This window comes from Schistocerca gregaria, chromosome 8 (assembly GCF_023897955.1).
Source record: "Schistocerca gregaria isolate iqSchGreg1 chromosome 8, iqSchGreg1.2, whole genome shotgun sequence".
Classification (NCBI taxonomy): Eukaryota; Metazoa; Arthropoda; class Insecta; order Orthoptera; family Acrididae; genus Schistocerca; species Schistocerca gregaria.
This window is the reverse complement of record NC_064927.1, coordinates 244694797-244838975: the sequence shown is the minus strand read 5'-3', so window position 1 is coordinate 244838975 and position 144179 is coordinate 244694797. Positions and strand designations below refer to the sequence as shown.

Genomic DNA, 144179 nt, shown 5'->3' with positions numbered 1-144179 from the left:
TTGCTTATATCAACCCTATCATCTAACATTATTTTGTACCACCTCTCTACATCCACTACGTATTCGCTTTGGGTCAAGTTCTGTCTTTGACCGAATTTACCCCACAATGAGTTTAAGCAAATCTTTGAAACGGCACGCTTACCAGGATTCGGAACCACTTCTTCGGGATTCAGATCGGTATCAAGATGTTCCTTAACCGCTGTGGTGTACTCTTCAATAGTTTTAAAGTCATCTTTCCACCCACTCGTTTCTAGCTTAATTTTCATGAAGTCCTTAACGTATCCTTTAAATAGATCATTACTTCTTTCTTCAAAATGCCAAACCTCGTATACTTGTACCACTTTATACCCCTTCTCTATAGCTTTCTTCACTTCATCTGTAGTCCACGTTCCTATTATCACCCTTTCATCGTCTGTGTGCTGACAAGCACCACATTTTTCCTCAATACACTTTCCACACAACCCAAATATCAACTTATCCTTTTTAATAGGCAAAACAGGATGATACAGCTTGCGCGGTGGTAATACTTTGCACTTAATCAAACCGTACCAATTTTTGTTGTACCTCTTAGGTTTGTATAATTTTATAGGGTGACCGACAGGATAGTAATCAAAATACTGAACTGTAGGGTAGAGGCTGCATACATCTATGTATCTCAGCTTTTTACCACACACTTTAAGCTTGCTTGCATTTGTTCTTCCTCCATAGAAAGCATCTCTAGGGTTCAAGGGTTCAACGATTGGAGTAGTATAGTTGTATCCTTTACTCTTAGCCCACTTGCATTCCCACATTTCGACAAGGTTGTATCCTGCTTCCCTAATTTGGTAACTTCTTTGCTTTGTTTTCTCGTACAAGTCGCCCATAGTCTCATGGTTAACATTGTTAATAGTCTCTTCTTGATAACAATCAGGACATCCATGCCAAAAGCAACCGTGGAACTGGTATACTGTATTAGTGTCCTTATTGAATCCATCTACTTTTGCCCCACGAATCGTTACTTCTCCACCATTCAAAGCGTGTTGTACACCCCCGAAGGTGTTGAGCCAGGTTATCGACTCTTTACTATACATTTCTTTCTTGTCACTTTTTATCACAGCCATAGTATTTTCCTGGAGGTACTTGGACCTATAAATACCCATACAAACACTTGCAATAGTTATGTACTGAAATGGATCTATGTTAGCAATTTCCAAAAATTGTTTCCTTAACTCCAAACAACCCCTACGCAGAATATCTACATCAGAGTTACAGTAGTCCATAAATTCCTTTTGAAAGTCAAATATATAATTTTCTTTAACCTTTTGATGATACCACTCAAGAAACTCTTTTCTAGCTTTTGTCTTCATCGTGTCTACGCCATAGTATTTGGTCTCAGGAATAGGTCCTACATAAGTCTGATTGTCTCTTGTGTTGAAGAAATGTGGGAAGTAACCCTTCTTAAGTTCTTTCAGCCCGAATGTTTTAGGAAACTCGCTCAGAGGTGAAGCTACAAAATTGTGGCTATCGATAACCTTAATCAAATTGTTTACCTCAAGCATCATTAACTTGGTTCCGTTGTATATAGTATATGGTTTCAAAGTGTTCTCTATACAGTATTTCAAGATAAATTGTGAGTCATACCCTTTTGCGTTGTGTGCGATGGCGGTGTAACCTTGATGGTTCTTAGAAATCAACCACTTACAGAACTCTTCATTCGTATTAAAGCTTAATTTGGTTCCGTCGATGTAATGTGCAACTACGAGGTTAGGGGTGTGCACTCCAGTATCTTGCATAGCTTCATAATCGAACCAAATATACTTCTCTGTATACCTACAACCATTGAATAGCGTTACAATTTCCGTCAGTGTGTTAGTGTAGAGTACTTTATACTCTTGTTCTGAAATGTCTCCGTTCGCCAGTTTCTTCTGAAGCCTAATGAGCTTTGCATTTTTGACAAGTTTATCCTTGTTTTTAGCTACAAAGTGTTCCAAAAAACTCTCCTTATCGGTAGCCTTACAAATACACCGACTTTCACACCTTCCACCTTTCTGTTGCTTCTTCTGTATGTAGCATTGATGTTCGCCTGTTTTGCAAGGTTCCATGCAGTTAAAGCAGAAGGAGTATCCACATTTGTGTTCCTTAGATCTCTGAAGAATCATGTTACACCCTCTGCACTTGTAAACAGCCTTACAAACCTCAGAGTGATGATTCAAGCATTCCTGAGAGTAACAATACCTATTACATTTATTACAGTAAACTTTATCGTTACCTTCGGGGGAGTGCGCCCTTTTCTTACACAAAACACACACCTTTACATTCTTCTTACACTTATGCTTATCCTTGTTGTTGTAAAGTGAGTCGCAAACCTGGCAGTAATATACACTACCCAAGAAAGCTTTCATACTGTTTACAACATCAAAATGGTTCCCGTTTTTGTATAAATAAAGTTTAGTATCCTTCTCCTGGCCCGAGTATATAACCGAATTAAAATTTTCAGCACACACAACCTTTATCTGAATACCCAACAATTCTTCTACGTTCTTTATGTCCTCTAGTGTGAAGCCTTCTTCGTTGTAGTTACCTAGTCTCTTGCACAGCTCTAGGGTTAGCTCAGTTTGAATAGGTCTACCTTGCCTAACTAATTTAATTTCCATTTCACTAAGCGGTCTATCGAGAACTTCATTCGTGTGGTAGGTCAGGGCTGTTACGATGGCTCGCGGGCAGCACAAGTTATCTTTGTTCTTTATTTGGGTGATGCATCTTTTGGTTCTCACATCTTCAGATAGATTTATAATTTTCTGTGCTTTCCCCTGACCTCTAGGTACATTCAGAATCTTAATATTGAACCTGGTTTGTGTGATATTTAAGTTCTCGTTAGAAGATAGAATTCTGCCAATATGACTCATGAAAGATCTGGCGTTAACATTGGATTGAACCACAGTCGAAATGTCGTGGGGAAAATTTGGGTTGCTTGCTACTACTGTTAATTTGTCTCCTTTTTTGTAGTTTCCTTTCTCTTTGGCCAGTTTAATCATTGCATTGATGGCGTTCTCTACTTCCATTATCTTACTTACCTTTATGGTGTAGTCTACTTCAGTCGCGTTAAATTTCTTAATGAATCGTGAGTTTGTTTCAGTGATCTTGTAGGGTGGTTTTCTTTCTTCCTTGGGTGGTTCTATCAAGTCTTCGTGAAAGCTTAACTCTTGAGCTACTTTGTTTCGAAAGACAATGTCTTGCGTCTTCAAAATGGATTCAATTATTTCAGCCTTCCTCATCCTAACAGTCGCCTTAATGTTATTATTTCTTCCAATCTCTCGCAGCTGTGGTACCCTTAGCTTTTCCAAATCCTGCTTCTTATACAACATGTCCTTAGTCTTTTCCAAAGCTTCTTTAAGTTGCGATTTCTTCATTTTCGAAACACCACTAAGATTATAATCCTTAGCCAAGATCTTAAGATCTTCGCGGTATATTTTATTCTTCTTCTTCTCCTCCTTCTCTTCATTGTTTGAGTCATTCTTAAGATGAATCTTTGACTTCAAGTGCCTGGACCAATTCTTATAAGTGATGTCCACTCCACACTTGTTGCAGTGTTTACCTGCATAGTTATATTTCTTTCCTTCCGTCATATTCATTTATTTACTGATTTATTTTATTAAAAAAATTAAATAAAAATTCATTTTTTTAATTTCGAAAAAATCTTCTTACTACTTGCTACCAATAGTTTTAAGGTTTCGTAGACCTTAAAAATAATATTTGAATTTAGCCTGAGTCAGATTGTTCAGCCTCAGAGTCAGATTGTTCAGCCTCAGGATATTGCAGATGTTGTTTCATAATTTCTAATTTTAATTGCAATATTTCGATTTCTTTATCTTTTATTTTATTCTTAATTTTAAATTTTTCAATTTCTTGTTCAAGCTTAGCATTTAAATCAGTTAAACAAATTAATTTTTCAATTTCTTGTTCAAGCTTAGCATTTAAATCAGTTAAACATCCAGATAGTTCAGCCTCAGAGTCAGATAGTTCAGCCTCAGAGTCAGATTGTTCAGTGTCAGAGTCAGATAGTTCAGCCTCAGAGTCAGATTGTTCAGCCTCAGAGTCAGATTGTTCAGCCTCAGGGTCAGATTGTGGTATTATTTCAACCATCAACTTCTCAAATTGTTTTTCTAGCTGTGACATACCTTCACCTATTTTAAAGAGTTCACTCTCGTCTTGTACCAATTCCATTATAGTCAGTTGTAAATACTGAAGGCTGCGCAGATAATTAAAAACAGGAAACAACAGATTTTCTGGCACCTTATTTATATCAAAACAAAGTGCTGCGGGGTTGTCATTGCCTTTCATTATAGCCGTCATGCTACAAGGAGGTATTAGTTTATTGCTCACAGACATTTATTATATGTATTATCTAATTAAAAAAATTAATTTTTGTCGAAAACAGCAAAACCTCGGTGCCGAGGAACCCTGTGGGGTCTTTTGTCTGTAACATTTCTTCGTCGTTGTCGTTGTTCTTCTGCCCCACAGGGTTTTTTTCCTCTTTGTTACCACGTCTCGTCCCATACTTCTTAGCAGATGAGGGAGAGCGGATCAGTGCGGACGTCTCATGACGTCACTCAAAATTCCACGATGAAAACTTTACTCAGTTTTTTCTTCAGAAAGGTGGCCAGTCTTCCTGACCGAACGCGCTGAGCTACCGCGCCGGCGAAACAAATGCATTCGAGTAAGCTATTAATCTTACTCTCTTTCTCAGCATTACGCTTCATCTGACTTACTGTATATTTTTACTTACATTACGTAGTGTAACATACACAACAACACCCAAAAACAACAGCGCTGCTCTAGCGGAAAATTTACGTTTAAGTGAATAATATACATTTAAGTTAAAATATTACGCTAGAGCAGCGCTGTTGTGACTAATGCAGGCACTCATGACATCGGCGGACCGACCTTCACCGTTGGCCTCCCAGCTGGCTATCGCAGTTGGAGCAGCCTTGGCCGTGAAGATGTCGCAAGAGGCGAGACACGTCACTTCATTCTAGCGTAAATGAAAAGAGCATTCTTCATATATAAATATTTTTACTAACTATTAACCGCCATTTTAGCGGTGATGGGTCAGAAGAACAAAAACGAGTCAAACGAACATTTTTTTACTTATAATGGTCTTTTAAAGGTTATTTTTAAATCCAATTCAGGTACAGGATATCGATTTCGTGATTGGGCTACTAAAGTAGTATATACAGCTCATCTCGGTACTGATGAACAAAGATTTGAGCAAGCTTTAGATATTGCTGGAGTAAACGCAACTCTCGTAAAACAAGTCTTTGATACCTGTGTTACACAAGTACCATGCGTTTATCTCTTTTGTATAGGTAGAGTGTCAAAAATACTTAAATACTACCCCTGATTTCATTTATTTACTTATTTATTTTCTTTTTAAAATTATTTTTATTATTTCTATTCAAATAAATGAACAGAATAATTCTACTTTCAATATTATCATTTGTATCTGCTCACGATGAAGCAGCAGTAAAATATTTGCACAACTTTGGGTACTTAGACTACCAAGAAGATCAACTTTCTCAACTGAGTGAAGAAGCGTACAAAGATGCACTTACGTTATTCCAACAGAAATATCATCTCGTGGCTAATGGTGAGCTGACTGATGAAACTTTACAATTAATGAAGAACCCGAGGTGTGGCGTGGAAGATAACGTTTTAAGCTTTACTACACACATCTACAAGTGGAATAAGAAGAATATTAAGTGGCATTACTACCTAGCAACTAGAAAAATGTTACAGGTGGCACAATCTGCATTTAAAATGTGGCAAGAACGCACAGATCTTACTTTTGAGAACAGCAACCAAAGTCCTGATATTATCATTTCGACTAAGAGGGGAGCACACCGACGTCAAAACTCAGCCCTACAGTTCTGTCAACGAAGTTTTGATGGCAGAGGAAACGTATTAGCGCATGCAGATTATCCTAATTTGTACAACGACCCCATTGAAATTCACGTTGATCAGGATGAATATTGGTACGTGGAAATGGACAATAACACACCATCTTCACAAACAAACCTATTTACAGTGTTAGTTCACGAGATTGGTCACACACTGGGTATGGCACATTCAGATTTCTCTGAATCGGTGATGTACGCATTTTACAATAACACTATCACCACCCTATCTGAAGACGATATACGCGGTATTCAAAGTTTATATGGGAAACGTGCTTCTAGTAACCCTCCTACTCCAGCTTCTCCCTCAACCGAAGCCGTGCCTGAAAAGGAACCTGAACTGTGCAGACTGAAGCAGTTTGGAAGTTCTGTGATTGTGAATGAGTTTCTATACATTTTTTATGGAACGTGGGTTTGGATGACTGCTCTTAATAGTAATGACGAGCTTTCAAAACCGCAACTAATCACAGACTGGTTAACGTTTCTACCTCAACAATTCGAAAATGTATCTGCTGTTTATCAGAGACCATCAGGTGAAGTCGTTCTTATAATTAATAACATGATATACATGGTTCAGATACCGAGTTTAACGTTACAACCTGGTTACCCAAAAAGAGTATCTGATATAGGGTTGCGACAAAATTCTGTTGTACATGGAGCTGTGAACACTTACTCTGGTAGAACCTTCATTTTTTATGACCATATATATTTTGCAGAAATCGATGAATGTAGCTTGAAAGCAAAAGCTTATGGTGTGATTAGTAAAAGCTTCCCAGGAGTACCTTCAGCATTTGATTCTGTTTTTAGATACATAAACGGTTTGCTGTACTTCTTCAAGGATGGTATATTATATGAATACAATGAATTCTCAAACGTACTAGTAAGAGCAGGTAAATTCGATCTTTCTTTATTTGGTATAAACTGTCCCAAGAAATCATCTTCATTTACAGCACTAGTGAAGAGCTTAAAAGATACTGTGACTCAGCTAGAAACATTAAAACCCTAACGAGAAATTTTTTTTTAAATATTGCAGTAAATAAATGGAACGAAATCAACTGCTATTGAAACTTAACAGCGCCAACAAAACGTTTACGAAGCTGAATGAGTTAGAAAAGGGACACACTTATACCATTACAAATGCTGAGAATATAAGTACAAAATATGGCCAAAAGTTTTGTCTACAACTCGACAGTGAATACAAGATTATATTACCCGATAGATACACCAAATTATTAAGCTGGGATGATTGCAATACTTTGGTTGGATTAAAGATGTTATACAATGGTGTCAAAGAAACAAACAACGACAAGAAGGTACACGATATTGAGTTCTTTTAAATTGATTTTAATGGTTTTTAATCTCTTTAAAGAGATTAAAATCTATACTAACTATCTACATCGTAAAACGTCTCAACGTCCCAACGTCCCAACGTCAACGTCAACGTCCCAACGTCAACGTCCCAACGTCCCAACGTCAACGTCCCAACGTCCCAACGTAAACGTCAACGTCTCAACGTCAACGTCCCAACGTCTCAACGTCAACGTCAACGTCAACGTCTCAACGTCAACGTCCCAACGTCCCAACGTCAACGTCCCAACGTCCCAACGTCAACGTCAACGTCAACGTCTCAACGTCAACGTCCCAACGTCCCAACGTCAACGTCTCAACGTCCAACGAATAATTTTATTATTTTTCCTTAAATAAATGTTTGCAAAATATGATGAAAAGCTTGTTAAGCAAGCAAAAAAGAACAGAAAGAAATTTGAACAAATCAAAGACCAATTTAAAGAATGGAAAATTAAGCCTATAACCGAATACGAAAAATACAAAAAGGAGGACCAACCAGTAATTGACAAATTAGATGCGATAGGGAAAGAAGTGATTGACGATATAGAAAAAAATCGTGAGATTGAAAAGCAGCTACTACCTTACGATGGGGGGTTTGACGATATGTTCCCTATACCACCTACTCCTGAGGTAACATCGTTTGAGAGAAGCTTATTTGTTGATGACCCCATCACACCAAAGACACGTAAGAGGTTGGAGCCTATGTTGGAACAAATTGAAGACAAGGAACGGCAGAAGATGAAGGCTGTTTCAGACTACTCAACAACTTACCTGGGCCCAAAAGTTTCAAAATACTTAGGCGCTCTAGGTGACACAATTTTTGGTCTCCGTTTTGACAATGGAAGGCATTACATGGGTGACTCCGAAGTAACATTCAACAACGATAATATTATGGTGAAGGGTAACTCCTTTAAAGCCACCAATGGGTTTATGAAGCTCCTGACTCAGAAAACCGTAGCACCTGAAGAGTACACATCTGACGATCTTGATACCTATACAACTATGCTGAAGGTTACCAATGCGATATATCAGAACAATGATCCAAAGGGGAATAAACCCAAGTCAAGCAGTAGCGAAAAATACAACAACATCATTAAACCAATATGGCAGTCACTCAAGAAAGAACGTGGTAACTCGCCAAACACAAAGGGTGGTATGGGTTTTGTAAAGAGGTATACAGACAAACCAGTCGAGTACGTGTGGATGAATGATGTCAGAGATTTAATTGATAGGCTAATGGTTATTCATGGTGAAGAGAATGCTGGAAATAATAACTTCCACAATGAGAAGGTTGGAATAACCAAGATGCTTACGAGTAAATTTAATGACTTCATAGTAAATAATCCAAAGGGGATACCTTACCTAATTAGATTTCTAAACAATCTCCCTCATACATTCTGGAAGGCAGAAAGTTATGGAAAGGGCTTAGTGAACACGTTAATTAATAATCTCCCTGTTGAAATGCATTTACCTGGATACAATTACTGTGGTCAACTGGGCCACTGTTGTGCTTGAAAAGAGCATGGCAATACACACCTTGTTGCGGGAACGCCCTTAGAGCCTAATCTACCACCTCTATTTGGAAACTTTTAGAGGGAACCCGGGTAATGACCGGCTCCAACGGTAAAAACGATTAGGATTGGGTAATCCGCAGGCGAGTTCCTGTTCTAGCAAATATTGATATATGTTTTTGTGTTTAAATAAACGTAATGCACGGTACAATTTACAAGATAACAAACACTGTTGATAAACTGATATACATTGGTAGCACAACAGATAAGTTATGTAGAAGAATGGCAGGACACAGATCTGATGCACGAAAGAATAATGCCAAGCCTGTTTCACAACATATGAGAAACCTTGGTGTTGACAAGTTTAAAATAGAATTAGTTAGGTCTGTTATAGTGTCATCAAGAAAAGAGCTGAGAATTGTAGAGCAAGTTGAAATAGACAAATACAACCCCTCAGAGTTGCTTAATGTACTTCTAGCTTATTCTTACAATCGTGATAAGACGCGGGATCAAGAGAAAAAAAGAAAGGTTAGAAGAGACTACTATTACAAACACATGAAAGATCCGGAGTGGCACGAAAAAGAGAAACTCAGGCAAAAACTGAAAATGAGAGAAGTACGTGGGAAAGAGAAGTTCTACAGAGAAACTTTTAAAGAACTGTGCAGAATAGAAATTTAACACAGATCAGTCTAGTATGGAGCCGTCTCAGAGACTGAACGGGTGTGGTGGTGAGAAGCCTGATCAGCTTCCGTGATCCATTAAGATACAGTCCGGCCTTCGGGGAAACTTGAAGGGTGTACCGCCAGGTACCAAACTAGAAGAACGATTAGAAAGAGGAGATGCTGGAATAAATCCTCTAGATGAAGCTTGCAAAAGGCATGATATCGCATACAGGGATCATAAAGATTTGGAACAAAGACATCAAGCTGATAAAGAACTGCAGAAAGCGGCAAAGGAAAGGATTTTCAGTAAAGATGCTTCCCTAGGAGAAAGATTAGCTTCAACAGCTGTAGCTGGAATAATGTTTGGGAAAAGGAAGCTAGGTCTAGGGTTAGATGATAATGGATGGGCATTGTGAATGTGAATGAAGAGGTGTAATTTTAATGGGTCACAACCCATTAAAATTTAATATGAGTGTAGCATTAAAATATTTAATTTATTTGAGATAATAAATGAAAGGATTTAGTATTGACTACAACATTCCCTCCAGTGGGAATCCGAGAGCGAAATCTATTAAAATAAAACTGTCCAATGACGACCTGAAAAATCATGGCTTTCTAGATGCTTATCTTACAGAGACTCAAATGAAACAGAAAGCTAATAAACTTAAAAAAGGTGGTAGCTTATTGATAACATTTTCTATACCTGTTGTGAAGAAGATACTCGAGTACCTAAGCTCTAAGAGATTGAAAGAAGGTTCTGGATTGAATAAGCATGAAGGTGGATTTCTACCACTGATACTTGCAGCGTTGGGAGCAATCGGGTCTTTAGCTGGTGGTGCTGCGGCAATAACAAGTGCTGTGCACAAGAAGCAAAAGGAAGACGCAGAGTTAGCGGAGCAAAAGAGGCATAATCTTGAAATGGAAAAGAAAGCGGGATATGGTATTTTTTTAAAGAAAAAAGTCGAAAAAAAGTCGAAAAAATTGTGCAAAAGTATGATCACCCGTTGAGCAACTATGATATCGAGAGGTTAGCAAAGTCTTTAAAAATCAAAAATTTTAGAGGTGTATTCATGGCCGACGACCTACCGTTAGAACCTAAAGAAATCGAATCAGGGGTAGTTAACTTGGATACATCTGATCACATTGGTACTCACTGGATATGCTATTACAAGAAGGGTAATGAAAAATACGTTTTTGACTCATTCGGTGGCAGTATACCACAAACTTTAGTGAAATACCTGGGTCCTGACAATCTGTTTTACAACTCAGAAAGAATTCAGAATTTCGATCAGTTTATATGCGGTCATTTGTGTGTGATGGTACTGAAGCTATTTACAGATGGATGGAGTTTTATTAAAATTCTTGATACAATAAATGGATATTTTCGGAAACAAGATAAAGAAAGGTACTGAACAACTAGACGATGTCAGAGACGTCATAAACGGACTAGAATCTAGTATCAGTAAACTTAATATTAAGAAGTATTTCTCATTTTCAAAGAACTGGGTATCATTGAAAGGAAGGCGCATTGTAAACGTAGCAGATGGCGTAGGTGGATATGATGCAGTCACTAAAAGCCAGCTCGATGCTGTTAATGATGTTGCTAACGCCAAATACACAAGTATACTAACAACCCTTAATAATTATGTAAGTAAAACCAACCTCGACCATTATTACAGTAAAAAGGACCTAGAAAAAGTTTTCTCAGATTATTATACAAAAGGTGATTTATCTCAATACATCAACAAAACTGAACAAGGCCTGAACAAAATATGTGATAAACAAACAGTTGAATTCACTTTTATGACTGGATTAGAACAACAAACGTACACCTTCGAGTATGATTTTGTACTGAAAAAAGTTATTGTCATTGGAAAAGATATAAACAAAGATTTAACATTTAATGATTTTGATGTTTCAGTAAATGTACATGACAAATTACACGTAATTGAGGACAAGCATAACCCAATATTAATTCATAAAGGAAATTTCCTAACCGTAAGACTAAAAGAGTCGGCGAAGACAGTCCCTGTTGACGTAAGACTCTTACTATTTGGCGAACTAGCATCAGTTAAAGATGCTATTGACGAGGGCTTAGAATCTTGATCTTTAATTTTCAATTAAATAAATGATAGAACAGAAACATATTTGGTGCCTAAGGTGCAAGAGATTTACTGCTACACTTCAGCCTCACACTGTTGCCACGAAAAACGGTCGTCATAGGATTGAGGGCTATTGTGGGGTGTGTAATACCAAGAAAAGTAAGTTTATAAAAATAAAGTAATGTCTGCGACAAGTAAAAGTATTCGTGAAGAAATTATACATGAGCTTCACAAACCACTGAGAAAGAATTTTCCAAGAAAACCTGTTACATCCTATGGTATAGATGATTTGTGGCAAGCTGACTTGGTTGAGATGGATTCTGGTCACCTTAAAGGTATATCAAAATTCAACAACGGTATGAAGTATTTACTGACTGTAATAGACGTATTTTCAAAGTATGCTTGGGCTATTCCTGTTAAAGATAAATCAGGTGAAAGTATTACCAGCGCTTTTAAAGGTATACTACAAGAAAGGAAACCAAAACACTTACAAACAGATAATGGCAAAGAATTCTACAATAAACACTTTAAAGAGCTCATGAAGATTGAAGGTGTAAATCATTACTCTACGTTTACAGAACTTAAGGCTTCAGTAGTTGAAAGGTTCAATAGGACTTTAAAGGAAAGAATGTGGAAACAATTTGCTCTTCAGGGCAATCAAAAGTGGGTTGACTTACTACCTAAACTGGTATATGACTACAACAACAGAAAACATAGGACAATAGGGATGAAACCTATAGAGGTAGATGAAAAGAATGCAAAAAAGGTGGTGAAGGCCGCTTTTACAGCGGAACTCAAAACAGATGCACCCAAGTTCAAGATAGGTGACAAAGTTAGGATAAGTAAACTTAAAGGCTTGTTCGAGAAAGGTTATACTGCTAATTGGTCGACAGAAATATTTGAAGTGACTCAGATTAATAACACAAGTCCGACTACATACAAGTTAAAAGATACAAGTGAAGAAGAAATTAAAGGAAGTTTTTACGAACAGGAGTTACAAAAGACAAAGTATCCAGATGTGTATCTTGTAGAAAAAGTTTTAAGAAAAAAGGGTGACAAAGTATTTGTTAAATGGCTAGGTTTTGATAGCTCACACAATAGTTGGGTAAACAGAAAAAATGTGGTATTTTAATGGTTAAAAAACCATTAAAATCTGATAAAAGTTTTAATTTTATTACGGTACCTACCGTCATACAGCTTTCGAGTCATGTCAACACTTATGAATCCAAAGTCCTCGTTCCACACCTTACTGCAAAGCTCTCTAAAGTCATTCCATTTAAAGTCTCCACCTACAAATTCGTCGTAGATGTGTTTCAAATTAATGTCATCTTGTCTAAATATGTTCAAAAAGTTAAGGTTGTCTCTCACCAACTGCTTGGGTATTTTAGAATACGTTTGCGCTAAGTAGAAACAGTCAATGTTCTTATGTCTTCCTCTGGTAAAGAATTCTCTTACAATATCTTGGTTTTCTGATATAAAGTCGTCAAACACTACAACGGAGCACTCTTCACATTCGTCGAATGGTATAATGTCATCACAGTTACTAACAAATGTAGCTACCTTCTCATTGTGTTCATTTTCAATTCTTTCACATTTTTCCATAAGATGTTTGTACTTAAACTGTTCTAAGCTTTTCGAGTAGATGTACAAGTGTTTAATGGTGTTCCAGTTAAGCCATCCAGGGCACAGAAGGTAATTATCAACCATTAAAGTTGTTTTACCACATCCACTTGGTCCAACGATGGCGCAACGAATTGAACTAGGTAATAACTTCCCATGTCTGCTTTTGATTTGTTTTTCTCGAATTCTGATCTTTGGATCCCAATCAGTCATTTTACTTTTTTATTTACTACTTAATAAATGAATAGAATTTTTGAAATTAGTGGTACATCCTCAAACTTAAGAAAGAGGCTTAATGTACCAATAAGAAACATGTATACAAAGGTTGGTTTGGTCGGATTTTATTCAACATTCTTAACTCCAAATGTCACAAAGGATAATAACAGATTACACTATGAGAAAGATGGTGTGGTTAATACTTTAAATATTCCATCAGGGCAGTACAGTCTAGACAATTTAGAGAGGTGTATTCAGAGCCAGGAACCTTTCAATGCTAGTAATATAAAGATTAAGGCTAACGAAATCCTAAATAGAGTTGAGATAGAAAGCTTAGACTTTAAGCTGTATTTTAATAAGGAATGTAGTATTGGGAGGATGCTAGGTTTTAGAGACGAAATTGTGGAACCTGCAACAAAAGTTGTTGCAAATGAGCTACCGAAAATAATCCCTTTTGAAAAAATTAAAGTGCATTTTAACTTAGCTGATGGTATGTTTGTAAAGGATTCTGACCACTTTCATCGAGAGACAAATATTATTGCTTGTTTTAAACCCAAGTTGGAAATGTGTGGTCACTTACAGTTTGGCAGTCCAATTATATACGAACCGTGTTATCCATTATTTTTCCCTGTGCACGATAAAGTTCAAAACCTGGAAGTAAGTGTAACGGATGAAAATGATGCTGCGATAGATTTTGGAGGAGCGTCGGTAACAGTTCTTTTAGAAATGTTTTAATTAAAATCTTGCAGTAAATAAAATGAATAAAATAGAAAGTTATCAGTGGCAGTCTTTTCCAGTAAATGAGAAGACTAGAAATAATTTAAACCTACCGAACAAAGATGTAGAAATAGACATCAAAGTTGGTGATGGTTGGTTTGACAACAATGCTTACTTGTATATGACCTATAATGTTACTCACGCAAATGGATCAGATTACACTTCTTACGAAGGTAAATCGAATGTTAAACTCGTTGACAACTTTCCGACACAGTTATGGAGTGCAGTAATTGTTAAGAAAAGAGGTCACATAATCTACAGGTTAGAGCATCCAAGCATTTCGTCGACGGTTTTATACCACCTTACTTCTTCTCTCGACGATGACATTAGATTCGAGGGTAATTTCATTAACAATGGTAAGTTACGAAAAAAGGAAAACGAGGTACTGTATCCGTTAAAAATGTTGGGTGGATTTTTTAAAGATTACAAAGAAATCATGTGGGAAGGAGACCTAACAGTAACTTTTGTGGGAAGCGCAAACGCTGGCGATGGCTTGTTTAGATGGTTTTCAAAAAATAATAGTGGAGCAGATATTGAAGGCTCTCGACCTGAGTTGGGTAAAGTAACCATTACCAGTTTAGAGATTAGAGTACCCATTGTTAAGTATGAGCCTAATTATGAACTAGAGCTAAGAGAAAAGATGCTAAAGGACCCTAAGATTCCGATTTCATTTTTTGATCTTCAGACGCAGGAAATAGTAGGAATTAGTGGTAAGAGAAACTTTGAGCTAGACATAACGAATTACTACAATTCTATGGAGTTTGACATGCCTTATTTTGTATTTGTGGTGTTTCAGACCAACAGGAAAGGAAACCAAGATGCTGATTCATCAGTGTATGATCACGTTCATCTCCAAAACATTTATCTAAAGAATGGTAGAAATGAGATATTTCCTGAAGAACTATGGAACATTGACCCTCCGGGTACTTGTTTGAAGGCATACAATGCATTTGCAGACTTTAAGAGAATAACTGAATTGAAAGATGACCATAAAATTAGTGCATACAGTTTCATTAACTCGTACCCTATTTACGTAATCAATATGAGTAGGAGAAAGAATGTTGTCACTGCTCAAAAAACAGCGATGAAGTTGTCAGCGACTTTTAATGCGCCTATTCCTGAAAACACTTTAGCATACATAATTATGTATGGTAAAAGAAACTTGACTTACGATCTTAAGCATGGACTAATTACTGAAAACTTTTGATGGAGAAGTTTTAATTTTAATGGTTCATTAACCATTAAAATTAAGGTAGACGTAAACCATAGATAATAAGAGAAGTTAAGGCTAATAATAATGGTAGACACAAACCATTTTCCTACGGAAAATAATAATTAGACTAAGGTAGACACAAACCATTTTCCTACGTGAAAATAAGAAATTGAGAATTGTTTTTTTAAGGTTTAACAGAACCATTTTCCTACGGAAAATAAGAAATAATTTTAAGGTAGACTTCCACCACATCTCAGTAGATAATAAAAATGTTTATTCATCCTTAAAAAATCGTTGGTAACTTTTATGGATAATTTCACCACAGATTTAATGCTGTTTTCTGGTAATTTTAATTTCGGATAATGGTTGGTTTTAACCAGGAATTTGACTGTTATTTAGGGTAGTTGTGAACCTTAATTTTTCTCAGAACTTTTGAGTAGGTTTTAATGGCTACTTAGAGCCATATTTTTAATAAATGTTTGTGGCATTTCTTTAATTTTGTTTATGGTTAGTTTTAAGCATTACTTTTGATTGCGTTTTATAGTTACTTAGAACCTTAAAATATCTTTATGGCTGGGGTGTTAATTTTTTAAATTTTTATGGTTGTTTTCAACTTTAAAAGAGATTACTTTTGGAAACCTCATTGGCGAGGTTGTGGTTGGTTTGATCCATAACTTTTGATTGCGTTTTATGGTGAGATTAGATCTTAAACAGGGTCACCCTACAGATAAGCAAAATACTTTTTAAGGTAGACTTGGACCTTAAAAAAAGAAATAATTTTATGGTCAAAATGAACCTTAGAAGAGGGGGTGTTCCCTATACACCCACATACTACTTATCCACATACACAGACCGCTCCATTATCGCGAACACAAGGTAATGGAGGGTAGTGCATTGACGGAGCTGTCATTTGTTCTCAGGTGGTTCATGTGAAAAGGTTTCCGACGGGAATATGTCCTCACAACGGAAATTAACAGATTTTCAACACAGAGTGGAAGTTGGAACTAGACGCAAGAGACATTCCATTTCGTAAATCATTAGGGAGTATCCCGCTATCCACAGTGCCAAGAGTGTGCCAAGAATACCAGTTTTCAGGCATTAGGCATTTCCTCTCACCATGGACAACGCAGTGGCCGATGACCTCCACTGAAAGCAGTGGCGTTTGAGGAGGTTTGTCAGTGCCAACAGACAAGCAGTGCTGTATGAAATGACCGCAGAGATCAATGCGGGACATGCTTCGAACGTATCAATTAGAACACTGCGGCGAATTTTGACGTTAAAGCATTACGGCAGCAGACGACGGACGCGGGTGTCTTCACTAACAGCAGGACACCGCTTGCAGCCACTCTCCAGGACTCGTGACCATATTATATCGGTTAGACCCTAGGCGACTGGAATACCGTGGCCTAGTCATATGAGTCCCCGTTTCAGCTGGTGTTAGGGTTTGAGTGTGGCGCAGACCTCACAAAACCATGGATCAAAGTTGTCGACGAAGCACTGTTCAAGCTGGTGATGGCTCCATAATGATGGTAGGCTGTGTTTACATGGAATGGACTGCGTCCTCTGGATGTTAGACTACATGGAGATCATTTGCAGCCATTCATGTACGTCATGTTCCCAAGCAATAATGGAATTTTTAGATGACAGTCCGCCAGTCACCGGGGCACAACTGATCGCAACTAGTTTGAAGAATATTCTTAACAGTTCTTGCGCATGATTTAGCGACTAATGTCGCCCGACATGAATCCCATTGAACATTTATGGGACGTAATCGAGAGGTCGGTTTGCGCATAAAATCTTTCACCTGCAACACTTTCCCAATTATTGACGCCTACAGAGCCAGCATGGCTCAATATATCTGCAGGAGACTTCCAACGACTTGTTGAGTCCATGCCAGGTAGAGTTGCTGCACTGCATTAGGCAAAAAAAAAAAAAAAAAAAAAAATGTCCGACACGATATTGAGAGGTATCGCACGACTTTTGTCCCCTAAGTGTAAAGACAACACAAAAGGCAGTCCCCAAGCAGAGAAAAATCTACGACCAGGCAGGGAATCGAACCCGGGCCTTAGCAACGCACCGCGCTGACCTCACAGCTCGCAAGGGGTGCTCCAGCCGTAGTTGGAACTGTACCTGTTCTAGCACGACAGGCAAGACGTTTGACGAGAAATAGCGATACTTTGTACCAGTCAACTTGTTTGCTAGTATGCAATCACCCATTACCCTATCACCAACAATTCCTGCCCACACATCAATGAAAATCACCGCCGATGAATGCTTCTCGAACTAGGTGTTGATTTGCATCTCTCCACACATCTCGGTTACGAAATATGACAATCCCATCTCACGTGAAGCCAGTTTTGTCTCTAATCTGTATCACTGCTGTGGAAAATGGATCTTCACCACATCTTTGCATAAGTTCACAGGAGAAACACTAACAGATGTATACAGCATGTGGTATTCATGAACAATAACAGAGGAATGCATCCTCATTTCTTTACCTGTAGGTCGTTTGTACTAGCAAAGAATTTTCAGTAGACGAGATGTGTTTCACAGGAGCGGAAATGAACACGGGCTCGTAGATTTTAAGGTTTTCATTTTAAAATCTATGTTTATTGGGCTTTTGTTATGTTTCTGGAGCATTTAAAATCCGCCTTACATTCGTCCAGTAGTCACCTACAATAGAGGGCCTGTCAGTAAGGTAATGATAGGACTGCACTCATGTCAACAAATGAAATACATTCAACTAAAAATGGAACTCATTGTCTCAGTGATACATCGCAAGCAACACACACTCATATTATCTTGCACTGTGGGAGTAATCTGTACCTCATTTTCTGTGGCGTGTTAATATGATTTCATTCAGTCTCAGTGATGAAGGAGTTGTACCACGGCTCGGTGACTGACTTCACGAGCCACAGCCTCTATGTCAGGTGAAGACGAGACCCACTCGATAAAACGAACCTCTTCGGCGCCTGTGTGACATTATGCAACGAGATCTGGCACCGGTGTGCGAATGTTAACAAGCTAAATGTTCCCTTTTTTCCTGGTAATAAAACGCCGTCCTGTCAACAGTGAAACCAGTAAAAATGATGGAGTAGTTCGGTTTCGACAAAGATTGGCACAAGAAATCAGTCGTTGCGTCTCACAGAAGCCATCCTACCAGGTTACATTTTGCTGTAAATTATTTCGTTCCTCACGCAGTATGATTTCTAAGGTGAGTTTCTAAGGTGAGTATATTAATTACCAAAGGTGTTTGCGTCTCGCACACAGGGTTCGAGTCTTGACACTCCAGAATGACGCAGGGAAGGCGCGATGTGTGTGCGTGTCAGTGTGTGTGTGTGTGTGTGTGTGTGTAAATAATACAGTCGTGTATATCACATACTCTTTTAAATCACAGCTACACCAAACTTAATTATGTAATTTTCTGTTTCTTCGGATCATTCCAAAATAATTTAGAGCTTTTCATGTGAAAATACATACATAAAAAAAGTTTTGCATCACCCCAGTTCCCAGAACTCCTGAAGATAGACGTTGACTGTAGATATTGTATCACAGACACAGTCCCTTTGACTGTTCAGTGATGTTACTAAACCCGCCCAAAGATGTTAACAACCACACATGAGCAGCGACTAACAGACGGAAGGGGTCCGACAACCGATCAGTGACAGTCATTCTGCCAGGAAGGAGGTACACGGCTCATGTTGTCTATAGTTCAACCGTGCCTAGACGGTCAATACAGCAGTTCGATCACGTCCGCATTGTTACTTTGTGCCAGGAAGGGTTCTCAACAAGAGAAGTGTCCAGGCGCCTCGGAGTGAACCAAAGCGATGTTGCTCGGACATGGAGGAGCTACAGAGAGACACGAACTGTCGATGACATGCCGCGCTCACGCCGCCCATACGGCTACTACTGCAGTGGATGACCGCTACCTACAAGTTACGGCTTGGATGAACCCTAACAGCAACACCACCATGTTGAATAGTGCTTTTCGTGCAGCCACAGGATGTCGTTTTACGCCTCAAACTGTGCGCAATAGGCTGCATGATGCGCAACTGCACTCCCGTCGTCCATGATGAGGTTGCAAAGACGACACCATGCAGTGCTGTACAGATGAGCCCAACAACATGCCGAATGGACCGCTCAGGACTGGCATCACCTTCTCTTCACCGATGAGTGTCGCATATGCCTTCAACCACACAATCGTCGGAGACGTGTCTGGAGGCAACACGGTCAGGCTGAACGCCTTAGACACACTGTCCAGCAAGTGTAGAAAGATGGAGGTTCCCTGCAGTTTTGGGGTGCCATTGTGCATTATGTGTGCCGACGTACGCCACCGGTGATCATGGAAGGCGCCGTAACGGCTGTATGATACGTGAATGCCATCCTCCGACCGAGAGTGCAACCATATTGGCAACATATTGACGAGGCATTCGTCTTCATGGACGACAATTCGCGCCCCCATCGTGCACATCTTGTGAATGACTTCCTTCAGGATAACGACATCGCTCGACTAGAGTGGCCAGCATGTTCTACAGATATGAACCCTATCGAACATACCTGGGATGGATCGAAAAGGGCTGTTTATGGACGATGTTACCCACCAACCACTCTGAGGGATCTACCACTGAATCGCCGTTGAGTAGTGGGACAATCAGGACCAAGACTGCCTTGATGATCATGTGGATAGTATGTGCCACGACGAATATACGCATGCATCAGTGCATGAGGACATGCTTCTGGGTAGTATTGGTACCGGTGTGTACAGCAATCTGGACCATCACCTCTGAAGGTCTCGCTGTATGGTGGTACAACATGCAATGTGTGGTTTTCATGAGCAATAATAATGGCGGAAATGATGTTTATGTTGATTTATATTCCAATTCTCTGTACAGGTTCCGGAACTCTCGGAACCAAGGTGATGCAAAACTCTTTTCGATGTGTGTATATAACATTAGGGGGACAGAATGATTACTGAAGAATATAGCGCAGATCAAGCCGTTAGTATGTAAATATTGTCCCACATATTACTTGAGGCTCACACTGGAAGAAAACCAGAGCCAAGGATGGGAGGAATTTGGTACCATCTCGCTAAATTATCCCTTTGTCCTGCTATTACTGCCCTCTACAACGTGTTATTTAAAATAATAAAAGCACTGCTTCTCTCACTTACACAAAATTATGGGTTGCGGCTATGTTATTTTCATATCAGCACCATCGTATTTCTTAGTGGTACATCCTTAGAGGTGTCTGCATCCTATCATGAGTAAATACTGGCAACTACCCGCCTTCTGCTCTCAACTTTGCGTCTAAAGTTATTCTAGAGCCAAAAACCGACGAGATGGACTTTACTTGCGGTTATGGTAAATAGGACAATTGTAGAGCACTTGTAGTTACGGAGTTCTTCTGCGGTTGCGATAAATAGAAGAAACGTAGAATACTTACAGAGTACTAACGGAGAATTTTATTTCGACTTATCACATCTGGTGTTTGCTCCCCAACCACATTTCTCCTCTCCACGATACAGTACGATGTACTGTTGGCATCAGTAATTTTGTCCCTCTTTATGTTGCTCGCGGATGCAGGCGAAAATTTTTCAAATTTATTGCTATTTTTCACGTTTGGCTGGCAGATGAGCAGAGCAGTATTATTTTCTTCATCTCCTTCTACTTCTTCTTGTACATGGATACTCAGCAAATCACATTTAAGTGGAGGGTTCATCGAATCCCATTCACAAATCCCTATTATTCCAATCTCTTCTAGCGTGCGGAAAGAATGAACACCTACATCTTTCCGTACGAGCTCCGATTTTCCTTATTTTGTCACGGTGATCGTTTCTCCCTACGTAGGTCAGCTTCAACAAAATATTTTCGCATTCGGAAGAGTTGGTGATTGGTATTTCGTGAGAAGATTCCTCCGCAACGAAAACCGCCTTTTTTCAGATGATGTCCATCCCGAATCCTTTGTAATTTCAGTGACACTCTCTCGCCTATTTTGCGATACTACAAAACGTAGTGCCCTTCTCTGAACTTTTTCTATGTACTCTTTCACTACTAACTGGTGAGGATTACACACCGCGCAGAAGTACTCTAAAAGAGAATGGACAAGCGAAGTGTAGGTAGTCTGCTTAGTAGACCTGTTCCATTTTCTAATTGTCCTGCCAATAAAACGCAGTCTTTGGTTAGCTTTCCCAACAACGTTTTCTATGTGTTCCTTGCAATTTAAGTTATTCGTAATTGTAATTCCTAGGTTAACGGAATCTTCCGTTGGTTCTTGGTAGAAAACATTTTAATAAATGAAAAGCACCAGTTTTCTTTCGTTCTACAATATTACTTTTATTGTTAACCGGTTTTCTGACGATGGCCTTGCAAGCCGAAAACCGGATAACAATAAAAGTAATATTGCAGAGCAAAAGAAAACTGGTGCTTTTCATTTATTGTAATTCCTAGGTATTTAGGTGAATTTACGGCCTTTAGATTTGACTGATTTATCGTGTAGCTGAGTCCTTTTAGCACTCATGCGGATGACGTCACACTTTTCGTTATTTACGGTTAATTGCCAGTTTTCGCATCGTACAGACACCTTTTCTAAATTATTTTACAATTGTTGTGATCTTCTGACGACTTTACTAGACGATAAACGACAGCGTCATCTCCAAACAACCGAAGACGACTGCTCAGATTGTCTCCCAAATCATTTTTATAGATAAGGAACAGCAAATGGTCTATACCACTACCTTGGGGAGCGCCAGAAATCACTTCTGTCTTACTCGATGACTTTCCGTCAATTACTACGAATTGTGACCTCTCTAACAGGAAATCACAAATCCAGTCACATAACTGAGACGATATTCCATAAGCATGTAGTTCCACTACAAGCCGCCTGTATGGTACAGTGTCAAAAGCCTTCCCGAAATCAAGAAATACGGAATCAACTTAAGATTCCTTGCCAATAGCGCTCAACACTTCATGCGAGTAAAAAAATAGTTGTGTTAACACAGGAACGACGTTTTCTAAATCCGTGTTGACTTTGTGTCAATAGACCGTTTTCATCGAGGTAATTCATAATGTTCGATCACAATACATGTTCCAAAATCGTGCTACATATCGACGTTAACGGTATGGGCCTGTAATTTAACAGATTACTCCTACCACCCTTCTTGAATATCGGTATGACCAGAGCAAGTTTCCAGTCTTTTGGTACGCGACTTTCGCCGGGCGAACGTTTGTAAATGATTGTTAAGTGTGGAGCTATTGCATCAGCATAGCTCTGAAAGGAATCTAATTGGTATACAGTCTGCACCAGAAGACTTGCTTTTATTAAGTGATTTAAGTTGCTTCACTACGCTCGGGATATCTACTTCTAAGTTACTCACGTTAGCAGCTGTTCTAGGTTCAAATTCTGGAATATTTATTCCGTCTTCTTTTGTGAAGGCATTTTGGAAGGCTGTGTTTAGTAACTCTGCTTTGGCAGCACTGTCTTCGATAGTATCTCCACTACTGTCGCGCAGAGAAGGCATTGATTGTGTCTTGCCGCTGTCATACTTCACATACGACCAGAATCTCTTTGGATTTTCTGCCAAGTTCCGAGACAAAGCTTCTTTGTGGAAACTATTAGAAGCAGCTCGCATTAAAGTCGACTCTAAATTTCGAGCTTCTGTAAAATATCGCCAATCTTGGAGATTTTTGCGTCTGTTTACACTTGTCTCGTTTTTTTCGTTGTTTCTGTAACAGTGTTCTCACTCATCTTGTGTTCCAAGGAGGATAAGCTGCGTCGTTTGTTAATTTATTCGGTATAAATCTCTCAGTTGCTGCCGATACTATTTCACTGAATTCAAGCCACATGTGAGCTACATTTATATAGTTAATTTGGAAGGAGTGGAGATTGTCACTCAGGAATCCGCCAAGTTAATTTTTATCTGTTTTTTCAATAAGTATTTTTTTCGTTTATTTTTGGAGGATTTGGGGGTTACAATGTTCATTCTCGCTACGGCAACGCTGTGTTAATCCCTGTATCCGTTTTGATGCTCGTTATTAACTCAGTACTATTTATTGTTAAGAGGTCAAGTGCGTTTTGACAGAAAACAGGACTTGAGAATTTCGATGGTTGTGACTCAGGTTACTGCACAACGAAGTTCTTTCTGCGTCGTTCAGTGGAATTTGTTGGGCACATCTGTAATCCTACGGCCGGCCGCGGTGGCCGAGCGGTTCTAGGCGCTTCATTCCGGAACCACGTGACTGCTGCGAACGCAGGTTAGAATACTGCCTCGGGTATGGATGTGTGTGATGTTCTTAGGTTAGTTAGGTTTAAGTAGTTCTAAGTTTAGGGAACTGATGACAGATGTGAAATCCAATAGTGCTCAGAGCCAGCTGAACCAGTTGAAAGAATATCAGTGATAAGATTCGCTGATAACATTGCTGTCCTCAGTGAAAGTTAAGAAGAATTACCGGATCTGTTGAATGGAATTGGGAGTGAAACGAAAAAAGACGAAAGCAGCAGAAATTAGAATAGCGACAAACGCCGCATTGCATTATATGAAGTTGAAAATCCTGATTCTGACGGTATAGTACATTTCTTTTATTCCGCCGAATGAGGTATACCTTTCTCCTACATTGTGAAATCAGTTGTAAAATGTAAATCCTTTGCCATTTTAAACTTGAAATATTAACTATGATACATATTTTAACCACAGCTAAATTTAGAATTATTCGATAGCAATAAACTTAAAAAAGAGAAGGATGCAGATGGTTTGTGAGCGGATTCCGTTAAAATAGTGCCCTGCTAATTTTGTGTGAGATACTCTACTGAGTAGTACCCTGGTACAATTGGAGTTAATAATACATATACAACGACCTCAATTTTCTGGACAAGGTATCAAATAGGACGAATAAAAATAAAGTTACTGTATATATATACTTGTTTTGTAAATAAAGCTGCCTTTTCCTGCTGCTAATTACTTCATTTTTCCCATACCCGTTTCACCTTCTAATGTTCTAAGGAATGATCAGTGGGATCTATAACGATACAGTTTTGTTAGTTTTAGATTATTAAACAGTTCACTTCGCGATTTTTTTGTAAAAAAAAGTAATTACTTATGATTTTCTGATCTGCATTTCCTCACATCTGGTCTGGAGGTCGCACCACCACTTTTATTACTGCCATATAATCACACCTTTGTGTTCTCGCCTTCCACGCTCTGTTCACCATATTTCTCACACTTTTCTGTGGTGGACGATTGTTCTTTTGTCACTCGATATAACTACTTCGTCGTACACTGTTTTTCACAACATAAATATTGCGACTCCATTACTTGTTTGATTTTCTTTGGTATGTTTACCTATTTGTTGGCACCCTAACGAAGTATATGTTCGAGACTAACTTCTATTTATGAAGTCTATACCATCTGTGTGTAAGAGAGAGAGGGGTGGATAGAGCTGACGAGGTTTTTTCCTTGTGGGGAAGGGGGGGGGGGGGGTGTACTAGCCGTTAGCGAGTGGTTGAAAACTTTCGTGACAGCTAATTTGCCTTTTCGTTTCAATATTCTGTGCAGGGGTTCATGGATGAGTGAGTGTAAAGATGTTGGGTTCTATTGTTATTATTATTATATTGGACAGTATTATTATATTAATATTTTTTGCGAACTTTATTCTATTATTTTATCTATTAGTGTAAATAACGACTTGCTTGGCATATGTGCTTGGTCATTCAACAGGATTTTCCCCACTGCTTTGGTTTTCTGTATGTGGTAATTTTTTGTATGGTTAGGAGGTGTTTTTTGTTGATTCTAGTTGTTCTCATGCCATCTTCTCTAGTGGTTGGTTTGTATTCATTTTCTCTTAGGTATTCTGCAAATGTGGAATGGTTTTTCCTATATTTCCAGGCTCTCATGTGTTCTTTGTATCTGACAACAAATTCTCTCCCTGTTTGCTCTTTGTATGTGCCTTCACATGTGTTACACTGTAGCTGATATATACCTGCTTTCTGGTATATGTCTCTGTTTTTTGTCAGATTTGGGGTGTATTTTTGTATAGAATTGTCTGTTGTGTATGCTATGTTTATTCCCTGTCTTTTGAAAATGTTGGTGATTTTATGGGTGAGTTTGTGTTTGTATGTCATTGTGTACCATCTAGTGTTTTGTTTCATCTTTTTCTGATTATCCTGTGTAGTTGTTATGGGACTGCGTGTTTGTGTTTGCTTCTGTTGCGTTGTTGTCTGTGGTTTGGAGATTTCTGCTTTTATTTTACTTTTAATTTTGTTGTTTAGCTTTGTGACTGTGTTATTATTGTAACCATTATTTTGTGCTATCTGCTTTATTATGTCCAGTTCTTTTTGGTGGCTTTCTTTGGTGAGTGGTACTGTGTTGAGTCTATGGAGCATGTGTCGAAGTGCTGCTTCATTTGTGCTTGTGGGTGGTTCGAGGATTGGGGAATGATAACGTCTGTTGCTGTGGGTTTATGGTAAATTTCAAACATATGCTTACTATTTTTTTATTGTTATACGCAGAAAGTTAATTTGGTTGTTTTGCTCTCTTTCAATTGTGAATTTTATGTTTTAATGTATCTTGTTGATGTTAGTACGTAGTTTTTCAATTTTTGTTCGTGATTCATCTATTAAGCAAAGGATGTCATCCATATACCTGAACGAATATAATATGTTGTATTCTTTTGCTACTATTTTTGTGAAAATGACCTTTTCAATTGGTTTACAAAAATATTTGTTAAGGCTCCTGAGACTGGTGACCCCATTGGTAATCCATCTTCTTCTAAACAAAATTCATTATGAATTGGAAGTAATTTTGTTCTGTTATGAGCTTTATTAGTGTGCATGTTTCCTTAATCTATTCATCAGGGAGTTGACTATTAGTTTTCAGGTTCGTATCATAATTTCTGTTGTTTCTGGTACTGGTACGTTGGAATACATGTTTTCTATATCAAATGAGAGGAGTGTTGCTGTGTCTAGGATTTTTATAAATTTTATTTATTGTATTAACTGTGTAGTGTTTCAATGGTTGTGTCTTCTTGTACTTTGAAATTTTCAGACGGTAATTTTAACACGTATCCTGCAAGCTTGTAAGTGGGGGATTTTCTGAAATCCAGTATTGGCCCCACAGGGAAATTTGGTTTGTGGATTTTTGGTTGGCTTCGGAGGACCGGTGCAGTGGGACTGATCTATGCGAACTTTTTTTCTCTGTGTTATCCAGTATGATGTCGGTATTTTTCAGTGTTTTTTTTTTACTTTTGCCTGGAACCTGTTTGTTGGGTCTGATTTTAATTTTGTAATTCTATTTTTTGAGATGAATTCTTGTGTTTTTTCATTGTATTGTTTTTTGTCTATCAGTACTACTGTGTTCCCCTTGTCTGCTTTTTAAATGATAACATTTTCATTTTGAAGTTTTCTCCTAAGCTTTCTGGGTGTTATAGATTCTGTGTTTTGTTGTTTTTGAGTTGTGTTTTTATACTGGTTATTCTATTCTGGATTTATTTTTTTACCAGTTCTCTAGTTAATCCAATGAGGACACTGCGATTTTAATTCCTATCTTCCCTTGTCAAAATACTTTCTGCTTCTATAATTAGATGTTCTAAGTAATTTTCATCTATTTCTGAATTTGCATTGTATTTTAATTCTTTCTCCAACAGCTATCTTTCTTTACTGTTCAACAGTGTGTGTCCATAAGGTTCACTAATCTTGGGTACAATTGGTGTGTTTTTATTGACTGTGTGTGAAGATATTATGCTGTGACTGAGTTTCTTGAGTTGGTTGATCTTTCTTCTATGGTCAGTTTCCATTCTTTGTACAGCAGTTTTTGTGTGCCTTTCGGCCTTGTTGAACAAGTATTTATACGCTTGCTGCGGAGGATGACCACACAAACAAACTTGTTAAAGTTACTGTGTGTTTACAACTAAACTGTCTTCCGCTGAAATGGGTTTTCTGATATTGGGTTGTTTTTCAATGTCACCACGAATCACCTAGAGTACGTAAAAGACCGTTTGTCTCTTCATTCTTACATATTCGTAACATTTGTCTGGTTGTTCCACTGTCTGAGGAAAGAATGTATGCTACTGGCTATATTTTAGCTTCGATATATTTTAGCTTGGATATAATTTTAGCTTGGATATATTTTAGCTTATACACATGCACTGGGCGTCGTTTTAACAGCAAAAGTCGCAGTGTAGGACTCGTTGAAAGTGCCTTGCCGTCCACCATTCCAAAAACAGACGACGATGGAATGCAGTGTTTACCAAACCGTCGACCGTCGCTGGTTTCTCTGTGATCGCAGCCTAATACTAAAGACAGATGCTGTAGTAAGACTAAAAACCAACACACTTATTCACTACTCACAACATTTTGCTTAATTTCACGTTCCCGTCCTCATCCACAAGCAAGCACTCAGAATCATGGGAATTATTTACACTTCGGAGGAGAGCTTTTCCCCGACAGGTGTTGATCGTGGACTCCGTCTCGGGGTCTGCAATAATTTATCACTACTGACTTCTCCGTTAAGCAGGGAAACTGTTACGAAACACCAGCAGGGACTGAAGAAGTTGTGAAAATTCTGAACACATTCGTAATGCGTGTGACAACTTTTTGGTCGATGTTCCAGGACGTGGAGAAAATTAACTCGAGTTTCCAGGGAGGTCAGTAGAGCTTTCAGGCGACACGGGAGCTGAGCGAAGAATGGAGACATGAGAGATTATTCCAAAAGTTGGTGACTACGGTTACGTCCGAAGTCGGTAAAAATCGTCTATCATCTTCACATACTACCTCGTTAGATATTGTTGCCCAGTTACTCACTTATACCAATCGTTTATTAGAAAAGAAATGGAATCTAATTAATTTAAAGCGTAAGATCAAAGAAGTTTTATTTAAAGATTTTTAAAAGTACATTGTACGAATAAAATATTTTGAAGAATCACTACAACATGAGTTAAACACAAAACGTGGTTATAAACAAAATTTGCTTCCTCTCAAACGAGACAATAAATGTGTTATTGGTTGGGCAAACAAGATTACAAACAAATTTTGTTTCCGCTCGAACGCGAGAATACATGTGTTATTGCTTGGGGCAAGCAACATAAAATAGTCCACAAAAGAGACATTGCGAGTTCCTCTACACTGCAGTACTTAGGTAATTGTTCAAGATCGTCCGAAGCTCGTGGTCTTGCGGTAGCGTTCTCGCTTCCCGCACGCGGGGTCCCAGGTTCGATTCCCGGCGGGGCCAGTGATTATCTCTGCCTCGTGATGACTGGGTGTTGTGTGTTTCTCATCATCGTTGACTCGCATGTCGCCGAAGTGGCGTCAGCTAAAAAGGACTTCCAAGACGGTGGCCGAACTTCCCCGCATGGGGCGTCCCGACCAACAATGCCATATGATCATTTCATTCTGTTCAAAATCAATCTGAAACATTCGGCTCGTTGTAAAATACAATAGTCGATAGTTAACGGAAAAAGGTGTGAACCTGTGGTATCCGTGTAATGAAAACCGTTTTATTCTCTCCCCTTTGTAATACAATATTCACGTCAGTTGTGTTAGCCAGTAACTTCTTTACAAACAGCAAGCTGATACGTTACAAGATCTAGGCAGGTCGAGGTCCTTTAGTAACGTAATTGCATTTCTCCTTTAAGTGTTAGGATGGCAACGACTGAGCCGGACTTTCCTCATTTTATTTTTTCTAGACAAATCTACCGGGTTCTTACACTAAACGGCACCCTGAATACCAGGAATTATCCTTGTAATTCAGGAACCCATTGATTCGACTCTAATACCGATCTATAGGATTTATACATATTCTCCACTTGGTAAGTGATATTCGTCCATTTTAAGTTTAAATACACTATCTGATCAAAAGTAACCGGAAACGCGTATGCAATTCGGACTTGACCACAAGATGCCGGGAAGCGGACCCGCCGGTGTAAAAGGAGAAGTGCTATCGGTAGAATAGCAGTAACAGTAGAACAGGTCGATCATCCGAGTTCAGTGACTTCGAACGTGGACCAGTCATAGGATATCGCCTGACTAACCAATTCATCAGGGAAATTTCAACCCTTCTAAAGCTTCCGAAACCGACTAATGGTGAAGTGATTCGTAACTGGGGATCAGACACAGCTAATCCAAAATTAGGCTGATTTCATGTACTGACGGACGGGGACCGTAGATCATTGCGGAAGGAGGTTGTAAAAAATACTGTGAAATCTTTTGGTATTTCCAAAGTGCTACAAGCAGTCCAGCTAGCACATTGGCTGCCCTTTCGGAGTTAAAAAAAAAGGTGTGCAATGATCGAGCAACTCCTCGTGAGCCACACATTTCTGAAGTCAATGCGAAGCAACGCACGAGCAGTTGCTAAGAGCGATGCCACTTTACAATGGATGAAAGGGAACAGGTGTGTTGGATCACGTTATATCGTGAGGCAATCCGATAGAAGAGTTTGGATTTGGCGACTACCTGAAGAACGTTAATGCCGTCATGTGTAGTGCCTACAATGAAGTATAGGGGAAGTGGAGTAACGGTAGAGGTGCGTGTTTCTGTGACTGGGATGTGATCGCCGACCGGGTTGGCCGAGCGGTTCTAGGCGCTACAGTCTGGAACCGTGCGACCGCTACGGTCGCAGGTTCGAATCCTGCCTCGGGCATGGATGCTTGTGAAGTCCTGAGGTTAGTTAGATTTAAGTAGTTCTAAGTTCTAGGGGACTGATGACCTCAGTCCCATAGTGCTCAGAGCCATTTGAACCACTTGGGATGTGATTCCCTCATTGCGCTTAAGAAAACGCTAAATCTGGAAGGTATTACCGTATTGGATACTACGAACAGTAGAGGAACAGTTAGAAGACGATTACTGTTTGTATCAGTGCGACGATGCACCCTGTCATAAAACAGGACCTGTGAGACAATGGTTTCTGCACAATAACAGACCACAGTGCCGACCTGAACCTAATGGAACACTTTGGAATGAGTTAGGACCTCGACTTCACTCCACACTCCAGTTTCGAACATCACTATCTTCCCTGGTTTCAGGTCCTGAGGAAGAATGGCCTGCCATTTCTCCACAGACTTTTAGACAACTAAGACACAAACGAACTACAAACATTGGCTGCTATTCGGGGAGAGTTGAAAATTTGTACCGGATCGGGATTCGAACCAGAGTCTGTAGCTTATTAGGCATATGTTCTGACCACTAAGTCATCTACCCTGACAACCCTCCCGTCAGATCCAAATTCTCAACAACGTACAAACTACGAATGTAGTGCCCCTTGCCCCTTATCCCCCCCCCCCCCTTCAGACACAAATCCGCACATTACGAATGTAGTGCCCCTTGTCTATTATCCTCATTACTCACGACATTTCGCCGATTCCCGTAAGAGTTCGAGTCTGGTGTGCACCCGCATTGAAGAGATCACTGGTGGTCCTCGCCATAATTATATGTAAGTGGTGTCTGTTTTTTGGTACAGACCTCCCATTGTAACTTTAACATGCGGATCTTTAGCCACCAAAGCAGCACTCCAGGCCACAAGTGGCCCATCTGGACCACCCGACCGCCGTGTCATCCTCAGTTGAGGATGCAGACAGGAGGGGCGTGTGGGCAGCACACCGCTCTCCCGGTCGTTATGAAGGTTTTCTTTCACCGAAGCCGCTACTATTCGGTCTAGTAGCTCCTCAATTGGCATCACGAGGCTTAGTGCACCCCAAAAAATGGCAATAGCGAGAGGCGGCCCGGATGGTCACCCACCCAAGTGCCGGCCACGCCCGACAGCGCTTAACTGCGGTGATCTGACGGGAAGCGGTGAATCCTCTGCGGCAAGGCCGTTGACACTAACTACCAAGGTTATGTACAAATTGACAAGACCGGGCATCATTGACTCTAGGATCCCATTGCGACTACCTAGACTCTATCGTTATGCAATCCTCACTGCTATGGTAAGATTTGCCGGAAACGTCATGGTATATGAGATGTAATAGGATCGAAATGGTAAGGCGTACACAGAGGAGTGTGTTGCTGAGGCTCACAGGAGCCTCGGAGACAACACCGGTGGAGGCCCAATTACTCTTACTAAGAGTGTCCCTCATAAATATCAGTGCCACATACGAGGATCTCTCTCTGCTGACATCAGAAACGGTATCTTCCGAAGGTGAGAGAAATAAAGTCAGAAAATAACAAGCAAAGAAGAGCCAAAATTGTGAACAGCACATCAGTGGCAAACAGACTGTCAGTCCGGATGCAGAAAGGGTGCTTCGGAACGTCAGGATGCCATGACGAGTACAGACTGAAGCCAACTGCAGATGGTGGCTCATGTCCGTATTAATGACGTGTGTTGCTTTGCATCGGAGGAGATTCTCTCTGTTCAAAAATGGTTCAAATGGCTCTGAGCACTATGGGACTTAACGTCTGAGGTCATCAGTCCCCTAGAACTTAGAACTACTTAAACCTAACTAACCTAAGGACATCACACACATCCATGCCCGAGGCGGGATTCGAACATGCGACCGTAGCAGCAGCGCAGTTCCTGACTGTAGCGCCTACAACCGCTCGGCCTTCTCTCTATTCTCGGGCGGCTAGCGGAAATGGTTAAGACTACCAGTCTTGCTTGTGAGATTAAGACGGAGCTCATCGTATGCAGCATCGTCGATAGAATCGACTGTGGTCCTCTGGGGTAGAACTGAGTGGAGGGTCTGAATCAGAGGCTCAGGCGCTTCTGTGGCCGTATAGGCTGCAGATTACTTGACTTGCGCCATCGGGTGGTGAGTTTCCGGGTTCCGCTTAATAGGCCAGAACTCCACTACACACAGGAAGCGTAGCGCACGGGTAGCGGCGGCTGCATGGAAGGGACTGGACAGTTTTTTAGGTTAGAGGGTCTCAGGAAACCACAGAAAGGACGTTCGACTAAAAGGGGGCAGATAAAACACACTAAGGTAGTAGTAGAAACGATCGGTATTGTAGTTGTAAATTGTCGTAGCTGTGCTGTGAAAGAACCACAGCTCTAAGCCCTAATAGAAAGTAATAAATCTCAAATAGTTATAGGTACGGAAAAGCTGGCTAAAGCTGGAAATAAGTTCGGCCGAAATTTTTTCAAACGACCTAACAGTGTTCAGAAAGGATAGATTAAATACAGTTGGTGGTGGAGTATTTATTGTTATTAGAAGTAGTTTACCTTGCAGTGAAATTAAAGTAGATGGTTCCTGCTAAATAGTATGGGTAGTTGCTCTACTTAACAAGAGGGCTAAACTGTTAACTGGATCGTTTTACCGATCCCTTGCTGGGAATATATAGCTGCTGAACAGTTCACAGAAAACTTGAGTCTCATTTCAAATAAGTACCCCAATCATACATTTATAGTCGGTGGTGACTTCAATCTACCCTCGATATTCTGGAAAAACTATACGTTAAAAGCTGGCGGCAGGCATAAAGCGTCATCCGAAATTGTACTGAATGCTTTTTCAGAAAATTATTTTGGACAATTAGTTCATGAGTCCACTCGAAACGTAAATGTTTGCAATAGCATACTTCACCTCTTAGCAACAAATAATCCTGGACAAACAGGAAGTATCATGACGGATGCAGGGATCACATAAATTTATAAATGATGGTTTTGATCCCCCATGGTACACAAAACGTGTCAGATCGTTGTTTGCAGAAACAACGGGAAAAGGAGGCCAAAATTAAAAGAATGCAAAAGCCCCAAGATTGCCAAAGTTTTGCAGAAGTTCGAAAAATAGCGCGAGCTTCAATGCGAGATTCTTTTAATAATTTCCATAACGAAACTCTGTCTCGAAATCTGGCAGAAAACCCAAAAAGATTCTGGTCATACATAAAGCACGCCAGTAGCAAGACGCCATCAATACCTTCACTGCGCGATAACAACAGTGAAGTCACTGATGACAGCGCCACTAAAGCAGAGTTATTAAACACGGTTTTCCGCAATTCCTTCACCAAAGAAGACGAAGTGAATATTGTTGGTTTCAAATCAAGAACAATTGCTAAGGTGAGAAACATAAAAATAGATATCCTCGGTGTAGCAAAGCAGCTTAAATCATTTAATAAAGGCGAGGCCTCTTGTCCAGTTTGTATAACAGCCAGGTTCCTTTCAGAGAATGCTGATAGAATAGCTCCATATTTAGCAATTATATACAACAGCTCGCTCACAGAAAGTTCCATACCTAAAGACTGGAAAATTGCTCAGGTCACACCAATACCCAAAAGGTAAAATAGGAGTAATACTCTGAATTACAGGCCCATTTCACTAACGTCGATTTGCAGTAGCGTTTTGCAACGTATACTGTGTTCGAACATTATGAATTACCTCGAAGAAAACGATTTATTGACACGTAGTCAGCACTGATTCCGAAAATGTCGTTCTTGTGAAACACTACTAGCTCTTTACACCTATAGAGTAATGAGTGCTATCGACAAGGGATGTCAAATTGATTCACTTGAGCGACTGAATTCGTGATTCCCTGTCAGAAAGCTCACAGTTGGTAGAATTAGACGGAAAGTCATTGAGTAAAACAGGAGTAATATCGAATGTTCCCTAAGGAAGTTTATAGACCCTTTATTGTTGCTGATCTATATTAACGAGATACGAGACAATCTCAGTAGCCCTCTTAGCTTGTTTGCAGATTATACTGTCTTTTTCCGTCTTGTAAAATCATCAGATGACCAAAACGAGTTGCAAAATGATTTAGATATATGAATGGTGCGAAAAGTGGCAATCGACCCTGAATAAATAAAAGTGTGAAGTTATTCTCATGAGTAATAAAAGAAATCAGCAAAATTTCGATTACACTATAAGCCACACAAACCTCAAGGCTGTAAATTCAACTAAATACTTAGGGATTACAATTACAAATAATCTAAATATAGATAGGTTTGTGGGTAGAGCAAACCAAAGACTGCGATTCATTGATAGAACACTTAAAAGGTGCAATAGGTCTACTAAAGAGAATGCTTACACCACACTTGTCCGCCCTATTCTGCAGTATTGCTGTGCGGTGTGGGACCCGCATCAGGTGGGACTGACGGATGACACAGAAAAAGTTCAAAGAAGGGTAGCTCGTTTTGTATTATCTTGAAATAGGAGAGAGAGTGTCATATACATGATACGTGAATTGGATTGGTTCAAATGGCTCTGAGCACTATGGGACATCTATGGTCATCAGTCCCCTAGAACTTAGAACTACTTAAACCTAACTAACCTAAGGACATCACACAACACCCAGCCATCACGAGGCAGAGAAAATCCCTGATCCCGCCGGGAATCGAACCTGGGAACCCGGGCGTGGGAAGCGAGAACGCTACCGCACGACCACGAGATGCGGGCTACGTGAATTGGAGTGGCAATCAATAAAACAAGGGCGTCTCTCGTTGCGACGGGATCTTCTCATGAAATTTTGATCACCAGTTTTCTCCTCCGATTGCGAAGACATTCTTTTGGCACCCACCTACATAGGGAGAAATGATCATCACGATAATGTAAGGGAAATCACGGTTCGCACAGAAAAATTTAAGTGCTCGTTTTTTCCCGCGCGCCTCTCGAGTGTGGAACGGTAGAGGCACAGCTTGAAGTTGGTTCATTGAAACCTCTGCCAGGCACTTTATTGTGAATAGCAGAGTAATCACGTAGACGTGAACGTAGATGTAGAAGTAAGTAATAGCAGCATAGATCATGGGTGTATAGTTTCGCAATAGGTAGTTCCTCAAGAATATATCTTCTTTAAAGCTGATGTGTCCCAGTGATTAAGATTAGGAATTGCCGGTAAGCCATCTGCTGCATTGGTAGTCCAAATGATTATCAAATGATGTATCATTGTTAAGGGGTTTGTGTGTGTTTTTGTAATTTATTATTTTATAAATTTTCTGTTTATATTTGATTTAGCTATTACGTTCCAAATCTTGAACTGAATCTTAACTACAGTTATATACCGCATTCTGTAGCTCTGTAAAATTTCGACTCGTATGGTTCCAGATGGAGAGTGCCGAAATTGCAAGCGATAACAAATGAATTAACAAAACAAATAACACCATTTTCACGTCCACTAATAGGTGTACGGATACTTTTGATGACATAGTGTAAATGCAACGCACATTCTCAGAAACCTCCCGGCATCCTGTTATCCAATCGCTATTCCTACCATACGTGTTTGCAGTATTTCATATGCCTCCATATTACTATTGCTCGATGTAACGGGGTCCATAAATTCGTCGTTGATTTTGCAATCGGGTACTATTGGGTTCTTTCTGATTTTTTTCCCGGCGTAACCTTACTTATATTTATGGCAACAATCTTGTCCATGTTATGCTCCTCAAAGATGAAAGAGAATGAGCTCAACCGGAAGAACAGGCGGTGGTGGTGCTGGACGGGTTTGGAGGCCCTGCCCTCACTGCGGGTCTGGGAATGAAGGGGCGGCCTTCCTCCCCCCTCCTAACCACAGGTTTCATCAGGCGGACCGAAAGACCACACGCAGATCGGGGTGGAAACAAATTTCTAACGGCGTCATTATCTTCCTCTCACTATTCACTAAAGATTTCACATCCAGAACGTCTGCTTGGTATTTATATTTCATGCCAGAAATGGACAAACATGAGAAACCTCTCACTTACAGTGAATAACTTGAAATTTGTTCAGTTACTAAATTCTTCCTTGTGATCTTTCCACAACTTCCTTTACGAGGTGAAGAGTGCGGACCATCCTGTTGTTCTACTAGTATTTTATTTATTACCAACGTTTTTTCGGCCTATTATGTTTCAAGTAGCAAATGATTATTCTACATGAATTCACCAGCGTTCAAATAAGGCAAAATTTGAAACTGTAAGCTATTGAAAAGTGCACAACGTCTCTTTTCGTACTAATACGCTGGAATTGTGATTTCGGGAGTCCCTGTCTATAGTTTAGAGTCACACAGTTATACACTACTGGCCACTAAAGCTGCAACACCAAGAAAGATGAACGTGCTACAGACGCGAAATTTAACCGACAGGAAGAAGATGCTGTGATAGGCAAATGATTAGCTTTTCAGAGCATTCACATAAAGTTGGCGCTGGTGGCGACACCTACAACGTGCTGACATGAGGAAAGTTTCCAACTGATTTCTCATACACAAACAGCAGTTGACCGGCGTTGCCTGGTGAAACGTTATTGTGATGCCTCGTACAACGAGGAAAAATGCGTACCATCGCGTTTTCGACTTTGATAAAGGTCGGATTCTAGCCTATCGCGATTGCGGTTTATCGTATCGCGACATTTCTGCTCGCGTTGGTCGAGATCCAAAGACTGTTAGCAGAATATGGAATCGGTGGGTTCTGGAGGGTAATACGGAACGCCGTACTGGATCTCAACGGCCTCGTATCACTAGCAGTCGAGATGACAGGCATCTTATCGGCATGGCTGTAACGGATCGTGCAGCCACGTCTCGATCCCTGAGTCAACATATGGGGACGTTTGCAAGACAACAACCATCACGAACTGTTCGACGAAGTTTGCAGCAGCATGGACTATCAGCTCGGAGACCATGGCTGCGGTTACTCTTGACGCTGCATCACAGACAGGAGTGCCTGCGATGGTGTACTCAACGACTAACCTGGGTGCACGAATGGCAAAACGTCATTTTTTCGGATCAATCCAGGTTCTATTTACAGCATCATGATGGTCGCATCCGTGTTTGGCAACATCGCGGTAAACGCACATTGGAAGCGTGTATTCGTCATCGCCATACTAGCGTATCACCCGGCGTGATGGTATGGGGTGCCATTGGTTACACGTCTCGGTCACCTCTTGTTCGCATTGGCGGCGCTTTGAACAGTGAACGTTACATTTCAGATGTGTTACTACCCGTGGCTCTACCCATCATTCGATCCCTGTGAAACCCCTTATTTCGGCAGGATAATGCAGGACCGCATGTTGCAGGTCCTGTACGGGCCTTTCTGGATACAGAAAACGTTCGACTGCTACACATTCTCCAGACCTCTCACCAATTGAAAACGTCTGATCAATGGTGCCCGAGCAACTGACTCGTCACAATACGCCAGTCACTACTCTTGATAAACTATGGTATCGTGTTGAAGCTGCATGGGCATCTGTACCTGTACACGCCATCCAAGCTCTGTTTGACTCAATGCCCAAGGCCGTTATTACAGCCAGAGGTGGTTGTTCTGGGTACTAATTTCTCAGGATCTATGCTCCCAAATTGCCTGAAAATGTAATCACATGTCAGTTCTAGTGTAATATATTTGTCCAATGAATATCCATTTATCATGTGCATTCTTCTTGGTGTAACAATTTTAATGGCCAGTACTGTAAATAATCTTAGGCTGTCTTCACGCCCTAAATGTATTTTATTTGATATAGTGTGGTGCAAATATGGATGAAACAAGGAAGGTAAGAGTGGATATCACAGTATGATCAGAGGTCATTGTCGACTGGACACTTAGAGCACATAGATCACATGGCATCTAACTCTACAAATTGCTCCGAAGTACACGGACAGAATTTCAAAATTTGTTCACGAATATTTTCTATGCATTTTGTTGTAAGGAACTCAAGATCTACGGGGGCTTGTTACAGAGTAATTAACTGATCTGAGTTCTACTTCCTTTTTATCTCTGTATCTCTATTCTGGTACAAATATCTGGAAGAGACCAAATGTCGACTCAGTGCGCTGTGTATCTTCTTTGGAAATAAATTTGACAGTACGCGCAGCTGATAACGGTAAAGCCCACCTTACTCTTCGCCCTCAAGCTTGATCTCAGTACTGCTCGGTCCTATCCACGTTTTGTTTTTCCGTCAGTGTTAATTCCACATTAACGGTATTACGCGGCATTGGGTATAGACTTAATGGTGCAGAGTTGGCCGATATCCACCTCGTTTATCCGTCCTCTGAATGCAACGCAAGAGCGGCGCAACTACGCTATGCAGAGCTCTCCCCGCAGCGGTGGCAACATCATCTCAGTACATTCGCATTGTCTGGAAGTTGTAGACGTGTGTTTCGTGTTCTGCGTTTCGGTGATTGCATATTACAGGCTTTCCGCTGTTGTGTACGTAAGTAGACAAAACACGTGTAATTGGAGTAATAAAACGAATAAATCATAATTAGGTTATTACTGCGAAACGAGCCACCAGAGATCGCGGGTCTTCCATTTCGAAATGCTCGGAAAATATTCCTGGATAATCTTCGAAGTTTCGTCAGCTGAATTCGTGTTCACCCTGTATAACGAAATACTCACGGACAACAATTTTCAGAACAATGGGCACACAGATAAAGTACCTGTTTTACAGAATGACGGCAATGAATGCTACCAAAATAGGGCCAATAACTGACAGAACTGTTCTACAGTACACACACTGTATGAACAATAAACTACGGTATATTGTTTATGATAAAAAATTAGTTTTCTGAGTCACACGAAGTAGAAGAATAATTCAGCATGGGCTTTGACGGTGACATTGAAATAACGATAAGTGCTTCTGAGGGTTAACAGCCATGTTATAACAATCATTATCATCGTCAAAACTGAAATTTCGATGACGACGCTGGTTCAGCCTACATTCCCAAAAAGTCCTATAGACAATTCTATCTCTTCCATTTCCACATCGAGATACTTACGGTAAACTTATATTGTTCGGATTAAAATATGTATACAATTATTTACTTTTCTTATTGTTACTATTCTGTGGTTTTATGTTTTGTTGCTGCATACACAACTGCTGTAAACAGCATGTCACAATTACGTTCACAGTCTGTCATTGCAAGAAATATCTTTCCCATTTCTACTTCAAAATACTTCAAATAAACTTGCACTTTTCGGCTTAAATTTAATTTAATATTTATTGTTCTAATTGTTACTATTCTGTAGTTTCTTAGTTTTTGCCTGAGCATATACAAATACTGTAAACAGACGTGAGAACTGCGTTCACTGTTTGCCACTGCGCAATGTTCAGGACACCGATTTCGCTCCCTTAAGCAAATTATTTCATATCCCCGATAAGGCTATTTACGCTGTGGATTCCGTAAAGCACCTAGAGATTAATGTTCATATGGTTTCTTAAGAATGGCAATAGTTGGTTTTCTTTCTTTCTTGATTTCTCCCCAGACCGAGGTAATCCAATTTCTCTGATGTTAAAGACGTCGACAATAGGTCAAATTCTAACTTTAATTTATCCATTTATCATACAACAAATTCTATGATCGTCTTCACAGCGGCAATATTGTGTTAAAGTTTCTAACCACTATGGAGAGGAAAAATATTCAATTTGTGAAGTGTTGAAACGATATTCCACACGCCACGAAGTCGAATTAAGGATTCTCTGTTTGTTTATATACCCTGGTTTACTAATCTGATCCCATCGGAGTTTGCGCGTTATCGGTACAACGATTTGGAGTTACTGACGGATAAGGTCAGTAGATCTACACTCCTGGAAATGGAAAAAAGAACACATTGATACCGGTGTGTCAGACCCACCATACTTGCTCCGGACACTGCGAGAGGGCTGTACAAGCAATGATCACACGCACGGCACAGCGGACACACCAGGAACCGCGGTGTTGGCCGTCGAATGGCGCTAGCTGCGCAGCATTTGTGCACCGCCGCCGTCAGTGTCAGCCAGTTTGCCGTGGCATACGGAGCTCCATCGCAGTCTTTAACACTGGTAGCATGCCGCGACAGTGTGGACGTGAACCGTATGTGCAGTTGACGGACTTTGAGCGAGGGTGTATAGTGGGCATGCGGGAGGCCGGGTGGACGTACCGCCGAATTGCTCAACACGTGGGGCGTGAGGTCTCCACAGTACATCGATGTTGTCGCCAGTGGTCGGCGGAAGGTGCACGTGCTCGTCGACCTGGGACCGGACCCCAGCGACGCACGGATGCACGCCAAGACCGTAGGATCCTACGCAGTGCCGTAGGGGACCGCACCGCCACTTCCCAGCAAATTAGGGACACTGTTGCTCCTGGGGTATCGGCGAGGACCATTCGCAACCGTCTCCACGAAGCTGGGCTACAGTCCCGCACACCGTTAGGCCGTCTTCCGCTCACGCCCCAACATCGTGGAGCCCGCCTCCAGTGGTGTCGCGACAGGCGTGAATGGAGGGACGAATGGAGACGTGTCGTCTTCAGCGATGAGAGTCGCTTCTGCCTTGGGGCCAATGATGGTCGTATGCGTGTTTGGCACTGTGCAGGTGAGCGCCACAATCAGGACTGCATACGACCGAGGCACACAGGGCCAACACCCGGCATCATGGTGTGGGGAGCGATCTCCTACACTGGCCGTACACCTCTGGTGATCGTCGAGCTGACACTGAATAGTGCACGGTACATCCAAACCGTCATCGAACCCATCGTTCTACCATTCCTAGACCGGCAAGGGAACTTGCTGTTCCAACAGGACAATGCACGTCCGCATGTATCCCGTGCCACCCAACGTGCTCTAGAAGGTGTAAGTCAACTACCCTGGCCAGCAAGATCTCCGGATCTGTCCCCCATTGAGCATGTTTGGGACTGGATTAAGCGTCGTCTCACGCGGTCTGCACGTCCAGCACGAACGCTGGTCCAACTGAGGCGCCAGGTGGAAATGGCATGGCAAGCCGTTCCACAGGACTACATCCAGCATCTCTACGATCGTCTCCATGGGAGAATAGCAGCCTGCATTGCTGCGAAAGGTGGATATACACTGTACTAGTGCCGTCATTGTGCATGCTCTGTTGCCTGTTTCTATGTGCCTGTGGTTCTGTCAGTGTGATCATGTGATGTATCTGACCCCAGGAATGTGTCAATAAAGTTTCCCCTTCCTGGGACAATGAATTCACGGTGTTCTTATTTCAATTTCCAGGAGTGTATTAACCAGCGAAATAACGGGCGAATGGCTCAAATGACTCTGAGCACTATGGGACTTAACTTCTGAGGTCATCAGTTCCCTAGAACTTAGAACTACTTAAACCTAACTAACCTAAGGACATCACACACATCCATGCGCGAGGCAGCATTCGAACCTGCGACCGTAGCGGTCGCGCGAATCCGAACGGTAGCGCCTAGAACCGCTCGATCACTCCGGCCGGCCCCAGTCGAATGGATTGACCAGACATGAATCTTTTTTTTTCATCTTCCACTCATACCCAACAACATTCTTCACAGAGTCTATGAAACACTCCTTTTGTTTCAGCTAAATTATAACATAATCGTTAATGAATGTAGTCTAGGGCGGAATGAAACAATAGAGTTAACCATGTCACACTTCATTAACCTTTCTTCATTACGTAATACATGCTAAAGCATACAGCGAACAACAAATAACAAAAAGTGGTTACGGTGCGATTTTACAATACATAGGATATTTTCGTCGTTTGCAGTGATAAAAAAAATTATATTCGTCGTCTTAAGGATCATAATTATTCTTTGAATAGGTCATTTCGTCTTTACAGTCAGTTTTTTCCACATTAATGTGCTGGAGACAAGGAGAAGCATCGCACGAATTACGTGTGTATCTTTTCATTCCAGATTCTTTTCCTTCTGACACCGTTTACTACCCTTCCAAGTGTTTCTATCTCTCTCCTTGGTTTCGCTGGAGTCGATTTCACTCCTTTTCGCATCAATTTGTAAAATTTCATCAAGTGTAAATGGCATAAATAAAAGAATGCCTGGACTTGCGAATTCTCCTCTCCAAGTGATTTCGTAGCAAATCTCTTCTTTGAGTTCGAAGCAATCTCGACATCTCATTATTTTTTCGAAATACACTGCGTGATAAAAGAAAAAATGACGCAACCAGAAGACGCAGCCGGATGTAACTTCGTACACGTATACACAATAGGCGGGGGTGTAAGTGATTTGAGGTATAATTCTCTGCGACAGGTAGAACGACCATCACACTGCACTAGAGTTATTCGCGTTTAGTGTTGTTGTCAGACATAGCAGGGTATGTAAGGGGCATGAACAGCGTCATATGTTGGGTGTTTCTGTGAAGGACACGGAGATGGCGCGCACTCGTCTGAGACAGCGTTATCAGCACCTAACTGAGTTGGAAATGGGCTCCATCATGGATCTCTATTTGGCTGATTGGTCGAATCGTGCAATATCCATATTTATGGGGCTTTTGTATGTGACTGTGGCCCAGTGTTAGACAGCACGGGAACGTGAGGGTAGGCCTACTCGTCGTCATGGATCCGCCCGACACGTCCTACCAGCGCAAGAGAGGATCGCCACACTGTGCACCAGGCACGTTGTAACCGCTTCATATCTGCGTCTGCCATCTGAGAACTAGTGAAGATTCTGTGTCATCCCGCTCCATTAGTCGGAGATTAGAAGCGATCGGACATGGGAAATACTGTCCCACGTGTAGGCTGGGGTTGACACCACAACACAAAGGACTGCATTTGGCGTAGTGGCTGCTCAGGAATTTGTCGCACTGTGTTCAGCGATGAATCACAGTTCATCATGATCCCAGATTACCATCACCGACGACTACGGTGGCGACCTGGACAGAAGTCTCATTCTTTCAGGGTATCGGAAAGGGACAGCGGTCTTACTCCTGGTGCTATGGTGTGAAGAGCCATCTGACCTGAATGCAGGTCATTGCTGAGGGAACTCTGACGGCACAACGGTATTTCACGGGAATCCTGCGCCCACATGTGTTACATCTCTTGCGACAGCACCGCGGTGCCAGGTTTCAACAGGATAATGCTCTTCCACACATGGCTCGTGGCTCTCTGAACATTCTTCGTGATCTTGTGGTGCTCTCGAGGCCAGAAAAATACCGAGACATGTCCCCGATGGAAAATGTGCAAGACCAGCACAGACGTCAACTTGATTACTGGCAGTATTCAGAATGCAGAGGACGACTTACAACATTTGTGGGCCACTTTGCCTCAGAAGACGATAGAATGGCTTTATGACACCCTTCCCAACTGAATAAGGGCAGACGGGGGTGTGGGTACAACGGAATGCAGATGGGTAGGCTCATAGTGCTGTCACGTTCTTTGAAAATTTGGACTCGATTCTGTAATCACTGAAATAACATCAACTATCTTGTCAACTCGTGATATTCCATTTCGTCTCCTCCACCTCTCCTGAGTGCGTCAACGCCATCTTTTTACACTTACTCTGTAAGTTGAACACATCTTATTTACTACCCCATATCTATACCGTGTTTTGTTTCATTGTAGAATATGATCATCAGGTTTCATTTCAATTCCTGTTTCTTCGTCAGCCGTCTCAATTAAATATAAGCCTGAAATTAGAGTGAAACGGCTTTTTGCTTTCTGTACGTAGAATACCATGTTTCCTTCATTGTCGTATGAGAAAACAATTGAATCATGGCTTTTTTTGTATTCGATATTTCGTCAGGTATTTCGACTTGATTTCACTGAAGTTCCAAAGGAAAGATATCCTACCATTTTTTATAATGAACATGTGATGTACATTTAAGGAAAGAATAGTACGAGGGTCGTTCACAAAGTAAGTCCCGTTTGGTTACATGAAACAAACGTGTACAAATACAGAAAAAATATTTATTGTACAAAGATCTACAGCAGTTAAACTACTTTTCTACATAGCTTCCTAAATTTTGTAGTCACTTGTTATAGCGTAGCACAAGTTTTTGTATGCCTTCTTCATAGAAGGTTGCCGCCTGTGTATCCAACCATGTGGTAACATGTTCTTTCAGCCTGTCATCATCGTTGAAGTGTTGACCACCGAGGACAGATTTCAGGTGTAAGAAGAGATGAAAGTCGCTTGGAGCGAGGTCCGGGCTGCACGGAGGATGATCAAACGCGTCCCAGTAAAATTACCGTAAGAGTTGTTTGATCACATTCGCAGTGTGAGGTCGGGCATTATCGTGGAAAAAAAACAACGTCTTTTGACAGCAAGCCTCGGCACTTGTTCTGTATTGCGCTGCGCAATTTCTTAATAGTCTCGCAGTAACCATGGGCATTGATTGTTTGGCCTCGTGGTAAGAAATCAACCAGCACAATGCCTTTTCTGTCCAAAAAAAAAAAAAAAAAAAAAACGATCCACATGACTGTTCGAGGTGTCACGATTTGCTTAGGATTAATCTTCGTTGGGGATGACGTGTGCCTCAATTCCATTGATTGCCGCTTTGTTTCAGGGGTGTCGTACTATACCCACGTTTCATCCCCCATGACTATCCGAGAAAGAAAACCATCGCCTTCTTTATCGTAGCTTGTCAAAAACTAAAGTGCACTGCCCATCCGTTGCTTTTTGTGTTTTTCAATAAGAATTTTGGTATCCTAAGTGAGCAAAGTTTTTGAAATTTCAGTTTTTCAGTAACAGTTTCATTAATTAGTGATCGTGAGATTTTCGGAACTTCCACAGCAAGGCCACTAAGTGGAAACTTGCGGTTGTGCTTAATGTTATCTTCAATTGTATGAACCAGTTCATCAGTAACCACAGACGGTCGTCCACTTCGTTTTTCGTCGTTCACTTGATCACGTCCTTCATTGAACAGTCTGACTCATCTTATAACCATTGAATCACTCATAGCATTTTGTCCCTAAACCTCACAGATCTGCTGATGAATTTGCTTTCGTTTAACGTTCTCTGCATTTAGAAAACGAATCACATATCTGATTTCACACGTGGCGACATTTTCAATTACGGTTGACATTATAAAGAAGCACTACAAAGCACGCGTCGGCAGCAGCGATCTGAAAAAGGCGTACATGTCTTCTCCTTGAGTCACACTAATTGCCGCACCTGCTCTGAACTGCAATCGTAGCGCTGCCGCGGATAGAAATAGAAACGGAACTTACTTTGTGTACGACCCTCGTATGTGGAGAATTAAACATGAAGTGTTACAAATATGGTCACAGGCATCTCTCAGATACATGAAGGGATTCAGGGAGAACTGATTTATTTTTTTAAATAATATGATAAACTGAAACACTTGTGAAAGTAAATGTTAATGGAAATTTAGAATAAAATTTAATTTACTCTGAAGTAATAAAACTTCCACAGTTGGTCACCCAGTCACTAGTAGATGCAGTTCGACTCTCAGATGTGTAATATTTACGTACAGAATAGCAACAATACTGAGAAAAGTACTCCTTCAGGCATGAAGACAGAGGAAGGGTGTGGGGATTAGAAGCCTTTGCGAGACTCGTGCTGGTCTCTACCTTTCCAAGAAAATAAATCCGTTTTCATCTGTCACAAAAACGCGACGGACGAAATGTTGCGAAATTTTACATGGATCAGTGAGTTATTCGATTTTGTTTTGTTTTGTTTTTTGTCTTAAAACATGTTCTACTTAGTTCTCGCTTCTTGGGTGTTGTTGTGTTTAAGTAGCCCTATTTGGGCATTTACTTATGACAGCATCTATACATCAGTCTTCTCATTGCCTCTTTGTTCAACTTGCTCTTAACATCTCTACTTCACAGGTATGACAGCTCATTGAAATTTTCGTTATGGACTGAAATTATTGGATCCACTATTGCCTGATTGCGGTCTATGGTTGGGAGCATGAACACTTTGTGTTCTAGTAGTAACTGTTATTGTTGTGACGATTTCAGTTTCTGGCAAGTTTCCTGATAGTGTTTGGTTTTAAAATGTCGGAATTTTTTAATGGACAGTGTTGATCATTATTTTGTGTAAATAATTTGGATATAACGTCCAATACCTGTTACAGCAATGTCTTAAGCCGCATGTGACCTGCTGAATTTCTTCTATTTATTGTTTGACGTCTCAGCCACGGCCTGCAGAAAATCAAACATTATATTCAAAAACAATGAGTGAGAACTCTGTTCAGCACGTGACCATAGCACAAAACATAATTAACAATGGGGGCTCTAGGACTGATTGCAGTTTTGACACAAAGTCGTCTGTATATGAACACTGCATCAGTGAAGACTACCTAGATAATCGAAAATGAAGAGCATAAGGAAAGGTGATCCCACTTCAGTTTTGAAGAAACATGCAAAATTAAAGCTACAGAAAGAATAAATGAAGTTGAAAGTCAATACCCCACCTCTCTAGATAAAACTATAGTGGAACTTCAATTAAAAGATGGAGAAGAAATGGTCTACCAGTACAGCCTCACTCTTGAACAGAAAAAAGCAAGTATAAATAAAAAGGGGAAAATAAAAAGGAAAAAAAGAATTCCAAATCTTAGAATGAAGTAAACTGTAATGTTGTTCTGTTTCCTTATAAGTGATTTAAATTCCGGTATATAGTTTTTTTCTTTTCGGTTCACTTCGTTTTACATTACTTTAGTGTGAAACTACTTGCGACCTGGAGCTAGTTATTGTTCTTGTTCTTTATTCATTGACATACTTTCACATGAGCGGAACTGTTTTGCGTAACTATGACTCATGAAAGGAAACTAGACACCCATCTGAATAAATCAGTGAGAATTGTTACGGCTCCAATAAGTCCATACGATCCCTTAGCTGCACAGCATCAGTAACATTCCACAACCTGAACTGCGACCCCAAAAAGCAACCATTCGAGACTTGAGGAAGCTCCATCATCCCGACTACCCGGAAGTCCTTCCAATTCTTACAGTTTCAAAATTATCTTTCTCCAGACCGCTCGATGTCACGCACTTTTCTGTGGCCTAATGGAAGAAACAACAAGAAGTTTGGCATTAAAGAAGTGTGGTGGAATATTCCAACAATAAAACATCAAGGTGATTAAGATCCATCTTCAAGCCTACCTGAATTTGATCTGAAGGGAAGTCAGTGGACAAGACTGAACACGAGAAGAACCGGTCACGCCAGGTGCAATGCTATGATCCGCGAGTAGGGACCCCGAGACTATCGAGGCTGCGACTGTGAAGCCCAGGAACAACTGTTAAGCATGCTGTTAGAGGTTGCCCTCCGAGAAAGTATCCAACCCCATTCGGAGACATGATTAATGCTTCTCTCTTTCCTATCATCTGGCTTCATTTATTAGATGATGAACTATGATTAAATGTATCTATTTTAATTCACAGTCTTAATTTTGGAGTTTAAATGTTCTTTGTTTAGTATTATTGAATTACTAATTTCCGGAATTGATTTAAACATATTACTTTTGTGTCTAAATCATTAAAGTATAATTGCAGACTACATGTATTTCTTAATACACTACTGGCCATTAAAATTGTTACACCAAGAAGAATGCACATGATAAACGGGTATTCATTGGACAAATATATTACACTAGAACTGACATGTGATTACATTTTCAGGCAATTTGGGAGCATAGATCCTGAGAAATTAGTACCCAGAACAACCACCTCTGGCTGTAATAACGGCCTTGGGCATTGAGTCAAACAGAGCATGGATGGCGTGTACAGGTACAGATGCCCATGCAGCTTCAACACGATACCACAGTTTATCAAGAGTAGTGACTGGCGTATTGTGACGAGCCAGTTACTCGACCACCATTGATCAGACGTTTTCAATTGGTGAGAGGTCTGGAGAATGTGTAGCAGTCAAACATTTTCTGTATCCAGAAAGGCCCGTAGAGGACCTGCAACATGCGGTCGTGCATTATCCTGCTGAAATGTAGGGTTTCGCAGGGATCGAATGAAGGGTAGAGCCACGGGTAGTAACACATCTGAAATGTAACGTCCACTGTTCAAAGTGCCGTCAATGTGAACAAGAGGTGACCGAGACTTGTAACCAATGGCACCCTATACCATCACGCTGGTGATACGCCAGTATGGCGATGACGAATACACGCTTCCAATGTGCGTTCACTGTGATGTTGCCAAACACGAATGCGACCATCATGATGCTGTAAACGGAACCTGGATTCATCCGAAAAATTACGTTTTGCCATTCGTGCACCCAGGTTCGTCGTTGAGTACACCATCGCAGGTGCTCCTGTCTGTGATGCAGCGTCAAGGGTAACCGCAGCTATGGTCTCCCAGCTGATAGTTCATGCTGTTGCAAACGTCGTCGAACTGTTCGTGCAGATGGTTGTTGCCTTGCAAACGCCCCCATCTGTTGACTAGGGATCGAGACGTGGCTGGACGATCCGTTACAGCCATGTGGATAAGATGCCTGTCATCTCGACTGCTAGTGATACGTGGCCGTTGGGATCCAGCACGGAGTTCCGTATTACCCTCCTGAACCCACCGATTCCATATTCTGCTAACAGTCATTGATCTCGACCAACGCGAGCAGCACTGTCGCGATACGATAAACCGCAATCGCGATAGGCTACAATCCAGCCTTTATCAAAGTCGGAAACGAGATGGTACTCATTTGTCCTCCTTACACGAGGAATCACAACAACGTTTCACCAGCAACGCCGGTCAACTGCTGTTTGTGTATGAGAAATCGGTTGGAAACTTTTCTCATGTCAGCACGTTGTAAGGGTCGCCACCGGCGCCAACCTTGTGTGAATGCTCTGAAAAGCTAATCATGTGCATATCACAGCATCTTCTTCTTGTTGGTTAAATTTCGCGTCTGTAGCACGTCATCTTCGTGGTGTTGCAATTTTAATTGTCAGTAGTATATTTGTTGTTGTCACCATGCAATAAATAAATAAGTAAGAATGAAATCAAAAAACATGCCCAAAATTTACAAATTTAATTAATTTTTCAGCACTTTGGGCAAGAATGCTGTTTCTAACACCGTAAATGTTTCTCTAAACAAAATCGAAGTAATCTACCACAATCAAAATTAATACTTCAGTCAATGCGAATAAAATCAGGATTTTTCAGAACATGATGATTCTTATTCGATGTTCCACAAGGGCAGCGAGGATTTCTCCTCCTCCCTCCTCACAGATTTTTTTTTCTCATTAATCCTACACAGATGTTGCAGCGAAATACCGTATCCTGCCACACACTGACTAAACAATACCGACGATTGGTTCAGATTTAACCATTTGGAGTCTCTGTTCGATATTGGCAAAGAAGCAACATCCTCGTCTTCCTGTGACAGATGCGTTCTGTCTATCTCGTCACACATCTATTATGTGCTCTCTGATGAAAATGCGACTGTCTTCTCAAATCCCAAGTTTACCTTTGTGCCCTTCTTTCTTTTACAATTGCTGATGTGTAGAAGAAATATGACCATAAAACATGATTATTGGCAGTATGAAAAGGAAACTTTACATCATGCGCACTACTCGACTTGACTATCGATAAGTATAGCGACAGACAACATAGATTACGCTGATACTATACCTCCCTACTTAGCACTCATATACAACCGCTCGCTCACCGATATATCTGTACCTACAGATTGGAAAATTGCGCAGGTTGCACCAGTGTTCAAGAAGGGTAGTAGGAGTAATCCATTTAACTACAGACCTATATCATTGACGTCGGTTTGCAGTAGGGTTTTGGAGCATATACTGTATTCAAACATTATGAATCACCTCGAAGGGAACGATCTATTGACACGTAATCAGCATGGCTTCAGAAAACATCGCTCTTGCGCAACGCAGCTAGCTCTTTATTCGCACGAAGTAATGGCCGCTATCGACAGGGGATCTCAAGTTGATTCCGTATTTCTAGATTTCCGGAAAGCTTTTGACACCGTTCCTCACAAGCGACTTCTAATCAAGCTGCGGAGCTATGGCGTATCGTCTCAGTTGTGCGACTGGATTCGTGATTTCCTGTCAGGAAGGTCGCAGTTCATAGTAATAGACGGCAAATCATCGAGTAAAACTGAAGTGATATCAGGTGTTCCCCAGGGAAGCGTCCTGGGACCTCTGCTGTTCCTGATCTATATAAATGACCTGGGTGACAATCTGAGCAGTTCTCTTAGACTGTTCGCAGATGATGCTGTAATTTACCGTCTAGTAAGGTCATCCGAAGACCAGTATCAGCTGCAAAGCGATTTAGAAAAGATTGCTGTATGGTGTGTCAGGTGGCAGTTGACGCTAAATAACGAAAAGTGTGAGATGATCCACATGAGTTCCAAAAGAAATCCGTTGGAATTCGATTACTCGATAAATAGTAAAATTCTCAAGGCTGTCAATTCAACTAAGTACCTGGGTGTTAAAATTACGAACAACTTCAGTTGGAAGGACCACATAGATAATATTGTCGGGAAGGCGAGCCAAAGGTTGCGTTTCATTGGCAGGACACTTAGAAGATGCACCAAGTCCACTAAAGAGACAGCTTACACTACACTCGTTCGTCCTCTGTTAGAATATTGCTGCGCGGTGTGGGATCCTTACCAGGTGGGATTGACGGAGGGCATCGAAAGGGTGCAAAAAAGGGCAGCTCGTTTTGTATTATCGCGTTATAGGGGAGAGAGTGTTGCAGATATGATACACGAGTTGGGATGGAAGTCATTACAGCATAGACGTTTTTCGTCGCGGCGAGACCTTTTTACGAAATTTCAGTCACCAACTTTCTCTTCCGAATGCGAAAATATTTTGTTGAGCCCAACCTACATAGGTAGGAATGACCATCAAAATAAAATAAGAGAAATCAGAGCTCGAACAGAAAGGTTTAGGTGTTCGTTTTTCCCGCTCGCTGTTCGGGAGTGGAATAGTAGAGAGATAGTATGATTGTGGTTCGATGAACCCTCTGCCAAGCACTTAAATGTGAATTGCAGAGTAGTCATGTAGATGTCTAGATGTAGATAGAAATGTTACCGCAGATGCTGGCAAAAAATCACTTTCTGAAATTAATATCAGGGGAATTGGGGATTGGCAAGAAGAGAGTAAACATCATTAATTACAAACATTATTCCAGAGTATTGCCTCACAAATTGACTGACGATCAGAACGGAATAGAGAATGCAATATTGGTCAGTGCGAATGGGATACTTTATCCCTCTGCAAACCACCGTCGTAATATATCTACAGCCGCGTCTATGCTCCGCAAGGTACCTAATGGTATGCGACAGAGGATACTTCTGAAACCTATATACCCTCACCCCCTTTTTCCTATTCTGGTCGTGAATGACATATTGGAAGAATGATTAGCCATAAACCTCTATTTTAGCTTTAATTATTGGATTTTCTCGTTGTAGTCATTTCGCAAGAAGTATGTGGAAGGACGTATGTTCCCCTACTTTTCTACGAACATGCTGTTTCAGTATTTCATAGCACACTTCTCTGTGACAAACAACACCTCTCTTGTAACGCCTGTCGAGAGAGTTAATTGAACATGTTCGTCACGCTCTCGCGCCGATTAAACGATTCAGTAACGAAATGCGCCGCTCTTCTGAGGATCTTCAAAAACTCTTCTGCTAACGCAGCCTCCGCAAGGGATACCCCCATATGTCGAACAAGTGTTTTGTAAACCACTTCTTTCGTGGATGAAATGCATTTCCTTAAGATTCTTCTTATGAATGTCAGCCTGACATCTGCTTTTGCTACAGTTTGTTTCATGTGGTCATTAGTCTTTATTTCATTCCGTATGGTTACTCCTACATATTTTGGGGTAGGTACTGTTTACAGTAATTTGTTCTAAACAGATCGACGTATCTCGGGTACACGCACCACTAAGTTGATAGCCGCTGTTCCAGTTAAATATATTATAGTACATTCTGAAGTCTACATCCTACTTGATGGCAGAGTCTCGGAGGGCTGATGTATAAGTCAAGATTTTTTTTTCGTCATGCACAATTTTGCGAATACTCATGAAGCCGTAACCAACAACTGCAGGATTTTCTAAATCATAATTTTTTAATGTTTCGTTGCTGTCCTACACTACGTTCGAAAACTTCACGAGCTGAATGGCTTTCTTCAGGATTGCAAAGGGGTATTCCTAATTTTAGGGAGCTTGCTACCAATTCTGTCCTCAGCTGGTCGAAGCATCTCTTTACCTTATTGGGTGCCATTAGCATCGTAGATATCGACACTCACTCTAGCAGTACGACAAGAGGCAGATGCTCCTGATGAGGACCAAAGCTTGAATTTTTATACTAATCTGAAACGGCAAGAATACCATGGAAAAATGGAAATGAGCGTTTGGCGTCATTGGCCGGGAGGCCCCTTACGGGGCAGGTCCGGCCGCCTTGGTGCAGGTCTTATTACATTCGACGGCACATTGGGCGACCTGCGCGCCGGATGGGGATGAAATAATGATGAACACAACACAGCATCCAGTCCCTGAGCGGAGAACATGCCCGACCCAACCGTGAATCGAACCCGGGCCCGAAGGACGGCAATCCGTCCTGCTGACCACTCAGCTATCGGGGCGGACAAGAATACCAACAACATTACGGGGATGGCATGACGGTGGCAGGCAGGAGTGTTTCTGACCATTGCCTTGGTGACAGTTGCGACTACACTGCCTGAGAAAAACGATGAAGGACTCAGATGAGGAGGAGGAAAATAAATGATCCTTCACAGGTTGAGAGAGCGTATGATATTATTTCAATGGTTACAAAACAGCTTCAACCTTCCAAAGAACTTGCCAATGTAAGCCTCCCCTCTAGCCTGGATACATTCAGTGATTCCTTTGAGAAGGAGTCTTAAAGCCGTTGCATCCTCTCCTGAAGCAAGCTGTACCACAGCTGTTTTGCCGTTGATATCCAAGATTCTGGCACTGGGATGAAGTTGACGTCCTGGCGGGTCCTACACATGACTAGTCTGAGGATCGTGGTGGTCACAGAAGTACCTCAACATCACTCAGAGACACGTGCCTTGAGTGGACGAGCATCTGCCCCGTTGAAAAATGGCACCACGATACTGTCACAAGAGAGGTAACACAGGAGGACATAGAATTCCATGGCGCGCCAATGTAGCGACAAAATTCCCTCAGTCACCACCAGCCTTGACCTGAAGTCGCACCCGGCCTCCCACACCACGACGCCCGAAGTAACAGCACAGTGCATCTCAAAAACCTTATAAGAGTGAACTCACGACGACGCCATTCATCGATAGTCCATGCTTCCCGATCACGCCGCCACTCCAAACGAAGCCGTCGTGGTGTTAACGGCAGCCTTAGTCCGTCTGCTGCTAGACTCTGATCAGCATTATGGCATGACGTAGAATGTTGCAGGGATTCCATGACTTGTTCTCGGATTACAGTCTGAGATGTGAACGGGTTACGATGTGGTTGGTGCGCAATAAGACGATCCTCCGTTCTGATGGTTAGACTTCGTCTACCAGGACTTCAACGACCAGCATGTCTGCCCTCATGTTCCAATGCCGTCCAACACCGGGACATTGTCTCATACGAATGCTCCACAAATATGGATATTACACGATTGTACCAGCAAGCCAAATAGATAACAATGATCAGGTCACTCTCAAACTCTACGAGGTGATAATAATGCTATCTTGCACGTGTACGCGGCATCGCCGTCTCTTTCAAAGTCATCAATCAACATCTGAGATTGTTCGTGCTCGTTTACACACCCTATCACGTGTAATAACAACACTAAACACAAACAAAACTTACGCAGTCTGTTGGTCGTTCTATCTGTCACAGAGATATGTAACTCTAATGATTTACATCCCCTCCGATGGTGTGAAAGTGTGCCAAATTAAACTGACAAGTCTTTGGATGCTTCACTGAAGAAGCAAAGAACTGGTACACCTGCCTAATATCGCGTAGGGCCCCCGCAAGCATGCAGAAGCGCCGCAGCACGACGTGGCATTTACTCGACTAATGTCTGAAATAGTGCTGGAGGAAACTGACACCACGAATCTGTAACACTACAAGGTGGTGGAGATCTCTTCTGAACAACACGGTCCACGGCATCCCACATATGATCAGTAATGTTTACGTCTGGGGAGTTTGGTGTCCAGAGGAAGTGTTTAAACTCAGAAGAGTTTTCCTGAAGCCACTCTGTAGCAATTCTGGACGTGTGGGGTGTTGCACTGTCGTGCAGGAATTACCCAAGTCCGTCGGAATGCTATATTGCACATGAATGGATCCAGGTGATCAGACAGGATGCTTACGTACGTGTCACCTGTCAGAGTCGAATCTAGACCTACCAGGGGTCCCATATCGCCCCAACTGCACACGCCCCATACCTTTTGCAGAGCCTCCACCAGCTTTCACAGTCTCCTGGTGATATGCAGGATCCATGGATTCATGAGGTTGTCTCCAAACCCGTACACCTACACTCAATCGATACAATTTCAAACGAGACCCTTCCGACCAGGCAACATGTTTCCAGTCATCAACAGTCCATTGTCTGTGTTGAGAGGCCCAGGCGAGGCTTAAAACTTTGTGTAGTGCAGTCATCAAGTGTACACGAGTGGGCTTTCTGCTCTGAAGGTCCATATCGATTATTTTTCGTTGAGTGCTTCACCCGATGGTCCTTGTTGACGGCCCAGAATTGAAAACTGCAGCAATCTGCGGAAGGGTTGCACTCCTGTCACGTTGAACAATTCTCTTCAGTCGTCGGTGGTCCCGTTCTTGAGGGATCTTTTTTCGGCTGCAGCGATGTCGGAAATTTGATGTTTTACCGGATTCCTGATATTCACGGTACACTCTTGAAATGGTCGTACGGAAAAATCCCATCTCGGAGACACAGTGTCCCATCACTCGTGCACCGACTATAACACCACGTTCAAACTCACTTAAATGTTTATAATCTGCCATTGTAGCAGCATTAGCAGATTTAACAACTGCGCCAGACATTTGTTGTCTTGTGTAGGCGTTGCCTGCCGCAGCGCCGTATTCTGCCTGTTTACATATCTTTGTATTTGAATACGCATGCCTATTTTAAGCATTGGCGCTTCAGTTTATTTATTTTTTCGGGCAGTGTATACAGTGTGTCCAGGAACAGTCAGAAAAGCTTGTAAGTGTGTTGCACGTGAGGTTGTGTTGAGAAATAATTTATATGAAAAAAATTCGATACGTCGATTCTTTTCCGAGTTATTTAGCGTCAAAGTTAGCCAATGAGATCGTTGTGTGTGCAAACGCATGCACTTGCACTAGCTAAAATGCGGTAATGCACGGATACCTCTGGGTCCGTGGGTTATCTTTTGTTGAAATGTTAAGTAGCAGTTAAAATTTGCTTTTATCGGATATGATAAATTTAAACTAAGTGAGTAAAAGCTGCGTTTTTTCGGTTTGAGGAAACGAAACGAAGAACATGTTTGGCGTCACCGCTTCTGGCAGGCTGCTTGAATTTGCGCGTGCGATGATCTGATGGCTATATTCAATGGTAAACAAATCGTAAACGTCGCAACATGTCGAATTTTTTTTAACAGTTATATCTTAGTACAACCTCTGGTGCAACACCCTTACAAGCTTTTCAGACTGTTTCTGACCATCGTGTTAAATTTTAATAGCCACTCTTTGGTTGTCATTTTGTGTGTACCGCCCCTTTTGCTGTTACAAGACCGTTCACAGAACTTTGAAATCAGCGCCTAAAAAGTACTTAAATAGGGCTATTGACCGAAAATCGACAACTTCTATAATTTGATCGGTCGCTTGTCTTTCGGAATAAGTCGCTCTCTCTCTCTCCTCTCTCTCTCTCTCTCTCTCTCTCTCTGTCTCTCTCTCGCTCTCTCGCTCTCTGCTGGAACACGAACACTTGCAAGCGCGAACAGCGTCAAAACACAGCAAACTAGCACGCAGTGCTCTGGAACGGCCGTACTACGGAAGTGAAGACCATCGCTTCTGCTTCAGCCGCTGCCCTGACGCAGCACTTGCACGGTGCATTGTTATGTTTCCCGAGAAACGCACGTCCTAAGGCGGACAGGGTCAACCTTGACCGCCTTCGAGGGGAACGCTAGTGCCGGCCATCAAACGTGAGCGCCGGTGCCTGAGAAACTGCTGCCCCCTGACAACGAGTGAGGCGTCCACGTGGGAAGAGCGAGCGGAAAACGAAAGCCTAACTGCGAGAAATGACTTGCGCCCTCCCTTCTGGAGCGATTTGGATTTACGGAGGAGGCGACGGCGGCAGACAACGAGTTCGGCCCGGTAGGTTTTCCCTTTCTTCGGAGGAGGTGGGGCGCCTCCCAGACGTTACGTCACGCGTACCTGGCCGCCTACGAGCGTATATATACCGGCCCGCCGGCGGCGCCCGGCGTAACACTCACTCGCAGACATGGAGCGCAACCACTTGCACAAGGTACGTGGGCCGACGCAGGCGTGACAGCATACTTCGGCTATCTCTCACTCAACTGTGCTTCTTCATCGGGGGGGAAGGCGGGTGGAGGGGATGGGAAGAGTTGTGGAAGAGCCGTTTTTTTTGTCTTTATTCCTCGATGATTCCCTGATTTTTACAAACATACCAAAATAATTTCGTCCATTTTTAAACTAATTTTGCAAACAGTGTGAGATGAAATTTAACAATCAGTCTCCAGTTAAATACAAAACGTAATCAAACAAACTTAAACTTTTCTTTAGACTACGATCCACTAAACTTTTATTCTCGTACGACCTAATTATCGAGCTACTCAGTAGTTTCATTGTACAATTCATTACAACCAAAGATGATCCTACAAAATAATGCTGTGCACAGAAGCAAAAAGGCTGTGTCCGAACAGAGATTAAGTGCTATACATAGAAAAGCCATCAGCAAGTATTTTGTCGGTTTCTCTTCTACTGTGGTTGTACCAATATGTGAAATGTAGACATTCTAGCTGAAGCTCTGCTTGAGTCCATAGAGTAGAAATATCTACGGAATGAGTATTCAGATGCGCGGAGCAGAATTTTTGTCGCCAACATACATCGACTCTAAAATTCGTATGACTGTTGTACGGCCTAACGTTTGTCTGCGAAGGCTCTGCAGACTGTGAATGCGATCACATCAGTAGTGCATATAGATCCCGTTGAAAAGTACCGTGAGTTCTGTACACGCGATTCGAAGACATGTTAATAATTTGCAATCGAAATCTGGAACGAACTTAGCTTAAAGCTTTCAGCAGATAAATGAAAAATCCATTCGGGTGTTTGCAGCATCACCGCTCGTATTCAGTCCTTTTTTTTTTTTTACAAGAAAATGAGGGATAACCATCGCTACTTTTGAGGTTTTTGTAGCATTTGATCGCATTACCAAGCCTCTATCTAAAAGTATGCCGTGGCGGTATTGCGAAATGTGTTCCTAGTACGAAAAAGTGAAAGTGACCCGAATTACATTGAACTTGGACTTTCGACTTACTACACACTGAAATATTTGTAGAGTCAACATTCTTCCCCGTTTTTACTTTTTTGTGCCATTTATTTAATCTACGTTTATCCTTGACGAAACTAAAATGACAATTGCACACACAAATTCTCCACATCATAGGTACTAGTTTTGTTATTCCCTGTTGTGACACCGTAAAACGAGCGCAGGGTTCTGGAGATCTGTACAGTGTCGACGTAATTACTCAGACTGTCATATACAAATGTTATCTGCAGGTCAAAATGACTGGCAGCACACTCCCATATTACAGAAATTATCCAACACTTCTAAGTATACTGACGTACTGACACATCAGTTAGGTCCACGGTGCTATGATTTCATTACATTGTGTCTCGATATTAATCAACGCGTAAGGCGCCTCTTACGAGTATGACAACCTATGAATTTCGATATGTATCCGTAGCAGCGAAAATTCAGTGCTATTTCTGTTGCTAGTAAATAAATGAGTGTAAATGAGTGGAAACAGAGTAAACACGAGTAACAGTCAAGTTACGATCTTATGGAAAATGTAAACAACAACGACAAACCAACGTTACGTGACTATTTCTGTTTCATGTTGGCTATAAGCACAGTACTCTAAGCTAACTCCATAGATATTGTTACTCTATCTATGGCTGTTGAATCTTTGCTTTTATACGGAACAGAGTTGAGTGTCAACATCTTTGGTTATACGCTATTGTACAAGGCGAGTAGTCAGTCTTCCCCTAATTACAAAAAAAAAAAAAAAAATTCTAAGGAACTAAACTAGATACAGCTATGCGGTTTGGTGCAAATGTTAGATTAACTCGTAAAGATTTAATAGATATATTTCCAAGTATGCCTCTTTTGTTCTATTTAGAATGTCTAAGCGATACTGAGTTTCTCTACATGTCTTTGCGAACATCTGTTTCGCCACAACCTCTACATTATCTCATGTCAGTACTGTAATAAAAGTTTGCACATCAGGTACTGGTGAACTGAACACTTTTATTCTTAATGTAATCCCACATTTTAAAAAATCAAGAGGCGTTATACCTGGCGAACGTGTTGGCCACGATGTTGGACCGTCTCCATCATTCCACCTGTACGGAAGTGTATCACCCAACAACTGGAGAACAAATAACCCGCAGCGTGGCGGTGAATCGTCTTATTGAAACACTAACTATGCTTGAAATTCCGACATCTGAGGTCCAACGTTCACGTATAGAAGTCTATGTACAAAAACTTTATCAGTTAAGCTTACATTTGCAATAAACCGCGTTGCTGTATCTAGTATAGACCTTTAAAAATAAATTTTTCTAGCCAGGCAACAACTTTATGCTCACCTATTACAATAAAGTGAAAATAATACAAAACATTGATAGTAAGAATAGGTAAAGATGTTGTGAGATGTAGGCTGTAGGAAAGTGTACTTCTTTGAAGTTATAACAATATTTCCCCAAGCACCTACAGTGACATCAACTGAACAATTCAAAGTAATAGTTTTACCCGCACCTGAAATTAGTGTCAAACCATTAAATTAACATTCTCGACAACTAGGTAGTCTAAGCCATTGTCCAAACTAACTCGCATTTGTTTAAATCATTAAACAGGAGTATATTTCGTCACTTATCGACAGCTGATACTAGAGATTCAGTTTTATGCATCTACATTCGTTTTCCACAAGCCGTCGTGTGATTAAGGATACAAAGTGTGGCCCAACTATTTAACCCCCCTCCCTCCCCTCACTCACACACACACACACACACACACACACACACACACTTTCCTATTCCGTTGGCACACGGTGCGCAAGAAGATAGACTGTCTATACCGCTCTGTATAAGTTCGAATTTCTCTCCTTTTACTCTCGCGAACATCACACATCATAAAAGGAAATATGTTTGTTGATTGGTTCTGGTATATTCATTATGGGTCTTTTAAGATTAAATGTTTATGTCTCTCTTAAGCAGCCCCCATTTGAGATTGTTCAGCGTATTTCTGACGCATTCATGCCGATCGGACGAAACAGTGACGCTCTGTGCTTCTCTTCTCCGAATAATGTATGTCTCTATCTTTATTTCAATTTCGAGAGCGACATATGTTTTGCAAAGGATCGCCTTCTTAAATTAGTTCAGTATCTTATTGCTCTCCCAATGAATATCAGTACTACAGCTACCCTGATGATGACCAGATTTATTTCATCGTTTCATCTTGGCTAGCCACTGTGACCGAGCGGCTCTAGGCGCGTCAATCTGGAACCGCGCTGCTCCTACGCTCGCAGGTTCGAATTCTGCCTCGGGCATGGATGTATGTGATGTACTTAGGTTAGTTAGATTTAAGTAGTTCTAAGTCTAGGCGACTGATGACCTCAGATGTTAAGTCCCATAGTGCTTCGAGCCATATGAACCATTTTTTAACTGTACTGTTATGTGATTTAATCACACAATGCCCTATCTTTTCGCCTATTTGTTTGTTTGACAGCATATTTGTTTATATAGTTCTCACCTAAATTTATAACATACGTATTCCGAAGTATATTTTGTTTCAGTCGTTTATTACGCGTCTCCTCAGTCGCCTAAAATAAAAGTCTCCATTGTCGAATGAAACGAGCTATTCCAGTATTTCATTTTTTTCTGATGTCCGTTGAATTACAAAAATACATAATGTTAAACTCAATATCAAGACAGTTCACCGAGTGATGTAACAGGGGCATGGCAGCAAGGGCGAGCGCCCTGAGCGACCTTTCCTTGGAGGCGCAATTTTATGACGGGCGAAACAAAAAAAGAGAAAAGGTAAAAGGGGAAGAGGGAGGGTAAAGAAGGAGGCGAAGTAATGATATGAAGGGAAAGGACTGGAGGCCATTAAAATGGGAAGAGGGTGGAGATATGTGAAAGGAAAACATGAGAAGACTCGAATTTGACTCTGTTGAATAACTGTTCCATCTGACCTACCTCTCCCTAGTAAGGAAATCTTATTTATTCCTTTCGTCTGGTTTCGTTATTCTCAGTGAGAAAACGATTCAGAAGTGTTTGTTAGGGCTTTCTACTGATCAGCGCCGAAAAAATGTGAAAGTTATCGCGTTATTATTGCAATAATGCGACTGTCGATTCTATCGTAAGTTTTTAATTATATCACAGATAAAAGAGTTACTGAAATGTTGACGTTTTACTAAATTGAAAATTGTGTTAAACAAATAGGCTAATCAGTGATAAGGATGGAGAATTATCGGCAGAGGAAGGGGGCCGGAGGAGGGGGGGGGGAGGGGGGCTCAAAATCGAAGTTTTCCCTGGGCGCCAGTTACCCTAGTTACGCACCTGATATCCCCATTACAAGCTGAGCGTTATATCAAGTTCAGCTACTCACCAGCTGCTACCAATTTCAAGATCCAATCCTCAGTACACTTTATTTTTAGTCACTGTCTGACATTACCTGTTACAGGTTACATCGCGAGAGGTTCTAACTTTCATTGAGCCAAGAATTTTTTATGTAATTTATCGTTTCCTTCACATCTGGCACACTTCGTTAATGCGCAAATAGCCTAAGTGCAGCGATGTTCCGAGTTCACTTGGAACTGTGGGTCCCCTTGTAAATAATGGCTAAGTCCGTTGAAAAATAATAGGAAGGCAAGAATGTACATGCTTCATTAGTTGCGAAGTTCAAATCACTCTAAAAATATGAGAGATTTTTACTTTTTCATACTGCGTATACCTACGGTACATTTCCAGTTTACCTCAACACAGTACGTCTGTGGCGGTCCTGAAAAAGAAACTACTGACAACACAGTTAAAGCCCTTTTCGTCTCTTCGCCTTCAGATTCATGCCGTTGACGTCATATGTAAAATAATTTACGGCTCTCAATTCGATAACAGATCCAGCTGCAAAAAAATCGCAGCCGCTTTAAGTTGTACACTGACCTGGCATTCTTTACACACATACACATACACATAAAGACATGGGCGCACACTCACTCACACACACGGGGGGGGGGGGGGGGGGGGGCAGAGGAGGCGATGAAAGATATTGTCCTCCAAAACATTTTAAACTGGGTCACATCCTCCGTTTCTGATCAAATTTTCGTAGTTTTCCCTGGTCACCAGGCGAATGCCAGAGCTGGAAATCCTTTGCCAAACATCCCCTATTGGGTTTCCCTGTCCTCATTCCCAACTCAAAAATCAAATTGCTCTAAGCACTGTGGGACTTAACATCTGAGGTCCTCAGTCCCCTAGACCTATAACTACTTAAACCTAACTAACCTAAGGACATCACATGCATCCATGCCAGAAGCAGTATTCGAACCTGCGACCGTAGCAGCAGCGCGTTTCCAGACTGAAGCGCCTAGAACCGCTCGGCCATAGCGGCCAGCAACTCGCTGGGATTTGGCAGGAAGGAACCAAGTTCTACAGCAACACTGCCTGTGCTGAACATCCAGAACGCGTGACAAAAGTTTCAGTATTTATACACTATCTAATCATAAATATCCAAACACCTGTTAGTGGAGATCAGTTTGGGATGTGCTCACACAGTGTCATTATGACGGCTTTAATGCTGCTGAGGACACATTCAACGAGGTTTCTGAATGTATCTGGGGGGATGGCAGCCCATCAGTTCTCAAGAGTCGAACCCTGAGGACTCATACCAAAGCTGTTCCATTGGCTTCAGGTCGGCACTGTAGGTAGGCTAGTCTATTTCAGGACTTTTATTGTGGATAAACCATTGCCTCACTTGTGATTCTTTATGACAGGATTCACTGTCATGCCAATACAAACAGTAGTCAAAAATGGTTCAAATGGCTCTGAGCACTATGGGACTTAACATCTGTGGTCATCAGTCCCCTAGAACTTAGAACTACTTAAACCTAACTAACCTAAGGACATCTCACACATCCATGCCCGAGGCAGGATTCGAACCTGCGACCGTAGCAGTCCCACGGTTCCGGACTGCGCGCCTAGAACCGCTAGACCACCGCGGCCGGCAAACAGTAGTCGACTCTGAGATATTCCTCTACTCTTCGTAGTATACGATGTTGTGAAACGTATTCATATCCTTCCTCATTTAGCATTTTCTTAAGTGCAGTGAGAGAAGGACATTCCACCCACAAAAACCACCCCCATTTCCTAACATTACCCTCTCCGTAGTTTACTGTTGGCACTACACATGATAGAAGGCAACATTTTCCATGCATTCGCCAAATCCAGATCCTTAAATCGGATTGCCACAGGGTAAAGCGTGATTCTTTACTCCAAATCACTTGTTTCCAGCCACCCACAGCGTCGATCTTTACACCAGTTCAGCCATGGCGCAGCACTGATTATAGAGATGTGTGGCTTAGGACGAGCTGCTCTACCACTACTTGCCGTTCTTTGTAGCCCCCTACGCTCAGTCATTGTACCATCTGTTCTGCTGACAGCACTTCCGAACTTGCGAGTCATTCCCTCCGCTGATTTCGTGGGAGTTTTCAAAACCACCCTTTGCAGTACTCGACCGTCCCTGGTCTGCCTGGTCATCATTTAGCTGTGATTCGTTTCACAGCCACATCACCAATAGTCGATTGGGACACTTCTAGAAGTGGTTAAATGCCCCTGATTGATCTGCTACTCATGTGACGAGTGAATAGTCCATGCTCGAAGTCACTGAGCTCTCCTGATCGATCCACTCTGGTGTCACTGATTCCGTACTGACAACGCGATACACGTCGCCTCCTTTTATACTGGCGGGTCCACTTCTCGTCACATCTAGCAGACAATTCCCTGATACATGGCGATGATGGATACTTTTGAGCAGACAGTGTAGGTAATACACACATCAAAAAAAGTTTTGCATCACCTCGGTTCAGAGAGTTCCGGAACCTGTACAGAAAATTGGAATAGAGATCAACATAAACATCATTTCCATCCATTTCACTGCGCGTGAAAACCAGACATTGCATGTTGTACCACAATACAGCGAGACCTTGAGAGGGGGTGGTCCAGATTGCTGTACACACCGGTACCTCCAATACCCAGTAGAACGCCCTCTTGCATTGATGTATGCCTGTATTCGTCGTGGCATACAATCCACAAGTTCATCAAGGCACTGTCGGTCCTAATTGTCCCACTCCTCAACGGCGATTCGGCGTAAATCCCTCAGAGTGGTTGGTGAGTCACGTCGTCCATAAACAGCCCTTTTCAATCTGTCCCAGGCATGTTCGATAGGGTTCATGTCTGGAGAACATGTTGGCCACTCTAGTCCAGCGATGTTGTTATGCTGAAGGAAGCCATTCACAAGATGTGCACGATGGGGGCGAGAATTGTCGTCCACGAAGTCGAATGCCTCGCCAATATGCTGCCGATATGGTTGCACTATCGGTCGGAGGATGGCATTCACGTGGTGTACAGCCGTTACGGCGCCTTCCATGACCACCAGCGGCGTACGTCGGCACCACATAATGTCACCCCAAAACAGCAGGGAACCTCCACCTTGCTGCACTCGATGGACAATGTGTCTAAGGCGTTCGGAATGACCGGGTTGCCTCCAAACACGTCTCCGACGATTGTCTATATGCAGGCATATGCGACACTCATCGGGGCCATCTGCACCGCGCTGCATGGTGTTGTGGTTGCAAAGATGGAGCTCGCATGGGCGTCGGGAGTGAAGCTGCGCATCATGCAGCCCATTGCGCACATTTTGAGTCGTAACACGACATCCTATGGCTGCAAGAAAAGCATTATTCAGCATGGTGGCGTTGCTGTCAGGGTTCCTCTGAGCCACAATCCTTAGGTAACGGTCATCCACTTCAGTAATAGCCCTTGGGCGGTGTGAGCGAGGCATGTCATTGACAGTTCATGTCCCTCTGTATCTCCTCCATGTCCGAGCAACATTGCTTTGGTTTACTCCGAAGCGCCTGCACACTTCCCTTGTTGAGAGCACTTCCTGGTACAAAGTAACAATGCGGACGTGATCCAACTGCTGTATTGACCGTCTAGGCATGGTTGAACTAGACAACACGATCCGTGTACCTCCTTCCTGGTGAAATGACTGGAAATGATTGGCTGTCGGATCCCCTCCGTCTAATAGGCGCTGCTCATGCACGGTTGCTAACATCTTTGGGCGAGTTTAATGACATCTCCGAAGCCGGCCACGGTGGTCTAGCGTAATGACATCTCTGAAGCCGGCCGCGGTGGTCTAGCGGTTCTAGGCGCTGAGTCCGGAACCGTGCGACTGCTATGGTCGCAGGTTCGAATCCTGCCTCGGGCATGGGTGTGTGTGATGTCCTTAGGTTAGTTAGGTTTAAGTAGTTCTATGGTCTAGGGGACTGATGACCTGAGATGTTAAGTCCCATAGTGCTCAGAGTCATTTGAACCATTTCTTTTAACATCTCTGAACAGTCAAAGGGACTGTGCCTGTGATACAATATACACAGCCAAAGTCTATCTTCAAGCGTTCTGGGAACGGGGGTGATAGAAAATGCTTTTAATGTGTGCATCAAGAAGCTGTAGAAAAGGGGCCGAACACGTAAAATCTCTGATAAGAAAGACGAGTAGAAGACTTAGATTTGTTGGAAGGGTTCTTGGAGAGAATAGTACATTGGTAAGGAAATTGTTTACAAGACGCAGTTCCAGAGTCTGTTCCAGTGTTTGGAGACTTTACAAAGTATGCATGCCGGCATGCATCGACCGAATTCAGATACGTACCTCTAATATAGTAATAGGACGGCATAGTCCCTACCAAAATGTAAATGTGATGAAAGGGAAATATAAATAGGAATCTATTGAAGAAGGGCGACGTATAGCAGTAAAGTTTATTGCAGTGAAATGATAACGTGAATTGCCTAACGACTAAACTGCTTTCGACAAATATGACATCTTCAATAGTCCATCATTTTCAGAAAATTCTAATCTAATGTTGCCTTTTCCATCACTTTAGATTTCTCAAAAATCTCATATGCGTTGTCTCTATTGAATTTCTTCCTTCCTTTTTACCATCTGTTATTCACTCCCATGTAATAGCGTTGGTAGAGTAGCAGTCTCCTAAAACTTTAATGTCGTAAGTTTGTGTGTTTTGTTTTCAGCTGTCTGCTAATTGCTAGGAAATATTACAAAATTTTGTGAATTTTATGTATATACCTTCGTGGTAATCATACATTGTTTCACGGGAAAGATATTTGACTTTTCTATTGCTCTATTGACGAAATCTTCTCGGGCTTTTTTCCGAGTGGTAGCGCTCAAATTCCGCTACGAAACGTCGGTGTGTAAGTCTGCATTGACATGTATTACATTATTGTTAACGACAATTTATTCAGAGTTGCGTGTTTGCATGTAAAAAGCAGGATTTTAGTTTTCTGTAGAAATTCAGGTAAATTTGTGTTCTTAACATATGCTTCACAATTCATTAACGTCTATCTTGCAGATGATTTCTTTTTAAAAATTCCAGCTGTTACAATATGTTTAATTACACGTGGTCTATCTTCGCGTCATTACCGTCTCTTCTGAGAGAATAACATTACAGCCGTAACGTTAGTGCAGCGCTGTTTTGGCTGCTAACTCTTTGTTTATTATCATCGTCTCTTCAGCGTGCACCCACTCTCTTGGGATGGTGTTGTGATAATAAAAAATATATATAATTATTCTGAAGCTTAACAATTCGAATATGATATTTAAAAAATGGCTCTGAGCACTATGGGACTTAACATCCATGCTCATCAGTCCCCTAGAAATTAGAGCTACTTAAACCTAACTAACCTAAGGACATCACACAACACCCAGTCATCACGAGGCAGAGAAAATCCCTGACCCCGCCGGGAACCCGGGCGCTATGATATTTATCCCTGACCGGGACAAGGTACTCTTATTGGAACGAAGGAGGTTTAGCTCCCCATCCAGACATGATTTAAGCGTCCCGTAGTTTCCTTAAATTACTTCAATCTCCGTCAGGATGGTTCCTTCGAAGATAATTCCGGAATAAACCTTCTCTTTAACGGTGCTATAATGACTACCCAAAGAGAAACGTCGATACGCAACAATACTATTGAGATCTAGAATAATTTGATTGACAATAAAGTCCTTTCTCTTTACATCATACAGCCTTATTTTTTCAGTCATGTCTTCTGAACCGGCCGGAGTGGCCGTGCGGTCCTAGGCGCTACAGTCTGGAACCGACCGACCGCTACGGTCGCATGTTCGAATCCTGCCCTTTCATGGATGTGTGTGATGTCCTTAGGTTAGTTAGGTTTAATTAGTTCTAAGTTCTAGGCGAGTGATGACCTCAGAAGTTAATACGCATGGTGCTCAGAGCCATTTGAACCATTTGTCTTCTGACTGGCTTGAAGCGGCCCGTCACGAATTTCTCTCCTGTGCCAACCTTTTCGGCTCAGAGTAGTACTTGCAACCTACGTAATCAGTTACTTACTAGACGTTTCGCAATCTCTGTCTTCCTCTGCAGTTTTTATCCTCCACATCTTCCGCCAGTACCATGGAAGCTATGACTCAATGTCTAAACAGATGTCCTACCATCTTGGCCCTTCTCTTTCTTCTTGTCAGTGTTTTCCAAATATTCCTTTCCTCGCCGATTTTACGGAGAACCTCGACATTCCTTACCTTATCAGCCCACCTAATTTACAAACATTCTTCTTAGCATCCTTCGATTGCTTATATTCTCATCTGTTCCGGTTTTCCGCAGTCCATGTCTCACTGCCATACAATTCTGTACTGCAAACGCACATTCTCAGAAATTTATTCCTCAAATTAAGACCTATATTCGATACTAGTAGACGTCCCTTTGCCGAGAATGTCTTTTTTTCCAGTGCTAGTCTGCTTTTTATGTCCTCTTTGTTCCGTCCGTTATGAGTCACTTTCCTGCCTAGATAACACAATTCCGTGACTTCTTCCACATTGTGATCAACAGTTATGATGTTACGTTTCTCACTGTTGTCATTTCAGCCAATTCTCTTTACTTTCATCTATCTTCGATTTACTCTCACTATAAATTCTGTACTCACTAGACTGTTCATTCCATTCAATAGATCCTGTAATTCTTTTTCAATTTCACCGAAGATAGCAATGTCACCAGCGAGTCTTAACATTGATATTCTTTCACACTGAATTTTAGTCCCACTCTTCAATCTTTATTTTACTTCCGTCATTGCTTCTTCGATGTATAAATTGTGAACAGTAAAGGCGAAAGAATTCATCCCTATCTTACATCCTTGTAAGTCCAAGTACTTCGTGCTTACACTCTCATTATTCCCTCTTGGCTCTTGTAGATAATGTATGTTACCCGTCTTTTCTAGTAGCTTACCCGTAATATTCTCAGGATTTTGAACATGCTGCACCATTTTACTCTGACGAAAGTTTTTTACAGGTTGACGAATCCTATGAACGTGTCTTCATTTTTCTTCAGTCTTGCTTCGATTATCAACCGCAACGTCGGAATTGCCTCTCTGGCGCCTTTATCTTCCTTAAACTGATCGTCATCCAATAGATCCTCAGTTCTATTTCCCTTTATTCTTGTCAGCAGTTTGGATGCTTGAGCTATTAAACTGACTGTGCGATGATTCACTTGTCGGCTCTTGCAATCTTGGGAATGGTATGCATGATGTTTACCCAAAGTCTGATGGGATACTGCCAGTCTCATATATCTCATATACTCTGCACGCCCACGTGAATAACAGTTTTGTTGGCACTTCCCCCAGTATTACTAATGACCTAAGAGTACGTGCAAGTGAAGGAATCGCTCCTTGCACAAGGCCATTGACTACGTGCTGCCCTCCCCTCCTTTTACCCCGACCATAGCGCTCTTTTCCTTTCCGTGACACATTTTCCTGCAACCGTTATAAGAGTCCAGTTTCAGTCGTTGCTCCATCGTTAACGACTTGCCTTCTGGCAGGATATTACGCATTAACCAGTAAACGGAATATCTTTTTCAGACGGAGTGAAAGCAATGGAACGTAATCGGCACTAACCGAAGGTCATGTGACACTCACATCGCTAGAAAGGCCGACTTATTACTTTTGAAGACATGAGGAGGTTCTCGTCATGAAGCTGAATTGACTGTTACGCCACTTCGTACAGAGTACGGTCGTATTCGTTTCGTATCCACGAAATGCGATCTTTCTGTGTGACATACTGGCCCAACAGGAGAAGTTCGTCTGTTGATTCTCAGCAGCACTAGTGCCTTTCAAACCTTATCGATGTGAATGGGAAACGACATGTTCCCATTAGAGCCTTTTCCTGCATGGAGCCTACAGTTCCAGACACAACACCCAATTAAACTCAGGCGCCAGATTCGACATCACTGTGGACCACACCAGCGACAAGACAAACTGGCCAACTAAGCGACGCGTTCGCCACAGCAAAGACACTGACTGGCTTACGAAAGCTGCCAATAGTTGCTAATATGGGTAGCACACAACCTCGTGACCGTCACTTCCCTATCCATAGGAGGATATAGAAGTTACACAGAGTGTTCACGAATTATACTTGCAATTTAGGACTCCAGTAACTTTGAAACTATACTAGACGATAACAATTGGCTTTCAACATTCGGCTAGGTAACCCATAAATTTTGATACCTCATTCATACACGTAAATGCGAGCACCGCTAACAACACCCAATTTCTCTCGGTGTACGCTCGAGTAACTTCACGGTGGCATGTTAAAATATATTGTGAATATGTATATTCAATTCCTATAAGCCGGTAACCTTTATCGGTACACTTGATACTTTACAAAATACCATAGGAATAAGTGTGGTGATGTGATGCCAGGCGATCGTGTACCAAACAGGGCCACCTCGTCCAGTCCATCAAACCGAAAACTTTTCATCCAAAAGTTACGGGTTTCAGGTTGGTGCCGTGTCTTCTTGTTGCAAGTGTTCCAATTGTGGCATCGCCAACTCTTGTAACATGTCCACGTAAACACCACTGCTGATGTTAGTCTCGCTGGAAAAGATTGATGATATGTGTCTAACTCTGCACCACACACACTGCACACTATGTGTAATGTGAGAACACTCTGATCCCCATACACGAACTTTATGACAATGCAGTTCGCTGGTTTCAAGGAAAGTCATCGCACAGGTAAATCATTTCCGGAAAGACATTTTTTGTATAAGTCTCGGCTAGCACATCCACTGCAAACTGCTCTCGCTGAAGTTTGTCCATCGAGTTTGATGCCCGTAGCAACTGCATCTCGTTGGCCTATACACGTAACTTCTCACACAAGTCTTTGTATGCTATTGATGATGGGATTTCCAACACTCTGACCGTCGTGTATGCTAATTCTGCGGATACCATGCAAACGCTTGCAGTGGCGTCTTCATGTTGACGTCTGAAGCATATGGGCGACCCGCCCCTATTTACAGAGAGTAGAGCCAATTTCTGTAAATGGCATATGCCAGGCCCAAACAATTGAGTTATTAAAGTCGCAAAAGACAGTATATAACCTGCCTTAGAGGTTAAATGATGGCAGAAACAAGGTCCGTAGTTAGATTAATATTTCCTGCTTGTTTCTTCATTCATTCACTCCAATGCGTCGAATACTTCTATCTCGGCCGACAAATCTCACGTGTGGCGAGCATCGAGGCAGCTTACAACGTCGTCCTAAGGCAGATAACGCGTCACATTCTTGCAGAAGGCGCCACTTTGAGGCAACGGTTTCGCTCGTTAAAAAAGGCGTTATCTGCAAACTGAACAGGATAGCCTTCAAAACAGCGCTATAGAACAACTAGAACAACTCGTTTCCTTGTATGACAAAAACAGAACACTGATCGAGTCACGTAAAATATGTTCTTGTTGGAGTACCCGTTAAATTCAATGTCCTACCGGCTATAGAATGTTCATAAGACCCCAAACGGAGTGAAGCTTTTAATTATAATCCCTGTCTGAGGCAATAAACACATGTGCGGTCGTTGTTGTGCTCTGTACTACAAAGGTATTCTAAGTTACCTTTCTGTGATAGCACAGAACACCCAGATTTAACCGGTTTATTCCTTACGAGAGCAAATACTTGTCCGTTTTTTCTTATTACATTAGTACTATCAGACACTGTTTTAGAACATTCTTCATGTTACGTAGTCCTCACTTGAGTAAATTTTCCTTCCTGATCCTGTAGTGAGGTGAAAGAGATAAAACTCTCTGACTGTTCCTTCCAAGTACGAATAACGCTTATTGTATTGGACAGCACATCAGCAGAACAACAAATATAAACTCCACAATGTGTTCCCGGAGTTCACCGATCCTCTGAAAAGGGTTGGAATACACCAAAGATTTTAAATCTCCCAACAGAAAAAGTTCAACAGGTTAAGACACGGATCAGGGAGGGTACGGTATTGGCGTGACACGACAGTTAGACTTGTTGTCGAAAAGTTATTTACCACTAGTTAGGTATCCGGAATGCTGATAAAATCAAACGAGGGCATTATCACTTTGTAATTTACGACTCCCTTTTGATGGTTCATTAGGGACAGGGGTATCGTCATCTGCGGTGTCCCGGCGAAGTGTGACAGGACCGCTCTTGTTATCTACGTACATAAACAATCTGACTTAGAGTCAGCAACAGTATGGGACTGTTTGTGGACGATAGTCTAGTGTATGGTGAAGAATCGTCGTAATCGTCGTTGAGTGTCTACAGTTGGATACAGGACGACCTAGACAGAATTTGTATTTTATTTGGTTTGATGTATGGCAGCTTATTTTAAATGAAACAAAACCTAAGCTAATGCAGATGAGTAGGAAAACAATCCTGTAATGTTCGAATGCAGTATTAGTGGGTGCTGTCTGACATTCGCATTGATTAAATATCCAGGCGTAACACTGCAAAGCGATGTGAAATGAAATGAGCACGTCAGTGGGGAAGGCGAATGTTCTATATCGTTTTGTGGGGAGTTTTGGGAAAGTGTAGCTCATTTATAAATGAGACGGCGTATAGAACCGTAGTGCGACTCATTCTTGAGTACTGCTCGAATGTTTGGGATTGCCACTAGGTCGCATTAAAGGAAGACATCGAATCAATTGAGTGGCTTAGATTTGTTACCGGTAGGCTCGATCAGTACCAAGTACTACGGAAATTTCGTGGAGTCAATTGGGAATCCCCGGGGCTGGAGGACGACGTTCTTTCCGCAAAGCACTATTGAGGAAATTTAGAGATCCAATATTATTGGTTGATTGTAGAAAGATTATATTGCCGCTATCATCCATTTCTCGTAACGACTATGAAGAAAATATAAGAAAAATTATGTCTCATATGGAAGCATATAGATAGTCGTTTTTGCTTCCCTCCACTTGCGAGTGACTAGTAGTTGTACGAGGTACACCCCGCCATACAATGTACCGTCGCTTGCGTAGGATGTATTTCGATGCAGATGCAGAAAAACGTAGAAAGTGTTGTAACAATAGCATAACTGCACTTCTAACGTCGTACCGGGAAGCCATTGGTATCTGGAAGTATGTCTATTGGGATTATTTTCATTGTTCTCTACTCTTGACTGATATCAACACGACAAAGATATTCATTTAATTTCGTTGTTCGTGTTATTAGACCGAAATAACGTTACTGCACTGAACAATGAACTGTTGCAAAGGCATACTTCGAAGCTGCAGTACACACAAACACGGCGCAATGCTGGCCTCAAGATAAAGGAGGTGGTATAAACAAGAGACCTCAGCTAACTGCGTGACCAGTCCTTGAAGACCATTGCCAATAGCTCCATTTGGATGCGGCGTGGAGAAACGTGCGGACAGCACTCCGCTCTCCCACCCGCTGCCAGCGCCCCGACCTTGGAGCCGCTGCTTCGCATTCAGGGAGCTCCTCAGTTCGCCTCACGACAATGAATCACGTCCCAGTCCTCTCGCCAACGAAAAGCCCCTGTCAGTCCCGGGTACTGAACCCGGGTTCTTAGGAATCACGTCGCGGTCCTCCTACCAACGAGAGCCCCTGGCAGTACTGGATATTGAACCCGGGTTCTTAGTATAGCAGTCAGATACGCTGACCCATCAATTACGAAGTTGGACCAAAAACAGACAACGGAATTCCCTTTAAAAATATCATCTGCGTTTGCAGATTAATTTCCTGTTACAGTGGTATAATGAACCAATACTCTGTTTCAATCCTAAACCGTTTGCTTTAGAATGTGAGAGGTTTATGATTTACTGGTGAGCCAGAGCATCTAATATAAATCTGATAAATCTGGTCATTCCTGCGCCTTTATTACATCTACTGTCCGCCCCGATAGCTGATGGTAACCTTGACGGAATGCCGTCCTACGGGCCCGGGTTCGATTCCCAGCTGGGTCGGGGATTTTCTCCGCTCAGGGCCTGGCTGTTGAGCTTGTGCTGTCTTCATCATCATTTCATCCTAATCCGGCGCGCAGGTCGCCCACTGTAGCGTCGAATGTAACAAGACCTGCACCAAGGCGGCCGGACCTGCCCCGCGAGGGGCCTCCCTGCCAATGGCGCCAAACGCTCATTTCTGTTACATCTACTCTCAAAAATACAGTAGCGAAAAGTATTTCACTCAGTACCACACCACCGTCTTTTAACGAAACTACGAGCATAGGGGGTATCAAACAAAATTTGTGACTGGATTGACGAATTCTTCGTAGGTGGGACGCAGCAAGTTATCTAGAACGGAGAGTTATTGACATATTTAGAAGTAACTTCAAGCGTGTTCCAGAGAAGTGTGTTAGGACCTCTGCTGTTCGTGTTGTGTTTTAATGACCTGGCAGACAATATTAATTGTACACTCACGATTTTTTGCAGATGATTCAGATTATGAAATACTATCTAAAAAATTTGCCAACGACCTCTCCGCAGTGGTAATACGGTTCCCGTCATATCTCCGAAGTTAAGCGCTGTCGGGCTGGGCTAGCACTTGGATGGGTGCCGAGCGCTGATGGCAAGCGGGGTGTACTCAGCCCTTGTGAGACAAACTGAGGAACTATTTGATTGAGAAGTAGCGGCTCCACTGTCGTAAACTGACATAAGGGCGGCAGAATGGTGTGCTGACCACATGCCCCTCCATATCCGCATCCAGTGACGCCTGTGGGCTGAGGATGACACGACGGCTAGTCGGTACTGTTGGGCCTTCCAAGGCCTGTTTGGACGAAGTTTTATCTAAAAAATTCTGCAGACGAATTCAGTCATATATTCATAAGATTTCAAAGTGGTGCGAAGGCTGGCATCTTACCATAAATCACTAAACGACCCTAAGCACTATGGGACTTAACATCTGAGGTCATCAGTCCCCTAAACTTAGAACTTCTTAAACCTATCTAACCTAAGGACATCACACACATCCATGCCCGAGGCTGGATTCGAACCTGCGACCGTAACAGTCGCTCGGTTCTGGACTGCGCGCCTAGAACCACTAGACCACCGCGGCTGGCTTGGAAGTCGTAGGTGAAGTAAGTACGATAAAGAGAAAATGCAGCCATTCTACAAACTCGTGCGACCTATTCTAGAATATACTTCAAGTGTGTGAGACCCATACGAAGTAGGTCTAACAGGAGATACTGAACTTATACAAAGAAGAGCAGCACAAATGGGCACAGGTTTGGGAGACACCTGAAGATTGTCATCAAGCATCCTCCGAAAGCCTACTTACAAAGCTTCGTGAATTAATGTTACGTGAGGAATATTACACATTCCTAGTTATTGCTCACACAGGAACCATGAAGACGTGGTTAGATTAATCGCAGCGCGCACAGAGTCATTTAAGCAGTCATTCTTCCCGAGCTTCGTAAGCGAGTGAATGGGAAGAAACCAAAATATGTGGTACAATGGCAAGTACCTTCTAACGTGCACTTCACATTGATTTTCAGTGTATAGATGTGGATGAAGACATGGTATCTTGCAAGGGAAATCGGGATCACGTTTTGCGGAGAACAACCGAGACACCTGGCGCCGTTGTGATATAGTGCCGTGTTCTCTCGAAATATCTCGTAGAACGAATCGTATACACCACAAAAGGTGAAAAGATTTCGAAGCTAGCGACAGCCATGTGGCTACAACGAAACATGGTTGGAGTCTAACGTTCTGTCATTTTCGAGGTCATTAAGGATGGAGAAATAGCTCGCTGAAGGACGTGGTCATGGTCTCTTTAAGAAACCATTCTGGTATTCGCATGAAATGGCTTAAAGAAATCTCTGAGCGTTGAATCGGTATGAGAGGGCGTGGATGTATATAAGAGTACGGTAAATTAACTGCTGCGACACTTCGACTGGTGGCTTCGGTAAATTCTCCATCCATGCTGTAGTCTTCTTTCGTGGATGCTGTTCGCATACAACTGCGAAGCGGGTCCTGTGAAATCTGCGTGGAATGGAGACGAGACAGTAGCAACTTCAGCAACTTGAAATTTTGAATGCGTCTTTGAGGCGTGCTCTGGTAGCTCAATTGAGGAAGCAGTGCCCTCGAACGACAGGAATCGGATTCGGATTCTCGTCTGATCGTCTCCCAAATTTGTACTTGTGTATCGCGTAATACAACACAAGAACTGATAGTTTCTGTCACTCAGAGGTCGCCATATTTATTTATAACGTTTATCTTATTTCCATAAACATATTTTTTTTTAGTAAAGGTGCATATTAAATTCGCAAACGTGGAAATAATCCTCCTAAATTTCTCATTAACACCATATGAAAAGCTAACATACTGGCACACTGAAAGGCTGTAATTAAATAAATATTTCATATACTTTTAATATATTTGCTAAATGTGCAGATATAGCATTTTCTGTCCAGATATGGAAACTCGTACATTTCCTCCAAGGTCTCATTTCGTAGCCTAATTCCCTCAGCATCATTTAATTTAATTCGACTACATTCCATAACACGTGTATTCATCTTACAAGACACCCCTTTTCAAGACACTTTCCATTCCGTTCAACTGATCTTCCAACCGCATTAGCAAGTCTATCTCTGGTAGGGCCTCAAAGTTTGTATTTCTTCTTCCTTAACTTTGATTCCTATTGTAAATTTCTACTTCATTTTCTTTACAGTTTGCTCAGTGTACATATAGAATAACATTGGGGATAGGCTAGGCTACATCGCTGTCTCGACCCCTTCTCAACTACAGCCTTCGATTCCTGCCCTTCGACTCTACTTTTCGTACAAGCTGCAGATAAGCTTTCGCTTTCTGTATTTTATCCCTGCTATCTTTAGGTTTTCTAAGAACTCATTCCAGTCAGCACATGACAACATGGAGCTAATCTTATTTAAAAAGGAACGGAACGACCACTTTTTATAACGATACTTGGCAACTTTCGAAAAAGGAAGTACTGTTATACATCGCTAATTAAAGTTTCCACTGAACGTTACAAAAAATTTCCGTTACATGTGCTAAATATATAGCCAAAGTACGCTGACACAGCGTACTTTCAGTCTAGTTAATCTAATGTAAATAAAGCTGCACTAGTCAGACGTGCAGATTATTGCTCGTGGTTTTGTAAAATATTTGTTAGCAAAGTCTTATTTTACTCCTTTCTTCCCAGTCCTATCGACTGACCATAAAAAGATATTACGTTGATTACGCTAAAGAAAGCAGAAGCAAGAAAAATCACAAATATTAATCACACAGCATATTATAGGACTGCGTACTATTTCTTGTCGCCAATATTGTCTTGATATCTCTCAGCAAGGCGCTCTCTTCCATAGGTCGGTGTTTTTTTGTACGTGTTTGCATCGTTTTGTCAGACCGAACTACGACATCGGCCTAGTTGAAAGTTTACGAGTTCCACGGACTTCTTAGTGGTCTTGTCACATCTGCAGACACCATTCATATTTTTGCCCTGGCAGTTTACATCACTAAGCTTACGACGCCTTCCTCGACTACACCCGAAGACTACGCGGAGGAAAGCAACGCAGTGATTGACGACTTGGCTTTGCGTTCGAGATGTGAGGGGTTCAAAAAATGTTAAAATATGTGTGAATTACCAAGGGACGAAACTGCTGAGGCCATCGGCCCACAGACTTACACACTACTTAAACCAATTTAAACTAACCTATGCTAAGGACAACACACACACCCATGCCCGAGGGAGGACTCGAACCTCCGGCGGGAGGGACCGCGCAATCCGTGACACGGCGCCTCTAACCGCGCGGACACTCCGCGCGGCGAGGTTCAAACATCAGCCCGACAAGCCGTATCTAGCTTCTCCTGAATCATGACAGACGAATATTGGAGTGATTCATTTTACAAATCTGTGGTCCATTCTTCATTTCATTTTTTTTCCCAAATGAGACAGCCTCACATTTGTACTGAAACAACTGTTAAGAAGGCGTTAGATGTCAGCCCTCCTTCCTTTTTGCTTTGGGTAACACGTAATCACATGGATTCATGGCTACCAGGACAGACATAGGTCACCATACCCGCCCTGTGGAGATAGATACTAACGTTTTCTAGCTCGTCAATATCTACACTGGTTTGATATTATCCATCTTGTTGATGTTTTCCACCTTGTACTATACACTTCATCACTACATAACTACTAGACCGAACATCTTCTCTAATGTGTTATACATATCCCAGTCCCTCTCTGCTCCCAATACTTATCCCCACCGGCTGCTTCTTCCACCTACAACGTAACTATTCCTGGACGCCGTAGCAGATGTCCCACTAACCTATTCTTTCTTTCAGCAACTCTTCCTTTCAGTATTTCTTCTTTTGCGTCTTACCCACCCACTTAATTTTTAAAGTTCTTTGATAGAACCACCTTGTAAATACATTCAGTTTCTTCGTCTGAGTCTTTATTACATTTCACTTCCATATAATGGTGTACTCCAGATTCACTCTCAAGAACTTCTTTCTTAGTTTAACAGCAATATGAGCTCTTTTGTTGAAGAGGTAGAGATAGACAGAGAAGGATAAACAGCAGCTTTTCCTGTTTGCTTTCCCAGGCGCTGACCGCGCTAGCGGTCCTGGCAGCTGTGCTGGGAGTCGCGACGACGGCGGCCACTGTAGGCACGGAGAGGAGCATCAACAACGCAGCCCGCTCCGATGACGTCAAGGAGAAGAGCGACCTGGAGACGGAAGCCAGCAGCAGATGTGAGTACACGTCCTAAGGGGCTCCAGTGCGCCTATGCTGACCGTAGCTGCTCCGCTTAGGCAACAGAACCCTTTCCATCGTCATCGCTTTCTAACACATGTCTGCAGTAACCCTGTATTGCTGTGGTCTCCAGTTCGTAGATTGCAGCTGTCCATGCTACTCTGTCGTGTGCAAACCTCTTCATCTATGAATAACTACTGCAATCGACATCCATTCTAATCTGTCCACTGCAGTCAAGCCTTAGTCTTCCTCTATAATCCCTCCTCCTCCTCCCACCTCTCTCTCTTTCTCTCTCTCTCTCTCTCTCACAGACACACACACACACACACACACACACACACACACACACACACACACACTCTTCCCTGTGTTAGCAAGGCGACCATTTCGTGGAGACTCAGGAATTACCCTACCAACCGATCCTAGATTTTACTCAAATTGTGGATAAATTGACCTTTTGCCTAATTCGACTCAGTATCTCTTCATCATAAAGCCGATAAACCCACGTAATCTCCAGCATTCTTCTGTAGCATCGCATTGCAAAAGCTTCTATTCTCTCCTCCTCTCAACCGTTTATCGCCCACTACCACTTCCGTACAAGGCTACACTCCACACAAGTACCTTCAGAAAAGACTTCTTGGCCCTTAAATTTAACTGGCTCCCTCCCTCTCCCCCCACCCCTCTCTCTCTCTCATTCTCTCTCTTTCTCTCTCTCTCTCTCTCTCTCTCTCTCTCACACACACACACACACACACACACACACACACACACAAACACACTCTTCCCTGCGTTAGCAAATCTACCATTTCTTGGAGACTCAGGATGTACTCTACCAACCGATCCTAGCTTTTACTCAGGTTGTGGATAAATTACCATTTTGCCTAATTCGACTCAGTATCTCTTCATCACAGAGCCGGTAAACCCATGTGATCTTCAGCATTCTTCTGTAGCGTCGCATCTCAAAAGATTCTATTCTCTCCTTCCCTCAACTGTTTATCGCCCACTACCACTTCCGTACAAGGCAACACTCCACACAAGTACCTTCAGAAAAGACTTCCTGACTCTTAAATTTAACTAATTCTTCTACTTCGGAAATGTTTTTCTTGCTGTTGCTAATTTGTATTTCATATCCTCTGTAATTTGATAATGGACTGTTACTTTGCTGCCCACATGGTGCAACTAATCTACTACTGAGTCATCCCTTCTGTATGCAGGGACTGACTCACTGACACACTAATTCATCGTCGCCCTGCCCAAACCATTATGGGTAGAAACTTGAAATTTGCAGAGGGTATTGATCTTATACTGTGGGCGTCTTATAAGGAAGGATTCTTCGACATTCCGTCCTTAAGAGAATGAAAAAGATCATGATTTTTTTAAAAACATGTTGTTAGGCAATTTTGAAGCTAGACTTCGGAAATTTGTATTACTTTCTAGATAATAAATTTAAAAAATACGTATTTCAGCATTTTTAGAAATTTAACCCCTATGGTAGTAAAAGAGTGGGCGAAATTCTTCTTGAAAATAAGTCATTATTAAAGAACTTCTAAAGTATTTTGAAAGCTACATCTATGGAAACTGGTATTTGACTTCTCGGTTACATGTAAAAAATTGCGTGTTTCGATGTTTTTGGAAATTCAATCCCTAAGGGGGTGAAACAGAGGTGAAACTTTTTACGTAAAGATTACATTGTGAAGCATTTTAAACTAAGTATATGAATATTGATATTTGACTTCTTAGTCAGAAATGAAAAAATACCTGTTTTTTTCTGTTTTTGAAAATCCAACTCCTAAAGATGTCAAAAAGGCAACGAAAATTTTAAAGAAAATATATCAGGCTAAATCTACGAAAACTGGTATATCATTTCTCGGTTATATATGAAGAAATTTGAATTAGGGGGCGAAAGTTTCTGTGGAAATATCACCACAAGACGCAAAACGCTTGATTAAGAAAAACTTGGATTCCAGCTACCAGTATCTCTTTTAGGTCAGGAGTAAAATCGGAAAAGACCACGCTTCTATGGCTTTAATGAGCGTGAAATGTTTAGAAGATGTTGCAACATGTGAACGGCATAAAAATTCGATTAAAGAAAACAAAGCAAAATCTGTGCAGACCATACCGTCAACGCGAGCGAAACAGCGGCACTAAGCTAGTTTCCTAATATACACTGATGTCCAAGATTAAAGCAACAAACATTTATTTCCCCGTCCTGTGTCTAATTCACGATATATTCATACAAACTATCAATGAGTTGTCCGTACGATCGTGCTCTGCACGGAAGATGGCAGTCCGGTCAACAGACAACCATGCCAACGATGAAGCCAGGGCACCTATGAAACGAGGTAGCGTTTGCCGGGTAGTCCCACATCCACAATCGCTGTGTATACAGTCACAGACGGTGCAGTATGACACAGAGAAGATGCCTACCAGTCTCTCTGTGTTGGAGGGCCATAGAAAGAAAGTAATCATGACTGGCGCACACTGTTGTGGTTCGATGGCTTAGAGCAAATCGATCTGTTGTTTCTCGGATGTGGCGACAGTGTATAGAGTCCGAAATTGTATCCGGAAGACCAGGGCAAGGCCCACCAAGTATGACTTCAGAAGAGAGGACAGTTATTTGACTGTAAGGCCACGACAGTACCTCTTTAGTACTGCAAGGTAACTGGCATGTGGGCTCGCAGCATCCACTGGACGTGTATCGAGGCAAACGGTGTGGGGGGAAGGCTGCGGCAAAGTGGCCTTCATTGTCGGAGACCTGCTGTATCTGTACCGTCTTCACAGAAAGGAACATCTCCATCAACAGGCTACCTGAGCGCTCGAACAGTGGGCCAATGTTGTTTTCATAGCTGAGGCCCTCATTTGGTCTGGAAAGTGATTCTCGTTAGATTCGCATCTGGAGGGAATGTCGGTTTCGGAACCCAAACACTGTGGAAAGAGACCGATATCGAGGAGAATCCCTCATGGTGTGGACACAGATTATGTTTACCAATTCGAACCCCCTATTCATGAAACTGTACAGATGAATCGGAAAGGTTTAACTGCTGTCAGGTATCGTGACAAGATCTTGGGACCTCATTTGCAGTTGTTGCGAGGTTCTGTGGGCCCAGACTTCGTATTGATGGGCGATAGTGTTCGACCTTATAAATCATGGGTGGTTGGTGTTTTCTTGGAAACGGAAGATACTGCACGCTTGGCACTGCCTGCTCGCTCTCCCGAGAATGTCTGGAATGCACTAGGAAGATGGCCTGCATCACGTCAGCATCCACCAACCACTCTCCAAGACTGTGAGCAGCACTGCACGAAAATGGGCGTTATTGCCTCAATATGAGACTGACGACATCACTCACAGCATTCCCCATCGTTGTCAGGCCCATATTGCTGGCAGAGGGGGTCACACCCGATACTGAGCACATTAACCAGTAGTCAGAATGTGTGTGCAAATTCGTTAAATTGGAAAAAACGGAGAACATTTTTGTCTATGGTTATGCGTGTTGCAGTTGTTTATGTTCTGAACTTACGTTGTTAGCGAAGTTATAGCAGAAACATTGGATTGTACTCAAGAAGAGGAAATCACTTTCTTTTGGAGCAGACATAACAACATAGAGCATTTGTAAATCGGGAAACAAATTACAGAATGGAGCAATAAGTGTGAATTACCACTGCGCCTCGGACTCATATATTTTGAGAAAGTATTTGACTGAGTTCCAACAAGCTCTCTACTGACTAAATTTGAGAAAGACGTCATCGGATCAAACTGTGTCAGCATTCTGACAAATATATTTATCAGTGCTATAGCTTTCGTTAGCGTTAATCGGATTAGGGAGGAATTCGGATTTAAAAGCGGAGCCGAGTAATATGCCGCCTGCCAAAAAAAGTGAAGCACACAGAAGGGGAGGACGAAACGAAATGAAACTTGAGGTCTACAGGGGTAAGCGATTTTATTTCAGTGATTACATAATCAAGTCAAATTTACAAAGAATTTTGTGGTATGAAAATGGAAATGGGCGTTTGGCGACAGTACCCGGAAGGCCCCTTGCGGGGCAGGTCCGGCCGCCTTGGTGCAGGTCTTATTACGTCCGAACTACATTGGGCGACCTGCGCGTCGGATGGGGATGAAACGATAATGAAGACATCACAACAGCCAGTCCCTGAGTGGAGAAAATCCCCGGCCCAGCCGGCTGAAACATATACAGCTGATTCGTGGGTCTGGCTTGACTACATAATTTGGTCGCAAAAAGACTCAGTTCATTTGAAAGCGTCTGCTTGGTAGATGCCACACTTGATCACTCACAGTAAAAATTAAAACAAGAAAGAGGATGCCCCACCATAACTAATCTTCCTTACCTATTACAAGTTAGGCCTGAAGCCCCCATCTCGTTGCGTTAAAACATGAACTTAAGAACATTCATCAAATTTGAGAATATGGACCATCATATGGCGGTCGTAGGTGAAGGTCTTAAGTTATTTATTTCATTCGTCCATTGAGACTGATGTTTCATATATGCATATATGTAGTTATTCCAATCTTCTGTCAGTCCATTTTCTGCTTCCTCATTTCTCTGTCCATCTACTCCTCCTCGCTCTCTGACTATCCTCTCCTCCCGTTCTCTCTGTGCACCTCCTCCAGCTCACACTCTCTATCTCTCCCTGCCCCTCTCTGTGCTCCTCCCCCCTTTATTGCTCATGTCTTTTGGCCCCTACTTTATTTCCATACATGCCTCTATACATACGCTCCGCCCCTGTCTCTGTCCACTGACACCTCCCCTGTCTCTCTGTCCATTGGCTCCTCCCTCTCCCTCTCTCTCTCTCTCTCTCTCTCTCTCTCTCTCTCTCTCTCTCTCTGCCAGCATCCTCCTCAACTTCTTTCCCATCTGTCTGCCTACCTCCTCTACCCGCTGTGAATTCATCTCCTTGTCTCTCCTTCTAAGTTCATCTCCTTCTACCCCTCTATGTCCGTCTCCTCCTCCCTCTCTCTCTTTTCGTCTCCTCCCCCACTCACTCTTTCTGTCACCTCCTCACCCTCTCTCTGGCCTTATTCTCATCCATCCCCTCCTGCCTTCTTTCTCTTCATTAACTCCTCCCCCATCTCCATCTCTATGTCCGTCTCCTGCTCTCCTACACTATGTTCATCTGCTCCTCCTTTCTAAGTCAAACTTCTCCTCCTCTTTCTCTCTAGTCTCCTCCACCTCCTCACTATCTCTCGATCTTCTCCTCCCGCTTCTCTGTCACCAACTCCTTCCTCTCTTTTTGTCCATATCTACCTCCCTATTTCTTTGTCTATCATCTCCTCCTCCTCCTCCTCATCCCCCATCTGACTATCTCGTCCTCTGCCCCCTCTCAGTCCATCTTCTCCTCCTTCTCACTGTTCATCTCTTTATCTTCCTTTTCTCTGTCCGTTTCCTCCTTCTCTTTCTCTTTGTCCATCTCATCTTCACACTATCTTTTCCACCTCCTTCTTCCCTCTCTCTTTTAACCCCTTCTAAAAGTTGGTGGTTCTCACCCCCACAGTATTTCCTTCCAGATTGTACTATATGTACAAAGATTTGTTGAAACCGATTCAGGGGCCTAGGAGGAGATTTTTACTCATAGCTTTGCCGAAGTTCACATATCCCACATGTATTTCACCTATTTCAACGTGTTTCACGCATATTTGTTCACACATTTCACCTGTATCTCCAGTGAATTTCGCCCCGCAGTTCCGTTTTCACGCAGCTCAATGTTTATGACGTCATATCTCCTTAACGATATAGTGTAGAATGATATATTTTTTTAATACTTTCAGAGCTATATTGTCTGCAAAATCTGTTGCGAATATATTTAGTAGTAGAGAAGTAATAAATTGAAACTTCCTGGCAGATTAAAACTGTGTGCCCGACCGAGACTCGAACTCGGGACCTTTGCCTTTCGCGGGCAAGTGCTCTACCAACTGAGCTACCGAAGCACGACTCACGTCCGCTACTCACAGCTTTACTTCTGCCAGTATCCGTCTCCTACCTTCCAAACTTTACAGAAGCTCTTCTGCGAACCTTGCAGAAATAGCACTCCTGAAAGAAAGGATACTGCGGAGACATGGCTTAGCCACAGCCTGGGGGATGTTTCCAGAATGAGATTTTCACTCTGCAGCGGAGTGTGCGCTGATATGAAACTTCCTGGCAGATTAAAACTGTGTGCCCGACCGAGACTCGAACTCGGGACCTTTGCCTTTCGCAGGCAAGTGCTCTACCAACTGAGCTACCGAAGCACGACTCACGTCCGGTACTCACAGCTTTACTTCTGCCAGTATCCGTCTCCTACCTTCCAAACTTTACAGAAGCTCTTCTGCGAACCTTGCAGAACTAGCACTCCTGAAAGAAAGGATACTGCGGAGACATGGCTTAGCCACAGCCTGGGGGATGTTTCCAGAATGAGATTTTCACTCTGCAGCGGAGTGTGCGCTGATATGAAACTTCCTGGCAGATTAAAACTGTGTGCCCGACCGAGACTCGAACTCGGGACCTTTGCCTTTCGCGGGCAAGTGCTCTACCAACTGAGCTACCGAAGCACGACTCACGTCCGCTACTCACAGCTTTACTTCTGCCAGTATCCGTCTCCTACCTTCCAAACTTTACAGAAGCTCTTCTGCGAACCTTGCAGAACTAGCACTCCTGAAAGAAAGGATACTGCGGAGACATGGCTTAGCCACAGCCTGGGGGAAGTTTCATATCAGCGCACACTCCGCTGCAGAGTGAAAATCTCATTCTGGAAACATCCCCCAGGCTGTGGCTAAGCCATGTCTCTGCAGTATCCTTTCTTTCAGGAGTGCTAGTTCTGCAAGGTTCGCAGAAGAGCTTCTGTAAACTTTGGAAGGTAGGAGACGGATACTGGCAGAAGTAAAGCTGTGAGTACCGGACCTGAGTCGTGCTTCGGTAGCTCAGTTGGTAGAGCACTTGCCCGCGAAAGGCAAAGGTCCCGAGTTCGAGTCTCGGTCGAGCACACAGTTTTAATCTGCCAGGAAGTTTCATATCAGCGCACACTCCGCTGCAGAGTGAAAATCTCATTCTGGAAGTAATAAATTGCCTGATGCAGCACCTTATTGCATGAACAGCGAAAATGTAGCTAGCGAGAAACTTTTTTCCTTTCCTCATTATGTTAGAATCTCAAGGAGAAAAATTATCGTAGCGGTTTGATATTATGTGTAAAGTTTGTTGCCGCTCTCTAATTGCTCTCATTCACAAATACTGGACGAATATAGTCTGGCTATTTGCACGTCATGAGCTACACTAGCTTCTCACCCCATCCCTTTGAGAGGTAGACCGTTCTTACCCCCACGGTGGTTCCTCCCAGACTGTAGGTGATATGTTACCAAGTCTGATGGAAATTGATCCAATCGTTTAGAAGGAAATTTGGAACATACATACGTTTTTATAATGTGTATAGATTAGGGGGACCCTTGTTTCAAGATGATCCCTTTAAAGCAGCTGAATTCCCTCTTTCATATTCTTTTGTTAGTAATTGCACTCGGTAATAAGAAGCAGCGGCGAAGTTACTTAAATATTGTCTCCGTACCCTTCACCACAACTGAGCTCGCTATCTCATCCCACTTCTGTTGCGTTCTGTCACGAAGTAGACGTTTCGAATGTCGGGGGCGGACACATGCCGTCAACGAGTTCTTCGTCAGCACAGATTGTGTCCCCGTGTCCAGGGTTAAATCCCAAACATCTGCGCAGTATCTCACAGAATACGAGCAACTGATACTGTTGCCGTCAACGCGTCCAAAAAATAGGGGCTTCATGCACCTTTTTCTTCCTTCGCCATCGACACAAACGCAACAAAAAAAAAAAATGTTTCAAATGGCTCTGAGCACTATGGGACGTAACTTCTGAGGTCATCAGTCCCCTAGAGCTTAGAACTACTTAAACCTAACTAACCCAAGAACATCACACACATCCATACCCGAGGCAGGATTCGAACCTGAGACCGTAGCGGCCAAGCGGTTCCAGACTGTAGTAAACGCAACACGGCAGTCTACAAGTATTAGTAGTTATCTGCATTAAAGGGCATGATTTAACACATGATACTCATACGTGACGAAGTGTTACTGAGCTTCAAAGGAAGAGATTGTTTCCAATCAGGCTCCTGGTCATGCTTTTTAAACGAACAACTTTTGTAATAAATGTTACCAACAGTTCCGGCTGATCGTTCCAGAAAATGCTGAAGCGATGGTGTCAAATATCTAGTGTCATTGGTAATCGAATGTTACAGAGGAAAAGAAAGAACTGTTGATCGTATATGGGTTAATATCTGAATTTGCAACATGATGTACAAATTAATACGCTGTAGCCAATGCACAACAAAATTCCACCGAGCGTCTTCGTTTTATATAGAAACACAAGTCTCAGTTGGTCGGCACAAACGTTGTAATACAATCTTCTGTAGTGAAATGTGAGTGCATTCCACGATAATCTTTGTAGCTGTAGATCTGCTAGCTACATAGAACAAGCCAGGATGCAACACCCTCAAGGGAATGGGATTTCCAGTAGTTCTTGCAAGGCTAGATTGATAACTCTTACTCGTTCAGTTTGTACTGCCGTACTTAAAACAAGTTGTTTCAGCGTCTCACTAATTAGTTGCTAGTTCGCCTCTAGCGTGAATAATTGGTATAATTCGCGTACACAATAAGGTATCTCACTCATACATCAGTTCTCAAGGTGTTCCACGTCAGTTTTATGTAACACAAGACAAAGCTCCTAAAGCACTTGAACTCAACGTCACTCAGGCTGTTTTTCGTCTGAATCACTCTGCACCATTTCACCAAATAAGATAACATACGGATGAGTGAAGAATAATACAAGGTGTTTCTTTTGGGATATATCCCAAATACTCGCCATAATTGGCGTATAATATGGAACCAGCATGCTTACATCGTGCTCAGCAGCAAGTTAAAAATGGGTAACATAATACGTCATGAGAGGCTACACACACGACTCCAATCATGTAAAAATCTCATCTAACATAACCGCATTGCAATACTTCGCTACCTCGTATGAATACTCGAAATCAGACTAGTTAACTGCTCGCTATTCTAACTTGTTCGGCATTTCGCTATGCAACAAGCAACCCACATGCCAGACGAAAGGCAAATACCCCAATTACAACAAATGTAATATGGGAGTTATTCCGTCTTCTGCTACTGTAAAAAGTCTCATTTGGACCATATCCGTTTCACTTTCTTTGAAGCATCTTTTTCAGTGGTCACTGTAACAATTCTGGATTTTTCACAAACCGGTTTAGCAAGGTCATAAACAGTCCCCATATATAAAATTACTTCTTCACTTTATCACTCACGTTTTTTGGCTCCTGCTTTATTTCCATAGATGCCCCTATACAGAGGTGTTCGATAAGTAGCACACTGCACTGCTCAACTTGACAAGAATGGTGTATTATTTTCACGTTGCTGAATAACTGCAAATGACTGTCGACTAAAAGGCTATTCTCGTTGCAGCGTTATAGCCCATAGTTCCGATGAATCAGTATAGCCGAAATTCAATTTTTAGTTAATCAGCCTTGCACTCAAATAAATGTTCGATTTAACATTTGTTGACCGTCTCCAGATTTCTGTTACCCAACGTATAAGTCTCAATAAATCTCTGAAGTTTTCTGGTAAGCTATTAACAGGTTATAATGTTGCAAAAGCTACGTAAGCAAAAGCAACTTCAGTTGTCCTCGTAATAATGTTAACTTAACAGAAAATTGTCGATGATAAAACCTATTTCTATAACCGGCAGCGCCGTAAATAATCTGTCGCTGAAATATCAGATTTTCGCAAATCACAAACCTCAAACTATTTTCCTTTTCTGCAGAAAGCATCACGCAAAGCAGAAAAATAATTTTCAGTGAACTCTTAAAAAGTAATCACTGTACGCTTCCTAAATGAATAGACGAACAAAATAATCTTCGCTTCTTGTGGTCTTTATTACGACGTAGTAATTACACAACAGATTTTCTCAGTAAGACGTCACTCAGCATACTGAAACATAATCTCATTACATGTTAATCAATTAACAAAACAATATTCATTTATTTGTCAATTATAATATTATTCTAAGTAATGCAGTTGAGGACAGAGAGCGGCAGAAGTCGCCGGCAGCATCGTCTTCTCCGTGCTGGCCGTCGGTTAGTGTGTGCAACTTCGTCGCTGCCGATGGCGCATTGCGCACCCTTCCTCACTTGTGGAAACAAACAGAAACGAACAATTGTGGAGAAAAATTTTCAGAACAACATATTTAAACCGGAACGCAAATTCGGAAGCCGATAACTTAACAGCCACCGTTCCATTATCATACAGTCTCACCTGCATCGACGGTGGCGGTAAGAATCCTAGTGTAACGGCCGTTAAATTCCGTTATACCACATTGTGTATTTTAAAATTTTATGTCCCTTTATGTAACTTTTTACAAAAACCTTCCTTTAATAGAACTGTTTCTTTCTGCGGTTCTCTACTCCTCAATATCTGGACATGTATCTAATGCAGTCACGTCACTCTTTCCTTTCTAATGTAACCACGAATGAGAGAAAATCCCTTACAATTTACAAGAGCTTCCATTTCTTCGTGTAAACTTACGGCAGGACAGTAAATAATTTCCTTGGGTTTGTATCATGTTTAACATTGCATGACAGATAGTGTAGTTGTTGTGATCTTCAGTCCTGAGACTGGTTTGATGCAGCTCTCCATCCTGATCTATCCTGTGCAAGCGCCTTCATCTCCCAGTAACTACTGCAACCTACATCCTTCTGAATCTGCTTAGTGTATTCATCTCTTGGTCTCCCTCTACGATTTTTACCCTCAACGCTGCCTCCAATGCTAAATTTGTGATCCCTTGATGCCTCAGGACATGTCCTACCAACCGATCCCTTCTTCTTGTCAAGTTGGGCCACAAACTTCTCTTCTCCCCAATCCTATTCAATACCTCCTCATTAGTTACGTGATCTACCCACATAATCTTCAACATTCTTCTCTATTATCTTCTTGTCCAAACTATTTATTGTCCATGTTTCAATTCCATACATGGCTACACTCCATACAAATACTTTCAGAAACGACTTCCTGACACTTAAATCTATTCTCGATGTTAACAAATTTCTCTTCTCCAGAAACTCTTTCCTTGTCATTGCCAGTCTACATTTCATATCTTCTCTACTTCGACCATCATCAGTTATTTTGCTCCCCAAGTAGCAAAACTCCTTTACTACTTTAAGTATCTCATTTCCTAATCTAATTCCCTCAGCATCACACGACTTAATTCGACTACATTCCATTATCCTCGTTTTGCTTTTGTTGACGTTCATCTTATATCCTCCTTTCAAGACACGATCCATTCCGTTCAGCTGCTCTTCCAAGTCGTTTGCTGTCTCTGACAGAATTACAATGTCATCGACGAACCTCAAAGTTTTTATCTCTTCTCCCTGGATTTTAATACCTACTCCAAATTTTTCTTTTGTTTCCTTTACTGCTTGCTCAATATACAGATTGAATAGCATCGGGGAGAAGCTACAACCCTGTCTCACTCCCTTCCCAACCACTGCTTCCCTTTCATGTCCCTCGACTCTTATAACTGCCATCTGGTTTCTGTACAAACTGTAAGTAGTCTTTCGCTCCCTGTATTTTACCCCTGCCACCTTCAGAATTTGAAAGGGAGTATTCCAGTCAACACTGTCAAAAGCTTTCTCTAAGTCTACAAATTCTAGAAACGTAGGCTTGCCTTTGCTTAATCTTTCTTCTAAGATAAGTCGTAAGGTCAGTATTGCCTCACGTGTTCCAACATTTCTACGGAATCCAAACTGATCTTCGCCGAGGTCGGCTTCTACCAGATTTTCCATTCGTCTGTAAATAAGTCGCGTTAGTATTTTGCAGCTGTGACTTATTAAACTGATAGTTCGTTAATTTTCACATCTGTCAACACCTGCTTTCTTTGGGATTGCAATTATTATATTCTTCTTGAAGTCTGAGGGTATTTCGCCTGTCCCGTACATCTTGTTCACCAGATGGTAGAGTTTTGTCAGGACTGGCTCTCCCAAGGCCGTCAGTAGTTCTAATGGAATGTTGTCTACTCCCGGCGCCTCGTTTCGACTCAGGTCTTTCAGTGCTCTGTTAAAACTCTTCACGCACAGACAGTAGCTTCAAAAATTTAAATGCAAATGTCGTGTGACTAGGGCCTCCCATCGGGTAGACCGTTCGCCGGGTGCAAGTCTTTCGATTTGTCGCCGCTTCGGCGACTTAATCGTCGATGTGGATGAAATGATGATGATTAGAACAACACAACACCCAGTCCCTGAGCAGAGAAAAATCTCCGACCCAGCACCGGAATCGAACCCCGGCCCTTAGGATTGACACTCCGTCGCGCTGACCACTTAGCTACCGGTGGTGGACAGTTTCAAAAATGTGACAGTTTAATTCAGTTATAACGAAAAACTGATGTCGACCAAAATACAAAGTGCATGTTTGCTGACTTACAGATAATTTATATCGCTGACTACGCCTCTTGGCCAGCGGTGTCCAACCTTTCTTGGACCATTACCCCTGAGTGCATTAAGTCATTAGTTAGTAGCTCCGCCCTTCCCCTGCCACCACCACTAACTTCAGCATCTAACTAAGCTGTAGAATGAAAGACTTTCCTAGGATCACTTTTGTTTTCAAAATGATGAAAGATGAATGATATTTCCTTTCTGTGTGTGTGTGTGTGTGTGTGTGTGTTTTACAATGAAAGACGAAGCAATTCTTTGTGCTTCACAAGTGTTACAACTCCTTCTCAGTTCAAAAATGGTTCAAATGGCTCTGAGCACTATGGGACTTAACATCTATGGTCATCAGTGCCCTAGAACTTAGAACTACTTAAACCTAACTACCCTAAGGACAACACACAACACCCAGCCATCACGAGGCAGAGAAAATCCCTGACCCCGCCTGGAATCGAACCCGGGAGCCCGGGCGCGGGAAGCGAGAACGCTACCGCACGACCCTTTCTCAGTTAAGAAAGCTGACTATCCACAGTTAAGGTACAGACTTGTTACAAAACATATTTCCCCTGCATTACTCCTCTCCATTGCAACAGTTGCTTGGCTTTCACACTGCAACCCATGATAATCAAACAAGTCAAAATTTGTGCACTACTCTTACTGTTCGTAAATCACTTGATTGCTACAATCCTTTATTCTGAACTGGCAGAAATTGGAAGACTTCCGGCTGTTACTGCTTTGTGTCTGACCACAACCATTAATAATAATAATAATAATACTGTTCACAGCACTATAGTAGTTCTCATCTAGTTACTGCTGTGTCATGCTGTTGTCAATTAATTCATTATCTGCTTCGAAGCCTGTAAAACAACTTCGGGACTATTGCTGGTACTAATGACAACTTGGAAAGGACATTTTCTTGAGATATTTTGCATTTGTTACATATATGTCCCCCATTTATCATCACCGATGTACGGAACAAAGGACAACATAAGTGTGTAGTGAGTGGTCTATGTGAGGAACCTGTAACCTCCATCGCATTAATTCTACTAACTGAGAAAAAGTAATTATTGGTATCTTATAGAATCAATATCAGAGTTTTGCAAAATTTTGATAATAGTAATAGTCTTTCGAAAATAATTTAGGTTCGTGACTGAAACAGACTCAAATCGTTTAGATTTTATCCCTCAGAAAATTTCATTTTATTCCTCGCACTGATAGCTATACAAAACACTGTTCTGACCACAGCGTGCGCTTACAACGTATTAAGGGGCATTGCACAGGTGCCGTTCGTCGTCGATACAACAGGGCAACCTTCAGGTTTGGCAGGCGTCCACTTTTATGTTCAAGCATTCATTTCTCGCTCGGTTTCTATACTTTTATCCAACTCCTGTAGTTCATGACATATGACGTCATAAACATTGGGATGCGAGCAAAAGTAACTTATTCTTAAAAAGAAGCGCAACTTAACCAAACCATGCTTACCAATTGTTTGATAATGAGATCACTCAGCGACTTGTAACAGTCTTCCAAATTGATTACTAAATTTTTCTGAATTGAAGTGTACGCTTCCGCAGCCACTGTCACAGTCAATAAAATTCTTCTAGCGCCGGAGAACGGATTTTCAATGTGCAATGTGTAAAACTTCGGGTGTTTCGTCCACCAACGCAAATGGCGTTCCTCAGGTCTTTCTTTCGTTCTTTTCTCTTTTTTTTCTTCTTCTTCTTCTTTTTACAGAAATTCTTCATTTTTGTGACCGTATCGTCCTAAGTTGCTTTAGAATTTGACTTTTTTCAAAATTTGTTCTTACTTACAAGCTTAACGTCAAACAATTAACTTACTAACTCATTTGTAAGGTAAGCAGGAGTTTGATGCTGTTTTATACAAGGAAGTTCGAATCTTTACTGGTGTGCTGTAAGAAACCTTCAGTATGTAAGGCGGAAGAGGAACACACTTAAAAATGGTCGCCGGCCATGGGCTCTGCACGCGTCCTCGTCTAGAGCACAATTGCCTTCGGGGAAACGATACGTCGTGGGGAAGGAAGTCGGCATGCGTGAGAAGAGCGACCACCGGAGTCCCGCACTAAGTGTGTGACTCAGAGGGGCAGCGACAGCCACCAAGCGCGGCAAGGTCACCGCACAAGCGCAAGGCTGTAGCTGCTGGGCGCCGACGCCGAGGTCAGCAGTTAAGTGCACGCCGGTCGCCGGCAGCGACACAATGCCCCCCTGTAATGGCTCCTGGCGGCCGCAGCCCAATCTCAAAATGGCACTTAAGGGGGGGTAGGACGTCAAACGGGCCGACATGGAGCAGGAGAGGCACCACAGAACAATTTAATTTCCAGTGCCTATACTATTACAAATAAATTCATAAAACTTTGTCAGCATGACCAGGAAGGATTCGGGATTCACTCTCATAGCAGTGGAAGTTCAAAAACATAACAAAATAAATTTTTTCTACATGTGAAATTTCACTATTTTTCGCTTACTACTGGCTGCATTTGTTGCTATAGGTACATTTTTCTTCACAAGTAAGAGAGATTCTTTCATGAATTTTGCACAGCATACAAACCATACTTAGAGGTGTATGAAACTCTAGAATTTTCCAAATCTATTAAAAACTATGGTAAAATTTGAGATAATTAGCTATAAAATTTGATTTTTTTAAAAACATAAAGCATAAAACGTAACAGCCCATTAATTTTTCAAAAATTAAATAAATTCTTGAGTTTCAGATACCTCTAAGTATGGTTTGTATGCTGTGCAAAATTCATCGAACAGTCTCTCTTACTTATGAAAAAAAGTGTACCTGTAGCAACAAATGCAGCCAATAGTAAGTGAAAAACTGATGAAATTTCACACGTAAAAAAATTCATTTTGTTATGTTTTTGAACTTCCGCTGCTATGAGTGTGAATTCTGAATCCTTCCTGGTCATTCTGACAAAGTTTTATGAATTTACTTATAAAAAGTATAGACAGTGGAAATTAAAATGTCCTGTGGTGCCTCTCCTGCTCCAAGTCGGCCCGTTTGACGTCCTACCCTCCTTAACTCCGTACCAGAACAGCTATACTTTACATCTACATCGATACTCTGCAAATCACATTCAAGTGCCTGGCAGGGGGTTCATCGAACCTCCTTCATAATTCTCTATTATTCCAATCTTGTATAGCGCTCGGAAAGAATGAAAACCTATATATCTTTCCGTACGAGCTCTGATTTCCCTTATTTTATCGTGATGATCGTTCCTCCCTATGTATGTCGGTGTCAACAAAATATTTTCGCATTCGGAAAGGAAAGTTGGTGATGGGAATGTCGTGAGAAGATTCCGTCGCAACGAAAAACGCCTTTCTTTTAATGATGTCCAGCCCAAATCCTGTATCATTTCTGTGACACTCTCTCCCATATTTCGCGATAATACAAAACGTGCTGCCTTTCTTTAAACTTTTTCGATGTACTCCGTCAGTCCTATATGGTGAGGACCCCACACCTCGCAGCAGCACAAGCATAGTGTAGGCAGTCTCCTTAGTAGGTCTGTTACATTTTCTAAGTGTCCTGCCAATAAAAAGCAGTCTTTGGTTAGCCTTCCCCACAACATTTTTTATGTGTTACTTCCAGTTTAAGTTGTTCATTATTGTGACACCTAGGTATTTAGTTGAATTTACGGCTTTTAGTTTCGACTGATTTATCGTGTAACCGAAGTTGAACGAATTCCTTTTAGCACTCATGTGGATGACCTCACACTTTTCGTTATTTATTGTCAACTGCCACTTTTCGCACCATTCAGATATCTTTTCTAAATCGTTTTGGTCTTCAGATGATTTTATTAGTCGATAAATGACAGCGTCATCTGGAAACAACCGAACACGGCTGCTTAAATTGTCTCCCAAATCGTTTATGTCGATAAGGAACAGCAAACGGACTATAACACTACTTTGGGGAACGCCAGAAATGACTGCTGCTGTACTCGATGACTTTCCGTCAATTACTACGAACTGTGACCTCTCTGACAGGAAATCACAAATCCAGTCACATAAGTGAGACTATATTCCATAAGCACGCAAATTCACTACGAGCTGCTTGTGTGGTACAGTGTCAAAAGCCTTCCGGAAATCCAGAAATACGGTATCGACCAGAAATCCCTTGTCAACATCACTCAACACTTTATGTGAATAAAGAGCTAGTTGTGTTTCACAGGAACGATGTTTTCTAAACCCATGTTGACTGTGTGTCAATAGACCGTTCTCTTAGATGTAACTCATAATGTTCTAACACAATATATGTTCTAAAATCCTGCTGCATATCGACGTTAACGATATGGGCCTGTAATTTAGTAGATTACTCCTACTACCTTTCTTGAATATTGGTGTGAAAAGCTTTTATTGGGGGTTTTAGTTCCCTGTAAACTTACTTCTCTTTCCCACACAATCGCCATTCGCTTCTAACCACTTTGCACCTGCTTTTTCAACCCTACAACATAGACGTTTTCTGCCTGGGAACTGAATCTGTTGTGACTTAACGAAACTAGAATGGTCCGGCCACAGCTGTGGGTCCTTTGACAGTACATGAAGCTAGAACAAACGGAATACTAGTTCACTTTGCCGCGCGGAGTGGCCGCGCGATTTGAGGCGCCATGTCACGGATTGCGCGGCCCTCCCACCGGAGGTTCGAGTCATCCTAGGGCAGGGGTGTGAGTGTTGTTCTTAGCATGCGTTAGATTAAGTTAATTTAATTAGTGTGTATGTCTAGGGACCGATAACCTCAGCAGTACAGTCCCTTAGGAATCCACACACACACACTAATTCGCTTTACTGCATAAATGAATAGATGATTTACTTAAACTTGACACACTTCTTTGCCTCAGGACTTTATGATAAGTTACAACTGTTATGGACTATTAAAACATCACTTGATGAAAAGATTAACAAACTCTTCTCTTGTAGTACAATGTTCCACATTTAAATGAACAAGTCCAATAGAAACTTTAACCATCACATTGGTCCTCCACTACGATGTTGACTCCTTCAGATGAAGTCACGAACTGGGGCCGAGCTCTAGCTAGACCGGAGCTATATTGACCGCAGTGTGAGGGCGCTGCTGCGCTGACGGGGAAGGCGTAGCCTTCAACAGCGCCTCCCATACGTCGTTCCCGATTACGCCGAGACCTCGTTAATGTCTGTTGTATCTATTCATGTTATCAAATTTGGTGTGAAACGCGATCTCTACACAGTATTACCAGAGACCCAGCTGACAATAGGGGACTTTAATTCGTCATTATCAAACTGCTATCGATCAGTTTGTTTTATTTCTTAGACCATAGATACGTACACACCACGTATGCCGCTATCCCTTCAATGTTAAGGTTTTAAATCAACGTCTAAGTCGCGTGATGGAGAGCAAAATGTCGAGTTTCTGTCGCTAGATACTATTCGAAATAGAGCCGACATTTACTGTTCTATAGCTGAAATCACACACTGATTTTAACAATTGAATGTCTTATTGTATTGGTGTTACGCAAGTAGTTGCAGTGTTAACTTAATATCTCCGAATTACCAAATGTTTGAAACTTCCTGGCAGATCAAAACTGTGCGCTGGACCGAGATTCGAACTCGGGACCTTTGCAAGTGCTCTACCCGTGCTCACGACCCGTCCTCACAGTTACAAAGTGTGCACGAGAGCTGCTGCAAAGCTTGGAAGGAAGGAGACGAGGTACTGGAGGAATTAAAGCTGTGAGAACGGGTCATCAGTCGTGCTTGGGTAGCTCAGTTGCTAGAGCACTTGCCCGGCGAAAGGCGAAGGTCCCGAGTTCGAATTTCGGTCCGACACACAGTTTTTATCTGCCAGGAAGATTCATATCAGTGCACACCTCGCTGCAGGGTAAAAATGTCACTGTGGAAATATCAAGCTATATGTTGCATAAATGCTCTATGAGATGTTGCGGACATTTAGTTGCACTATAATAACATTGTTTGTCTCGATCACAATATTTTATTGAATTATATTAACCTTATGCGTTTCGGCTTACATAGTTTTCAAGTGATGCAAAAATCTAACACAATGTTTTATTGATATCAAAAAGAGTAATGAAACTGTCAGCGTAGATACACCATACCTCGTGAATCTTAATGTCATGATTTGTAAGTGCAAACTCAAATCAAGGGCAAGAAAATAAGCATAATACATCAGAAAACGTTGGCTGTAGAGAAAACTCTCGTAGTGAGTTAGATGCAAACATTCTTTGGTCTGGAAACCTTAGTTATTCTTAGCGTTTTAGATCTGTGGACCAACATACATTCTAACTTGCAACACATGGAAATATCTCTGCAAGGGTTTTGAAATATGTATAGTCGTTTTGCTTAAAATTCTGCTTTTTCAGACCAATAGTTAGGCATTCTTTCTTTATCATCAGTGAGTAAACTAGAACAGGCTTTGAGATTACACAAAAGTTATGGAGTTGAACACAAAACAGAAAAAAAGAAAGGCCTTTCAATCCATACTGCATGAATTTCCAAACGTATTTTTACGAGATAGATATATAAGGGCTCTTATCATTATATTCTTAATATTTGAACACAGCAAAAGATGGGCCACTTGCATCTGTTTGGTAACGATATCACTCCTTTGTTTCAGCCTGTGATTCTCCGATCTAATCTCGAAAATGTCATCGAATTTTTGTAAAACGTCTTTACCTGTGCAACGAAATTTTTTTTTTATTTCACATATTTTTCGATGCAGCTGAATGCTGCAAACGATTTCACCATTATAATTAAGAAACGTTTACTGAAAATATTACTGTGAATGAAAGGCAAGGTGAACAGTGTTCTAGAAGTCGCCTGCAAATGAATATCGGCACCGATGAGTTGATCGAGATTTGGTTTCCGTATAACGACGGCATGCGTGTCTTTATGGTGCAATTCACGATTAGTCCGCGAATTCAAAAATGGTTCAAATGGCTCTGAGCACTGTGGGACTCAACATCTGAGGTCATCAGTCCCCTAGAACTTAGAGCTACTTAAGCCTAACTGACTTAAGGACATCACACACATCCATGCCAGAGGCAGGATTCGAACCTGCGACTGTAGCGGTCGCGCGGTTCTAGTCTGAAGCGCCTAGAACCGCTCGGCCTCACCGACCGGCCGCCGCGAATTCACAGCAAAGTATTTCTCAAAAGGTTCATAGAACCATTTTCATACATCTGGGCATTCGTAACGTACACTAACTTGCGACATCCATACTTCTGAGGAAATAAAAAATTATATCCCACATAAATACCGAAAGAATGTCAAGGAACGCCTTCGTTTGGTTGCCAGATGAAACCATTATCTCCCGTACCGCAATTTTTTAATGTAATAAAGTGTGAAGTCAATGACTTTATAACAGAGAAGACTGAAATAGGGCACTGTGCCATGTGGTTGTAATATGCGAAAAACGCATACGATAATGTATTCACGTACCTGGTGAGTTAGCTACAAAACGCATGCCATTCTATTCTTATCCCGTCATTTGGTGACAAAGAGGCAAAAATCAGCTAGTGTACAAGTCTGTATTCTGTAGCAGATTGTTACCGAGTAATTACACATCTTAAACTGGCTGCTTTAATAGCTGAAGGCGTACCCGCATGCTGGGTTTTTGGCGGTCGCATCAAATGTGATTAGTACGAATGCTACTGGTGGAAAACAATTTCGTCACAGGAGAGTAGAGGTAGCGAGCTTATGTTCTTGTACACATACACTGCATCAGTGTCCCGAGTTCATTTCGAAATCACTTCACAAAGTTTCTTGTAGTGAGAGCATGTGACACTGTTAATGGTTATCCGTCTGTCGTATGAGGACATCAGACTCAGAGGTTACATTCTACCATTTAAAGGAAACGACTGTGTTCTAGTGCCTTGTTTCACCGTTTTCCTTTCCTCTGTCGTTGTCATTAATGACACAAAGACGAATCTGTCGTCGCCATTCGTTCATCACCGTCATCTGATCGAAATAGTTACTTTTTAGACACTACATTCACGCTAATACACTGTCCAGTCACAGGAATGTGACGACGTATGAAAAGCCTAAATAACCTCCTTTTTGCAGTGCGGACTGCTGCGAGATGTGGAGGAAGAGAGTCAATGAGGCTCTAGGAGATAGCGACTGGGATGTGGGACCATGCCGACTCAAGCGCCGTGTCCAGCTGTGCTCGGTTTCTCGCTAGAGGATCCATGACGCGAAAAGCCTGATGGAAGCGGTCCCACGGACTTTTGATTCGGCATAAATCCCAGGAGTTTGGTGGCCAGGGGAGTCTTCTAACCACGCATGTAAACTTCGAGCTGTGTGACAAACTGTATTGTCCTGCTGGAAAATGCTGTCGTACCGAGGAAAAAGAAACTGCCTGTAGGGATGGATATGGTCCCCAATGATAGACGCTTATTTCTTTTGATCCACTGTGGCTTCCAGAAAGATGAGCTCAAGCAGGGAATGCCACGAAAGCATTCATCAGACGAAAACATTCCCTCTTACAGCCTCGAACCTTCCGAAGGCTGTTACAGGGCGTTTGATTTCAGGCGTTCCAACCGATTGAACTTAAAACGTGATTCATCTGAAAAAACAACCTGTGGCCACTCAGTGGACGTGTGCAACCTACAGCCTTGTCCGCCCCTGGTAGCTGAGTGGTCAGCGCGACGGAATGTCACACCTAACGGCCCCGGTTCGATTCCCGGCCGGGTCGGAGATTTCCTCCACTTAGGGACTGGGTGTTGTGTTGTCCTTATCATTATCATTTCATACTCATCGACACGCAAGTCACCGAAATGGCGTCAACTCGAAAGACTTGCACCAGGCAAACGGTCTACCCGACGGGAGGCCCTAGCCACACGGCATTTATTTACCTACAGCCTTCGTCGCCGATGAAGAAGAGTCAGCATGGGTGCGTAAAGATGTCCATTCGCAGCAACGTTCGCTGAACGGTCACTGAAGATGCACGGATATTCAGCTGTATATACCACCGCAGCCGTCTTTCACCCCTGTTATCCACGGCCTGCAATGCATCACCGTTGTCTCGATAGTATACCGTACATGGTGTACTTTAACCACGACGGCACGGAACAGTTTACAAACTTAATCGTTCGGAAAATGCTTCCACACTTGCCCCGGAAGCCAATGATCATGCTCTTTTGGACGTCAGAAAAATCGCTCCATTCTTCAATTAAGACAACGAACGTACTGTTTTCCGCGTCCCCCGACAGGCTTTACATACCCTCCACTGCTATTGCTGCCCCTCTCCTTCTGTGAGTGGTTATTGCACCTTGATGTGGAACGTAGGCGGCAGACCGTGTAGTAGATGCCCAACAGCTGCGAATAATCGAAACCTTTCCTATTTAGTTGGCTTTACCTTTGCGAACTTTCCCTCCAACAATTTGAATTTTACACCGTAAGCTGGGGAGCACTAATCTACGGTGCCATGCAGTTACGAGCTAGCAGATGAGAAACCTCGTGACCGCAGAACTCTTCATCGTTAAGGTTGGGAGGCAGGGTCAGAAGAGGTGGTGCCGCACTGTTTCTGATAGCCACTTTATGCGCCATTGTCTTAGGTTAAATTGCAAACACAGTTGATATGGAATGAAAGACGAAAGACACTCTTGATGACATCCTTACTGTGTGGTTAATATCTGCTGTGTGAAAGTCTTATATCAATTGAGCTCTTTCATTTCGGCCAATATCACTTCATGTGACTCTAAAATCTGTCACAATAATGAAGTACAGACGAAGTGCATCATGTCTTCCCACGTACACTATCATCTAGGTACAACACCGTGCCATAATTTTAATCTTCATATGATTCTTAAAACTTTTGAGCTTTCTCTGAAGCTTCAGCAAGATGGTTTCCGTGTTCACGATCAGCAACTTGCCCACTGTCTTTTTTTATTATTACAATGATCTTTGCATACGTTGCTTTTTACGTCTCATAACTATGATCATACACTCCTGGAAATTGAAATAAGAACACCGTGAATTCATTGTCCCAGGAAGGTGAAACTTTATTGACACATTCCTGGGGTCAGATACATCACATGATCACACTGACAGAACCACAGGCACATAGACACAGGCAACAGAGCATGCACAATGTCGGCACTAGTACAGTGTATATCCACCTTTCGCAGCAATGCAGGCTGCTATTCTCCCATGGAGACGATCGTAGAGATGCTGGATGTAGTCCTGTGGAACGGCTCTCCATGCCATTTCCACCTGGCGCATCAGTTGGACCAGCGTCCGTGCTGGACGTGCACACCGCGTGAGACGACGCTTCATCCAGTCCCAAACATGCTCAATGGGGGACAGATCCGGAGATCTTGCTGGCCAGGGTAGTTGACTTACACCTTATAGAGCACGTTGGGTGGCACGGGATACATGCGGACGTGCATTGTCCTGTTGGAACAGCAAGTTCCCTTGCCGGTCTAGGAATGGTAGAACGATGGGTTCGCTGACGGTTTGGATGTACCGTGCACTTTTCAGTGTCCCCTCGACGATCACCAGAGGTGTACGGCCAGTGTAGGAGATCGTTCCCCACACCATGATGCCGGGTGTTGGCCCTGTGTGCCTCGGCCATATTCAGTCCTGATTGTGGCGCTCACCTGCACGGCGCCAAACACGCATACGACCATCATTGGCACCAAGGCAGAAGCGACTCTCATCCATTCGTCCCTCCATTCACGCCTGTCGCGACACCACTGGAGGCGGGCTGCACGATGTTGGGGCGTGAGCGGAAGACGGCCTAACGGTGTGCGGGACCGTAGCCCAGCTTCATGGAGACGGTTGCGAATGGTCCTCGCCGATACCCCAGGAGCAACAGTGTCCCTAATTTGCTGGGAAGTGGCGGTGCGGTCCCCTACGGCACTGCGTAGGATCCTACGGTCTTGGCGTGCATCCGTACGTCGCTGCGGTCCGGTCCCAGGTCGACGGGCACGTGCACCTTCCGCCGACCACTGGCGACAACATCGATGTACTGTGGAGACCTCACGCCCCACGTGTTGAGCAATTCGGCGGTACGTCCACCCGGCCTCCCGCATGCCCACTATACGCCCTCGCTTAAAGTCCGTCAACTGCACATACGGTTCACGTCCACGCTGTCGCGGCATGCTACCAGTGTTAAAGACTGCGATGGAGCTCCGTGTGCCACGGCAAACTGGCTGACACTGACGGCGGCGGTGCACAAATGCTGCGCAGCTAGCGCCATTCGACGGCCAACACCGCGGTTCCTGGTGTGTCCGCTGTGCCGTGCGTGTGATCACTGCTTGTACAGCCCTCTCGCTGTGTCCGGAGCAAGTATGGTGGGTCTGACACACCGGTGTCAATGTGTTCTTTTTTCCATTTCCAGGAGTGTAGATATAAGGCATTAACGAAACCCACAGCTCTGTCACTGTACTGGCGAGCCACAATATGACATTAACGTAAACATTTGATTATAATTTCAGCAGCAATATATTACCTGATTCCATCCACCAAAGTGTGGCAAACTCCAGATCCAAGAGGCATATCGATGAGATACATTAGTGCAGTGTCTGTACTTGATTGTGTCTGTAGAGGCTATCGACGATCGACGTCCGATAGGCGTATTAGATCATGAAATGTATTTGCAGATTGCGAATATAGTCCCACAGCACAGTTAAGTGGAAAAATATGAAAATTTGTGCTGGACCGGGACTCGAACCAGGATTTCCCACTTGTCACGAGCTGTCACCGTAAGCACTCCGGCTCAGGGAACGGATAGAGATTTCGGTCGGTCCTGTGAGCGTGGTCGTATTTAGTGTTGTTGACACCAGGCCCAGTACGTAGTATAAGGAGCCAGAAGAGTGTCAGATATTGAGAGAGTATATGAAAGATATGGAGATGTCACGTAATCGTATGAGACAGCATTATCACCACCTGGCAGAGTTTGAAAGACTCCTCATGGTGGGTCTCCACTTGTCATGCCAGTTCATTCGCCGAATATCCTTTCGTCCCAAGAGATCCTCCACCTGCACCATTCGATGCGGTCGCGCATTGTCGTCCATAAAAATGAATTCAGGGCCGAATACACCTCTGAAAAGATGCACATGGGAAATGAAAATACATTGTCACAGTAACATTGGCCGGTGGACGTACCGTGTTCAAAGACTTGAAGGTCAGTGCGCCCATATATCATTAAAACTCTCCATATCATAACACCAAACCACCAAAACGATTATAATCGACAATGTTCCTGCCGGACGCGGTGACCGAGCGGCTTAGGCACTTCAGTCTGGAACCACGTGGCTGCTGCGGTCACAGGTTCGAATCCTGCTTCGGGCATGGATGTGTGTGATGTCCTTAGGTTAGTTAGGTTTAAGTAGTTCTAAGCTCTAGGGGACTGATGACCTCAGAAGTTAAGTCCCATAGTGCTCAGAGCCATTTGAACCATTTTTGACAATGTTCCGAGGTGTATTACATGTTCTCACTTCTAGCCCCGTCCACAGCTCGTGGTCTTGCGGTAGCGTTCTCGTTTCCCGCGCACGGGGTCCCGGTTTCGATTCCCGGCGGGGAATGACTGAGTGTTGTGTGTCTTTCATCATCATTTCATCATCATCGACTCGCAAGTCGGGCGTCAGCTAAAAAGGACTTGCAATTTCGGCTGCCGAACACACCGTCCGCATGGGGTCTCCCGGCCAACAATGCCGTACGATCATTTCATTTCATTTCACCTCTAGCCCCTCGATCATACGTCCAGAATCACTATGCAGACAGTGTCTACTCTCACCGGAAAACAGCACGTGACCCCGCTACTCTTTGTTCCAGTTCCTACGCTCTTCGCCCCATCGCATGGTATAACCACCGGTCAACATTATTGTGCCACTGTACTAGTTCCCTATGTGCGTCTTTTCAGAGATGCATTCGAATTTGATGTCATTTGCATGGATGACAATTCACGACCGCATCGGACAGCGCAGGTGAAAAAACTCTTGGAACGAGAGGATATTCGTCACACATGTATGCGGACTGAGGCTGTCTGTGAATGGACGTAGGGAGTATTGCATCCTTCTGTGATTTTAGTCTCCGCTTAGAAAGTTCAGGTTATTATTTATTTTTCTTAGAGGGGACGGGTTTCCCTTTCTGTTCTGCCCAAAGCAACTTCCACATAAGCCAGTTGTACTTGTGGAGTCACGAACCGTGCCAGATTTGTTGTTGGTGAAAGAATTTAGAAACTATGCCACGTTTGCTGAAATATCCTCCGTATTGCTGATGGTGTAAGTATGGACGCTCTGTACCTTTATTTCACGTAATATATTGTTCAAGAGTTGGTGTTACAGTTTTACCTTATTAATATGTGTGCAACGACTGTGTTCGTCTCAATCCGATACTGTCCATTAATTACTCTGCTAACAGGTTTTGGGGACACGCTGCATATTTCTGTCGTAAAAAAAAATATCAGTGAGCGAAAATTAGCAGCAGCGCGCAGCTTTCGGAACGTTGTAATTGCCACTACAGTTGTTTCTCTAAACATCAATTCATAGATTTTGGTTGGGAAAGTGAGGGGAAGAGAATATTGAAGCACTTCCGGATGTAACTCTACTGTCTTAAACAATGTGCCAATATACCTGGTGTCTACCAAAATTTAAAAAAAATGCCATATTGATCTAACATTGAACTATGATATTGAGGCCCCTACTGCACAATACTTGATGCAATCCTTGCAGAATAAGAAATTAGAGATTTAGAGTAATTCTTTTCGCATTCTGGCTTTATATCAAAGACACTTCTACAATTCATAAGATATTTCTGAGGTTAAAAAGATTGGTATTCAAACCTTTTCATTATATGTGCATGGTGCTGTTTATTACCTACTACCACAGCTGAAGTTTAATGGCTAAAAATCCTTTATTTATTTTGCTTCTACAGCGTCTGCTTGTTGCAGTTCATAACCTTGACTTGTACATTATGGCTATGTTGTCAATAAATATTTACGTAAGTACCGTACTGAAAATCTGACATTTCTTTTTTTGTTCACAGCACTGGACTACGATTCCTATGACGCATACCGGGGTTATCCCCTCACGGGTTATGGCGGCTATGGTGGTTACAGAGGATATGGCAGCAGTGGCTATGGAGGATATGGTGGATACAGGGGCTCTGGAGGGTACGGTGGTTATGGAGGATATGGTGGGTATGGTGGGTACAGTGGATATGGAGGCTATGATGGTTATGGTACTACCGGATATGGTGGATACGGAGGCAGTGGGGGCTATGGTGGCTACAGACCCTCTGGAGGCTATGGAGGATACGGTGGGTATAGGCCATCTGTAGGCTATGGTGGCTACAGACCATCTGGTGGCTATGGTGGTTATGGAGGATCTGGTGGCTACAGACCAACTGGCGGTTATGGTGGCTATGGAGGATATGGTGGATATGATGGCTATGGAGGTAGCTATGGGGGGTATGGCGGTTATGGTGGATCAAGTGGTTATGGTGGATCAGGTGGGTACGGTGGCTACGGTGGATCGGGTAGCTATGGTGGATATGGAGGCTACAGACCTGGAGGATATGGTCTGTACAGCGGCGGATACGGTGGCTACAGAGGATATGGCAGCACCTACGGCGGTTACTCCAGCCCTTACCGTGGTCCCTGAGCTGCTGATGCCTTAGTGTACAGAGCACGAAATGTCTGCGATCTACGAGACACAAGACTGCATGTTCTGTGTTCTGTGTCGTGTGATAGAGCCTAACACAAATTTCCAAGCAGTTCTTCTTTTCAATGTGGACATCTGACAAACTCACGTTGTGTCCTATGACGGAAGCAAACATTATCCTTCACAAATGTCGTTCTTCCGTTCGCCTTGCAGGAAAACATCTGAAGTTCAATTGCTGAAATCGTTAATTTATTACTTTTACACAGACTACTTGTTGCAATTCATGACCTAAGCTTTGCATTATGACTGCGCTGATAACGGGTATTAACGTATATTACAACCGAACTCAGCGCTATGGGATGTTCTACTATCCAAATGAATGTACGTAATTCTAATACGCTTTAAACTGTCATGTACTCGACATCGAAACCATTATTTAAATAATGATACAGTTTTGTAACAACAATAATAAAAAGTTGTAACCTACTGTTATTTTGTTTTATTCTGTTAAACGCTTGTTTGCCACTGAAGAAATCCACGCAATTTACCATAAATATAAACAATACAATATCCCTTACACCAAACAACTAGATTACATGAGGCGCACTTTTAGTTCCAATAGAGCCATAGCGAGGAGATTCTTCAGGACGTTGAACATGTCACAAAAAAAGAATACACAACAAATATTTATAGAGAAAAACAAATATGGAAATGTATCATCCGTAGATTTCAAGTAAAATGGTTCCCAAGGATGCGGGACAAGTAAAAAATATAAAAATATTTTCATTTTAAATGTAAGGAATTTGTGCATAAGTCAGAACATGATGCTGTATTGTCTATTCCATTCCTAGAAAGTGTTCGACCATATTTTGTGAATGTAGTAATTGAATGCTACTATTAATGCAGTCCAAACATCCACAGAAGCACAAAACTGCTGTAGTTCAATGAAGGTAACTTTTACATGCTTGCTAATTAGTACTTGCTCAACAGAGCACTCTATAACACAAACGTTGCATCGCAATAAGAAATAACAAATAACGGTTATTAAGAATACGTTGCAAAATGGTACTTAACTTCGGTACAGTTTAATGCATGGCACTCCTACATGTACATCTACATCCATACTGTCCAAGCCATCTGACGGTGTGTGGAGGAGCGTCCCTTGAGAACTTCTATCGGTTCTCCCTTCTATTCCAGTCTCGTATTGTTCGTGGAAAGAAAGATTGTCAGTATGCCTCTGTGTGGGCTGATTTTACCCTCATGGTCTCTTCGCGAGATATACGTAGGAGGGTGCAATATGCTGCTTGACTCCTCGATGAGGGTATGTTCTCGATACTTCAACAAAAGCACGTACCGAGCTACTGAGCGTCTCTCTTGCAGAGTCTTCCACTGGAGTTTATCTATCATCTCCGTAACGCTTTCGCGATTACTAAAACTAATACAATGAAACCTAATAACTATGCTGTCTCTTGGCAGTGTATGATAACAATCCCTGTGACTGAGTGTTAGAATGCAGACAGTCTTGCTGGTCCTAGTTGCAGGTAAACAGCAACAGCTAAATTGAAGGGTAGTTGAAATGGACACTCCTTTAAAACCTCTAGACCACTTGAGCAGGTAGGTCAGGTAGGTTCCTATGGTGAAAGCTGCTATACCTTCTCTCCAGATATTTGATTTATTAACACAGTCAAAAATGGTTCAAAAGGCTCTGAGCACTATGGGACTTAACATCTGAGGTCGTTAGTCCCCTAGAAATTAGAACTTCTTAAACCTAACTAACCTAAGGACATCACATACATCCATGCCAGAGGCAGGATTCGAACCTGCGACCGTAGAGGTTGCGCGGTTCCAGACTGAAGCGCCTAGAACCGCTCGGCCACACTGGCCGGTTAACACAGCCCTTATTAAAATAAAGATTTCATTCTTTGGTATTTAAGATACACATTAGTGGAACTTCAGGTCAATAAAAACATTCATTTAAAGGAAATACTATGGACCAAATTACAGTAACATTAATAATAGTGCAGAAGGCATAAAATAATCAAAAAAATTAGTAGCCTACAGATACCTTAACCTCTTTTCTTAATAAAAAAGAACAATTTTGTTTAACTGGTTGTGCATCAATCCGCTTAAGACATCATTAAACAGCTTTTATGAGACCTCTGTCCGTACAATGAAATTACTCCTAGAAATTCAAGCCGTTAACCCAAAAATTTTAGTGTCAACAAACATCCACAGGCCACCTTGTGAGACAAGCATCAATAAACTTTCAAGTAATACCTTACATTAGAGTTTAGAAAACACACACATAGCAGTCAAAGAATTATATACTGGCAGTAATCAAAACTTCTAATCACTGATAAATAGTGCCAATACCTTAATGAAACACAAAGCAGTAAAAAGTTTTTCTGTAAATCTGAATCACGAAAAATTCGAGTACCACTATCACAGAACTGCAGTCAGAAAATGCACCAATCCGTCGCCTGGACAATGAGTCATCAAACCAGCGCCAGGCCGCTTGCGATTACAAACAATCCAATGCTATCCAATGCACAGAGTATAACCACGCTTCTAAAGCAAATAAAGAAGTGAAATTAGTCACCTAGGATGACAGGTACTTCCATAGGAGCTCTTATTATCAGCTGCAATGTGCTCAGTGGATTGTAACACAGGGAACCAGAACAGTCTTACAACTATTTTTACAAATTTAAACTTGGCCGTAAAATTTGTTCATGTTGCCAAAACAGCTTCTTTCTTAATCCAGAAACTTAGGAAAGAAATGTACCCCTGACCACTTGACTCAGCCATAAGGTGAGACTAACACTGTCAGTCAGTATCTTGGACTGTCCAGAAGGACACAAATTCAAAATTCAATGGCTGCAGCGAAAACACTGTATAACGTCTATAATTAGCCGCAGCCCCAATACAGTCCCCCACAGTTCAGTGTTCTGGCTTACCATATTAACTGTCGTCCAAAGCTACACTCATGCTCATAAATTAAGGATAATCGCAATATGTGGTGCCACACAACATGGCGCTACACAGAACTGGCGCTAATAGCTTAGGCACATAGGGAACACACATGGCACAGATCTGTAAGTCCACGGTGTTGGTGATAAGTTGAGAAAACAGTCCCGAAACACATGTACAACAAAACGCCACTGTTTCCTGCGCATGTACCCCGACATCAATATGGGATATGATCTTCATGCACAAGTACACAGGCCGCACAACGGGTTGGCACACTGCGGGCCAGGTGGTCGAGCAGCTGCTGGGGTATAGCCTGCCATTCTTGCACCGATTCCTGTCGATGGGGTTTAGATCTAGAGAGCAGGCAAGCCACTGTTTCAAGGTAGTCCTCTACGACGGCAGCTCAGAGGCGTGGCGGGGAGGAGGGGGGGGGGGCGTGTGTTATTATCCATCAGGAGGAAGGTAGGACTCAACGGCACACCTGAAAAGACGGACGTACTGGTGCAAAATGACGTCCCGCTACACCTGACCCGTTACAGTTCCTCTGCGAAAAACATTCAGGGGTGTACGTACACCAATCATAATCCCACCCCACACCATCAAAGTACGACCTCCATACAAGTCCCTTTCAAGGACATTAAGGGGTTGGTATCTGGTTCTGGATTCACGCCAGATGAAAACCCGGCACGAATCACTGTCTCGTCCATGAATATAACCTAGGACCACTGTTCCGATGACCATGTACTGCGTTCTTGACACCAGGCTTTGGAGGTTCTCCTGTGACCAGGGTTCAGTGGAATGCACCTTGCAGATCTCCGGGTGAATAAACCATGTCTGTTCAGTCGTCTGTAGACTGTGTGTCTGGAGACAACTGTTCCAGAGGCTGCGGTAAGGTCCAGAACAAGACTACCTGCAGTACTCCTTGGCGGACACGGCTGGTGCGATATTGGTCTTCTTGTGGTGTTGTACACTGTGGACGTCCGTACGGGACACGTTTCCTTTCTGCTGGAATCGTTGCCATGATCTCGAGATTACACTTTGTGGCACACGGAGGGCCCGTGATAGGACCTTCTCTGTTTGACCAGCACCAGTCGCCCTAGTATCCTACCCCTCATAACGTCATCACTATGTGTTCTTTGAGCCATTTTCAACACACAGTCACCACTAGCACGACTGAAAACGTCTGCACACTTACTCGCTGCACCGTACTCTGACATGCAGCAACACACCTCTGCGTATGTGGACTGCTGCCAGCTCCACCATCCGACGACCGCAGGTCAAATGCACCGCGTGGTCATACCCCGAGGTGACTTAAACCCCCAAACCGCCCACTGGAGCGTTGTTTCATCATGTATCAGCATTATCCTTAATTTATGACTATGAGTGTATAACGAACTGCAGCCCCAGCACAGTCCCCCACAGTTCAGTGTTCTGGCTTACCGTATTAACTGTCGTCCAAAGCTCTTATAGAACGCCCCGCACCTCGCAAGGACGTTCGCACACTCCATCTCACCAAACCAGGCGCCTCATCTGGCGCACAGTGCTCGCTTAGTGGCCGTATATCGCGCTTATGCCCCCCCCTCCCTCCCCCTTCCCCCTGCCACACCACAGTCTCCCTGACTACCTCTTGTCTCGTTCGGCAGCCTCCCCACCCTCGCTACTTAAGAAAAACCTCCACCACGGGTCATGTGTCCACAAGTCGCCTATTAGCTACGTCTCTGGAATTGATCGTGGTCACGAAAAATCGACTGGGACGCATCAGTAGTCTTCACAGTGCTGACTGAGCGGGCTGCAAGCACTGAACTGAACAGTCTACCTGCTGGCTCGTAACTGAGTGTCCACGGCGCGCCGCGTTTTGGCGCCTGGCGGCAGAAAGACTTCCATGCCTGCCAGTACAAGGTGGAAGCGATGTATTCTGCGCTTGACAGGCTCTCTTGCATAACTCTTGCTTGGTACACAACATTGTAGTTCGTCACCTTCATGTAACAGCCAACAGCGAGGTAACAAAACTCACGTACACTGGAAGAGCTCGCTATTACTCTATCAAACTCGGTAACATTACGACACTCTCTAACAACGCCCATCTAATATCATCATCTCTTACCGACCGCGATGTAGGCACACTTTTCATTTCGAACAACCATCTAGTTTTCACTGTGAACAGAGACACAGTTCACCTTCAAACACAACGCCTTAAAAATTTTCTCTGCAACCTATTGTCTGAGATTCAAATCAAAAAATGGCCCAGTCTATCCGTCCCCCTGGTTCTGACCAAATTTTTCGGCTCACACAGCCCCAATATGAACTCATCTAATATTTGGCTGAAAACAACTGAAGTTCTATAAAGGGCCAGGTCTCATAAGCCCGCTCCACATTTAGGAGTACAGATTGTAGCGTTAGGCGTATGTAGACGAGCGAATTGGCTTCCTTGAGTTGCTGGGATGTGAGGTGAATTTGCTCGTGGGCGCTGAAGGCTCAGGGCGTGACGTGGCCGACCCAACCAAAGCAATGCAGCTGGGCGACATGCAGCAGCCGGTACAGTCCAGCCGGGTGCAGAGACGATCAGCGTCGCCGGAAATGGGTGAATCCCAAAGCTGGAAATTTGAACGACTGTTGCTAGCACGGCCTTTGTGCGGGAGACAACGCTCCAAAGCTGGCGGAGTGTTAAGCAACCTCAAAAATGGTTTCTTATAGCTCTTTGAGAATCTATAATAATTTACAGTCAAGTTTTAAAGCAAATCTGAAAACGCCTGCCAGCTCAGAAAAATGAAGTGCATCCAATGACACAACAATATTTCGATATCTTTGTAACCACACAAGTTAATATTTAGCAGCGAATAAACATTTTCACAATGAACTTCTGAATAAACAGCTTTTAAATACTTCATGCGATTTCAACATCCGATATCTCAGGTGACAGCATGCCACTATAGCTGTCACCTCTGAAAGCTACATATCTGAATCTATTTTATCTCTTGATTTATTACATTTTTTATATGTTTTTATTATGCAAATGTTCGTCAGAACGTCGTTTTGCCACAATTACAAATTAAATGAATACAGTATGAATACCTCACATTTTAGTTAATTAACAGTTTACTGTTTTACCAGCAACTTTATTTAAATATTGATTACAATTTATATAAGGTCATGGTAGTTTAAAAAGTAGGCAGTCGTATGTGTTAGCTGACATTGCCTTTGTAAAAGAGTGACAAAAGATGCTTCTTACAAGGAGGCGAAAATAGGTGCCTAAACAATATTTAACGACAATCTTTTGGCGTTTATAGTGAGCACACTTGCGCAAGAATATTGGCTTATCCTTTTATGGACAAACTTTTATAAATAAATTTATTGTGAATGGTCTGAGTGTTACTGAATGTTTATAACATTTTTTATTTAAATATTGCTGTAATATAGTAGTGTAGGCCAAGAAGTAGTCATGTTGAGTCAAATCATGTTTCTAGAGCTTAAGAATGATGTATTTTTGGTGAGGATGGCCAATGGAAAAGCAGACAGGTATGGAGCGCTATGGGAGTCAAGTGGAGACTGATATAGAGCTCAAGGAAGCGATTCTGGGAGGAGGCTAACGACTGGTATTCGATCATGGAGATGTGGGTGGCGAATGGCTGCTACCGTACTATGGTTGGTTTGTATATCATCGTGTTGAACTGTGAACTGTTTTGAGCTGGTGAATATTTTGTGTATTATGATTACGAAATGGACTTTGTTTTCGAATATCTTTGATGACTATTTAGTTTGGGGATTTTGCTACCAATCTCATAACGCTCTCAACGTAACTATACCAAATTTGATAACGGTATTTTAACTGAATATCGTAGGCTCAATTCCCGTTTATGTGAGATGTTCTTTCATTAAAAGCGTTATTGAACATAATTCACTGTCGTCTATATCAACTACAGATATTAGTATGGAACCCTATTTGTTAAATTATTCATTTAACTTTTATCTTTAATTCTACGTATTTTATTAACTCGCACTTCTAGCCAATGCATAGACTATTTGACTGCACGATCATAGCTATAGGTTATTATTTGCTGCGAATCAGCTGTTGTGCATGAAAGTAGACGTGCGCGGCTCGAAACTAAGAGTACATCGAGGTATTATTTTAAAAAGAGCCGTGCATAGGTTAAGTACCTAAAATACCAGTAACCACTAGTAAAGATACACCTGGTCTCTTTACCAAGATGCTACTCCAGGCGGGTGTAAAAATGAATGTACGCAATGGAAAATACTGAACTCGTAAATGAAGATTTGGCCCTGTCTGACTACCACCTGAAGCAGATCTTAGGATCTCTTAATGGTAAAAGAAATTCCTCCTTCTTCCTCTTCAATATACAAATTACAACATAAAACATAAACGAACGATTAAGGGAACTAGTAACTACTAAACGATAAATGTTGTTTCTGCTTATACATTTATTGTAGATTAAAACCCCTTTATAAATCACAAATGTTTATATATCAATGACCAATGGACATAAAAAGATACAAATGAATTTCCTAACTAATATTACTCATCAAATGCCCAAATCTGCCCTTTTTATACATACGCGAACTAATATAAATAAAGCAGGGGACTGACATCATCTAGGTACCAAATACTAGAAGACACTACTTTCAAAGATGATCTGCAGTGGTGTGCAACCTCAGTGGAAATAAAGTTACATGATCACAGCTATTTAGCTTTATAGCCCTAATAAGCCGAAGCAATTAGCAATATCACTGAATATACTGCGTCTGGTGCGTCGGAGTGATGCTTCTCGTATACGTCTGTGACGACAGAAGTACTCCAACCAGAGAATAGATATAAAAAAGACCTCATTCAAACACTAATACGACAGAAGCCGGTCCTCTGACTAGTATAATCTAATAATGTCTTCTCCTCTATGTGTCGTGCGGTACCGCTCTCGCTTCCCACGCCCCGGGTTCCCGGTTCGATTCCCGGCGGGGTCAGGGATTTACTCTGCCTCGTGATGGCTGGGTGTTGTGTGATGTCCTTAGGTTAGTTAGGTTTAAGTAGTTCTAAGTTCTAGGGGACTGATGATCACAGATGTTAAGTCCCATAGTGCTCAGAGCCATTTGAACCATTTTTTTTCTCCTCTATGTATTTTACAGACGAAAAAACGCTAACACCCAGCCAAAGGACGGAATTCAGATAACGCCTCAATGTGAGTATAGACAGAAGAAGTGCTCTCAATCACTGAACGCTGCGCACTTAAGGACGACTCTCTACCCGGAGGCATAAGTTCGCAACAGTACAATGCCTAACCGTTCACTAACTGCACACATTAAAACAAGTTTTGCATCACCTCGGTTCCGAGAATTCCGGAACCTGTATAGAGAATTGAAATAGAGAACAACATAAACATCATTTCCATCCTTTTTATTGCTCATGAGAACAACACTTTACATGTTGTACCACCATACAGCGAGACCTTCGGAGGTGGTGGTACAGATCGCTGTACACACCCGTACCCCTAATACCCAGTAGCACTTCCTCTTGCATTGATGCATGCCTGTACTCGTCGTGGCATACTATCCACAAGCTCATCAAGGCATTGATGCTCCAGATTGTCCCACTCCTCAACGACAATTAGGTGAAGATCTCTCAGAGGGGTTGGCGGGTCACTTCGTCCATAAACAGCCCTTTTCAACCTGTCCCAGGCATGTTCGATAGGGTTCATGTATGGAGAACATGTTGGCCACTCTAGTCGAGCGATGTCGTTATCCTGAAGGAAGCCATTCACAAGATGTGCACGAAGCGAATTGGTGTTCATGAAGACAAACGCCTTTCCTATATTCTGTCGATATGGTTGCACTATCGGTCGGTGGATGGCGTTCACGTATCGTACAGCCATTACGGCGCCTTCCATGACTTCCAGTAGTGTGTGTCGGCTCCACATAATGTCACCCCAAAACAGCAGGGAACCTCCACCTTGCTGTCTCTAAGGCGTTCAGCCTGACCGGGTTGTCTCCAAACACGTCTCCGACGATTGTCTGGTTCAAGGCATATGCGACACTCATCGGTAAGGAGAACGTGATGCCAATCCTGAGCCGTCCATTCGACATGTTGTTGAGCCCACCAGTACCGCGCTGCATGGCGTCGTGGTTGCAAAGATGGATCTCGCCATGGAGTCGGGAGTGAAGTTGCGCATCATGCAGTCTATTGCACAGAGTTTGAGTCGTAACACGTCCGATGGGTGCACGAAAAGCATTATTGAGCATGGTGGCGTCGCTGTCAGGGTTCCTCCGAGCCATAATCCGTAGGTAGCGGTTATCCACTGCAGTACTAGCCCTTGGGCGGCCTGAGCAAGACATGTCATCGACAGCTCCTGCCTCTCTGTATCTCCTCCATATCTGAACAACATCGCTTTGGTTCACTCTGTGACCCCTGGACACTTCGCTTGTTGAGATCCCTTCCTGATACAAAGTAACAATGCCGACGCAATCAAACGGAGGTATTGACCGTCTACGCATGGTTGAACTACAGACAACACGAGCCGTGTACTTCCTTCCTGGTGGAATGACTGGAACTTATCGGCTGTCGGCGGGTTTAGTGACATTCTGAACAGTCAAAGGGACTGTGTCTCTGATACACTATCCACTGTCAACGTCTATCTTCGGGAGTTCTGGGTACTTTTGTGATGTGTGTAAAATATCTCCTGAGATGAAAGCATGTCCATCTGTACTAACAAAAGCTGATAGTGAGCGACCGTCAAACACGGGCGCTCAAAATGGAAGGCCTTTTTCTCTCCAACGCTGGCTTCCCAGCAATACTTGGCTCCCCTCCCTCGTAATAGCAGAAGTCGAATCATATTCGCGAAACCATGGAATATTCTCCGTCTCTACAGATTCTTGCGAACGCCGATCAACCATATTTTAGTCTTTTGTCGTCAAGCGCAGAAAGTCTGCGAGGAAATACCTATTCTCGTTAATTAGGGGTTCATAAAATGGTACGCTTCTCAGATTAAAAAAATCCTCGGAAATAACCCAGCCTGCGAGATTTCCGAGGTAACGCTTCCTCGGTCCTCTATGTCGCGTCAAAGACTTTCATTGTTTCCGAAGTATTATCCGGTTAACTTTCCGGCTTAGCTACGATACCGGCCAACCGCCGCTTTTGTTCTTCAGGGCTCAGGTGCTTCGCCCATCCGTCTTGGGCTACTTCCTGGTTATGCAGCCAGGCTCTCACACAGCCATTTCCTGTCACTCACTGGACCAACACACCTGTGGGTTTTTTTTTCACCTGCCGTTTCGTTTTCACTGGTGTTACAACCTCTACTAGTATAAGCAATCATTCATTACGCCGCTCTGATACTAAAAACAATCCATCAGCTTTCATGCATTAAGCGTTAACAACTGTTTGCAAGTTGTACGTGACAATGTCAGTCTTCTTTAAATATTCATATATACGATGTACAACCAATCAAATGATAACTAATTCCGATTGTATTGTTCAAATGGTTCAAATGGCTTTAAGCACTATGGGACTTAACATCTAAGGCCATCAGTCCCCTAGACTTAGAAGTACTTAAACCTAGCTAACCTAAGGACATCACACACTTCCATGCCCGAGACAGGATTCGAACCTGCAACCGTAGCAGCAGCACGGTACCGGTCTGAAGCGCCTAGAACCGCTCGGCCACAGCAGCCGGCATTCCGATTGTAAATCACGGCAAAGTATGTATATCTTATAAGGTACGAAATTATAGCAACTTACAGCTCGTATGGGAAGCTGTTTAGAAGAGCAACGAACCAGCGTCAGTAACCGTAAGGTACCGTCACAGAATGAAAAGTGAAAAACAGAAACAAAAATATACCCGCCCAAAACACCCACTCCGACGAATAAAAGGAATATATTCGCTTGAAGAAACTGATCATTGTTAACAGACAGTGTGGCTATGGCACGAAGTGTACCGATAATATGGTTAACTGTAATATTTCACTAGCTACTTGCGATATCAAAGCAAGGTTTATTGCGAGACATCTACACAAGTAATAGTGTATTTTGTTGGTTGTTTATTATTCACAACCTTTTTTCTCTGCCAAGGACTGGTGGGAGCAAGAGAACCAGTCGAGCCACGCTACGAGACGCTTACATGGTAAGTGATGTGCAACTCTAACAACAAGTCATTTTGCTCACATACAGCCCGTTTTCCGGTTTCTTTTGCTGGAAGTACGTAGGCAAATACCAGTAAGTGTCACACTATCCTACTCATCTTTCAAAGGGATTCCAAATTCGCACGCAAAAAGGTGACACTGTTTCATTAAGAAGAAAATACACCATTGACAAAAAAGTGAAGTGAGTAGGAAACGAAATGAAAATTCACGGTTTGAGAATGCAAGTAGATTTCAGCTACCAGACAATCGAGTCAAATTTTCAAAGATCTTGGCAATATGAGCCCACTTATCAGGTGGATGTTGTACCACCTGTGACCTGGATGCGTGCACTGATTCGGTTGGAAAGTAAGCTGTAAAGCAGTTCTATCCTCCCCTAACACAAGCTGGCCCACAACTGTTGAAAATGATCCTTGATTCCCTGAACACTGGTGGCGCCCGAAGTGGCTCCGCGCATATTCTAACGGCGGCAGTACCTCAACATCATGCAGACTGCTCTTGGAGAGACATTCCATGCGTGGAGGAGCATTGTCCTGATGAAAAATGGCACCGCGATACTGTCAAATGGGAAGAAACACATGAGGATACAGGATGTCCGTGACGGATCGTTGTGCTGTCGGAGTTCCCTCAATCATACCACCAGTGACCTGAAGTCATACCTGAAGGCTCCCCATACCATGACACCAGGAGTAACAGCGTTGTGTCTCTCCAAAACACTGGAAGAATGGGATTTCTCTTCAGATCCCAACCATACTCGCTGTCCAGAATGGTGCTGAACACACAGTGATAAATTCATGAGCGGTCCATGTTCCCGGTCACGGCACCACACCAAGTGCAGCGTTTTTGGGTTGTGGTGTTATCGGCAGCCTGCACATGGGACAGTAATTCCCAACTCCGACTGTTTCTAATCTCTGACCAATGGGATGACACAGAATGAACAGGTAATGCATCACTAGTTCTCAGACGGTAGGCGCAGATGTGAAGGGACTATAATGGGCTTGATGCACAAATGGCGACCCTCCCTTTTGGTGGTAGGACGTGTTGTCTAGAACCTTGACGACGAATGTGCTTGGTACTACAATCCCTTGTGATGCAACATCGGACCACTGTCCCATCCAAAAGCCCCACTAATCTGGAAATTCCAAGATTCGACCAGTTAGCCAAATGGAGACCCAGGCCCCTTTCAAAAGCTGTTGGGTATTGATAATGCTGTCCAACATGAATACGCAGCATCTGCATGTCCTTCAACGTCATCACTCAACATCTAACACTGCACACCACATATATACTGTACCAAACATGGCAATAACACCAAACACGAGCAGTAGTACTAACGTACTGCGAAGGTCGTGGTACCTGTCACAGAGAACTGCAAATAGTTCAAATGGCTCTGAGCACTATGGGACTTAACATCTGAGGTCATCAGTCCCCTAGAACTTAGAACTACTTAAACCTAACTAACCTAAGGACACCACACACAACCTTGCCCGAGGCAGGATTCGAACCTGCGACCGTAGCAGTCACGCGTTTTCGGACTGAAGCGCCTAGAACCGCTCGGCCACCGCGGCTAGCAGGAACATTGTAGATCATAATCGTTTTGGTGGTTTGGTGTTAAGGTATGGAGAATTTTGATGATGTATAAACGCACTGACATCAAATCTTTGAACACGGTACTTCCACCGGTCAACGTTACTGTGACAATGTATTTTCATTTTCCATGTGCGTCTTTTCAGAGGTGCATTCGTCCCTGAATTCATTTTAATGGACGACAATGCAGAGAATTGCAACTATAATCATTTACGTACCCGCTGGTGGACATTTTGGAAATTTGTGGTAAGTTCTACGGGACCAAAATGCAGAGGTCGTCGGTCTCCACCCGCTGGTGGTGTGTCGTGTATGAAGTTACATTGATATCCGACCATGTCTTCTGGGTGCTTCATTTTTTAATTTTTTTTTTATATACACATCACATATACAGATCACTTATTGAAAACCTTGTTTCGATATGACCGAGTGGTGTACAGTTGAGGTAAAGACATTGAATCTATATTCGGGAACAGCAGGTTCCAATTGTCCTTCGAATCATCCATACTGGGATTTCCTCTGAATTAGTGAAGACTTTTGCCTTGTTCAGTGCTGAAGCTCCGTCTCTAAAGAGCTCGTTGTCGACGGGATATTCCTGTTTTTTCAGCTCTTAACGAAATTAGTGGGAGAAAGGTGGTAATTAGCCTGGAAAAACAGGAGGATATATTCTCACATGTGTCATCAGAATTAACTGAGGATCGTTAGAAGTACTCCAGGATGTTTAGCATACAATAGGCAATGCTAGTGAGCCATTGTCAGACATATCTGTGGATTGCGACGTTGACCAAGACGACTATGTACCAGAAGAGAGCGAGTCAAGTGAGGATGAACATACAAATGTGTGTAAGACATGTCGCCGGGAGACCTTCAAAAAGGAAGAAAACTGACTGTATTAGTATTGCACATTCAGTGCTTAAGCTCCATCTCTAATGCACTCCTTGTCGACAGGATGTTTAATCTCAGGAACTCACTTTCTTCCTGTCTTATTTCGATATCTTAAAACGTTTATGGTACATTTACGTTTCCACCTGCTAAGCCACTGTCTCCTGACGAAGGGAAAAGCTCTCGGCCACCTTCGCCTAGCTGCTACACATACTAAATTACAGCTCCTACTTGTAACGGGATGGAATACACTTTGTGCGATACTCCTACCTCTCGGAAACCACCGCACAATGAATCCTTGGGTTGCCTACGTCATGGGGGTCGTGATCACAGTAGTCGCTTTTTGTCCCTCTTATTACAAAATGAATTAACTCTCACCAATGTGCATAATCTTAAAAATGTGTTTGTCAGTCTGGATACATAACGTATAAACAATGATACCCAACTATGTGATAAGTATTTAAGGATTGTTACTATTTATTAAAACAATTTCACCTATTCGAGAATGCACAGGTTAGGACTAATTGCCATCGGAATTTCGACTTAAATATGACTCGAACCCCCATATAGTGTTTCGAGATCAGTATAAATTTTAATAAAACTGTTTGTATCAGCTCGAAAAATTCGAAATTCTCCTGGCCCTCAAGTCTACCCGACTGACTGGTACGCACTGGCGTGCCAGATTTGAATTCCCAACTCATGGCTTTCATGAAAAGCAGCGAGTGTCAACAGAAGCGAAAAAGCTAAGTTCAAAAGCCCAAGCGGCTAAATGATTACCCTGGTTGCACTAAATCTTGATTCTTAAAACGCTCCCAGCACACTGCCCAGAGGCCAGTACGGCTGCCCTACTTTTAGCAGGCACTTGGATTTCCCTTATTTGCGAATTGCAACTCGTCGTTAACACTGTGTGTTTCGCGTAGAACGCAAGCGCTGTGTCCGCTTTGCACAGAATCAATACCGGGGAAGCAGGAAGAGATTGTTGTACAGTATAAGCTACGGCCCTTTCTTTGGACTCTGTCACGTGGCGTATCGGTTACGACCAAACTAAGACGAGCTGAGAGCGAACTTGGAAGGAAGTCCGAGCAAAATTGTTGAGATGTTTATCACTTCACAATGGTGCGTTAGCAGCATTTGCTAATAGCTGTGCACATAAACTGAAACCCTACAAATTAACTGAAGAGCTTTGATTAATCAATGCAGGAAATGTTACTCACTGTCATTTCTGCAACTGGCTATAGCGACCTGTGCGTTATAGACAGACTGAACATGAAATTCTCTGTCCATATGACAAAGTATGGCTGCATTTATTGTAGTACATGAATTCTCACAACAATCGAACTTGCTGGTGGCCGAGTTGTTCTACGCGCTTCAGTCTGGAAACGCGCGACCGCTACAGTCGCAGGTTCGAATCGTGCACTCGGACATGGATGTGTGTGATGTCCTTAGGTTAGTTAGGTTTAAGTAGTTCTAAGTTCTAGGGGACTGATGACCTCAGATGTTAAGTCCCATAGTGCTCAGAGCCATTTGAACAATCGATGTTGCAGTTTTGAAAACACCTACAGCTAGAGAAAGCTGGGTCAGGACGGAACCATGGGGCAGGACGAACTAGGTGTTTATTTTGGCTGCAAAGTAGTGCGCTCTAAAATAACCTTCAGCAAGTACTAGCCAAGCGACAAGGTTGCTAAGAAGCCATTGTAGAAAAGTTTGTTTCTGATTGTTGTGTCAGTAATGTGTCTGCGTTTGTTTCTCGCGTGTATATAGTAATATCAGTAACTCTTTATCTGCAAGGTAAGTGAAAATGCTTTATAAACTAGTTTTCTCTTTCTTAAAATCTGAAAACGCATGAGGATGCTTATTTTTCAAAGCGCTCTAACCTCACAAGTCGGGACAAGATAGACTGGGGTGGAACAGACTGAAGTTCCGTTCTGCCGCAAGCAGTATACGATTCTGTCCTGTGTTTGTTTTTTTAGTGTTCATATTTATTCTAACACTTCCAAAACACGTGACTATACTTGAGGTTTGTCATATTGTTGCTAGAAACGTTATCATTAGATGCATAGGGTCGTCAAAGTTGATCTAGAGAAAACATGGAAGACGCAGTGACATCTGTTGTGAAAAAGGAAATGGTATTTAGGAAAGCCAGTACTTAGCTCAAATTTCCCAAATAACTCTTCAGACAGCAGTTTAGAATAGATTTCAAAATGAGGCCTTTCAAACTAACAAGTCAAAGTGAAAATATTGTCGTGTTTTATGGAATAAGCATTAAAAACATATTAAATGTCACGAAGATTTTTCTTTGTCATTTTATTTGAATTACGGTCATTTTAATGTTAGCGTTACCATCTTGCCTCGGGTTCCGCTATGTAATGCAGGGCAATGCAAGAGCACGCTCCACCAATATATCTGCGACAGTTTTACGTGAAAGGTCCCTGTCGTCGAAAGCACCTCGTAATACTTTCATAGGCGCATTGGCAATGTGTACTTTTTCCTGCATGAAAGTACTGGCAGAATTAGGACAAGTCCCCATCGCCAAGAACATTTCGTAATACTGTCGTAGACACACTGACGGTATGTGTGCTATTTCATTATCGTCGTAACTCATGGTGTAGTGGTTAGCGTTGCTACCTGTCGATCATGGGGTCCCAGGTTCGATTCCCGGCCGGCTTGGGGATTTTTCTCCGCCCGGAGACTGGATCTTTGTGTTGTCCTCAGCATTTCATCATCTTTCGTGATAGGGTCTAGATTGGACTGTGTACGGGATGGGAATTTGTACGAGCGCCGATGACTACGCAGTTGAGCGCACCACAAACCAAACATCATTATCTTTCATTATACTGCATTTCGTAACGTAGATCTATTCATTAGTTGTTGGTTCTCGCAAAAAAAGTTGATGTTATGTTGCTCACATACCTAGCAGAAGTTACGGATTGATGGGAGAAGAGTAGTTCATTAATTTGTGTTGCACCAACTTTACATTACCTCCTGTTTTCACATCACGCAGTGTCTCTTGTTGTAACTAAGACGATTTTCACTATTCAACCTCCATTGCCCTATGAGTTCTCGTGGCCCAACTAGTGTAGCCACGCCTCATCAGAAACACAGAGCATTTCAGAATCACCGTTCCAACCCTCGCAGTCTAGATCGAGTAATATTATCTGAATTGGTCAGTCGACGCAAAACCATTACTTCGCAGGTTTTCAGCTTTTGTTTCTACAGAGATGTGTGATCAGATACTACAAACACACGGTCTGAAGAACTAATTAGCGAGACAGTTTTTTTTTTAAAAAAAAAACCTTTATTCATCATCAATAATAATAATTATACAATATTAACCCACTTCCTTAATAGCATTAGTGGGTCGTAATATTAATACATTTATTATTGTTTCATGCAGCATGCTACAAAATATGATGTGCTACAGGTTACTACAACAATGGGCACTATACTAACTATCCCTACTACTTAAGAAACTATTACTGTCACTAATTGCTAATTTCTACACCTGCAGCGTCACATATGTGCCAGTAGAATATATAAACCTACTTTGCAAGCCTTGCTCTTCGAGCTAACCCCAAAGAGCTTGCCCCCGGCACTGGGCTGGCCAAGATGTTAACTCGCTGCAGTTCCATAACCTAACATAATATCCTATTCTAAGTCCTACGAAACTAACTTATCCTAAGTCAAATCCGGTGCATCTCTAAGTCGGTGAGATTAACCCCTCCTCCCCCTAATCCTGCGCGCGGCGGATCCCAACTGTGATGTGAAGTCGGCCAATCCGCGCGCTGGCGGTATGGGAAAAGGGATCTAGACAATATCGGTGTTCATTTTCGCATTCTTAGTTTATCTCCCTCAGATATTCATTTAACACTTTCCGTGATACCTCGTTGGCCAGAGTATTAATAATCTGAAAAGTGTCTTCACGTCTGAGGAGTTGATACGTGTCATGGTTCGGTAGTCCGTCTCGAAGTGTAGTCGCTACATCATTGAAGAGAGGGCACTCGTAAATCACATGATCCGGAGTGCCTTCCGGCGCGCCACAGTCACACGCGGGCGTAGCCCTCTTCCCAAACCGACATAAGTATGTCGGGTAGGGTCCATGACCAGTGAGAAAATGGATCAGTCCCCGTGTTGGCTGAAAGTACTTCATTTCTAAGCGCTCCCTCACGTTCGGCAAGAACTGAAAGGTTCTGCGACCGGTTTCTTCTGTCTCCCAGGACCCCTGCCAAAGTTCTTCCCCCCTTCTTCTAATCCCCCTTTTGTCCTCTACCCTCACACCCATGATTTCTTCTATTTTCCCCTGGTTCCCTTTTTTTGCCCAATACCAGGCTGCTTGCTCCGTTAGCGAGACAGTTTCCTCGAACTTCCTTACAAGTCCACTACTCTCGTTTAATTAGACCGTAGCCGACACGCCGCCAGCCAAAGTCGGAGGGACGGGCCGCGGCGTATTGGGCACTCTGAGCCTGCCTCCGTAGTACTGATGCTGCACAACGCGGGGCACATTGCTTAGGTCGTACGTGAAACCGTAGTTGGCAGTCTGTCAGGGAGACAGAAAATGATCCTGTCGTTCGATGACAACAATGATTTTGGCGGCCTTCTTTGTTCTAGCGGCAGTAGTAGTAGTTTCACCGTGTCATGTCAAAAAGTTTTGAGACTGGATTTAAAAAAATACAGAAACGTTAATTTGGTGGTTTTAATGCTTCAGGTTTTCTACATAGTCTCTCCCGCCTTGGGTACAGTTCACAGAATGCTCACATCCATGTTAAACTCAAAGCATTGACCCTTCATGTGAATTTCCGCTCTTTGTCCTATTGTGGTCGGTTAGTAGTGATAACAGCGAGTCTCGCATCTCTGACGAATATTTCCAGAAAAGAACTGTCCGCGTTTTGCATTTCAGTCAAGTCGCTGCAGGCATCCACGAGTTGCCGTTTTTGTTCGCGAGTCAGAGTATACAGGGGGAAAAAATGGTATGCACTTTTCTCTTCTCTAAAGATTCTGCAGAATATCTTGGACATTTGATTTAGAGGTACTGCTGCATTGTGACTTGTGACGCATCGATGCTGACACACTGCAGTCGTACTTGCTCTACTGAACACTGCCTATGGAAAACTGTCTGGTCGAATGCATTTTATGCTTACAGTTGTTAGTTTTGGCTGCCACCGTAGTTATTGCACTAACGTCACTTATACAACAGGAGTAAAATCAGTCTCTGAACTTTTTGGATGGTTGGTGTATTCGTCTGTGGATAACTTTCACAGGGATATTGGACATATAATGTCATTAAAATTTAAGAACAACAAAAATAATGAATATACATATTTTTACAGGTCTAGTTTGACGAGAATGGGGCAGTTAGTCGGCCGTGGCCTTACAATAGGAATCATCCCACCATTTGCCAGAAGTAATAAAGGGAAGCCACGGAAAAACTAAATCACGATGGCTGAATGGAGACTGGAACCTTAGTCCTCCAGAATACAATGCTACCCTACTTAAAACAGTGCTACCCCACTCGCTTTATCCTTCGTATACAGCACTGATTTGCAAAGATATTATTTAACAATGTAAAAGGCTACACTGCCCATTCATTTCTCACTCCCTCTCACTGCCCACAATACACGCACATTGTTTCATAAAGTAACACTACATATACTGTCAGCTGATATCAAGACTATTATATTTGCTTTCCATTTGCTAGCCTGAAACGCTGAGTCAGCATTCCTCTATAGTGTGTAAGATGTTGAGCTCAGAAAGAGGATGTCTTAGTATTATACACTGCATAGCTTTGGGAGTAATTTTCCAGAAAAGAGAAAAAATGAGAAGGAAAGAAAAAAAAGGAAGAAACATGGTGTGAGAGTGTGATTTAAAATGACTGATGTTCTATTATCATTATTATTATTATTTATTTGTGTTACTTTTCATCATGTGAACTTTATTGTTTAACAGGTACTTTTTAAGTGCGTTCTTAAATAAGTTCGTATAACGTAATGTAGGCTCTGTCAGAAGTTGAGGAATATGGCATTCGTCAAAATGTGGTGCATTTTAACACTGCCGTCTGTGGCTGTTAACACAAGAGCTTTTGACGCGACAAGTTCCCTTTAGCAATTGCATTAATCTTCTTGGGCGATTTACTCTTCGAGAGAAACACATTCTCTTTACAATATGAGAACCTAACTTCTTTCACTTCCCCCATGAACAATGGACCTTGCCGTTGGTGGGGAAGCTTGCGTGCCTCAACGATACAGACAGCCGTACGTAGGTGCAACCACAACGGAGGGGTATCTGTTAAGAGGCCAGACAAATGTGTGGTTCCTGAAGAGGGGCAGCAGCCTTTTCAGTAGTTGCAGGGGCAACAGTCTGGATGATTGACTGACCTAGCCTTGTAACAATAACCAAAACGGCCTTGCTGTGCTGGTGCTGCGAACGGCTGAAAGCAAGGGGAAACTACAGCCGTAATTTTTCCCGAGGGCATGTAGCTTTACTGTATGGCTAAATGATAATGGCGTACTCTTGGGTAAAATATTACGGAGGTAAAATAGTCCCCCATTCGGATTTCCGGGCGGGGACTACTCAAGAGGATGTCGTTTTTAGGAGAAAGAAAACTGGCGTTCTACGGATCGGAGCGTGGAATGTCAGATCCCTTAAAAGGGAGGTAGGTTAGAAAATTTAAAAAGGGAAATGGGTAGGTTAAAGTTATATATAGTGGGTGTTAGTGAAGTTCGGTGGCAGGAGGAACAAGACTTCTGGTCAGGTGACTACAGGGTTATAAACACAAAATCAAATAGGGGTAATGCAGGAGTAGGTTTAATAATGAATAGGAAAATTGGAATGCGGGTAACCTACTACAAACAGCATTGTGAACGGATTATTGTGGCCAAGATAGATACAAAGCCCACACCTACTACAGTAGTACAAGTTTATATGCCAACTAGGTCTGTAGATGACGAAGAAATTGAAGAAATGTATGATGAAATAAAAGAAATTACTCAGATAGTGAAGGGAGACAAAAATTTAATAGTAATGGGTGACTGGAATTCGAGTGTAGGAAAAGGGAGAGAAGGAAACGTAGTAGGTGAATATGGATTGGGGCTAAGAAATGAAAGAGGAAGCCGCCTGGTAGAATTTTGCACAGAGCACAACTTAATCATAGCTAACACTTGGTTTAAGAATCATGAAAGAAAGTTGTATACATGGAAGAACCCTGGAGATACTAAAAGGTATCAGATAGATTATATAATGGTAAGACAGAGATTTAGGAACCAGGTTTTAAATTGTAAGACACTTCCAGGGGCAGATGTGGACTCTGACCACAATCTATTGGTTATGACCTGTAGATCAAAACTGAAGAAACTGCAAAAAGGTGGGAACTTAAGGAGATGGGACCTGGATAAACTGACAGAACCAGAGGTTGTACAGGGTTTCACGGAGAGCATAAGGGAACAACTGACAGGGATGGAGGAAAGAAAAACAGTAGAAGATGAATGGGTAGCTCTGAGGGATGAAGTAGTGAAGGCAGCAGAGGATCAAGTAGGTAAAAAGACGAGGGCTAGTAGAAATCCTTGGGTAACAGAAGATATATTGAATTTAATTGATGAAAGGAGAAAATATAAAAATGCAGTAAATGAAGCAGGCAAAAAGGAATACAAATGTCTCAAAAATGAGTGTGACAGGAAGTGCAAAATGGCTAAGCAGGGATGGCTAGAGGACAAATGTAAGGACGTAGAGGCTTATCTCACTAGGGGTAAGATAGGAAAACAGGGAAATTAAAGAGACCTTTGGAGAAAAGAGAGCCACTTCTATGAATATCAAGAGCTCAGATGGAAACCCAGTTCTAAGCAAAGAAGAGAAAGCAGGAAGGTGGAAGGAGTATATAGAGGGTCTATACAAGGGCGATGTACTTGAGGACAATATTATGGAAATGGAAGAGGATGTAGATGAAGATGAAATGGGAGATACGATACTGCGTGAATAGTTTGACAGAGCACTCAAAGACCTGAGTCGAAACTAGGCCCCCGAAGTAGACAACATTCCATTAGAACTACTGACGGCGTTGGGAGAGCCAATCCTGACAAAACTCTGCCATCTGGTGAGCAAGGTGTATGAGACAGGCGAAGTACCCTCAGACTTCAAGAAGAATATAATAATTCCAATCCCAAAGAAAGCAGGTGTTGACAGATGTGAAAATTACCGAACTATCAGTTTAATAAGCCACAGCTGCAAAATACTAACATGAATTCTTTACAGACGAATAGAAAAACTGGTAGAAGCCGACCTCGTGGAAGATGAGTTTGGATTCCGTAGAAGTACTGGAACACGTGAGGCAATACTGACCTTACGACTTATCTTAGAAAATAGATTAAGGAAATGCAAACCTACGTTTCTAGCATTTGTAGACTTAGAGAAAGCTTTTGACAATGTTGACTGGAATACTCTCTTTCAAATTTTAAAGGTGGCAGGGGTAAAATACAGAAACCAGATGGCAGTTATAAGAGTCGGGGAATATGAAAGGGAAGCAGGGGATGGTAAGGGAGTGGGATAGGGTTGTAGCCTGTCCTCGACGTTATTCAATCTGTATACTGAGCAAGCAGTAAAGGAAACAAAAGAAAAATTCGGAGTAGGTATTAAAATCCATGGAGAAGAAAGAGGTTCGCTGATGACATTGTAATTCTGTCAGAGACAGCAAAGGACTTGAAAGAGCAGTTGAATGGAATGGATAGTGTCTTGAAAGGAGGATATAAGATGAACATCAACAAAAACAAAACGAGGATAATGGGATGTAGTCGAATTAAGTCGGGTGATGCTGAGGGAATTAGATTAGGAAGTGAGACACGTAAAGCAGTAAAGGAGTTTTGCTATTTGGGGCTCAAAATAACTGATGATGGTCGAAGTAGAGAGGATATAATATGTAGACTGGCAATGGCAAGGAAAGCGTTTCTGAAGAAGAGAAATTTGTTAACATCGAGTATAGATTTAAGTGTCAGGAAGTCATTTCTGAAAGTATTTGTATGGAGTGTAGCCATGTATGGAAGTGAAACATGGACGATAAATAGTTTGGACAAGAAGAGAATAGAAGCTTTCAAAATGTGGTGCTACAGAAGAATGCTGAGGATTACATGGGTAGATCACATAACTAATGAGGAGGTATTAAACAGAATTGGTGAGAACAGAAATTTGTGGCACAACTTGATTAGAAGAAGGGAGCGGTTGGTAGGACATATTCTGAGGCATCAAGGGATCACCAATTTAGTATTGGAGGGCAGCGTAGAGGGTAAAAATCGTAGAGGGAGACCAAGAGATGAATACACTAAGCAGATTCAGAAGGATGTAGGTTGCAGTAGGTACTGGGAGATGAAGAAGCTTGCACAGGATAGAGTAGCATGGAGAGCTACATCAAACCAGTCTCAGGACTGAAGACCACAACAACACACACACACACACACACACACATATATATATATATATATATATATATATATATATATATATATATATATATATATATTCTTTACTGTTATTTCTTGTTAACAATATCAGCTTATTCCCAAGAATAAGCAGTTCTTTATCAGACTTCTTTAACTCTTATGCTCAAAATGTGCATTATACTGGTGCATCAATTTTCAATAAGCTACCACAAGAATTCAAAAATCTTAGCAGTAATCCACGCGCTGTCAAATCGAAACTGAATAATTTCCTCATGGGTCACTCCTTCTACTGTGTCGAGAATTTCCTTGAAAAATTAAACTGATTGTTATTGCATTGTTGACTGCGTGCACTTAAACTTATGTCTTGACTTTTCTGGGTTTCATAAGCATTTTATTTTTATCTGTTATTACTTTTACGTTGTAATTTCATGTACTGACTCGTACCATGACGTTGCAGATTTGCTCCTCAATTTGGTCCTACGGAACTTTACGTGTAAATAAATAACAGGCTGCTGCTTAGGAAAGCATAGTTTGGATGATTTTTAACAGTAAGTAGGTTAATCGTTGGAAAACAGTATACAGCGGTAATTACTTTTGGCTGAAAAATTACATTCGATGATTATACTGTTTATAAAACTGAGCTTGACCGTACAAATTACTTTAAACTGATTATGGAGCCGTCTTCCTACATCTTTGTTTTGCTCATTAGAATTAATAGATATTTCAGTCTACCTTCAGAAATGTTTGAAATCAGGGGCGTGTAGCTAACGAGTGCGGAGCAAACAGAAAGAAACATGAAAGGGGCACTTTTTAATTACGCAGTTAGTTTGCAGATTTTTTTTAGTATACCGAAGATCGATAGTGTGCCCTTGAAAAGTGTTCTCTTTAGACCATGCTACGTGAAAGACATGTAAGATATCAAAAGGTAACACAATAGCTGGTAGTCAAGTAAGTGCTTTCAACTGAGACGATTGCACGGCCTTAATGTATTATTCATTTTATCGGGTGGTCTAGTCACTGCAAGATAATCCTTCATTGCTTTTAAAGCAGTCTTGTCTCAGAATTGTAAGGAAACTAGATCGCGAAGCTCATGTTACGGTCGATAACGTGTTCGCTGCGCACGGACATTAACTCCTGACGTAGGTAATGAATGCGCAGTTACCCATCGATTTCCCAACTGCTGCTCACATATTATCTAGGCTCTAAAATTCGCGTTTCCCTTGACTTGCCCATGTTAAGCGTGCCGCCTGGTGACCAAATAGCAAAGAACAACTTAACTGAATAGTGAGATCAGTAAATATTATAATTAATTACATATGTATCATCTCAGTTTTATCATAATCTGTCATGGATTTCATTCCAGACCTGTTCCGCACAACGTAGTTACGGTCTTTTCACTGTATATTTAGCAGAGGATCTTCAGCTATGTAGCTTTAATAGTAACCTGTCATTTCTCATCCTGTTCACGTGAACCATCCATTATTTTCCCTGTAATTGTTTATTACGTCAGTATCTGCAGTTCTATGAAGCTGTCTCCTGCCACCTCTGTTTTAATTTTTACACCGTTAACTTTGCTTGTGAATCGTGTTTCAAACGTCTGAATACGTTTTTCCTTCGTTTTCCTCATTGTCCAAGTCTACATTCTGTATGCCAATGTCAGTACTGCTACTGTTTTACAGAATTTCGCAACTATTTCACTGGTAGGCTTTTTTAAAAATTTAAAGTACATTAACATTTGCATACACACAATATACAGTGCCTGCCAGAGGGTAGTTTATTCTATTGCTATAGTCTGATTTAAATTAGTTGGCATTTAACGTTTAATGTCCAAAGTTGCGACGTTGGCGCGACAAGTTGTTATAATATTAAAATGCAGCTACTCAATCAGGGCCAGATTGAACTGCAAGCATCGTATGGCAGCGAAGCTTGGCAGATACGCTAATGCGTTAATGCGAAACCTATTTACGCTGGGAAAAAATTAATTCCAATTTTGGCCACAAGGTCCGAATCCGGCGCTGTACTGCATCTCGTCGGCGTCTCTGGTGCTCATGCAGCACAGGTTTTGTAAGAGGAGGTTGGTACGTGAGTTCACACTGTTTGGTTCATCCTGAAAGACAAAACAGATGTTGCACTGGATCTTCTTGCATACATGAAGTCCATAAGGTGAGCAGTAGGTAGCTTGAGGACGAAGTGAGACCAGCATCCAGCGAGAAGGTGAGCTTGTGGACGGTTGAAGACGAAATCCGGCGAGGTGGTAACGTCATGGACGGTCGATGATTTATCCAGGGAGATGGTGAGCTCTAGAATGCTCCAGGGCAGAGTTCAGCTAGACAGTGAGTAGAGGACGCTCCCTGCGGTGGCCGAGATGCCCGGGCGCTACGGCGCGACGCTCCTCGTTCTGCTCGGCAGTGTGGACTCTAATTGACGGGGCTTCTAGGCGTGACCGGTGTTAAGTCCGGAGTGCGAACTGACTGTAGAACAGCCTGGCGGCGTCCTGAAAAATCCTTCTGGTGGAGTTACAGGCGTAACGTTCAGCAGATATGTGATCTTACGGAAGTGAAATAGTGCCCGCAACCGCAGCACTGCTTACTACGGTATACGGCCTCCAGGCAGCGAGGCTGGCGCCTTACGTCACTGTGGCGGTTGTTGGAGACTCGGTTGAAACCAACCCGTGTTGTTGGCTGGCTGTTTCTGTCGATGTAAGGGCAGCGTAACTTGCGGACGTGATCTGCGGCAATCGGTACTCGCCTGTATGGTTCATGGGATGATGCGGGTAGCAGCCTGTTTATGTCATACACAGTCACAAGCTGTGAGATCTGTTTACTCTCTGTTTCTTTGAATATTCGCAGGGAGCGGAACATTTTCTTCACGTAGCCAAATGAGTAATCTAGGGCGCTTCTAATGCTTTTTGTGCTCGTTAATGATTATTTCCAGAGGATGTTTTCGTTAGACCCCAGATAGTGTTGCTTCAAATGAGATAAACTAATTTTTAATATATTCTCGGTAAATGAGGATGAATGTACTTCCTAATAAATAAATCACTCGTATAATAAAGGTACGGCAACAATCTAATATAGAGGTTGTTTCAGAACGCGATGGGAAAACGTCAGAGACGGATTCCTCATATAAAAAGAAGAGAAAAAAGGCAATGTCAACATAGGGAGTGGAGAAGCATAGTACTGAGTTATTCGAGCACGTTACTGTTACATAGTGCACGCTAACAATTGCTGCATGCCAGAGGAAATGTACGACGCCGGTTACAAGCAATCAGACTGTTACTCAGTGCGACATGGTCCTGAATAACCTTCAGCACGTAAAGATGGAGTACAGTGATCGCCAGTTAAATACGTAGCTGTCGGCATATTCGTGGTTAATAATTGTGGTGTACAGTCCGCTCTGAAGTGACACGTAAGCACTACGATTGTTGAACGTATCTATATCCATTAGCAAAGGTGTGTATCAGGGTGGTTTGTAATGGACTGTGCCCTTGCTTCGGAGTCAGCATAAAAAATCAAGAGCTTGCGACCATGCATTACATGCACGGTTTAGTGGATGGAAATGCATGGGAGGCACGTTGCTTGTGCCAGGAACGCTACTCTTTCCGAAAGACGTTTGATGGAATGCATCGCCTCCTCTGTGAATACTGGAGTTTCAAACGACCATCAGGCAGCGGGGTACTGGTAAGGATGTACAAAACCAGACGATAGTCAACGCTGTGGAGGAAAGTCCTGGATTCAGCACAAGACGGTTAGGCTTGCAGAGTAATGTGCAGCACGTCACGATCTGGAGATGTTTACGTGGGAACGTGCTCCATCCATACCATTTGTTGCGCTTACAGGCCTTGTCTCCTGCAGACTGCTGTAACTTCCTGGTCCTTGTTGAGAATGGAGTGAGACAGGGTTGGGGCCTATCCCAATATTATTCACTCTGTACACTGCACAATCAGTAAAGGAAATTAAAAAGATTGGGAGTAGGAATTACAGATCGGAAAAAAGAAAAAAAACGCTTTGAGGTTTGCCGGTGACATTATAATTCTGCCAGAGACAGCAAGTGAGTTGGAAGAGTAGTTGAACGGAATAGACATTGTCTCGAAAGGAGGATATAAGATGATCATCAACAAAAGCATAACAAAGATAATGGAATGTTGTCGAATTAAATCAGGTGATGCTGAGGGAATTAAATCAGGAAACGAGACAGTTAATGTAGTAGATGAGATTGGCCACTTGGGTAGCAAAATAACTGATGATGTTCGAAGTAAAGAGGATATAAAATGTAAACTGGTAGCGGCAAGAAAAGTATTTCTGAAAAAGAGAAATTTATTAACATCGAACACAGATTTAAGTGTTAATAAATCTTTCGTCAAAGTATTTGTCTGGAATGTGGAAATGAAACTTAGACGATAAACAGTTTAGATAAAAAGGTGAACAGAAGCTTATGAAATGTAGTGCTGCAGAAAATGTTGACGATGAGACGGGAGATCACATAACTAATGAGAAGGTACGGAGGAGAAATGTGTAGACAACAAATCTGTGGCACAAATTGACCAAAAGAAGGGATCCGTTGATAGACACTTTCTGAGACATCAAGGGATGATCAATTTACAAACATCAACAAATTTCCCAGAACTCCTGAAGATAGACGTTGACTGTAGATATTGTATCACAGACACAGTCTCTTTGACTGTTCATAGATGTACTAAACCTGCCCAAAGATGTAAACAACCATGCATGAGTAGCGCCTATTAGACGCAGGGGTGCGACCGCCGATCAGTACGACGTGACCGACCAACCACTGTGATGGATCTACGCCGATTGGCCTTTGAGGAGTGGGACAATCTGGACCAACAGTGCCTTGATGAACTTCTGGATAGTATTCCACGATGAAAACAGGTATGCATCAATGCAAGAGGACATGCTACTAGATATTAGAGGTACCGGTCTGTACAGCAACCTGGTCCACCACCTCTGAAGATCACGCTATATAGTGGTACAACATGCAATGTGTGGCTTTGATAAGCAATAAAAAGGGCGGAAATGATATTTATGTTGATCTCTATTTCAAATTTCTGTACAGGTTCCGGAACTCTCTGAACCGAGAAGAAGTAAAACATTTTTTGATGTGTGTAGTATTGGAAGGAAGTGTGGGTGTAAAAATCGTAGCAGGAGACCAAGAAATGAGTAGAGTAAGCAGATTCAGAAGGTTATAGGTTCCTGTAGTTATTCAGGTATGAAGAAGCTCGCACAGGATAGAGTAGCATAGAGAGCTGCGTCAAACCAGTCTACAGCAACAACAACAACAGTGTTTGTCATCTTAACTTGAGAAAATGGACGAAATGGTTCAAATGGCTCTGAGCACTATGGGACTCAACTGCTGTGGTCATCAGTCCCCTAGAACTTAGAACTAATTAAACCTAACTAACCTAAGGACATCACACACATCCATGCCCGAGGCAGGATTCGAACCTGCGACCGTAGCAGCAGCGCGGCTCCGGACTGGAGCGCCTAGAACCGCACGACCACACCGGCCGGCAAATGGACGAAATACCAATACAGTAACAGATGAACAACGGCCAACTAAATGGATGAACGGTGTCATCGAAGGAATTGTTGTGCACCACACAAGAGATACGCAACAAATACCGCGAGATGCCGCCATCACACAGGCTCAACTAATCCCTGGCATTCTCTCAGTTCCGTGCAGCAGCCTCCATATAACGTTGACAAACGCGGACTTCCTCCTGCTTTCTCACCTCTTCCTTCTGCAGCCAATAGGGTACTCTGTCAACCACAGACTACTTCGTCTCCGCCTTGGACTGCCGTACACGGATATCCTTACGCCGACACGCGTACCGCGGGCAGTCACAGAGCTCCACATCAGCAGTTAGACATCAGTGCCTGCAATTAGTTCAGTACAGGACTCTGAAGAGTACTTCTGACGCAGCAGTCGCTATTTACTGTGAACTATGACAAGTAACACAGTGTCGCGAACATTACTATCAGCGATACTATAGCAAAGGCTGTCAAGAGACAGGTATTAGGTATAGGAAATAAAGTGGCGTCACAGTGTAACATAATCTTAATAAACGTTATTTGTTATTTTTTAATGTGTTGCCACATCTTTGTCACAGCGTACCCTGTCACAGCAAATGTTTTCTTATAATAGCGTGTAATGACCACTGTTAAGCAATAATAGCAGTGACACATTTTTCTGCTCCCTTGGATATTTGGGCTTAATTAAGGGAAGCACTCAGTTACTACATTCACAACACAGATAAAATACGAAATACAAACAAAATATCATTAATCGCTTTCGAAGTAAAACTCACTGATGACAATACGCGTTTGGTTACTAAGACAGTAAGTAGTCGGTATTGCAGATACGAAAGTGTAACAGAAATGCTCGGGGAACTTGAATGGGAACCCTTGTCACAAACAGAACGTAGTTCTCGCGAAAACCTGTTGGATAAATTTAGAGAATGTGTATCGGATAAGGACTGTGTGACATTTCTCATGTCATCATCGTATATCTTGCGTAATTTTACCCTTGGTCAATAGCTATTGGAATAGATCAGAAAATCGTGATACTGGCACGAAGTACCCTCCGCCAAGCACTTCCATTGGCTTGTGGACTGTGCATGTGAATGTAGATGTAGATTCTTGTTCATTCTTGTAAATCCCGACTTCCAGTTCTTCTCAGACGATTTACTCCCCAGAGAAACATGCAACCCCGGGTAGTATCCCTTCTCCCTACCACAGCAAATTACGCATTGATCCACGTTCACTTAGTGGTCAAGGTTGTTAATAGTCATTCATCCACCGAATAGAGTAGGGCGTTACAAATCCATGTGGTACAAAATACTTCATTTTGGAAATCACGCTACATTAACGTTTTTCGAATAATGAGATTGTATTACAGTAAGATATACAGTTAGCGCTAAAGTACACACTGGCCATTAAAATTGCTACACCAAGAAGAAATGCAGACGATAAACGGGTATTCATTGCACAAAGATATTATACTAGAACTGACATGTGATTACACTTTCACGCAATTTGGGTGCATAGATCCTGAGAAATCAGTACCAAGAAAAAGCAGCTCTGGCCGTAATAACGGCCTTGATATGCCTGGGCATTGAGTCAAACAGAGCTTGCATGACGTGTACAGGTACAGCCGCCCATGCAACATCAACACGATACCACAGTTCATCAAGAGTAGTGACTGGCGTATTGTGACGAGCCAGTTGCTCGGCCACCATTGACCAGACGTTTTCAATTGGTGAGACATCTGGTGAATGTGCTGGCCAGGGCAACAGTCCAACATTTTCTGTGTCCAGTAAGGCCCGTACAGGACCTGCAACATGCGGTCGTGCATTATCATGCTGAAGTGTAGGGTTTTGCAGGAATGAACGGTACAGCCATGGGTCGTAACACATCTGAAATGTAACGTCCACTGTTCAAAGTTTAGTCAATGCGAACAAGAGGTGACCGAGACGTGTAACCAATGGCACCCCATACCATCACACCGGGCGATACGCCAGTACGGCGATGACGAATACGCGCTTCCAGTATGCGATGTGGCCAAATATGAATGCGACCATCATGAAGCTATAAACAGAACCTGGATTCATCTTACAAAATGACGTTTTGTCATTCATGCACCCAGGTTCGTCGTTGAGTTCACCATCGCAGGCTCTCCTGTCTGTGATGCAGCGTCAAGGGTAACCGCAGCCATGGTCCCCGAGCTGATAGTCCATGCTGCTGCAAACGTCGTCGAAATGTTCGTGCAGATGGTTGCTGTCTTGCAAAGGTCCCAATCTGTTGACTCAGGGATCGAGACGTGGCTGCAAGATCCGTTACAGTCATCTCGACTGCTAGTGGTACGAGGCCGTTGGGATCCAGCACGGCGTTCCGTATTACCCTCCTGAACCCACCGATTTCATATTCTGCTAACAATCATTGAATCTCGACCAACTCGAGTAGCAATGTCGCGATACGATAAACCGCAATCGCAATAGGCTGCAATCCGACCTTAATGAAAGTCGGAAACATGATGGTACACATTTCTCCTCCTTACGCGAGGCATCACGACAACGTTTCACCAGGCAACGTCGGTCAACTGCTGTTTGTGTATGAGAAATCGGCTGGAAACTTTCCTCACGTCAGCACGTCGTAGGTGTCGCCACCGGCGCCAACCTTGTGTGAATGCTCTGTAAAGCTAATCATTTGCATATCACAGAATCTTCTTCCTGTCGGTTAAAGCTCGCGTCTGTAGCACGTCATCTTCGTGGTGTAGCAATTTTAATGGCCAGTAGTGTATTTATACCCACTGTTCTCCGAGATGTCACCAATTAACCATCGTCCTACACAAAACAGCACATTCTCTAAATGTTGTTCTGTCTTTTGTCGTTTCTCTTTGTCCGCTACACAAGATTGCAAAATGCGAGAACTTACGGGCTTTGGGTGATGAAAGTTACCGAAATTACACGAAAATCAATTACTGATTTTCTCTCATGTGCATAAGATCCGCAGCAAGGTTTCGTAATAATTAAGGCGGCGAAGGAAAGATTCCCCGTGTATGTGGATAGGGTCTAGTACACGACAAAATATACTGACGATCTTTATTATTGTTTCTTGCTACGATATTCGCTACTGTCAGTATATTCTAACGACTGCTCTACCTTGTGAATTACACGTCATTAATGGCTATCAGACTATTATTATCATTATTATTATCGTCACCATCATTATTGCAACAATTGCGATAAGAATCATCACTTGGATTAACGACCTCAGATACATGTCCAGTCCATGACAAACTAATTCTGCTGGCAACACAGCGGTCTCCTGAGTAGCATATGTATCTGAAGACGTCCATTTTAAGACAGCTGGATCCAATAATTTAGAATCATAATACTTAACGTGTTACATAAAATTTATTAGGATGAACATGTTTAAAAATTAACATTGTATCACAAGATACCGATTACTGGACAGATATGTAGTGTCTATAAGCTGAGATGGAGATGTCTGCTGTGACCAGTCTAGCGTAAACGTAATAAATGTGGAGATTCGAGTCACCGTGCAGTGGAGCAATACATGACCATCAAGTGTTTCAACAGATCTCAAAGAATATAGATCTACATCTACATCTACATAGATACTCTGCAATCCACTGTATGGCTCTTGGCGGAGGGTACATCGACCCCTACAAGTCATTTCCTTTCCTGTTCCACTCGGTAAAAACGACTGTATACATCCGTTCATATCACCTGTACTTTTTCTTATCTTATTTTAGTGGTCCTTACGCGCGATGTATGTTATGAATGGTAGAATCGTTGTCCACTCAGCTTAGAATGGCGGTTCTCAAAATTTTCTTAATTTTGGTCCTCTACGGATTCCTTTTTGAGTTCCCGAAGCATGTCCGTAATACGTGCGCGTTGTTCGAACCTGCCAGTAACGAATCTAGCAGCTCGCCTCTGAATTGCTTCGACGTCTTCCTCCAACCCGACCTGGCACGGATCCCAAACACTAGAGAAGCATTCAAGAATATGTTGCCTAGATGGAGACGAAAGTGATGTTGTTGCATGTGAACATAACGGATGACGTGTGAACAGAAATTTTGTTTAAAACTAGTTCATATTCTTTGTGATATACACAATCGGCAAGTATATAAGTGACAAGAACTGAATGTATCTGCCACAAATAGAACGGCCACCAGAGGTCATTAGGGTTGCTCGCGTTTAGTGTTGTCACTAGTCCTGAAACAGCACACTGATCAACCAGAACATTAAGATCACCAAACCAGTATCGATACAAACCCGTCCAGGCGATAGCAGCGTCACCTGGCGACCAATGACTGCTACTCAGATACACGCACGGCGAATGTAGTATCACTGAGCGTGCTGTTTGTTTAAAAAAGGGAAGGCGCGAGATCTGTCTGAGTTTGGCCGAGGGCAGATTCTGGTGGCCTGGATGCTTGGCACGAGCGTTTCGAAAACTGCACGACTTGTCGGGTGTTCGAGGAGTGCTGTGGTGAGTGTCTTCAACACGTGGCAAAAGCAAGATAAAACCGCGTCCAGAAATCGTGGGGTTGGGCCGCCATTCCTCATTACACATGTCGGAGGTCCCATGCTAGGCAGATTGGTAAAACAGGACTGGTGACGAACTGTAGCAAAACTAACATCAGACATTAATTCCGGGCAGAGTGCAAGTGTGTCTGAACACACAACGCTCCGAACAATGGGCCTATACAGCCGATGACCCAAGCATGTGCCAATGTTACACCACGATTTAGGCAACTACGGCTGACATAGACACGTGAACGTCAGCACAGCGCGTTGACGCACTGGCAGAGCGTTGCATAGCTTGATGAATACCGATACTTTCTTCGTCATACCGATGGGAGGGCACAAATCCATCGTCTTCCAGGGCAACAGCTTCTTTACTCCTATACTACGGTATGGAGACAAGCTGGTGGCAGCTTCATTATGCTTTCAGCAACATTGACATCGGCATCCATGGATCTAGTGGAGCTCGTGCAAGGCAACATAACGGCCAAGGAGTATCATACATTGGTTGCAGACCACGTACAGCCCTTCATGACCATCGTATTTCCTGACAGCAGTGACGCCAGTGACATTTTTCAACAAGATAACGCTCCGTGTCACTACTCCAGGAATGTGATGGAATGGGCTCAGGAACACAGGGCCGAATTCCAATTGATGTGCTGGGCCTCCAAACTCGTCAAATCTGAACCCGATAGAACACATCTGGGCTGTGATGGAACGTAGCTTCGTAGCTCATTGGATTCCCTCTCCGGAATTTACGGAAATTAGGTGATTTGTGCGTGCAGATGTGGTGCCATCTCTCTCCAGCGACCTATTAAGCCCTCATTGCTTCCATGCCACGACATGTCGCCGCGGTTATCCTTGCCACAGGAAGACATACCGGCTATTAGGTAGGTGGTCATAATGATCTGGCTGATCAGTGTATAGTGTATACTGGACTGCATAGGAATGTGAGAGAAGATACAGTTGTCGTAAAGATCCCAGTTGACCAGCTCTACCTGTCTCAGTTGAAGATATCCGTATTGCACACGAAGCACATATAATCCTTTCACATCTGTGCTTGCCATCCTAGAACAAGTGATGCTCTCCCTGCGACATTTTGTCTCATCCCGCACCATTGATCGGAGGTTAGCACCAGCCGTACTAGGAAATTACCGTGCCATGCGCAGGCTGCCGTTAACACACAACGCAAACGACTCTGTTTGAAGTAGAGCTGTGACGGGGAATGGCGTCGTACTGGGTTCAGCGGTGGATCGCAGTCCTGTACTGCCCTGGATGACCGTCCTTGGCGAATATGGCGGTGACCTGGGGTGAGGTCTCATAGTTCCAATGTTTTGGAGAAGCAGGTGCAGCAGTGTTGCTCTTATCGTCGTGGCGTGGGGAGCCATCGGCTGGTAGTGATTAAGGGATGTCTGACGGCATAACGATATGTCACAGATATCCCACGTCATCAAGCATTACCTCTCAAGTGACAGCCATTTCCAACATGACTGTGGTCATCCACAAATGGCCTTCGTGCCTGATTGATAGCCCTCGTGGCGTCATGAAGCCGGTGACTACTAAGGACCACGAGAGATACCTGATTTGTGACATCATGTACTTGTCCTTTTCTTGACTTCTTCATTTTTGCTCCCAGTGTTTTTTCTTTCCTCTTCACTTCCCTCCCCGAAGATAATTTCAAATACTTGATGATTTTAGCTTACAATGCGTTATTTTTTCCTTCTATAAGTTGTCAATTATTCGAGTGCAGCGTTCGTTGCTTTCGAAAAGGGTACGTCCATCTGTTACGTGTTGCATGAACTCAAAATGAGACCTGAATGTTGTATAACAGTTTTTACTGTAAATTACATGGTTAACAAGGAAAGAAAAATTTCAGATTTTTTGTTCCAAAAGATGAAGACCTTTGCATTAGGTGCTTACATCTAATTCATTTTTTTTTTACCACGTACAACAACCATAATCACTCAGTCAACAGCAGACGCTTTATAAACAACAGTATCCAGAAGTTGCTTACCTTTTCAAAATAAATGCAGCTCTTTCTGTAGTCAAGCGTCCTTTTCTTACTAACTTTCCCACCTGCGTCACGTGAAAAGTAAGCCGTATTTTTGGCAGTGCATCCGGCTGAGAATGGTGCAAGATTGTATGGAAGGGTCAAAGGCAGCAGTACGTTTCCGAGGAGCCACAACAGAAACATTCGAGATTGAGACAGGCCTCAGACAAGGGGATGCTCTCTCATGTGTTCTGTTCAATGTCATCTTAGAGAAAGCAATAACAGAGTGTAGGCAACAGGAGTGGGCTGGAGTAGAGACATACAGTAACTTCAATTGTCTCGCATATGCAGATGGCATAGTACTACTAAGTGAATCAAAGCGCGAGTTGAAAGAAATGTACCAGAAAATGGACAATTATGCACAGAAGGCAGGGATCAAAGTGAATCGAGAAAAAACAGAGTCCATGCAATTAGGAAGAAGACAAGAGCAGGAAGAATTTATTGAGATAGATGGCAAGAGGTTCAAGAGAGTAGACCAGTTCAAATACTTGGGATCATGATTTACCACGAACAACGACATAAAAATGGACATCAGGAAAGAATAGCAGTGGGAATGAAATGCATGCATTCCCTCAGAGAGCCGCTCAGCTCTAAACCCATTTCAATGAACACTAAGATGAAAATCTACAACACAGTGATATGCCCAGCAGTAATGTACGGTTCAGAAAGAAGGAGCATGCCTAAGCAAGAAAAGGAAAAACTATTAATATTTGAAAGAAGAGTACTGAGGGAGATATGAGGACCAGTTGTAGATAACGGAGGATGGAGGAGGAGGAGAAACGATTAAATCTACCTTCTGATGCGACAACCAACTACCCTACAGAACATAAAGAGCAAAAGAATACAATGGGTGAACCATGTAGCCCGTATGCCAGATGGAAGACAGATGAAGATGGCACTAGCGGGGAAACCAAACACCAACCGCCCCACTGGACGACTAAGGCAGCGCTGGATGGACGACCTGGCGAAGAACCTAGCAGCCCTGAGAATTGAAGACACCTGGAGGAACCGGGCACAAAACAGGAAGGAATGGAGGCAGTTTGTGGAAGCAGCGCGTAGTCTCCAGGGCTTGTGATCGCTGAATATCTATCTATCTGTCTGTCCAGCTACTTCCTCTACATTTTAGTCTCATTTACGTGAAATGCGCATTACACCGACTTAGTCGATGTCATGGGTATCGGTGCACATATCACACAGGTGTGTTGTATGCGTAACACACGCCCCTGTGCCAGCTGTAGGTGTATAGGAGACCTTCCGAGAAGTGGCTGTGTAACAGGTAACGTCGTTCGAACAAGGCATGGTTGCCGGTGCGCAACAGATGCGAATTTCGATTTCGGCAGTGGTGCACGAATTCGGCTTCACACGTCCAACCGTGTATGGGATGTATCGTGAATGACTGAATCAGAGCGTCAGTCCACAACAGACGATCTACCGGCCTTCCAGTCACCCTCGATGACTGTAACCGACGACATCTGACACGGATCGTCAGTACTGACAGAAGGGCAACAGTGCAACAAATCATATCGCTCAGTTCAACACAGGACGTGCTAGACACGTCTACCAATGGACAGTCCATAGGAACATGGATTCCATGGGGTATGGGAGCCGCGCTGCACACAGGTTCCACTGTTAACACAATGTCATCGGGCACAACGGCTTGCATTTGTTATCAGTCACCAGGGATGGACACTGGAAGAATGGTGTAATGTGATACGGCAGGACGAATCACGACTTCAACTGCACCATGCCGATGGGAGGCACCATGTGTGACGCAGACCATTTGAATCGGTGGATCCCAGATGCCAAGGGATGTGGTCCAAGGCGATGGTGTCTCTGTTAAGGTCAGGGGTACATTTTCCTGGTATGGCTTCGGCCCACAATAGTTTTGGAAGAGACTTTGAATGGTCAGCGGTATGATGAGCTGCTCGGGGACCATCTCCATCCATTTTCCGCCTCCCAACACCCTGACGGTTCTGCAGTGTTTCAAGATGATAACGCGCCGCCACATCGGTCCTGTGTCGCTCAGGAAGGGTTTCAGGAACGTAGAAAAAAATAGCAGTTTTGGCACGAGTCGGGTCATTGCCGTTAGACTAGGCTTCAGACAACGGTAAGAGAACAGAATGCTAATTCGACAGTTGTGGCTTCGAGTCCCAATTCAGAAACTTCTATTTTTGTTTTCAGTTAACGGTAATCGGAGAGTCGTGGAATGAATCCCTATGCAGAAACTTTTTTCCTTTTTTTATTTGAAGTTTTTTTGCTACTTATACTGTAATTAAATGAAAATAACGCTCAATGTATTGTATTTATTAATATTCTGATGAAACACGTGAAAAGTAAAGAGAAAAGAAAATTTGAGATGGCAGTTAGATCTCCAGGTAAGGATTGCAGTACGTACGCGAGAACGTCGATATAAAAGTACCTTTATTATTTTCAACAGATGATTTAACTTTGCTGGGTGGCATTCATTGTAAAAACATGGAAATATTTTAGGTATCTTGCATTATAAACTCCCTATGTTTACAGTTACATGATTATTTCTATAGAAAAACAAAATGGCTGCAAACCACTCGAAACGAATCACTTAGTCAATTATTGGCGAGGTTGGCTGATGTACAGCGGAATATATTTCGACACAGTCTTCTCAGGGAGCTATTTCGTCTTCTCTCACGATGAGATAAGAGTCATTTTGAAGTCTTTCATCAAATTCTTTAGCTGATATCACGCGTTTGCACTAGCGTAGTGCATTCGAGGATAATCCTATCTTAGTAATTTATTTGCAGCCCCGAATTTTCCTTTACCTTTTCTTTTCACGCCTTTTATGAAAATATCAATAAATACAATATATTGTGCATTATTTTGGTTTATTTGCAGTGTAAGTTACATAAAAACTAAAAATTAAATAAAGTTCCTGCACAGAGACTCGAGCCCACGACCCTTGGGTTACCATTCTCTACTGTCTCCACTGCAACAGCCGGTCCCTGGAAACAAGATAAATGTCTCATGTCCTCCCGGACCCGCGCACAAAATGCTATTATTGCTAAACTCTTGACCATCTGGTGTTCTCACTTCTGTCTCATTTCTGTCTATGCCCTGTCTAAACTATATATTTGGGCGAAGTCGATGATGATGAGTAGGCACCATCCTTATGTTAGTTAATTTGCCTTTGAGTAAAGTAACCAGTTCAACGGTTACTCGATTAGGATGGAAGTTACTATGTCCCAGCCTCGGCCCTCTGCTTGAATCGATCGTTCTAGTTTGTGAACACTAGGATCTTTAGCGTAGCATACGGTATGATACGTGTGCGTGTGTGCTGGCCGCTGTGACCGAGCGGTTCTAGGCGCTTCAGTCCGGAACCACGCTGCTGCTACGGTCGCAGGTTCGAATCCTGTCTCAGGCATGGAAGTGTGTGTAGTTCTACGTCTAGGGGACTGATGACCTCAGATATTAAGTCCTATAGTGCTTAGAGCCCTTTGAACCATGTTTTGTGTGCGTGTGTGCGTATGTGTGTATCGGTTGGTGGGAGAAAGAGAGAGTAAGATACAGAGAATGAGTTTTTTAATTGTATAGATGTTCATCTAAAAGTGGCACCATTAACATTACTAGATGCAAACATATGATTAGTGTGGCATTTATGCACATAAAATTAAAAGAAACTTTCGGGAAAGATCTGTGTGCTATCTCTCCTCTAGTCTGAAATAGGGACACGTCTACAAATCATGAAAATAAAAAGTACGAAAATAGTAAAAGTTGCATGCAAATGTGTAAGTAGGCTGTTTAGGTTTTTATATTGGTAACGCCACATAGCGCTCTGTATGAAAATCACCTGCTGTGCTGTGTGCAGTCTGTGGCTGGTTTGCATTGTTGGAATTTGCTATTGTAGTGTTGGGCAGTTGGCCGTTAACAGCGCGTAGCGTTGCGCAGTTGGAGGTGAGCCGCCAGCAGTGGTGGATGTGGAGAGAGAGATGGCGAAGTTTTGAGAGCGGAAGATCTGGACGTGTTTCTCTACCAAAATTTTTCATTTGCTAACTATGCCTATCAGTAGTTAGTGCCTTCAGTAGTTAGAATCTTGTATTCAGCTGGCAGTACTGGTGCACGGTGTATTGCAGTAGTTTGAGTAACGAAGATTTTTGTGAGGTAAGTGATTCATGTAAGGTATAGGTTATTGTTAGTCAGCACCATTCGTTTGTGGGGATTTTTGAAAGTCAGTTTGCGTTGCGCTAAAAATATTGTGTGTTAGTGTAAGCACAGTGATTTATAATTTTTCTAACGGGGCGTTTCAAATGTTACCATTGACATTTTAACATACGACCTGAAATGCAGTAACCTCGCTGCCCCCATCACCACACTCGTGTACAAATGCTGCTGATAATACCGAAAAAAACCACAAATATTCAAAGTAGTTACATTTTTCACTGGGATACGTTGCCGCTAAAGGCCATAGTTCTCGAGTTATTCAAGAAAAACATCCAAAAATGACCATATGCAACCCCTCCTCACCACTCAGCCCTACCGGTCAGCATTTCTAGGGGATTTTAACGGCATATAATAAACAATTTCATCGTTGTATTCACCAGACCTTCTGGCTACGAAACTACTGCGTTTGTAAGGGTTAAGTCTGGATCGAATTGTTATTTGTAA

General features: G+C 42.6%; 1 protein-coding gene and 1 non-coding gene across 2 annotated transcripts; both read left to right on the top strand.

The window, feature by feature from the left end:
- Positions 1 to 56224: 56224 nt before the first annotated feature.
- LOC126283982 (uncharacterized) lies at positions 56225 to 104927 on the top strand. The gene is made up of 3 exons (XM_049982447.1): positions 56225 to 56299; positions 77183 to 77330; positions 103824 to 104927. The coding sequence occupies exons 1-3, from the start codon at positions 56276 to 56278 to the stop codon at positions 104438 to 104440; spliced, it is 789 nt and encodes a 262-aa protein (XP_049838404.1). The 5' UTR covers positions 56225 to 56275; the 3' UTR covers positions 104441 to 104927.
- Positions 84230 to 84304, top strand: Trnas-cga (transfer RNA serine (anticodon CGA)). Its single transcript has one exon. It is a non-coding gene; the product is annotated as a tRNA-Ser (tRNA).
- Positions 104928 to 144179: the final 39252 nt, after the last annotated feature.

What these genes read in the sequence shown, in the direction of transcription:
- LOC126283982 (XM_049982447.1), top strand. Translation starts at nt 56,276, where the DNA reads ATGGAGCGCAACCACTTGCACAAG. An exon ending in AGCGCAACCACTTGCACAAG is followed by an intron (nt 56,300 to 77,182) that starts GTACGTGGGCCG and finishes TTGCTTTCCCAG; the next exon opens with GCGCTGACCGCGCTAGCGGT. An exon ending in GACGGAAGCCAGCAGCAGAT is followed by an intron (nt 77,331 to 103,823) that starts GTGAGTACACGT and finishes TTTTGTTCACAG; the next exon opens with CACTGGACTACGATTCCTAT.